This window comes from Strongylocentrotus purpuratus, unplaced genomic scaffold, assembly GCF_000002235.5.
Source record: "Strongylocentrotus purpuratus isolate Spur 01 unplaced genomic scaffold, Spur_5.0 spur5_scaffold_21, whole genome shotgun sequence".
Taxonomy (NCBI): Eukaryota; Metazoa; Echinodermata; class Echinoidea; order Camarodonta; family Strongylocentrotidae; genus Strongylocentrotus; species Strongylocentrotus purpuratus.
Window position 1 is genome coordinate 17422862 of NW_022145607.1, and position 144179 is coordinate 17567040.

The following is a 144179-nucleotide window of genomic DNA, read 5'->3' on the forward strand; positions in this document are numbered from 1 at the left end:
GTACCTAATGGTCGTACATTTTATGCTACGCAAAGATTGGTGGCGGTGGTTATTTTACCTAACTGCTAAGAAAGCATAAATGCTCGTAAGTAAGCAACCAGACGGCCGACGGCTTTAGGTCATCTCCGAGGGACCTGGTAATGAGGATTAATGCCTTACCAAAGGGCGCTAGCGCATCGCCTTGGTTTCGAACCCGGGTCACCGGATTACGAGACCACTGCTCTACCGACTGATCTATCGCGCCTCCTCAGATTCACTCAGTTTAATTCTGGCCATTACAAGAAGTGGGTTATTCATTAGACAAATGCTAATGTACCCTTTACAGCTCATTTTATATATGTTATTACCAAAGAAGAAAAAAAAAAGCCAGTCAGTCACTCAATATTGTCTGACAGTGAAGTCTAGCAAGTAAACGGGTTTCCTTGCATAATATGATATATTAGGACACTGCTAACGTTTAAATTTCACAGATAGGACATACATGACATATTTATAATTCCTGCAAAGTTCTACATAATTTGATGTTGGCTGCAAAAGGGACATAGAATCTTTGAACTACATTGAAGTTAATCGGAATAAATCTAATAATCTAGACAAAAAATACTGAATTAGACTGGCAAATGATAACCGTGTTAATGATTATGAAATAATCTCATCTAATTTTCTTGAATAATCTTTCCAATTGTCCATCTTAGCGATTTCCTTAGTATTGAGAATAGATTTTGAAAATAGTTACCGATTTCTCTCAATTTGAGTAGTAACAATAATGTTTACCATGTATACGTTACCGCTATCAACCACCCAACTCACCCGAAAATAAACATGTACGCTGATGATGTAAATATTTTATTCAAAAAAGCAACATGCAATGTGGTATTAATGTTATCTATTTATTGTTGAAAGACTTCAATTTTACACCCAATGTAAAAAAAACTCAGTTCATGATATTTAGTACGAGTCAACGTCTTATGCCTTCACTAACCTACACCTAACTATAATGACAAGTAAATTGAAAGGATAAAATAATTTAAATATTTAGGTGTCTTTCTAGACGAAAATTTGGCAAATATGTACCATGTTGACTTAATGGCAAAGAAAATATCAAAGAGAATTGTTTTTCTTAGAAGATTTGCAATGCCATGTATTCCAAATATTATGTTTAAGTTACTATGTACATGTTCGTAATGCCATTATCAGACTATTGTCAAACTGGTCGGATTGAATTTTAGATGGACTGGTAAATAAAACAAAAAATAGGCTAGCAAGAATGATTCTAAGAGCGCAACCAAGAACCCACAAACCGTATTTATTTCAGGCTTTACAATAAATTTACTTATGCCAACTTTTTCAAAACCCCGATACTCGAAACAAGATTTTAAGAACACACTGCCTCCCTTCAAGAAAATGGGTGTTTTTGTTTTACGAGATTGGAAACGAACTTTTCAGTACTTAGAATAGAAACAATGGAATGCCGAACAGACCTTAGTCCCTTAACTCAAATGTTTTAAAGCATTTGTGTGTATAACTGTTTCTGTGTTATTCAGAAACATTACCGAGTAAAAGATCACTCATGTACATCTCTCTCTCTCTCTCTCTCACACACACACACACACACACACACACACTCCCACGGTTCTCTTTTTTCACAATCTTTGTTTCTCGTGTTATATTATGTGTTAATCTATACCTTTTTAAGTCTGTAAATATTTTATATAAGTTTTTGTTTCTATTGTGTAGGGCCCTTAGGGATAGCAGTTTGTTAACCGAAGAGTAACTAATATTTTGTCTAATGACACCTTATACCTGACAGGAATTAATCTCTTGAAATACTGGAGCGCTGTGGTCACAACCCACAAAAGTAGCCTGCTCGGCGGCCGCCGCGGCCGGGTGGCGAGTTTTTAGCCAATTTCGCACGGGCACCGAGGGCCGCCGCCCTGACACCGCTTGTTTTTAGGGCATCGCTCGGTCGCCGCTGAAGGTTTAGCGCGGAGTTAAAATTCGGCGGCGCCTGCTCACTTTTCACTCGCCGCCCGGGCACCTACTTAATCGAGCGTTCGCCGTCGAGCGATTTAGGTCAAAAATCGAACCCGCTAGATCAAAGGCTGCCGAGCGGTCGCCGCCCAGTCGATGCCCGGTCGTCGCTGGGAGATCAGTGGGTCACTGGGCGGCGAGTTAAAAAACGGTAGGCAGCCTTTGACCTCGCAGCTTCTATTTTTGACCTATGTCGCTCGACGGCTAAAGCTCGATTAGGTCGGTGACCGGGCGGCGACCCCCGGGCAGTGAGCGTAATTTTTTGCCCCACCGATCACCGGCCAACCGCCGGGCAATCGGTCGGGAATCGGTTGGTCATCAGTCGGTCCCTGCCTGGACGCCGCCCGGAGAAGCTCCCCGATTTCGCCCAGTTTTGACCTAATATCGACGGGAAATCGACAGGGCACCGCCCAGGCATCGCTGTATGGGGCTCAACAGCCTGCTCGACTTCTCGAAAAATCGTTGGGCGATGCCCCGGCCCCCACTCCGGGGTCGGAATGACCCCATGCGTGTTACCAAAATGTCCGGTAAAGGGGTACTTTTCGTGCGACAAAGTCCGGCCCGAGAATTGTAATAAAAAGGGGTGTATTTGACTTTCATACTTTCACTCGGAGATTTCTTTAAAAGGTTTTTTTTCTTTCTTTTTTTCTCTCATCTTTTTGGACTCCTGAGAAATTATTCCGAATTTAGAGCGGTACATTGAGCATTTTTCCGTATTTAGGGGGGTCTCCAAGGCAGGAAAAGCCCGCGAAAAGCCCGCGAAAGGGGGGTTCGGAAATGTTGGCAGTCCTCAGATAGGGGGTGCTTTCAAAAAGAGGGAACAAGCATACGCGTACCCTGAATAACACTGAGTGGGGGGGGGGGGCGGGGGGGCGGGCCTGCTCCCAACACAAATGAATTGAATACTGTTGTGTAAGCGATGGACTGGACAAAGTAGATACAGTTATGTGGTGTTTTTGGTCAAGGCTAGGGTCAGATATAATAGTCCGAAACATTGGATGTCATGTGCTTACTCTAGTTCTCCTTGTATTGTATGCAGGCGCGTACACAGGGGGGGGGGGGGGGTTAAACCCCCCGTTTGGTATTTTTTGTGTGTGTAACCCCCCCCCCCCATCACCCCCCTAAACCCCCCCCTTTGGATTCTTTTTTTTTTTTTTTTTTTAATAATAAAAAAAAAAAAAAAATCATTCCCATGGCTGACCCAAAAAGGTGACCTTACCCCCCCCCCCCAACGGAGGCAAATGTCAATTTTTCAAATTTCGAGACCCCCCCCCCCCGCTTACTCAGCGGCTTGCTGAGTCGTTGCGAAATTTTCGGCCCGATTTATAAATGTTAAACCCCCCCCCCCCCCTTGAAAATATCCTGCGTACGCGCCTGATTGTATATATATATAAAATTGTGTATACATTGATACGAGTAGAGTATAAAACGATATAAAACGATGGATGTAACACTAACAGTCGAGTCAATACACAATAAAAAGGAAGCTTTAGAGCTCCAATAAAAATCCACCGCAAACCATGCCTTCAATTGGTATCTTTTTTGTGGAGTTACTAAAATATTATTCGTATACGATTCGCCAATCTCCAACCCCCTGTTGCTAACGGACCGCTCGCTACCAAGAAAAGAAGAGAGGGAGTGTGTGAGAGCGAGGACATGAGAACGGGGTAATGAGATAAGATGCAATTCCCATGTTCGCCCCTGCGCCCCTGTGATTCTACCCCAACACAACGGGCCCAAACATAATCTCACATAAAACCCCAAAACCTGTTTCCCGCAACAATAGATTCCAAGGTCGCATTGATTATTACTTTTAAATCATAAGCTATCAAAGTTGGGTATACTTTTTATAAAATTATATACGCACTGTTAGATCAGTACCCGCCCTTTTTCCTATATAGCGTAAGGTCTATAATTATGTTGCCTGCGATTTTTGTTTTCTGCATCAAAAGTTATCCTTTAAACCAATACGATCAACCCCAATGATTACTGTTGAGGCCTTTTCCAGGGAGGCAAATAAATTACATTATTCATTATATTCGGAAGTAAACCGTATGAGCGAAGCGCCCCTCCCCTTCTCTCGGGTGGGGTCCAAATTCCCACTTCTTATGAGGGCCCATTTGGTACAGGGCCCTGTCGGAGTCGGGTCAAGATAGGCACACAGACAACTGTATACAATAAAGGGTTGTCTTGGATATCTTGATTGATATAAACTGTATTTAATCTGCGCCTTGTGAATTTGCTATGCCCCTATTGCTTATTTCTTTGGAAACCAGTTCTCTCTCACACACACAAAACACACAAAAAACACACTATATATATATATATATATACAGGCGCGTACGCATGGTGGGGGGGGGGGGTTGGGGTTAAACCCCCCCTTGAGTTTTTTATGTGTATGTTTTATGTATGTTTTTTGGGAACCCCCCCCCCCCCCTTTCAATTTTTTAAAAATTAAAAAAAAAAAATTAATAAAAAAAAATAATAATAATTATGCCAATAGCTGACCCCAAAAGGTGACCTTACCCCCCCCAACGGAACAAAATGTCAAATTTTCAAATTTCGAGACCAAAAAAAAAGATGTCCTCTTACCCCTCCCCCCCCCCCCCCCCCCCCCCCCCCCCCCCCCCCCCCCCCCCCCCCGCTTATTTAGCGGCTGGCTGAGTCGTTGCGATTTTTTGGGACCAAAAAAAAAGAAGAAAAAAGTGTCCTCTTACCCCCCCCCCCCCCCCCCGCTTGTTCAGCGGCTGGCTGAGTCGTTGCGAAATTTTTGGCCCGATTTTAACCACCCCCCCCCCCTTGAAAAAAATCCTGCGTACGCCAATATCTGTCTCATAAGGATTTTAAAAATAAAAATTCGTCTTGGATAGGTGCAGGTGAACTACTTCTTTCTTTACGATTTAGGTCCAGTGCCCGCCATTAATTATGGCCACTGTTGGGTTGTCGGTGATCCAGGGGCGGAACCCCCCCCCCCGGACACTTTTAAGTTTTTAACAATTTAGGACCTTTCAACAAGGCCGTCCCCTGGATCATCCGCCACTGAAAGTGATGTTTCATTTGAAATGAAAATGATCAATAAAATATGAAAAACTAAAAACGGGACTCCCGACTCTCAATTTTAGATACACCATTGGTTATGATCATGATGATGATCATTTATGATTAAAAAGGTTACGATAAAAGTTTAGACTTGAGAAATGACATTGAAATTGGTAATCAATAGGTCAAAGTCGAATATCTCAGAGTTGATTCAGAACAAAAGCGTGTAGTTTTTTTTTAAATGTCAACAAACATATGAGAACGATGTTAAGATCTTTTGATCTTAGAAATGAAAGGCGCTACATAAGACTTATATTTACAATTAAGCACTAAAGAAATTCTCATCTTTGTTTTAGATTATTCTTTCTAATATTTCCCTTTTCATTGGTACTTTATTAGAAAATTCCACAATTTAACAACATTAAAACACTGGAAGGATTTATTGAATGATTATAAATGCAATAAGCAACAGAAAGACCATTACGAGGATTTAAATACATAATTCATGAACATTCACTTTACATTGACAAAAAAAGTATACAATAATGTAAATATAATAATCAAATAAATGATGTTTAGTGATGCTATTAGATTGTCAACAATGAAGTCAAAATATTATTATAGTTTATTGTGTGAATTCAAGAAAAGTATTCCAATATTATTGTATAAGGACATTAGGAAAAACAATTTAACCTTCCTATCGCCTTTGACTGGACAAAGATATTACGTTCAAAGTATTAAAAACAATAAAGTGAAACAATTCAGTTTTAAAGCACTCCATAGTTTTTTACCATTCAGATAAAACCTATGTAAAATGGAAAGTTGTCAGTGAAAATTAGTGTGCTCATTGCAAACAACCGAATCGTTTATTCATGATTGGATAAAATGCCTATGCAGGGCCTGCGCTACGTTTTTTCAAAGTAAGGGAGGGGAGGGGGAGCGGGGGCGGGGCTAAAGTGTTTATGATCAGATAAAGCGGTTTCAGCAGTCCAGTGGTGGCGGAGCGTCTTTCAAAGAAGGGGGGGGGGGCACCAACAAAAAAGGGCACTTTCTGGGAAATAGGGGCACCTTTAAAGGGAGACCTCAAACCGAAAAAATACAATTTTTATACATTGGTATATACCCCTACATTTTTATTACATTATCAGGGATGATTACAATGTTCGTTTCTCTTTTTACATGGTCCAAGATACTGCTTAATAAGCATCATACATGCATGTACTTTGCAGTTGGGTGTGATGGTACTTTGAGATTTGTAAGGTCGCAGTACAAAACAATGCATGCTTTAAAGAGGAAAAGGCAATCCCGATGAAAGACTGAAAAGACTTTTCATAAAAAACATAATTATATCAACTCAATGCGAGCGAGCATAGCGAGCCAGCTAATGGTGAAATTCAAGAAAAATTGTTGTTAATCGCTTTAAAAAAGTAGGAGCACATTTTATGGGGAAAGGAAAAGGGGGCACATTTCCAAAGGGAAAAGGACACTTATTAGAAAAGAAAAAGAGAACATGCAAAGTAAAAAGGGCAATTACCAGAGGTTAAAATGGGGCACTCCTCGTACTTAATAGGGGCTCTCGCCAGAGATGGAAAAAGACACTTATGACAACGAAAAAGGGGCCCTTTTTACAAAGGGAAATGGGATATTATCAGAAGGAAAATGGCACTAAAGTTAGAAAGGATAAGGGGCACGTGTAAAAAATAAAAGGGGAAAGGATCGAGGCACGTGTCAAAATAGTGTAGTGTAGTCCCTTCATTACAAAAATATAGGGAACTGACAAAATCGGCCACCGGGAAAGCGGTAGAAAATATTCCCCTAAAAATCCAAAGTGCCCTAACTAGCTTTGCTGCTCCAAATAGTCATGGAACTATATTATGTAGAGAAAAAGCATTTTAAACTGAAAAATGTGGTTTATTTCAGTTCTTTTAACATTTATGTAGTGCAATATTGATTATTGCAATTCTCATCTGGTCAAAATGGATGCCAAATATTTAATAAGTCATATAATTGTATTGTTTTTCTCAAAATTAGCCCCAACATAATTATTGACAGAATTCGTAGGAAAGTGATCCTAGATAATCGAATCAAGACTAGAGACTAGTCTCGATTTCATTCATCGCACTGATGCATTGAAAGACAGCTGTGCTACCCTGCGGATGTTGATTCCTTTGCTTTACATCACACAAAAACACAGAGAAAAACCGACAAAAGGACCACGTCAAAGAAAAAGAAGACCCTCTGACTCAGAGTATGTATAAATATAATCTTATGAAACCAGACAAATAGATAAAAAACTGAAAAAAGGATGTTTGTTTTAATGTTTTGCGCACTCGGTTATGGCGGTCTGTGTGTGTGTACGTTGTGCGGGCGGAATGGTGTTTGCCTCGGCGCTTCGGTCCATATCTACCCGCTGAGCTCCAAGCCTATGCATGGCCATCGGGCCTTGTCTGTGCTAGTGTACTGTGGCCGACGCTGGCGCTTGAGCTGCTGAGCTGAGCTGTGCGTGATTTTGGACCAAACGCCGGCGCTAGGTCAGAAGTCTATCCAGACTTTGACCCGGAACTCCTGCGTGGAGATACCCTACTGAAATATACGGCCAAACATACTAAAAATCGACTAGGGCCTAGGCCTAAATCTTCATCAATTGTTCAAATAATGGTCATGATTTAAAATTCATATGTTTCTGAGATCTAGATCTACCTGTTTCGTGTCAATTATCTTTTCTTTTTTGGAGTATTTTTCTTAAAAACAAAGACTTATTAGACTATATACACTTTCTCACAGGATTCACGGCAAACTGCTGGCATACCATACCAACGGTGGGGTGCAGGCGTGCGCGTGTGTTAAGTTAGCGACCTTATTAATGAATTGCGTAGATTACAGTCGCTAACACACGTGCGTGCCCGCACCCCACCATCATTTTGTAATGTGAAAAAACCGGGCGATTTAAAACTTGTTACTGTTAGGCGCAGGTGATGCCAAATACCTAGTAATAATTATAATTTTTCTTTGCTGTTCAGGTAAACAGCAAAGATGGACTACGAGTTCAAGCAGCAGACTTCCGGGGTGCGTGAGTCGGTGGAAGACCTGTTTGACTTTGAGGGATGCAAGGTCGGCAGGGGGACGTACGGACATGTCTACAAGGCCACAACCAAGAAAGAGCCTAAGAAGGAGTATGCGCTGAAGCAGATAGAAGGCACAGGGATATCCATGTCTGCATGTAGAGAAGTAGCTGTGAGTAATTAGATATTGTTTTCATTATTGAAGTATGAGTACTGAAACCGTATGTAGGGGATCTATAGGGACAAATTACTGAGAATAGACATCAGCAATAATTTTAAAAGACCAATCAGCGAAAATGGAACAACTGAATCAATAATTATAGACAAATAATTTTAGGAGGATGGGGTGAAAATTGGTCTTTCATTCAAATTCATTTGATAAGGTTTTATCATTTGCTGATTTAATTTCAATTTAAGCACAAATTGCCTGTGCCTTGCTTGAATATTATTATTATTATTAAGTATTTGGTGTGACCTGTGCTTCGGAGGGGATTTGCGAACTGTGACCCTTGGGTATCTCCTCCCTATACACTGAGTCAAAAAAAAGTTACACCTAGAAAATTGTTAACTATTATAAAAATCATCTATGAACAGTAAATTATTATACATCTTATGAAAGAGTGTTTGATCCCAAGTCATTTGGTAGCATTTTTGTGTGGAATGTGTCCCAACTTGGATGAACAGAAGGCATTATTTGCGAGAGTGCAAAGTTGCTTTAATGTATGTATAACAGGATTGGGATGTGCAGGTAAACCACAATGCAAAGGTATCCTGGATAATAATGCTACAAATTTACTTTGATTATTTCCCTCCTTGCAGTTACTCAGGGAATTACGTCATCCAAACGTGATCTGTCTAAGAAGGGTTTTCCTCTCTCACAGTGATAGAAAGGTGTACCTGCTTTGTGACTTCTCAGAACATGATCTATGGGTAAGTGAGCTCTGTTAGATTTAGCAATACTTGTCCAGCATTCAATGTCAAAACCAAAGAGAAGATATGTAAGATGGGCACTCTGTAGAGTGGAATAATTTGCGATATTTGGGTATAAAATCATCAACCATCTGATCCTTTACTTCTTCACATTGGCCAATGCGTTGACCGTAGAAACAATTTGTGTTTATACAGTATCAACTAAATTTATGTATATATCAATGATTTGTTTGTTCCCATTGGTATATTTGTTTTTTATGTGTCTTTCAACAGGGCCTTTAATAGTTCATGCACTGACTGGTTTACCCGTTACCCTTACACATAGACACAATAGTAACAGTAACAATAATAGTTAATGATGTAATAAAGGTGATGAAGATGATGATGAAAATGGTGATAATTATGATATTTATGATAATAATAACAATAAAAATATAAAATTACAACACTACTACTACTACTTCTACTGATGATGATGATGATAATCATAATAATAACCATAATGATACAATAATGATAATAATGATAATGATGGTAATAATGATGATTATAACACCAATGATAATAACAGCATCTATGAAAACATTAACAGTACATGGTAATGAAAAGTAGAACAAAGGAGCTATCATTATAATGATAATGATGATGATTGTCAACACTGATATTACTTACATTTTCCTTCAATCGTCTTCTCCTTTGGTGTAGCATATAATCAAGTATCATCGGGCAAACAAAGCCAGCAAAAAGGGTCCCACTTCAGTACCTCCCGTCATGGTCAAGTCTCTCCTCTACCAAATCCTTGATGGAATCCATTATCTTCACTCTAACTGGGTATTACACAGGGATCTTGTAAGTATGTCAAATCATGGACCTGTCGAGTACCAAGCCTGATATACATTGTAACTTTGGATGGAGAGTATGAAATATTTGCTGTGAAGAAGTTTGGTGGCTTGCACCCAGTATATAAAGATTGCAAGCCTGATCTTTTAATAAAAACAAGTCTGAAGAAATCGTGAAGCCAGCAGGGTTTGAACCTACCATCTACTGCTTGCCGACAGACACTTAACCACCAGGCCATCTCTGGTCCATGGCACAGTTACGATGAAATAGAAATGAATACCTCAGCTCTACTGACTCGTTCTGACTTATTAATATTCATCAGTCCGCCATTAGGACAATAGCTTTGAATATTACTTACGCTTCCTGAGAATTTGTTTTATTATTGTAAAGAAATTTTTGGCTTGCACCCCAATAGATGGGATATGTGTGTTAAAGTAAAATCAAAATGTGTCCAGTAGGTTGAAGTCATTCATAGTTCTAGCAAAACTTGAAGAGGCTGGAAAGTTTATGCTCTTCAAATCCATCTTTTTTTTGTCGGGGGGGGGGGGGGGGGGTGTCACCTGTTATTGTAGAACACCATCATTGTGTAAAGCCTACTTAAACAAAAAAGAAAATCAGATCATTGAAATTGTAGTGTGCTCTGACAATTTTAACATGTATACTATTATTCCTCTCGCCTAATTACTGGCTAGTCAATTGACATGCCCATTGAAAGGTATTGCTTCAGCAGAGTACTTATTTTTTCAATGTTGTGTATCATTTTTAAAAATGTTTTTTTTTGTTGTTGACAGAAACCAGCCAATATTCTAGTAATGGGAGAAGGTTCAGAAAGAGGAAGAGTCAAAATAGGTATGAGCAGATTAAAAACAATCAGAATCCAGGTTTGAAACAGTATTTTGCTGTTTGCGAAAGAAAAATTGCAACACCTCAAATATATATTGTCATATTAATTATACCAAAATCTATGCCCGTATAAATGGAACATCTAATAATTGAGTACAGTAAATGTAGATGAATAGGAAATTAACTTTAAGTTTTGACCATGTTCATACACTGAAACATGCAGTAGTATCCCAATATGTGCGATTGTGCAATTCTAAGTACCGATATGTGAATTCCAAAAGGTTTTTTTCAAAAGTGTTTTTGCTTTTCATAATTTGCTTGTCAGGACAGCAAATCTCTCGCATTTAAGCCAGTCTCTCTCAAAATGTACTCCTATCACCATAACTCAAGCTTTGTTTTATCAATTGAGCTGCATTATTATTACACCTAATCCATTTCTTACCTGTATTCATAAAAGTTTCTTGTCAGTGACTAAAAATAATTATTTGACAACATTCCTTCCTTTTTCAGCTGACATGGGTTTTGCAAGGTTATTCAACTCGCCTCTCAAACCTCTAGCTGACCTTGACCCAGTGGTTGTGACCTTCTGGTACAGAGCTCCAGAGCTACTACTAGGAGCTAGGCATTACACAAAAGCAATAGGTAACCATCCCATGTGTGCTTTTTCCTGTATTGTATCGACAGTGTCATAGATGGTGTTCTCTTTTGAATATGTGTTATCTAAATCATGCTCTAAAATGGGATATTTGTAAATACATATTTCATGATATTTTCATTGTGTTTTTTGTGAAGGAAATAATTGTTTAGTGAATTGAAATGAAGTGAGTATCCTGTAGGCCAAAAAGTGTCATGTGACACTAAAAAATAATTTAATAATCTTTTTGGCACGGTATAACATGTACAAAATTAATTGGACTGCGTATCTCTCGTACCTGTCTGTACCTCTCGTACCTGTGTGTACCTTTTGTTTTCATTGTCTTAGCTACGTGCATCTGACACAAAGGCAAACTGAATGCTACCAAGCAAGGCATGAGATCACAAGTACCCTTAATTTTCAGATAACAAATATTGCATGCATTTCGTTGTGCAGTTCAAAATTTCCCTAGTGATGTTATTTTTCACTGAGGCAGTATTTATTGAACGCTGGAGCATGCAGTATTGTATAATACATAGTTTATTTAGACTATCTTTTCTGAGAGTTCCCTAATCATGTTTTTTATTGAGAAAATTGAAAAGATAATGTTTTCTGCACTGATAAGCAACAAGTTGATTCAGCCTTTATATGTTGTTCTGTTTGACTTTCAAGGCAAGCTGGAAATTGAAGAAAATAAAAAGTTGGTTCTGTTTTTCAGTAAAGTAGTATTGAATGTGAACTCAGGCTTATTTCTTTGATACATTGTAAAACTTTTCTTTTGGGCTCCATTGATATGTAATATTTATATTTTTGATTTCTATTTGTTTGCCTCTGTGAAAAAATAATTTATTTTCAATATTTGTTCAAGATAAATACAAAAAACAAACAGATACAGAACCAAAATGAAGTCAAGTTATTGTTCAATTGTATGTGATGATGGTTATGATAATGATTATAGTTATTATTATAATAAAAGGTGTATATTATTGGGTTTGTGCTTTTTTTCCCTGGTTTGCTCAGATATATGGGCTATAGGCTGTATATTTGCAGAGTTACTCACATCTGAACCCATCTTCCACTGCCGTCAAGAAGACATCAAAACCAGCAATCCTTACCATCATGATCAACTAGACAGGATATTCAATGTCATGGGCTTCCCACAGGGTAATGTTCATGCACCTTATCTCTTTTTTAATTTTTAATTTTTAATTCTTGTGTGTTATCAGATGTTGTTGTCCATTTGTTATAACCATTGATCTTTATCAAGGCATTTTTAATCTAGATTCCCTGATATTTCACTTCATATTTCACTTCCAGTCCAGATCAATAAAGATTAAATAAAAATTAAGGTTACTAAATAGAGGGTTGATCTAGCTATGAACCTGTCTATTTGTGTCATCTTGTATATATTTGAAGGTACAGCGTATTATATAGTCTTGAACCAATGGGTCAAAGGGCAAAACCTAGGTCAGTGTAGTGTATTGAAATTGAATATTTGCACCTTTATTATCACATCTTAAAGAGTAGACATATTCATCTGCAATGGTTAGCACTGTGATTGTACATTGTATGTGTATCAGTACAGTAATTGCAGATAATATCACTATTTCTTGTGGATATATTCTTTTGTATAACAGTATGCTTAATCCACTTGAGTATGAATGATTCTGAAGTAGAGTCTATTTCTCCTCCACAGAGAAAGATTGGGAGGATATAAAGAAGATGCCTGAACATGGTAATCTTATGAAAGACTTCAGGAGATCAAAGTGAGTATTATGGATCTAAGCATATCAGCCACTGATGACTGTAGTTCATCAGTGATTGACTGAACTTTCTCTCTTCAAAATACCTTACGAAACGCTCTGGCAGAGATATTTCAAGGCCGTTCTTGGATCTTGGATTCTTTTCCTCCTAAATACTCCGAAGAAGAGTTTAAACTGGAGGTTTAGTTGGAAGGGTTTTAGATGATTGGCGCCGTATTTGTTCAACCTTCCTGAACAGCTCTCGTGAAGAACAGTCTTTCAGTTGATTAAAATGATTAGTTCGCTTCGCCAAAGTGAGTTTACTATTATAATGATGGGAAGCTTTCTTGTAGATCTGGCAATTAATTTCAAGACCATGTGGAAATGCAAATTCTTTTCTAGCGCTCAAAATTTTCGTTTCAATTCATGGTGTATCTGGACGATGTCTGACAGTTCTAAGGACTTCTGGACTTCTGCTATTTTGGGGGTCCATAGTCCGGACAGTCACAGAGGCAAAACATTATTCTCAAAACACCTTCATTGACTGTCTCTTTGATTAATGTACCTTCCATGTTTTTCTCTGACAAAGTGACACTGTATTTCAACCTTTTGCCAAGGTAGTGCTTCTGTTTGCTTGTATACAATTAATATGGTATGAGGGATGTTACTATTAATGAGGTTTCACATAACTTTAAATTTCGTCCTTCCATTCTCTCTCTCTCTCTCTCTCCCCCTTTCTCTCTGTCTCTCTCTGTCTCTCTCTGTCTCTCTCCCTCTCCCCCTTCTCTCTCTCTCTCTCTCTCTCTCTCTCCCTTTCTCTCTCTCCCTTTCTCTCCCTTTCTCTCTCTCTCCCTTGCTCTCTTTCTCCACCTCTATTTGTATTCCTAACAGTTATGCTAGCTGCTGTTTACCAAAGTATATGGAGAAGCACAAAGTGCCTAAAGATAGTAAAGCATTCCAACTGGTGAGTTGTCATACAAATCTTGCTTCTCTCAATTTTATGTCAAATTATGATTACAGTTAATATTGTAAGTATAATACTGCTGGCAAAGAAACAGTCCTTTGAAAAAATGTTGACAGAGCGAATGCCAGGAAGATAATATCAAAAGTACTTTTGAGTGCATAGAGATTCTAAACATAGTTTACATGAATTGAATGTATCCTTATTAGCATTACATGGGAACCTGTAAGTAATAGACGTGGGACCTGGTAACTATGAGAATATTGAGTTTTTCTTTTCTAAAAATCATATACATTAAAAAGTACATGTAATTGTACCTATACATTGTAAATAAAACTAACAGTCTATTAATTAAGTATTGAAGAATTGATACAAACTGAACAAAAGTTGATTTGCAGTGCACATTATATTTTATTCATATAACAGTTAATTCAAAGAAACATCCAAAAAATGTTCCATTTCTTTCTTCATAGTAACATAACAACATACAAGTTATGTTGATTGATGGCAATAATAAGATAAAGAATGAGGCGTAAAGCCCATTAAGTATAGGCTTGTATTTGGTATGCCAGTATAAAACAATACAACAATACAAGTTAAACTTTTTCTAAATTTACGTGCAATTAGCTGACATAAAATGCTCACACTGGCTATTTGGGGGCTCTTGTAGAACTGATGTTTCCCTTTAATATGCAGTTATCTAAGCTTCTTACCATGGATCCTACAAAGAGGATGACTTCAGAACAAGCCATGGAGGACCAGTACTTCAAAGAACAACCTCAACACACAGCAGAGTATGTATAGTGACACATTACCTTGTCAAGGCTCGTTATTAAGTATTATTGGTATTAGAGGTGTCGTGGTCGAGTGAATATGTCACCAGACTGTGGATCACAAGGTCCGCGGTTCAAGTCCCGCCGCGGCACTAATGTCCTTTGGCAAGACATTGATCTACATTTGCCACTCTCCACCCAGGTTTTAAATGGGTACCCAGGTAGGATGCGAACGTTAATGTGGTTGGATTAGCAAGTGGCGCTTGTAAAATGGTGACTGGCTGGAATGCTCCCCAGGGAGTGGAAAATGTGTGTACATTGTGTAGTGGGTAAGCATGAATCTGATGACCGGGGTAATAATATGTGCTGTGCCTAGAAACAAAGTATTAGGCGCATTATAAATGTGAGCTATTATTATTATTACGTATTTGGCGCCATGTGTGCCTAGTAGAGGAAAAGCAAACTGAATCCCTGTAATCATTGGGTCTCGCCTCCTGGTATAAATGATTGGGGATGTGCAGGTGGACCACTAAACCAGGGTTTCCCCCTACTCCTATATGAATCGCACAGTGGGTTCTTAAAGTCCAAAGACGGTGACTCTCCTCTACACTAGACCTCCTTTTAACATCCTATCTGAGGGACATAGTGTTTTCCACTGTAACATATCCTGCATCTTTGAAACGGTGCATGGGCACATTAACACACAATGCATACTTCAGTCGTCTGCCTGGATTGGATTTGAACCCACAATCTATGGTTGGACAGGCAGATGCAGGGAGGGAGTGTCATGATGGCGTGAAAGTCAGCAACCCCTCATATGAGGGATTATGCTGACATTAATAAATAATGACGATGATGATGAAGTTGATTTACCTCTCATAAGATATTATATGTTGTTGCTTACCACTTTGTGAAAGATGGGATTATGGAGATTATGGAGAAGAAAATATTGCAAATGCATACCCAAATAGAACTGTAATTAATTTTAATTTGATTGTTTTCATTTCTCCCTAACTTTCCTCAGTGTCTTTGATGGGAAGCCGATCCCGTACCCCAAGAGAGAGTTTCTTACAGATGATGACAATGATGACAAGTCAGACAATAATAAGGTAACATTTTATCTATTAAATAAAATGTAATGCTTATTTGCTTTACAATTTGTCTCTAGTTGTCTTACATTGTGACAGTTAATATGTGTATCAGCATGTGAGTTACCCACTACATTTTTTAAAAACATTTTGACATAGGTTAGCCATACCAACAATATATGTTGCGTTTAAAAAAAAAAAATCTCTATGTTTTGCAATATATCACTTTTAATTTGTTTCCATCACAGCTGCAAACAGTGTGTATTTTTTTATCACCAAATTGAAAATACATGTTATTTCCCTGTTGTGATGGTACGAATGAATATAATTTCTATGCATCGATTTGTATAGATACATGTACATTTAGTTGTGAATCCTTGTACCTGAAGGCCAATTGTCATTATACTTTCTTGAATGTTCAGAGAATTGTTCAGAAGAACACTAGATGTTCAGAATGTCAAGTGTTTTGTGTATTTGTTATGCACTAATGTCTGATTATACATGTAGCATGCAATGCTTCTTTTATTTTTATGCATGATTATTCAATGCATATTTTTTTCTTCTTTATTTTTAATTCTTTGTAACCACAAGTAACCAAAAGTAGTGGTCTCCTTTTAGCTTGCAAACCGCTCACGTTGCATGTTTTGCTAACACATCAAAAGAATTGCAATGCTCTCTTCATGTGCACATATGTAATATATCATCTTTTTTGAAAAAAAGAGGGAAAATAAAGGATTCTTTATGTTTATTCTGGGCTTTTCTCTATATTTGGAACTGGGGTCGTGAAAGTAATGGACTACACATAGGAATTAGTCAAATATGGGAGTATTGCATACTTTACCAACATCATTGATTTATTTAAGTTTTCATATCTTTGCACAACAAAATGTTCAAAGTACATGTATATTGTGTACCCTTGACCCTAAATGAAGGAGCCTTATAATAGTGCTGTAGCTTGCAAGGCCTGAATCCTGATCTACTCTGGCTCATTAACTTCTAAAACTCCTTACCAGGTTCTGGACAGGTCCGGTAACTTCTCACACAGGACCAAAAATGCGAATACATCATCAAAACCTACAAATGTCTGTGCTTCTCTTCAGAGTGCTATGAATGTAACGCAGTGATCAAGGCAGAAATGTGGGCATACAAATATATTAGAAAAATAGTTTTTCTGAGGTAATAATAGAGACAAATGATGATGATCTTTTTTTACTATTTTTTTTATACCAGACCACTGCTATTGAGTTTACATGGTTCATGTTTAAGTCAGGTTTGTGTTTGGTTCAGCTGAAAACCTTCAGTCTGGTGAATTTGAGACTGGTTCTGGTTCTGAGCTACAGCACTACAAGGCCTGCATTCTCGGGTATTGATTCACCGTGAGCTTGGTAGATGTTGGGTTTTAAGTGGGACTGCACTACTTGTAGCTACTTGCGCCCTCTATATAGCAAACAATGCCTAAAAGCGGTACCCGTTGGTCCCCCATGATCCTCCTTTTCTTTTGTTAATCGAGAGCTGATTTGATTAGATAAACACCTGTCAGTGACCACGCAGGGAGCTCTAATCCCTCCTGGCCAAACTAGTGCTTAACTAAAGTTAGACTGGTGCTCAGATGTTTGCTTTGTAGACATTTGCTCCTGGCTTTAATTTGTCAAAGATAAAGGATTAGGGTTAGTGTTTCAACTGGGTTTTAAGGTAGGTTTAAGGTAACTATCATGGTCACATGAAGCTGTTTAGTTCAGATTTAAAGTTAAGAATTTGTTTAGTGCAGGATATCGTCCAATGAGCAATTGTTGGAGGAGCATGTGCCGCACAACTAGTAGACCTCAGACGAAGTCGCCTATAGTTTAAGTAGCAGACATGCACCGGTGAACTTTGTTCTATATCCCTTAAGACACTAATGTGTTGTCAAACATCGTCATTCACTCCCTGCGAGTACAAACAGTTTGCAGTGTCATGATGTTGACCTTATTGTTTTGGCTATGCTAAAATCCCTGTGATATAATCATTGTGATCATATTATGTTTTCACCTGAACACTTCCTGCTCCATTTATTTATAACTTTTAAAATATAATTCCTTCATCCTTTAGATTGTTTGCACACATCTCGCTGGAACCCGTTATTACTTTATGCACTTTTTCCCTCCTCCCCGATGTTCACCCCCACCCCCATCCCTCTCTCATCTGCAGAAATCGTCCTCCAGTCGCAACTCAAGCCACATGGTCGATGCCCGGCGACAGCGTGTAGCTACATCAATGGCTGGCTCTACCTCACAGCAAGGAAGTGTAGGTGGAACTAGGGTCGGTTTAAACCTTGGGGATGCAATCATTGAATAATTATTCTTCTATCCTGCTTCTCAAGATTCTAGGCCTCTGATGGGTCTAAAATTGCAGGCATGAAATTATTTATGGACTATTGACTGGACAGTAAAGCAGAAAATATTGCCCGGTCACAAGCCTGCTTTGCTAGGATGCAATAAATGTGCATGAAGTTAATTTTGGATATGCACAGTAAGACATTTGTGCAATACATAAAGTAAGTAAATATCCCTACATATAAATACATCTATGTCCATCTAAATATGATTATTAAGAGCCCGAGAGATGGGTTATTACAAACCAATATTTTACTGCTTATTTTTCAGGTCATAGTTAATTTATACCCCCTAAATAATCTTTAGACTACTAGATTATTTCACACAATTGTTTTAACCCTTCTTCCTCAAATCCGTCAATATTTGTATACTATCTCCTGAACGGCAAACAGATTCTTGATGTATTTGCTTTCAAAAAGATTTCGACTTGGGAAACATCCTTAAAATGAGCTCTTTCTGAAGCAATGCATGTTGCTCATTTCACTTAGAGTAGAAAAAGCTAACAAATTAAAAAAAATTTAAAGGTGATTTCTGCTTTAATTGAAAACACTGAATGCGTCTATTAAGATTTTATTTGCCAACAGGTTCATGTAAGATGTTTCGTTTTTATATGCGACCATTTCGATACATTGAGGTACATAATTTGATGAAAAATTCTTCAAAACTTATTTTAATTTGCTCATTGCTCTATTTCACGCTATTCTTTGCACTGCCACCACAAACATGGTGTTTTTTGCCAATGTGTGAAAATCAATGCATATTTCATATTGGATAGTGGAAATGTGAGAAGTGTTAGGTTTACACTTTCAATCTCTCTCTCTCTCTCTCTCTCTCTCCCTTTCTCTCTCTCTCTCTCTCTCTCTATCTCCCTTTCTCTATCTCCCTTTCTCTCTCTCCGTTTCTCACTCTCTCCCCCTCTTCCTCCCTCTCTCCCCTCTTCCTCCCTGCCTCCCCTCTACCTCCATGTCTCCATCACTCTCTCTCTCTCTGGTCCTCTATTCCTCCTTTCTTGAAACCCTACCTTGTATCTCTCACAGACCGGAGGATCCTCGAGCCACGCCCAAGGAGCGAAGCGGTTGAGAGTAGCAACCACCAATTCCTCCAGCCATGGGGGAGCTCAGGCAGGGATAATGCCTCAGGAATACCAGCAGCAACAGGTGTGCATTGATAGTAGTATAGTTTGTGTCTAGTTATTTTGGGTTGTAGAATGATAGGGGGAATAGTAGTGCCATGTTCTTAAAGTGTACGTTCTCTCCCTTTCTTTCCCACCCCTCCACCATTTAGTTAGGGAAAGGGGTGTGCCCTTATCAACTATAAACGGTGTTTCTTCAAAAGTAGAACTATGACAAAAATGAATATTCAAAAGGATTATATCGAGGGTTCAGTGACACAAAGACGTAACTCCATATTTTGCCAAAATGAGTATTTGATATCAAAATGTTCTGAAAAATGTCGGCTTTCCAGGAAACACAAAGACTTACTCCACCCAACACCTCATTGAAGTCAATGGTTAGTGAAACATAGACTTAACTCCTGAAGGCCCAAGTGCTCAGTGACAAATAAACCACTTTTTCTCAAAATGGCCAAAATGGAGTTACGTGTTTGTGTCACTGACCCCTCGATATGATTACTTTAATATGTTTAACAGGAGATTTTCAAATTCAAATGTTCTATCTTTGCAGAGAATGTCTGGCTACCAGGGGGCTAACACAACGCAGGGTCAATCTCAAAACAACAAGCCTCAACAGGGCATGATGTACTCCTCTTCTGGATCGCATCACTCCAACAAGATGCAACATGGTCAACACCACCATCACCAGCAGCAACAGCAACAGCAGCAGCAACAACAACACCATCAGCAACATCATCAACAACAACAGCAACATCAACAACAACAGCAGCAACAACAACAACAGCAGCACCATCAGGGTCACAACCAAAACCAACCAAGACACTATTGAAGTGACATTTTTCCTTGAACGGTGTTGTGGGTTTCCACAATATTCCCACGCGTTTGGGCCTTACCTGGAACAGGAGTATCAACATTGCAACTTGTTGAATAAAATATGATTGTGGTTTATATTACTGGGACCACAGCCCACATCTTAGTTGGCAGGTCAATCACTGAAGATAATTTGCGCAAGTTTTCCTTAATCTGTCGCATGCAATCTCTGTTGTTTCCACTCTTCTGGAGTACGTCACTTTATGATATTATTTCTACCATTGGAACATGACCAACAAGAAGAGAGGATGGAAGATGTGAATTTGAATGTTTACCTGCCACTGTATGGTAATTATACCTGTATGTAGCATTTATGTAGCGCATTACATCATACATTTGAATGTGCTTCATGATATTTCCTCTATAATTGGAACATGATGAACAAGAAGAGACAGTATCGCTGGCTATTTTCCGGATCAGAATTTCCCCCAAAGATATTTCATCCTCAAAACAGAGACTCTCAGGCTCAATAGCAGCGCTATGTCAGCTTCATGTTTAATTCATCACCATTACAGGGCTTTTAAACTGTACAGGAAAATGAATGAGGAAAAAGACGTTAGTCATGTCAGGAACTACCCTTTTTTAGTATTTAATTAAATGAATAGTGCAGTAATATGATTTTTGCTTTATTAGAATTGAAGTTTTGTGTGGACTTTACAACATTTGGCACACTAATATAATGTGTAAATTACAGTTCTCTGAAAATGTAATACTCCAATCTGAAGAGTCTAGTGGACATGTTCTAGAGTCTCTATAGAATTGATGTTTCCCTCTTTGATTTGACAGGGGATTATGGGTTATGTTGGAATTAGATATTGTGTTTTTATCATGTGAACACTGTATGCAGTTGGCTGTGTTACATCATTTGTACAAGGTGAACACTGTTTCCTGGCATTTTTCAAGAAAGTAAACAAAGAAATTATGTGATCCCTAAATTAATGAGTACATATGATAATTGTTTCCATAATGCTGGAGTAAACTACAGGGACAAGATGAACATAATGAGTTTCACATTTCTGTCCAATCAGAGAACTTTTGTTACCCACAGTTCTTTTGCTCCCCCCCATGCCACAGTTTAATGCTCTGTACATACATGTATTATGTTGAATTTTGTGTACTTAATGAGCAAAATGCAGTACAATGGGCCACAAACTAATACCTGACAATCATTTTCATATGAAGACATGGTTCTTCAATCGGAAAACAGTCACGAAATGTTGCTTAACAGATGTAGAGAGAGAATTAGTGTGTGTTTGAAATAACATTTATCCTCCAATTGACATAAAACCTATAGCATACTTCTGTTTGGTTTATGAAATATCTATTTAACAAAGGCAGATCCAGTGGGGTCGAAATGGACACCCCCCCCCCCCCAATTGAGAAACTTGGAAGGGCTGGCAGTATCCCTGAGAGACACAACATTTAGGTCAATTCATGTCATTCTCTATTATAATAAGAGAGCCTGATCCAGGTTCATTATTCATGTGTAATGTTATTCAATCCCTGAAAAATGTAGTATGCTGGCATACAGTGTGAAAAATGTGAGGAGTAGGAACGATATTTATTGCGGTAATTGCACCTATGTTGAGCTCATCTTGTTTCCTCTGTACAACACTTCTTCAAAGAGCATTGTAGTGTTAGTTGATTGCATAAATGCAGTGGAGTACCGGTAACATGTTTAAGAGGAAAGTCTGGAGTGGTTTCTTAATATGTACAGTAGAATCTTGTAATATCAAACGCCTCTGGACCAAGAAAATCACCTCTTTATGTTGAAGCCTGTATTATATCAAGGCTACAAAACAATTGGAAAAAGACCTGGGCTGGCATATTTACCTTGTTGTAATGAGAGTTTGTTATAAAGGTTCTTTATAGCAAGAACTACTAGTAACTGTCCTCCTGTTGTAAGTAACCATGCCATACATGAATGGTAGGATCCTTCTATCGTGTAAATTGATATATTTGATGGCTGTAAGCTTTTCATTTTTCCATGTGTATTTTAGATGAATTATGACAATAAATCATACATGCAAGTCATTTGATAACAAGAGTAGTGTGTGAAATATTTCCCATTATATTGCTCTGTATTTGGCAATGTGACATACCATTGTATGGTCATCAATAAACTTGATTCATGAGAAAGAGAAAGAAAAAGAGAGAGAGAGAGAGAGAGAGAGAGAGAGAGAGAGAGAGAGAGAGAGAGAGAGAGAGAGGGAGAGAGAGAGAGAGAGAGGGAGAGAGAAAGGAAGGGTTGGGAGTGGCAGTGATAGGAAGCAGGAACAATATATTTTTTTAAAAAGAAATTAATTGAATTTATTCAACACTTTCATAAAGATGAAATTTGAATTCAAACCACATATCCATAATTTATGCTAAAAAAGAAATAATACAAAAAAAAGTTTGTTTGTGATCGAACTTGTAGTTGGGTTTGTTAACAAAATTCTTAAAAGCTATTTTTTTTTTTACACGAGTTGTATGATCTTTTCTATCAAAAACACTAAAATTATAATCGTAAAAAAACTAAAATGTAAATTATATTTGCATAACCCAACCCCCCCCCCCCAGTCAAAATATTAGATATTTTTTTTCTTCATAGATAGTACCCGGTAATCAAAGAAACCCAACAAAAGAAGTTGTAGATCTAGGTGGGTTTTTTTTTTTTTTTGGAGGGGGGGGGGGGGGGGGGGGGGGGATATGGACTGTATAGAAAATTGCACAATCGTGGGAAATTCCAAGACACCGTATAGTGGATCCATGGATGGAGGTAAGATGAAATAGCTACGAGGAACTTGTTTATAATAATTCAATTTAATAATTTCTGTGAAGTAAAATATATTATTTTAGTACCATGTGTGCTTGAATAGTTTTAGTAATTTAATCTGCACGGACCTATTCACGTTTTACAAGAGGAAGGTATTACATTTATGGCCTCGCTCGTCGCGCTCTTCGGTAAATTTGATTATGAGTTGACGCACGGAACGGAAACTGAAATGTATCTTCGCCAGGCCTAAGGGCCTGGGGATCTATCTTGAGAGTGTACTGGTGGTGAATGCTTCACGGGTCGTGATCGTGTGCATTGTGAGCTGCAGCTGCCAGCAATGCAGCACGGCTACGGCGCGTCTCAAAATTGCCCGTGCATGTTTGTTGTGGCTTACCCCTTATCTATATATATATGTTTCCCGAGTATTTGATTTCTCTGAACACTGAATAAGAACTCAAAAAGTCAAACAAATTAAAACTAAAAGCACTGCCAATACTCAAATTACCATCATGAATGATGATCATCAGTAGGGGCGCTGGTCCGAGAATGAGGATCGTCCTCATAAACAAGGATATCCTCATAAACGAAGACAAAATGTGTCCTCAAAAATAAGGGTCGTCTGCATTTTCGAGGACGTTTTTTTTCATCGGCGCTCTGGGGGTTTCATGTTACAGAACGGCCCGCTGGCGATGCCAAAAATGGATTCCCCGGGGGAAAATAACCCTAGTTGTCCGTCTACTTTTATGGGTTGTCCGTCTTCCCAAGGATTTATTGCTCCTAATGTGAAGGTCTCTGTACAAAGTCAATGTAAATTGCAGACGGTCCTTATTTTTGAGGACGCATCGGTCAGTGTAAAAGAAGACGATCCTCGTTTATGAAGACGATCCTTATTCTCGGACCAGCGCCCCTACTGATCATGGCATGAATGATTAATTACCAAACCCAAGACAATCGTGACAATGCAATGCCAATGACATGTCAATGTTGCTGAACACCATTTTTTTGTGGGGGGGGGGGGGGCTTTGGGCCAAAGGGTGAGATATGGGTTAAAATGTAGACTATGCATTTGCAAAGATGAAAATCATCTAATCAAATTTATTCAAATTTTATTTTTCCAGGGGCTTTCTCGCCCTCAGTCCTACTTCTAGGTCTATTTATTGGACTTTGACTTGAATTGATTTGGAAGTTGGACCGAAGTCTAATCTGACAAAAATGATGGTGTCAACTGTCATGCAGTGCATGTGGTGGATCCAGACTAGGTGCAGGTGGGAGGGGCAGGGTGTGGGGCACATGTCCAAAAACGCTTTTTAAAAGAAAGTCATGGGTTTTTATGTGCTGTTTGGGCTATCAATTATCTGACAAAGAAGAAAGAAAAAAACAAGGATTAAGGGAAAGAAACAATAAGGTCATCAGGGGGCCGTTTTTCGAAACCAACTCCATGACAGTCATATCTTTGTCGGCGACCTACGGAGATGTCATGAAGCGGATAAACCGTTTCACAAAGCCATGACAGACATGATATCGATATATCGCGATACTAGCAGCTCAAGAACATAGTCTTTGTCAGGATCCATTTAATTTATCAAGAATAATCCAAAACAAGTTTTGGGGCTAAAATTGTTCAAAAAGAAATATATACATATAAATTCTCCTAAAATAAATAATAAATAGTGTCATTATCATATTTACATCATCAAACAATTTGCATATTTCTGTAAAGATTCTTAAATTGAAGAAAAACCGGTGAGTGTTTTTTTTTGACAGTCGAATCAAAAGTTAGTTGAAGGATACCGTAATGTGATAGTTTATCAATACGTACTTTTTTGTTTATTGTGACGAAGAATTTTAGGCAAAATGTCTTTTCTCAGCCAGTTTTTATTCTAGAGTCTCATAAATACTCGTTATATAATTGATTTGATATTGAAAATATAATTTGGAAGAAGTAATTAGAGAGGGAATAATAATGCACATAGGCCCCAAAGGTATGACGGTATCCTAAGAAAAGACTATAGATCGACTATGGAAAACGGTGTGTAACATTCTTACCTCTCTTATTTATATGTTATAGTTTAATGATTTGTGATTTAATGTTTATATTCAGCTTTTTAAAGTTTCTGTATAATTTGTATTCTCACTTTTGTACATTTGCATTTCGCATCCCAGAGAATTACGTACCGAACTCGTCTATATTTTTCTCAAAATGATAGTGAAAATAATCGTCCATTTTGCGGCCCATGGAATGGCAACAAACTGACTTGTGATGGCGCTTTACAGCAATTAAAAAGATATGACAGGTTCGGAGCAGTGACAACTCGCTTGTCGCGGAAGTTGTCGCTCATCTTGGCAAAGACGGCTTCGTGAAACACTTAGCTGACAAGTTGCGTGACAGTGGCGAGATGTCGTTGATCTTGTAGTTATGACGGTTTCGAGAAACGGCCCCCAGGCATCAGCCCATTTTCTTCCTTCTCTTCTTGGTTGAGGAGTTGGGGGGGGGGGGTGCCCCATTCGTCTCTACCTCTGAAACTTTATCTGATCTTTGATTCCAATTTCCCACTCCGTGTCACTGTGTGTATATAAAAACAACATATTGTCGGCCTTGGATTTCCTCAACATTCATAATGAAAAAAATATACGCAGATGGAGTCTAGATCTTATTTCCCATATTCTGTGCATGACCATTGAAAAGTGTACATCTTGAAGATTTATTTTAAAATGCATCAAATTTTGCTTCTTTACTGGCAGATACTTGACAGTGCGTTGCAATGTAAGTGCATCGGATCAAAGGAGCTTTCTTAGTCACCCATCACTCTGGTAAGGTTTGAAGACATCATGAAGTCTCTACCCAGGCTGACCAAGGCTGTGAGAGTGTTCGCTTCTGTGACTGCAGGTGATGAAGTCCCAGATGGAGGAGAGATCAGCCTTGCTCAGAAACGGATTTATCAGTCACAAAGGAAAGCAAAACAAGGTGCTTATAATTTGTAACTTGTTATATAAAAACAGATGGAAGAAATCGTTGGGCTAATGTAGAAAAAACGGTGTGTCTCCTGGAATTTTGATAGATAGTCTTAAGCCCGTCTGCACTAGTTTGGCATGGAGGGATTAGACCTCCCTGCAAGGTCACTGGCAGGTGGTTATCTTATCAAATCAGCTCTTGATTAACATAACAAATAGTGCATCATGGGGGACCGACAGGTACCGCCTTAATAGGCATTGTTGGTTGTTTAGAGGGCGCAAGTATGCAGTGGGGATTTAAGCCTTTATTTCAAAGGCCACTCTTTTGTCAGACTGGATGTGGGAAAAAAAAAGTTTTATGCATATTTGGATTCTAACTAGTTGACAGAAGCTGACCTTACTTGACTTATTTTATCATTTTACTTACGAGGATCTTTCTATAATTTCATGGTAAAGTAGCCCATTCTTTGTTTTCATTCTGCTGAATAACTGAGTCCGTCTCATAGATAGGCATGGGTATAGCTTGATGACCGCCAACATGTCCAGCTGGGCTGTTGCCATTATTCTAACTTCGACAAATATTGTTTCGCTACATGGACATCAAATTTAAAAAACACAAATTGTTTTGTAGGAATAAGGCGACATTTAATTAGTAATTTGATATAACAACCCTGTCCCACATTAAAAGAGTTGCAAAATTCATAAAGGCACTTCATGTTTGAAGAGAAGGTTGAGTTCTGGGAAGAGGTGAAAAATAATTTGTGAGCGTTATGAAAAAAGTGATGTTATTTCAGATCTACTCCTCGAACATGGCATACCGGTACATGATACAACAACGATACAAGAATATATATAAAAATTGGTTTCCTCTTTGCAAAATCCTATTGTAGCATCACAACTTTGACGTATTGTTGGTAAATTGACACGGTTTGTTATAAAAAAGGAATATGTGTCGTTTCACATTTTTGTTAAATAGATTTACTCCAATACTTTGACATGTGATGGAATAATAATTCACAGAAGATCATATTATTATAGCCCATTATTAAATCTATTTTGGTGATTATACACAGGTCTGACTTGGAGAGAGCTTGGTGAAGCCATCTTGCATCATACATCAGCTAACAAAAGTGAGGTCACCGGAACATCGCGAAATGTTATTCAGCTTGCAAGGAGTGTTGGTAAATATCAAGTGATTTTGTGGCTCGAAATATTAAAAAAAATAAAAGACAATACTGTAGAACATACATGTAACATGCAAACAGTTGAGAAGGTCAATTTATGTATACATGTATGTTTATTACACAGTCTCTTCTTGTTTTCATGATAACTCAAGAACTGCATGTTCACATGGACTAGAATGAAATGTTGTATTACCGGTACTTAGGAAACTGCATTACAATGTACTAGATTTCACTGCAAGTCAAAGGCCAAAGTTTATTGAAATTACAGTATAATTAAACAAAATGAACATTTATTCTAATGTTTATCTTATTTTTAATTATAATTTCGTATAAATTGTATGGTTTTAGATCGATGCAAAAACGACTTGTGGCAAAATTATTAATGGGCTGAAGGATAATGGTGATTTAGTATCATTCTTCTAATATCTTTTTATTCTGCATCATACATCTTTTTCCAGCTGGAGCAGATGCGAGTCCTGAGGAAGTATCGGCAACAGCAGTATGCTTCTGTGAGATCCTATACGAGTCTGAGTCACTGGGACAGTATGAAATACAGGCAGTGCGCTCCAAACTCGGCACATGCCAACAAGATCTCCTGGTGAAGATCCAGCATGAGATCCAGGTCCTCGTTTCCCACGTCCCTGGAGAGGTCCTGAGGGCGCTGTTCAATCCTAGCACATCTGAGGAGGAGGAAAATGCCAAGGAATTTGGTCATGGCTATGGGTTCTCGTTCGACGAGAGAGCCATAGACACAGATCACTTCTTGAGTGCTGACCCGGAGCCTCGCCCTCCGTCTCCGGCGCTCAACGTCCAGTTCAGCTTGAACAATGCAGCTGTGTCTCTTAAGGCGAGCGAACCTAGTCCCAAGGATGGGGAAGGGACCAAAGGATTACAGCCTAATGCCCAGATGGAGTGGCTGGAGAAGGAGGTGAAGAAGTCGGTAGGAAGTGAAGGACACAGTGCAATCGGTCTGACAGTGGATGGCTTGTGCAGCAAGCTTCTGGTGGAATTGACCTCTGGCAAGACGAATGATGAACTCCAGACGGATGTGAGTGTACATTTACGACATTTTTACAGATATTCAAGAAGAAAGTGGACTCACGAGCCTTTGTGCCCTGATGCATTGACCAGATTTAACCTCTTGAATACTACAATAGTTTGTGGCGTAATATACATGTACATTTTCATATACATGTATGACCCCAGCCCGTGTCTATCTCAGGCTCGGTAACCAATTTCACAATTGAAAAGTATTGACAAAAAAATTATGTTGATATTGAAATGTAAGGCAGAAGAAAGGCTATTTTTTAAAACCACATCTTGATAAGCCAATATTTCATACAGGAGTTTAGTTGACTAAAATAAAACAAACCTATGTATCATGTTATCAAACGATTTTAGATTTACACTGAAATGATTTCTCCTTCTTCTTCCAGTTGTTTGACTTGTTAGGGTTTGACTGTTTTGAGCTGATACAGCAGCTCCTTGCCAGGAGAACTGATCTTGTAGCAGCAGCCACACAGGCCAGCATGGCCAGGATAGCTGCAGGTACAGTAATATAGAAATATATGTATTATTATTATATAATGGTAATAATTTTAAAAATTATAATAATATTTCGTTCTTGTACAGTGCATATAACTCCCTTATGTGCTTCTAAAGAGCTCATGGATAATTTTACTCTAGCTGTAGCTCGAGCAACCCCTACCAGTCTACGGTTCATTTCAAGGAATAATCCTAGCCACTTGAATACATCACCTGGGCCGTGTCTTACAAGAGTTGAGATTGATCCGAATCAAACGCAAGTCCTCCAATCAATCGCAAGTTTGCAGTTTCCTATCTTTTATGTACAAAGTTGCACTTGAAATCAATCGCTAATAAGTTGTGATTGATATCAACTCTTTGTAAGACGGGGCCCCTGGTGCAGTATGGAAAAATGTAGATTAATGTCTGACCAAAGGACGCTGGTTCTGCAGCAGGGATCCAAACTCTGTACCTTGTTGTTTACAGACTGGAGACTTCTCCACAAGACCACAACACCTCTATTTAGGTGAAAGATGCCGTTTTATTGAATTAGACTGGAAGGTTGAAAAACATTTGATACTTGCTGTTATTGATATAACTCAGGAAAAAGCAAATATTGACCTGATATTGTTATTATTTATTTTGCACTTCCACAAATCAATTACAATTTGAACAAAGATTAAAAACGAAAGAGAAGATTTTAGGTTCAAGTCTGTTGGATTTATCTAGGACAGCTTCAAGGAATATGGGCTTATAGGGTTATAGCTAAGGTAAATAAGTATCAAAATACTATAATGTATATTTATGTCATCATTGATATTGTAAAATTTGTCCGATATTGTTACAAATAAATATTAATTTTTTTATAAATTGGATTTGAGCCGAACTTGTTTTAGTACGCAAGTGTTTGGTGCTTATAGCTTGCGTTCGCGATGTTGCAGAGGTCAGGATTTGGGATTTAAATGGCGTCAGTGAAGTCCTGCCCACCACAAAAGAGACTCTAGCTATATTTAATACACTGTGGGCTTATGTTTGTCATTTTGTTGTGTTTGAACAGATAGTCGTAGAGAGAGGCATGGCAATCAGAAGCCTTCCTATGCCACCCAAGTCACAATCCAGTCGGAGAGGGATAAAGAGCTGGAGAAAGCCCTGAGGAAAGAAGAAAAGAAAATACTTAAGAAAGAAGCCAAATCTTCAGGTGGAGGAGGAGAAGAAGGAGGAGGAGGAAGCGATGAAGCGTTTGATCCTCAATACCTAAAGGCACAGAGGTATGACTGATTTGGCAACAGAATTGTTTTATGTACCATGCTCTACAATCCACTCGAACTCTAGTGCAAAGAGGACTTTGATTAAAAAGTGTTGTTATGAACGGGATGTCCTATACCTTTGAAAACTGGAAAAATTGTTGACACAGTGAGGGAATTACATTGTTTATGAATTGCTAAATCTGTTGAGAAAAAGGTTGTACAATTAATAGTGACAGTTTATTACAGAATTAATGAAAATTATTTAACATTGATTTAACGAGTACATACTACACACCATTATTCATACTTCCAATTTTCAGTTATGAAGATATTTGTAGCAGTAGCGTCAAAATGTATGATAAAACTCATCATGATTATTTTGAAGATAATTATTTAAAGGCCGGCTGTACTAGTTGAGCCAGGAGGGATTAGACCACACAGTGTGGTCAACGACAGGTGGCTATCTCATCAACTCAGCTCTCAATTAACATAAGAAAAAGAGGATTATGGGGGACCAATGGTCACCGATTAGGCATTGTTTTCTATATAGAAAGAGCAAGTAGCTACACTGTACAAGTAGAACAGTGGGGCTTTAAGTGTTCAAAGCTTGTATGTGGCCTTAAAGGTAATACAAAGTTTTGGTATGGGGTCATGTATTTGGTTCAAATGAACATATTGGAAGCATATGTGACCCTACAATATCCAGTGAGCGTAGTCGCGGTTGAAATCGAATCTAAAGTTATGAAATTATAAATAATAAACTCTTTATGTTGTATAGCTCCCTCTCAAGGTCAAGATATTAATTAAGCTATAAAACAATGTTTCTTGACTAATATCGACCGAATAGCTATTCCCGTTTGGAAATTATATATCACAACTACATATTCTGAAATGTTCATGGTCGCATCTACCATTGTACGGCCGTACGGCACTATTTGAAATATATCAGAATTTACCGGGAGCACCGGTAAATTTTTATATTCAATTTTTCTTGAAAGCAGAAGTGTTTGAGAGGCTAATTTTTCTAGTGCTTATATAACATCCACAGGGGTATCCAAATATATAAAAATTGAAAAGAATCACCACCACCCAATTTTCAAATATTCCCAAAACTTTGTATTACCTTTAATGTTAATATCGTTTTTTCCCTCCAACTATCAGAGAAAAGGCGTTGAAAAATGCCAAACGCACCCCTCTCTTCACCTCCAAGCTGGGGCTAGAACGATCCAGCGGCGCACCCAAGGAGTTCTATCCTAACGTCTACGACTCTCTTGCTACAGCACAGTTGTCCTCATCGTTCATAGCAGGTGCCAAGGTAAAAATCAGTTAATAATAATAATTATACCAGCTAGATCTTATATAGCACTTTTCAGAACCGGAGGCCCTCTCAAAGCGCTTTACAGATATAGATATTATTACCCCGGTCATCGGATTCAGGCTTACCCGCACACAATGTATGCACATTCTCCACTCCCTGGGGAGCATTCCAGCCAGGCGTCATTTTTACATGCGCACACTTGCTAATCTAAACACATTAGCTTTCGCATCCTACCGGGTACCCATTTAACACCTGGGTGGAGAGTGGCAAATGTAGATCAATGTCTTGCCAAAGGACATTAGTGCTGCAGGGGGACTCGAACCGCGGACCTTGTGATCCACAGTACGGTGACATATCCACAGTACGGTGACATATCCACTCGTCCACAACACCTCTACAACAGTTCTAGGACACATGGCTCTGGTGCCCGTCACTTTAATGTTCACCAAATTTATAACCTCAACCCCAAACCCAGCACTGCACCTTACCCTAATCCTTACCATTAATCTAACCTAAAACCCATTCCCAACCATCATATTTAACCCTGAAGTGTATATCTTTGATGAAATATTGTTACCGGAGTTAACAAATTAGTTCATGTAACTTCCTACAGTCTCATCCATAACTTTGCATTGAAATAATTAATATGCAATATATTTTGCATTGAGAAGACTGTTATGCTCATCTGACTTCGGATAAAGTGATGGTCTTGGAAACGGGGTGATCCAGAGTTAAGGGATCACTTTTGCACCCATACCTCTAGATATTATCTAGTCCTTTTAGACAAGACTTATCCCTGTAGACCTCATGAAGCTATACTGCTTTGTGGTCACCACCCCAAAAACAAAACTTATTATAGTGTGTACGTTCAGGGTAGATGGTTTCAGAATGTTGAAAAGTAAAGCAATATCTTTAGCTCAATTCTAACAAGTCTCTTACCGTGGAACAAGTCAAAATGTATACAGTGAGGGAGGTACAGTCAAACATGGTTAAGTGACCACCTGTATAGAAAGACCACCTGTCTACAAAGACCACATTTTTTGTTTCCCTTGAAAATGTTTCTCATTGAAACATGTACTAAAGGAACCTGTCTCCCTTGGGTTGTCTTTATAGACAGGTTTCACTGTATTACAAATTCACAATTACTACCAAATCCACATCGATTCAGCTCTGATGCAGGTACCGTTACACTTATGCTTGGATTGATTGGAGAACATTTAAAGGGAGTCACGCGTCAGTTTCCATGTGCAGAAGGCCATAATTCGCTGACACCAGACTTGGTGAGAAAACCATTAATGGGAGTACAAATTTGCACACAGCAAACCTGTTGGCCAGTCAAGAATTACCCCCTTATCTCTCGAAGAGTCTAGATTCAGATCCCGCTTCGGATCGGTTGAGGGAAAAGCAAAGCATTACATAAGGTCGAATGGTCATATAACTCAAGGCTAACCCTGGTGATTGACAACACCTGTTATTGGGTAAACATCCGAATGGTGTTGAATTCCCCATGGGAGCTAACTACTGGGTGTCTTTAAAAATCTTTTATTTGCTTGACAGATGATGTTACCAATTGGCGCTCAGAAGTCAGCCACCAAGCTCTATGAAGAGGTTATCATACCCCCAGCAGACCAAGCCCCTGTCGGTGTGGGGAAGAATCTCATCCCAATATCACAGCTTGATGAGGTGCGTTTGTTTGTTCGTTTATTCATTTCAAAATATGTAAATGAAAATATAACATATAATCAATAAACAAAACAAATACTAATCATTACAAATATGTCATGGATAGAAATAAAAAAATTGTTAAATGTGAGAAATGAAATTAAATAACTATTGGAAAGCCTGTATCAGGCTTTGTAGTTTACAGTTATCTTAGTTTTGAAGAGTACATTTTAGGACTGCTCAAACTACACGTAACAAAGGATGATGAAAAAGAAAAAGAAAGAAAGAACAAACTACTGGGAACAAGAATACAAATATGATACAGATGAGTATACAGTTAAAGCATCACTTTGTCTGTAATTACCATAGTGTGTCTTGGACTAGATCTTGGACCAGAACTTGGACCATATCTTAGAACAAATCTTGAAAGAAATCTTCGAAAAAATCTTGGAACAAATCTTCAAACAGATAGACATGTTGAAATATTATACTTTAACATAATTTCACTAGCTTGTGTATATGGCATCCCCCATCTGCCTTCCTGAAACACACTCAGAAACCCTAAATACAAGAGATGTGAAAATTCTCTTTTATTACATTTTAATGGTTTCCATTTTGCCTAAAACATGTGGTCATGTGCTTTCTTTAGAAGTTTGAGGAACACCAATGATCAATTAAAACCTGCAGTTTGTAGTAAAATAGTTTTATTAAAAAAAAGAAAATTAGTAAGTTTATTAATCGTAGTAAAGTATTAAAATATGTGTATCTTCTAAACGACCTAGAACACCAGTGTTAACATTCTTTATGGAAGGCTTCCCTCTCTTACTTTGATTTTTCTTCCTTACTTTGTTTGGTTCATCTTAGATTGGGCGCATCGCATTCAAGGGAATGAAGAGCCTAAACCGTATCCAGTCAGTGGTCTTTGAGACAGCGTACAACACCAATGAGAACCTTCTGATCTGTGCCCCTACTGGTGCGGGTAAGACCAACATTGCCATGCTGACCATCCTGCAGGAGGTCAAGAAACATATTCAACAAGGGGTCATCAAAAAGGATGAATTCAAGGTAAAATATATATTTTGATTATTCATTTGTACTAAAACTGCACTAATGCTCATACATGTACACTGTACTTCGAAGAAGTCTGACATACATGTATAATACAAATGAGAAGTGAATGTTTTGTTTATCTTTATAGTTTCTTTCAGTAAGCATTATTATTTTTATATTTCTTTCTTGTACACTCTCTTCACTTTTTTTCTCCCCTCTCCCCCCATCTCTTCCCCTCTCTTACCCCCTCTATTCCCATCTTTCTTTCACATACAGTAGTTTCTCTGTTTGTTTTCCATTTTCATCTAATTATTCCTATGAACTCCTTTCATGCATTTCCAGTAGCATAGCCTGTATTTTCCTATCATCTGCTAATTGTTAAAAGTGTATAACTTCTAAATTTTTGGGCCATGTACATTCAAATCTGTATCTGTGTCTTGATACAATAAAATGATACTGGTACATGACCTTTATACTGTACTTAGTCTTGAATCTTTTGCTCTGTGTATTGTGGTTTTCTACCAGTATCTGAATACCGGTAGTTCATGTTCAATTTTTGTTTCTATACTTTTTAAGATTGTATACGTGGCTCCCATGAAGGCTCTAGCAGCCGAGATGGTGAGGAACTTTGGAACCCGTCTAGCGCCTCTTGGTCTGTCTGTGAAGGAGCTTACAGGAGACATGCAACTTACTAAAAATGAAATCATGAAAACACAGGTAACATTTCAAGTAGCAATAGTGTGAGAGAGTTTGTTTACCCTATAACTTCAAAACTAAAAAAAATGACATACAAACATTGAAATATGTGTTAATATGGCACCTTGCATTGTACCACTGATGGGGCGTTGCAAGAAAGTTGCAATCAATTGCCAATCCCCAAAATCAAGCATAAGTCTTACGATTAAATGCCAATTTGCAATTGATCGCAACTCAACATTCTTGCAATGCCTCAGTAAAAAAGAGAGAGAGAGAGAGAGAGAGAGAGAGAGAGAGAGAGAGAGAATAAAATCTAGATCTATTTAACTTAATTTAATTGTTAAAACTTTAATCCTAACAAAATCCTAAGAAATTTAGGAGACTAGTGGGGCGCTGCAAGAAAGTTGAGTTGCAATCGATTGCAAATATCAATCACAACTTTCTTGCAACGCCCCATTAGTCTGTCTGTAAAAGAGCTTACTGGAGACATGCAACTCACTAAGAATTAAATCATGAAAACACACTGGTTTTCCATTAGAAGCCTTGAATAGAGAGTTCATTGTTAGCTTCCAACTTAGTTAAAAACATACCTACATGTATGCATTTTGTCACAACTCTTAATGACACACATGACAAGTACAGTATTCCTGAAATGTTAGGAAGCAATCCAAAGTTTTGTGAATTCATATCAAAGCATGATATTTAACATGTTTGAACTGATGCACTACACACATTTACATCAACAAATCTGATTCTCATTTTGATTATTGATGTAAATGTGTGTAGTCATAGACGTAATACAAATGGACTTTCGACGGCAAGAGTAGTAAAAGTAATGATAGCTACCACCTGTTCTTATGTCTTACTTTCTTCTATGTTTTAAGTCTGACCGCAACGCTGCGGGCATGTTTTGATAAGCTCCGATAAGGGTCCTTTGGTCCTATGAGATCCACCGGGATTTTGCCGACCTCTATCGGCCAAGTCGCTTCGCACTGACCAATGCTTCCCACGATTTGCGCTTCTCATTTCATGAATGAATCGTGACAGGAGAGCCTTCTGCCCATGCGCAGCTAAATACTACGTCAATAGTGCCCCGGATGTAAACATGAGGTTTACGTCCTGTTCATGCTCGCCAATCTGTAAAAAAAGCCGTTGAAATCGGTGATTTCTTCGATTTTTTACGAATTTGTGTTGGTGTGTAGCAAACTCATCATATAAGCAAGGAAAGTCACCACAAGAGCTTACAAAATACAGTTTAAAAAGTATTTTTTTCTCCTGTTTCCGTTAATTTCTCTGTGAAACCAACGACGTTGTGGTGATCACAAATCCTTCGTTTGTCGAATACAATCATTCGTTATTTGTTGCGTTTGCGTGCGTTTTTTTTATAGGCATTGGAAGAATGGGGTTGTGTTCGTGAGTGCTCAGAAAATCTGTGGTAATGCGTGACTTCTTCGCATCATGACCACTAAATTGCCGTGCCTTTGTCTAATCCAAATTGCACACGTAGTCCCATTGATAGAGATCGGCGGGTGCATGTTTTTTTCAAGTTATATTTTGGACTTGTTAATCCGAGAGTGACTGCTTTTTTTTTTCTTCCCTCAGATTTTATCTTATTTTATCTTGATGTAGGCCTACTATATGTGTACGTTTTTTTTGAGAATCTAGGAATTAGGATAAATATCTGTGTCCGTAAATTTGGGAATTGACCATTGCAAAATATTCAACATTTCCGTCGTCTGCTATGTCGATATATGGACTGCCCATCATAATCATAAAGTTCTTCCTTATTTATGTCATCTAATGATAATCCTGCCCTTCTAATTACTTTATAAACAAAACATGACTCATAAGTACGAGAAAAATATGTATTATGGAACAATACACACATCGAAATAAATAATAATTGTTAGTATAAATACAACGCTGAAAACAACAATAATATATCGTCAGGCACAAAGACGAAAACATGTTCGCTACGACCGCATGGCGGAGAGCGCTCGTACTATTTAACACTAGGTTCTCAACGATTTGAAGGAGCAGCGAACAACCCCAAGTCGCGAGCTTGCTGTTGCGATTATGAAAGATTGCGCAAGTGATCGCATCCAGCTGTCGGGTTGCGGTGGGACCACCGCTGGGTTTTTGCATCGGCGCGAAATTTAAACCTTGCCGGTGGAACTCATAGGATCAAAGAAACTGCTTCGTCGATAGTCCATTCTATTATGTCTATGGTGTAGTGCAACGGTTCAGAAATGTGTTACCCCTTCTATGGCACTTAGAGGGTAATTATGTATACTAAATGAACTTTCATGAGTCAAATTTAGGATCTTAAATCTTTCAAAGTTAAAATTTTCTATATATATCTGGGCCCCGTCTTACAAAAAGTTACGATTGATCCAAATCAATTGCAAGTCCTCATATCAATCACAAGTTTGCAATCTCCTATCTCTTATGTACATACTGTAGGTTGCGATTGATATCAATACAGGGCCCAGATATCTTTATTGGTTTCTACTTCAGGACAAATCAAATTGCTAATTTTCATCCATACATAATTATTATTCTAAGGCTGAATTAATATACCACAGATCAGAAGGGAAGACGATAATTTAAAAAGTTTCTGTTTTGTCTAGATGTTGGTGACCACTCCAGAGAAGTGGGACGTCGTCACACGTAAGAGCACTGGTGATGTCGCCCTCACACAGCTGGTCAAACTCCTCATCATCGACGAGGTCCATCTCCTTCATGATGACCGTGGGGCTGTGATCGAAAGCCTGGTCGCTCGCACCTTGAGACAGGTAAAGTGCCCCCAAGAAACCTGTCCCTTTTGTCCGCTGCATTTCAGAAATCGATATATTAAAGCAGGGATGCCTGTTATCATGCTTTTGCAGGACTTCAGGCCCTGTTACATGTACATCTCTGTTTCAGGGTTTTCAGGGTTTGTGGTTTTGTATGGGGCTTCAATGACCTCTTCGGGCTATTTGGATTAAAGTAACTGGTATTCCTGATACAGACATTCAATGGCAATCCAATATGTCAAATATAGATGGACATTTTTATCAGAAAAATGGAGGAAACATGTTGAAGCAAAAATATGAACATTATTGGACCAATAATAAGAAACTTATGAATCTTTGATAGTCAAGGCCACTTGATGTGTGTGAATTGAATTATTTACTTGATTCAATATAATGGGGTATCCAGCAGAATGGGACAAATACTCAATCTAATTTCAAATCTTGACTGTTTCCTTTAAAGCCTGCCTACCTGCACTATTCTGGCCAGGAGGGATTAGACCTCCTTGCATGGTCACTGATGGGTGGTTATCTCATCAAATGAGCTCTCAATTATTAACATAAGAAAAAGGGAACCATGGGGGAACAATGGTCACCAATTAGGCATTGTTTGCTTTATAGAGGGCGCAAGTAGCTGTAAGTAGTGCAGTGGGGCTTTAATAAAGATGTTTTCCTTTCACAATCCAAACAGGTTGAGTCTTCCCAGAGCATGATACGCATCATAGGTCTCTCCGCCACCCTTCCCAACTACGTGGACGTGGCGCGCTTCCTCAACGTCAACCCCTACATCGGACTATTCTTCTTCGACACCAGGTTCAGGCCGGTACCCCTGGGCCAGACCTTCATCGGGATCAAGACGCCAAGCATCATGCAGCAGAGGCGAGATATGGACCATGTGTGCTACGAGAAAGTGAGAGAGTTGGTGGACAGAGGCCATCAGGTATGTATCTTAATAATAATAATAATGATAGGCATTTATATAGCGCCCTTTACCTAGAGATTCTATTCCAAGGCGCTCTAGCATTTCAAGGAATTCACTTCTGCCAGGTACCCATTTACATCACCTGGGTTGAGAGTGGCAAATGTAGATCAATATCTTGCCAAAGGATATTAGTGCTAATCTAAAATTTAAATATAGATAGCATTAATTTTTTTCTAATTAAGAAACAACCCCTTTCAAAGAAGTAGCACCAAAGCCACATGGGTTTATTCACACACAGAAAATTAGCTCTTGTTTGCGCATTATAGATAACGTCGAAAGATGGAAATGCCCGTCGTTTGAAGAAAAAAAAATCTCTTGTCAAATGAAACTGTCTGTACACACATTAGAAACAGAATTTTATTTACTAATTTGTTCACGACAAATCCAAACTGTTCATCTTTCTGTTACTTTATCTGCCATTGTTGATGGTGTTTGTGCAACCCAGGAATGCCATTGTTCAGACTGCTATGATTGCAACATATACATATTGTGCTTAAAGATAAAGTTGAGTTCTGATCATGCGATTGCATTGTGAAAGAAATGGGGTGGAATCGATCAGATCAGATCAGATCAAAAGCCATGCTTTTCAGGGAACATTTTTTATCTGATGTTCTTCCACACTTTCAAAATACAAAGGACAACGCTCACAAATTATCGTTCACCTCTTCCCAGAACTCAACCATCTCTTTGATACTACAACATTTCTATCACTCTTGTGTTACAGGTAATGGTGTTTGTACACGCCAGGAATGCCACCGTTCACACCGCCATGTACCTACGTGAGACGGCCAAGGGTAACGGGGAGATCGGCATGTTCCAACCTCAGCAGACACCAGAATTTGGGTCAGCCCTCAAACAGGTAATGGAAAATCATTTTCTCTTGCATACTACTAGGACGAGCCTACTCGCACTGATTTGACAAGCTTTTTCAAATCAGTTCTATTCTCCATGATCTTTGGGAATTCCTGCCTTGGTAGACAGATGTCTTTTTCTACTGACTGGTCTATGTAAGTCATTGCTGGGTGCCCTCTGGTGCGTTTGCCTCTTGAGGGCTCCCTGAAAAGTTTGTGAAATGATTTCACTCTTGCTCCTCCAGCAATGACCACTGAAACTGAGGCGGTGGTCTCTCGGTCTGTCTGAGATCGGTGTAATTTCCCTATATATTTCTATATTTCTCTTGCATACAGAACATAAAGGCTGCCTCAGAATATATCTACAGAATGCATCCTATTACACGCAGTGATAACTAAGAGCAACTAATCAGCATTTGAAATTGGATTACCAAAACATTGACTATTACCGGTATTTTAAAATCCATTATGTCCATGTCTATATCCATATCACAAATTCCGTGAATTTGATGGAGGGTCTTTTCCTTGAATTTACCATGGGCTTCACACCATGGGCCGTGAAACAAAGACTACTGCTTTAGTTATAAAAGAGAATTTTGATTTGACTTGAGTTCTCTAACAAAGAAATGGGCCTTGAGAGGTTTTTGGAGCTGATCTTTAGAAGTAGCAATCTTTCAGTTGGTAGGTACATGTAGCATGTTTAACAACCAACTTTAATAGGTGAAAGAAATGTCTCCACAAAATCTTCTTTCAAATAATGATGCTTTTTTGTTAGTGTAGCATGTTTCAAATTTCTGATTTTATATTTGAGGAGGAGAATTGGCTCAGTCGGTAAAGGGTATGCCTTTCAAACCAAAGATCGTGGGTTCAAATCCAACCCAGGTTAATGACTGAAGCCTGCGTTACGTGTTAACGTGCCCCTCCCCTGTTTCATAGACGCAGGCTAGTATGTTAAGTGGAAAACACTCCATCCCTCAGATAGGACCTTAAATGGAGGCCCCATGTAGAGGAGAGTCATCACCCTTGCACGTAAAGAACCCACGGCACTATTCGCAGTAGGGGAAACCAGCTGTAGTGGTCCATGTTCACTTATACCCGGAGGAGAGACCTGAGGGTTACAGTGATTCAGTTCGCTTTCCGATTCCCAGGCACAGGTGTTGCCAAATACTTAATAATAATAATAACATATATCTTTTATATGAAACCCCTCTGTCTAGACAATGAAATCTCGGAACAAGCAGATGCGAGAGCTCTTCCCCGATGGATTCTCCATCCACCATGCCGGGATGCTGAGGCAGGACAGGAACCTGGTAGAGAGGTTCTTTGCTGCTGGTCATCTCAAGGTGTTATGCTGTACGGCTACATTGGCCTGGGGTGTGAATCTACCTGCTCATGCTGTTATCATCAAGGTATAACTCACTTGTAACTCACTTGATCCAGGATTATTCAGTCTTTAGACTGTTGTTCCTATCAATAGTTTCATTTGGTTTGGTTGTCATCATATTTATCTGGGTCATCTTTCCACCAGATCTTAAGTCCAGATTTGAAGCGATTGATGGTGGTACTCTCCACAAAAATATTTCTTTGGAAAGGAATCCCTTAATGTGGTTTTCTGCTGTTGCTTTTCATTTAAAGCTAGGTAGAAATTACACAAAATATACCGATTATTAAAACAAGAAAGGGTTGAAAATTACTGCACATTGTCGTTCAGTTTCTATTTCAGTAAATAATACTAAAAGTTCAATCAGTGAGGCTTACAACCTAGTACAATCATTACGTATACAAAATGTAAAATCTGTAATGTTGTTGGTAAGGTATCAGGATAAAAGTTGTTGTTTTTGGTAAATGTTTAATGGCGTTCATTCAGTAATGAATATATACGCCGTAAATATCTTCAATTTTATAAGAAAATTAGTTATAGTCTTCATAAGAAAACTGAGAATAAAGATTTGTAATGAAATAATTAATTAATAAATAACGCAATTTATTCAGAGTCTCTGGATGGTTTGCAACTTCGTGTTTCTGTATCAGGATAAAATACCTTGGGCTTGCACATTTATACGTTATTCATACCGTAGAGACTGACACTAGACCAAATGAAAAGTTACATCCCGAAAAGAAAAGAATCTGTTGGTTTGAAATTGGCATGAAGTCAGTTTAGGGGCGTCAAAAATAATAACCAAGTAACAAATACATCTTTCTTATTTCATTTGTACGTTAGTCACTCCATAGGGACTAACACTAGACCGAATGAAAGTTACATCATCCCGAAACAATTTTTTTTTGTCAGTTTGACAATGGTATGGAGTCAGCTTAGGGGCGTGACAAATAATAACCAAGTAACAAATACAGTCAAACCTGTCTATAGCGACCACCCAAGGGAAACACAAAAAGTGGTCTTTGGAGACAGGTGGTCTTTGTAGACAGGTTCCTTTAGTACATGTTTCAATGATAAACCATTTTCAAGGGAAACAAAAAATGTGGTCTTTGTAGACAGGTGGTCACTAAAGCAGGTTTGACTGTACATCTTTCTCCTTTTATAACATTTTTCCCTCCAGGGCACGCAACTCTACGATGCCAACAAGGGTGCCTTCAAGGACCTGGGAATCCTGGACGTCCTTCAGATCTTTGGACGTGCGGGGCGCCCTCAGTATGATAGCTATGGAGAGGGTTTCATCATCACGAGCCATGAGAAACTCAATCACTACCTGAGTCTTATCACAAGGCAGAACCCCATCGAGAGTCAGTTCATCAACAGTCTGGCAGATAATCTCAATGCAGAGGTAAACACAATTCTTCTAGTTTTTTTAGTATATTAATTTTTTAAGCTCAATCACTACCTGAGTCTCATCACGAGGCAGAACCCCATCGAGAGTCAGTTCATCAACAGTCTAGCAGATAATCTCAATGCAGAGGTAACAGAATTCTTGTAGTTTTTTTTTAGTACAGTCAAACCTGCTTTAGTGACAACCTGTCTACAAAGACCACATTTTTGGTTTCCCTTGAAAATTGTTTCTCATTGAAACATGTAATAAAGGAGCCTGTGTACTAAGACCACCTGTCCACAAAGGCCACTTTTTGTGCTTCCCTTGGGTGGTTGCTATAGACAGGTTTGACTGTATATTAATTTTTCAAGAATAACTCCTATGGATAGCTGTCATCTAAAAAAATTACCAAATGACATCATTATTATGGTTTTACTAAATATACATCTCTAAACTAGGTGAAGTTAATTCTTCAACTTTTACCATAGTTCTGATACAGCCAAATGGTCTCCTCTGTGCCTTGTAAATGTTATGGGCAGAAGTGAGGAAAGTTCAGACCAATCTTGGGATGTTGATGTCCCAATGTAAGGATATTAAATACTTGAAGATTATTTCTTGTCTGGACTTTGCCACATTTTGGCAGAGAGTTGACTTGTGTGCCAATTCATTGCTATGCAGTGGGTCACACCTTGTGTTTAGTAAATAAGGTAGCATTGATTATAAACGAATGAAACGTGAATGTAGAGTTTAATTTTTAATGTAGAGTTTAATTTTGAATACCTATTCCTAATTTCTGTATATTTATCCAAAACTCTGTATTACTTGTACATAAATGATACAATACTGATGATTGTTTTTAATACCCCTCTCTAGATCGCACTTGGGACAGTGAGCAATGTGGAAGAGGCTGTACGATGGCTGAGCTACACTTACCTGTACGTGAGAATGCACCTGAACCCCATGGCATATGGCCTCATGTACAAAGACACACAGGTAAGAAGGACCAGAGGAGGAGTGTTTGCATTGCCAACGATTCAGAGAGAAGTTGTTTTTTTGCAATTCCTGAATGTGACATTAGGGCTGTTAAAAATATGCAAAAGCAATCTATGAAGGGTGTATACTAAATAGGTACATTCATTTAGAAAATGAAGAGATTGTTATTGGACATATTCTTGACACAAGCAAACTAAAATGAAAGATTGTTTATGGTAATATCTTATGGTGTTGCTGTTAGAAGCTACATGTATTCATATTACAATGACACATCTAAAGAACATGTGTAAACAAAACCATTTGTTTACATATACAACTATGTGTAACTATTCAATTAACACTTAATTGTTGACACATCTTTTCCATGTACATTCCATGATACTACTTTTTTGTTTTTTGTTGTTGTTGAAATGAATCTTTATTCAGATACAAAATCACAGATAACATCATACATGAATATTTATAACAAGGACTTCATCACATGTTTAAATGAGATCAAATTGTATATCTGTATTTACTTGAAATCAGATTGTAAAAATGTAATTTTCTGTAAATCATTAACTTCAATGAATACACTATCATTGAGCATTGCATAAACGTGTACAAATCCCATTATCCTACCTGGTAGGATGCGAAAGTTAATGTGGTTGGACGAGCAAGTGTGCGCTTGTAAATTGGCGACTGGCTGGAATGCCACCCAGGGAGTGGAGAATGTGCATACATTGTGTGCGGGTAAGCCTGAATCCAAAGACCGGGGTAATAATATATCTGTAATGTGCTTAGACACTTTGTTGTATCGATGTATTGGGCGCTATAAAAAAAGCGGAATATTATTATTATTATATTATTATGTGATTTTGACATTTAGAATGATCCAGGCCTGGCCAAGTTCAGGAACGACCTGATCATTACAGCGGCCCGCAGCCTGGACAAGGCCAAGATGATTCGCTTCGTGGAGCACACCGGTGACCTTCATTCCACCGACCTTGGCAGGGTCGCGAGCCACTTCTACATCAAGCACGCTACCATCGAGAAGTTCAACGAGATGATGAAGTCGGTCATGAGTGAGGCTGAGGTGTTCTCTATGGTCTCACAGGCACAGGAGTTTGAACAGATCAAGGTAATTTGGCAAAAAAACAAACCTGGGTCAGACTGTTGTAATTTGCACCAAGTAACGTGCTGGTATTGAGAAGTTTAAAGAGATGATAGACTCAGTCAAGAGTGAAGTTGAGCTCTTCTCCGTGGACCTGATTTTGAACAGATCCAAATTCTGTATTTGAAAAAGAACTGAATCCTTCCAAGATTTTGTACATGTAAATGCACTGATTAACATTTAATTTGCCAAGACTGTTGATTGGCACAATCACAGGCCTGCAGTTGGCACTAATGCCAAATGAAAAGTTGGTTATAGATTACCATTAAAGGGATTAGGTATCTTTGTGTCAGATTCTGAAAAAAAATTCCTGGATTTAGCTCATGCTGCAATGATAATTATAAACCTTTAGGTCAGTCAGGAACCCCATGACTTTTACAAACCGAACGCCTATCTGATTATCAAGATATTTATTATTGAAAATCAAAATCAAATTTTGTGTTTTCCTAACGGTTTTCATAACATTACAGTCTATTGGGGAAAACAAGTATGGTAAAACTGGTCACTCAAAGATTTTTACTTTTTTGAGGCACTTCTTGGTCATTTTGAAGCACAATTTTTGTAGGGCTTCAATATTACACCATATCATAGACACTGATAACACTTAGGGCCATGCATCTCAGGTTTAACATTGTTGAACGATGCCTTTAAGATTCATCCTTGTCATTCCATATTTCAGGTTCGAGAGGATGAGATGCGAGAGCTTCAGGACCATCTTGAGGATGACTGTGAGATGCCTGCTGCTGGTGGAGTAGAGAATGCTCATGGTAAGGTCAACATCCTCCTCCAGACCTTCATCTCTAGGGGCAACGTGGATAGCTTCTCACTCGTCTCAGACTCAGCATATGTTGCACAGGTGAGTAAACGTGAACACAAACTACAATACTTTATATTCAATTCAATTCTGAATTCTCATTTATTTCATTCTCGATTAAAAAGTACATTCATACAAAAGATACAAAATAATTCATAAACAAATTTAGAAAATGGGGAACTACATAAATAAAGCCCTTAGGCCTTGTACTAGCATACTAGTAGTTCCCAAAGCATTCATAGTATTATGTAAAGCAAAGCCCAAAAAACAACAACATTAATAAAACAAATCAAAAAACAACAACAACATATAAACAAATTTAAACAAAAGATAAATAACTATACATATTTGAGATAACTACCACGTTACTGATCCCAAAATCTGTTGAAACTTTGCAACATTTGCAAATGTCATACCTCGATCCAACCTACATGTACAAGACTGATGCGAGGCCGACAAATCAATGAAAAAACTATGTTACCCCTAAATGGCCAAGAATTGGTTGGTTTAGTTTTGGTGTAGAATTGGATTGCTGTTGTGACTAAAGTATTACAATCAATATCAATATGTTCATGTAGTATACTTTGACAAAGAAAAAGCACGTACATGAATTTTATATGATGACCTGTTTTGTATGTAACTTGGTAATAAGAGTATTAAATCCTTTTCCTAGGGCACTTTATATGTAGACTGTCAGTTGGTTTTGTATCATCTAGTTCCAAGGCTACTTTTTGATAGATCCAAGTTCTTGAACCATTTTGATTTAATAATGATTTGAGAATTAATGCTTGGTCTGAAGGCAGTACGGCTGTAGTTTTGCTTTGATTTTTGAAAAGACACGCAGCTCTTGAAATTCCACATTTTCTTAGAGATTTACAGAATACTCATAATCAACACAATACTAAACTAAACTAAGAGAAAGTAGTGGTCATGATCGTCAAATTACTAAACTGGTATAGGGTAATGGTAGCAGATAAACAGACAATACTAATGTTGAGTAACCTAACAATCAAATCTTTGATTCCTCTTCCAGAATGCAGCCCGTATAATCCGAGCCCTGTTTGAGATCACCCTGCGTACAGGCTGGCCCCTGATGGCAGCAAGCCTCCTCATGCTGTCCAAGTCCATCGATAGACGTCTCTGGGCCTGGGAGAACCCTCTTAGACAGTTCTCTGTGCTCTCTCATGAGATACTACGCAAACTAGAGGGCAGGAAGCTTACCGTAGATAAGCTCAGAGAGATGGACTCCAAGGAAATAGGTAGGAAACTACTATCCCATAATGAAGAATCAAAATCCTGTAGATATGATATCTTGCCAAATGTTTTGATTAAGTTAACAGTGTAGAATGTTCTTAATTTAATGTTGTTAAACTGAATCATAGTGAGCTGTATAATATGAAAAATTTAAGCCCTCTGGAGGCTGTGTGTAGGCTCTGAAGTATGCGTATTGCCTATAGCAGCTCTTTTAAATATGAGGTAAAATGCATTTTTCACACATCTGTCTAACTTGTAACACACAGATAGTGAGTATGCATAGGACCGTTGATGTGCGTAGCTATAGTTTTTCATCCCTCCTTGCCATATATAAATTCAATTAAACAAAGAATGCTGCAGTTACCCATGTCATGTGTGAAGGAGCCTTAGCAAATCTCTTGTGATCCCTCAGGGGTGATGGTCCACCATGTTACCATAGTTTTTCATCCCTCCTTGCCATTTACCTGTATATACAATAAAAACAAATGCTGCAGTTTCCCACGTCATGTGTGAACGACACCTTAGCAAATCTCTTGCGATCCCTCCCTCAGGGTTGATGGTCCACCATGTCAGCATGGGCTCCAAGATCAAGAGCTGCGTGCACCAGCTACCGGCCATCAGACTCGACGCCTCCATCCAGCCCATCACGCGCACCGTGCTACGGGTGCGTCTCACCATCACGCCGGACTTCACATGGAACGACAGGGTGCACGGTACCGGCTCAGAGTCATGGTGGATCTGGGTGGAGGACCCTGAGAACAACCATATCTACCATTCAGAGTACTTCCTTCTGCAAAAGAAACAGGTAACATTCTTATATCATCAGCTTAGCAAATATTACACAAATCATCATCATCAATAGCGATCTGCAAGTTTATGACAGGTTCAGTGACCCAATCAGAATTCTATATCAAGTGCCTCTCCATGTACCTCGGTCTTGAGCAATCCGTTTGAGCATTTTATATCCTGTTGCTCCACATTCTGTGATTAATTCATCTAAAAAGCCTTTACGAGGTCTTCCCCTCTTCTTCTTTCCATGTATACGTACACAAATGTACACAAATGTGTAAATTAAATAAGAACTCCTTTTTTAGTAGTACCGGTGCAATGAAACAAAATGAAACAAATTTCCAATCATTGGACAACAAATTTGAATATGAATAGGTTTGCACAGGTAATACAAATTTGTTATGAATTGTCTGAGAAACATAGTATCAAGCGAAAAGAACAAACATGCTTCAATGTGACATAGCCCTTTGCAATTTTGTAGTCTGACCGCCAACTTTATGTCATTCTTTTTCTAGGCCCTAAGTGGAGATGATCAAACTCTGGTGTTCACCATTCCAATCTTTGAGCCTCTACCCTCCCAGTACTACGTGAAGGCTGTATCAGATCGGTGGCTGGGATCGGAGACTATCTGTCCCATCTCTTTCCAGCATCTCATTCTGCCTGAAAGACATCCTCCACATACAGGTGGGTTGAAGATGAAAGACTACATTCAAGAAGGGGTTGTCACATGAGAATTAAGAATTATGTTACCCTGACGAAAATGAGATTTTCTTTTGGTATTTGAGATTGAGATACACCATAAAAAAGGTGAATAAACTTTCTTTGAGCTGAGACCTAACACCAGTAAGCTTGATTATCGTTTTTCCATGTCAGGGGACATGGCTGGAGTATGGGGACCCAATATTTGCCTCGCCAAGAAGTGTTCCAGGCTTTACAGCATTGCGAATCAATTAAAGATGAGGGGAAGGGTGACGGTTAGGGTTGTATTTATATATATATATATATATATATATATAGTGTTAGGAATTCAGGAAGTGTAGTATATTGACTGCGGAGTAATTGTCACTGAAGCATTTGTCACAGATCTGCTGTTGGATCGGGTTTGCAGATAGGTGTGTAGATAGGTGTGTAGATAAATAAACAGGATTCAAGTGTTACAGTTCCCCAAATGGTGTATTTGGCAACATATTTCGTAAAAACAAGTGATCACCTTGAAATTCCAGCTTCCTACACACAATCAAACCTCAAAGCATTAAAATATTTTTCCTAAAATATTTTTGATTACAAAAAATAAACAATTCTTAAGTTGGTGAAACAAATTTGTCTATTTATTTGTCTATTTTACATCTTTTCCTTGGTCTTACTTTTTTACCTTCCACCAACACCATTTGGAACATTGTGTGACCTTACAGTACATAATTATGACATTTCTGACTTCATTTCATCTTTTCTCAATCCTCTTTCCAGAGTTGCTGGACCTTGTGCCTCTTCCTAAGACTGCCCTCAAGAACGCACAGTATCAGATGCTTCAGAAATTTGACTACTTCAATCCTATCCAGGTAAGATATTTGTTGATGCAAAAATATTTAAAGTACTATTAAATGTATGTCACAGTCTTCTCACTGGTTGATTGAATTATAGTGTAACACATTTTGAAATATGGGGAAAACAAACATTTTGGCTTTTATCTTACTAGTATTTATCTTGCTGCTTATTCCTTATTCAGTTTCAGTTTTTCTTGCCATTTCACTTTAAATATTGACCAGTTCAATTTTTTTTAAAGGTCCTCTTATTTTGTTTTGTTTTGTTGAAGAGCATCGGTTGTTATGAATTTTTGTGTGACTAAACTGGTCATTTTGAAGTGTGTACTGGTAAACATTATTAATGCAGCCCTTCTACTAAAACTTTGTTGAGCAAATTGTGAAGTGCTTGTAACTCCATGGAAAGGGCACAATACTATGTGGATCGGATTAGATTGGATGTTCATCAAGAATCATAATTTTACTTGGATATAAGATATGAGATGAAAGAAAATGGATAAATTTGAGTAATGTGTTCAGGAAGTGACATCCATCAAGAATGCTCAGTTTTTCATGAGTGGTTTTCAAACAGTGAGATTCCTAACATTTCATATTTTATTTCCACATTTGCTGATCTACATCATATACAGTCACATCACACACATCCACATTTCCACAAACTTTGTTTATGATTTATCCTTTTCTCTGTCTGTCCACAGACACAGATCTTCCATACCCTGTACCACACAGACCACAATGTGTTGCTTGGTGCTCCTACGGGATCAGGCAAGACAGTAGCAGCTGAGATTGCCATGTTCAGAGTGTTCAGAGAACAGCCAAAGACCAAGGTAAATAGTATAGATATATGGACTGCTATGAGAGGCCTGGCTGTTTTTATAGGATGGGTCATGACAGAGCCATCTATACACATGAGTTTGGCCAACTTGGTTTCACTGGGTCGTAATATGGCATATATTCTTTTGTTTTGTGCTTGCCCAACAAAGAGTCTCCATATTGTGTCCAATTCTATTAAACCGGGTTGACCAAACTCTCCTAATCAATGGCACTGGGTCACGGTAGGATGCAACGTCCACGAGAGCCAGTATAGAAACAGCTAGTCCTTGAAAATTAAAGCAGTCAATATATCTTTTGTATACCGAATTGACACAAAAATCGACCAAGAATTCTTACCTTATCCTTTTCTTGAGTAAAGATTGGTTAAAACATCACAGATAATCTGAGACACTGTCTGCATGTCTGTTAATCTTCGCCGGAAAGTTGCCTGAATTTACGATCATTCAGGAATTGCAGACACACTGTATCGTATCCACGTTCGCTCAAAGAACCTTTTGACACGTAAACCAATGGGGATCTCAGCAAAATTTAACTATGTCCGTTACCTGGGGCAACAGGCATCTTTGTCATTACCTATTGCCCGTTACTCAGGGCAACAGGCATAGTTTGTTTTTTTGCCGGCATGGCTAAAATCACGACTCCAATTTGAACCAATCAGATGACTAGATTTATTCAACAGACAGATTTTACTATCTATCGTTCTAATTGAATAGATGTACTAAGTTCTATAATGTTTCATGAACAACCCAAACTAAAGTTACTCTCATCTTGAACTATGAAAGTTTAATAGAGGAACAGAACTTTTTCACTGAGCTTACTGTGTTCAATGAGCAGCCTAAGACCAACTTGAAATTAATATTATTTTACTGTCCATGGTCTTAAAATTGCAATAAAGGCACAGTACTTTGGCGCTGCTATTAGTATGTTCAGTTTCCAGTGAAGAGCCAACACTGTTAACAGACTGTCTTTGCCTGCAGGCCAAACTCCATAAAGCTACAAAGATCTGTGATAAACTTTAGCAAAACAACAAGGAACTACTGTGTAATATCAGTTGGTGTACATGTATATAGCTTTTGTCCTTATTGGTCAAACAATCACCCAGTAGCTTGTTTATATATTGATCTTGCACAGGTTGTGTACATAGCACCGTTGAAGGCTCTGGTCCGAGAGAGAATTACAGATTGGAAAGTCAGACTGGAGGAGAAACTGGGCAAAAGGTGAGTTGAACAAGTGTACTTAGTTTTGAAGGGATCTGTGTTTTTTAAAGCCACAGGCATAATGTAACCATAAAAGTCCTTAAAATGGTTAGAACAGATACATACAATTCCTCAGAGCTTTCGCTTTTTAGGTAATGTATCTTTTAAAAATCCCTATGTTTGCATATTTTCTGCAAATAATCACTTGTACCCTAGACCTTAGTCCTTAGAATAAATTTAATGAATGAATTTTAGAGTGAGAGAACTGACAGGTGATCTGATGTCACTTAAGACAACAATTCCATAGTCTTGACATATACATGTATCTTTGTGACTGCACCTTGGAAAAGAAATAGGATGTAATTACCATTCTCCTTTATCCCTGCTACAAAAATCCATATTTCATTTAATGTCTACAGATATTTAAGACAAAATTACCAATGTTTGCATATTTTCTAAGAGTTTAAAGCGATTGTACTTGTGACATAACTTTCAGAGTGGTAGAACTGACCGGCGATGTGACGCCAGACGCCAATGCCATAGCTAGAGCAGACGTCATCGTGACGACACCGGAGAAGTGGGACGGAGTGAGTCGAAGCTGGCAGAACAGAAACTACGTCAAGGCTGTCTCACTGATCGTCATTGACGAGATCCATTTGCTTGGTGAGGATTCTGTTAGCCCATTGCCTACAGGAACTGGGGGGTGTTTCACAAGGAACGTAGATCGAACTTAACTCTAGATTGGACTTCAAAATTATGGAGAGCCATTTGTTGCCTTAAAGTAAAATATGTTCAAAAGCAGTAGAATTTTCATAAATTCCGCATCAAGAACATGAAATCTCCTTGATAATAGAAAATATGAATGATTTGAATCAACATTTTATGCCTTTTATAATAACTTTTACAAAAAATGTTCAAACATGCTAACGGCTTTACATAATTGTTAAGTCCAACTTAAAGATAAGCTAAACTTAGGATCTTTGTGAAACACCCCCCTGGTTGGCTCCTGTATTAAGCCTAGGGGAGGGGGGGGGGGTGGATACAGAAGTTAACAGGTTAATAGCTGTTTCTTCCTGTACAATGAATTTATATACGTTTGTATTGATTGACTTGATTCATAAATATTTCAAATTTTCGTCATATGTAATTTGCAAACAAGATATTTTCAATGTATGCATAATAAAATAACAAAATTATCAATAAAATTTGATAACTTTTCTCAGTTTTCATGACTGTTTTGTGACATGTGTTGTCTTTTTATATGAATGTAAATGTATATGAAATTGAATGTCTTGAACCTATAATGAACTGGCATGCAGAAGAATAGTTGAAAACATTTGATACTTGAATGTTGCTAACGTTTTATAACCTTTTCCACAATAAATTAAGCAGATCAAAGATAATCAGGGTCCCATTGCAATAAGGTCAATTAAGATTTACATTTAACATTTTGGTCCTGATTTAGAAATGCTTGGGAGTTGAGATTTATTACGACAGAAATTAAAGGTATTGTTGTATTAAACACATTATTGATTGTACCTTTGCCCTGGACACTCTCCTCTAAGTTCATGTGAATTTATTTTCTCTTTTCCTCACACTTGTAGGTGATGAGAGAGGGCCAGTCCTTGAAGTGATTGTATCCAGAACTAACTTCATCTCTCACCATACTGATCGCAAGGTGCGAGTTATCGGACTCTCCACTGCCCTCGCCAATGCCAGAGACTTGGCCGATTGGCTTGGCATAAAGGAGGTAAGGAAAGATTGATCCTGCTTCTAGCTTGCAAATTAAAGGGGGCGGGGTAGGGTTAAGAGCTTCAAGAATAAACATAAAGCTCTATTAAGAATTAAAAAGCAAGTTAAACCTTGAGGTGTCGCATACCCATTCCAAAACTATGCACAATAAGCATGTCACATTAAAATGTTGCACTTATATAGTTTGCTGGTACACAGCTTATTATGAGCTGCATATGTTTGAAAATTGCATGCCTGCCAGTCAAGGCTTCTAAACCAATGGGCTTATGCCAGCTCTGGCGCCATTTTAGACTTGGAGTAAAATATTTATCCCAAAGATAAGTCGCCTATCAGTATTTTATCTAAGCCAATAAGTGAGTTGTGACTGAAGTATTGGGTACCACGCAGATACTTTACTGAAATTGAGAAAAGATAGCATACATGTAGATGAAACAAAAATCATCCCTCTCCAAATCTCATGTACACAATGTATATCATGTGAACAGTGTCAACATAAATATTTTGTTTTTAATGTATTACACTTGTATGATAGGTTGGTCTGTTCAACTTTCGTCCCTCTGTACGACCCGTTCCTCTGGAGGTTCATATCAGTGGGTTTCCTGGCAAGCACTACTGCCCTCGTATGGCCACGATGAACAAGCCAACATTCCAAGGTGAATACTTTGCTTCTGATGCCCTAACGATGGTTAAAGAATTAAGAATGTGCACTTTGAGGGGATTTGTTATGTGGACAGATGTTGAATACTAAAACAAACGCAGTAACTTAGCCAAGAAATGGGAGTTAGAGACCCCCGAGCCGTCCGGAAACCCGACATGAATGGCGGCGATGGCCCACTGTCGTTATTTCGTCATGTTGAAAATAATCTAGAGACCTCTGATACAAGTACTGTGCATAATAAAGTGCAATGGAGAGAAATTAATGAAATTAATGAAGTATTACACAAATACAATGTATTTGTTTTGGAACTTCTCATTGCTAATAGACACATGCATTTTGAATGTGACAGAGAAAATGCATGCATCTTCATATTAGTTTCATATTTTATATAAAATACATTGAAAGTGATCATAATGGACAGGTGTATTTGCTCGTCCAAAGATGTTTAATGGTGTGTAAAATACAGAGAGGAAGAAAGTCTGGTACCACCATTGTAAGACGACTTTGTTGAGTTTACCATTATATAGCATGAATTACAGCAGAATGTTTCCTTTTTGATTCCACAGCCATCAAGGTGCATTCCCCGACCAAACCAACTCTGGTCTTTGTATCGTCTCGTAGACAGACCAGACTGACCGCTCTAGATCTCATCTCCTATCTAGCTGGAGATGACAATCCCAAACAGTGGATGCACATGGACGAACAACAGGTAAGACGACGAGGAGACGACCTCTTCTCAGGTTTCCTGATAACCGGGACAGGTCCAATGCGAGAACTGTTTAATAGGGATGAAGCAGTTTTTATGTTGTTGACACTTACATCAATTTCACTTTACCCATTTTCACAGATCTCCTTGTTTCTCCATTTCAATCTTCCTTTGTCAGAGGCTTGAGGTGCTCTAAGTCAGCTTGTTCCTAACGGTCAACTGTTAGGATGATAAGAAAATATACAAGCATTTGATTTGATTTGATTTGATTTGTTGATCACTTTGGGTTCAGTATGTAGCAAATGTACTTGTACTTTTATTCCCAAGCGAAACAAACGTACAATGTACAATAAAACGTACAATGTATCAAGTACAGATTACCCTTCAGTGGTAAAGTTTCTGTTGTAACAATTTGAACTTTTGCATCATCAAGATAGTCAACCAGATTTCTTGTTTGGAATTTCCTTTTCTTTTAGCCTTGTTGCACATGCAGTGAAATTTGGCAGCATGGGGGGGGGGGGGGAGGGGGGGGGGGGTGATGAGAACCAAAGCTATGTTTAAATTACATATAGTATTACCTCTATCAGTATCCTTGTCATGGAAAAGTTTCCTTCTTAAAACTTTCCTGAAATTCACCTTGATTATAGCAAGTTTGTTATACATTTGCAAGAATCCAGGGCAGCATTTCACAAAACCATCATAAGTACAAGTTCGCAGAAAACACATTAAAACATGTGTACTTAATTTTAACGGGATGCCGGCGAACTTGTTCTTATGACGGTTTCGTGAAACAATGCCCTGTTCTTGACTCGTAACTTATATGCATTGTATTGATTAGATGGATCATCTCATAGAGTCTGTGAAGGACAGTAACCTACGATTGACCTTGTCCTTTGGTATCGGTATGCATCATGCTGGTCTGCACGAGAGAGATAGGAAGACGGTAGAAGAACTCTTCTGTAACCAGAAGATACAGGTAAGAATATCCGCCCCTTCGTCTCCCCATTCTGAAAACTAGAATAACATACAATGTAGGTCCGGGATTCTTTGTATTTTCTGAATTTAAGTGTTATTATTAATCCTTTTAAAAATTTGTTTGTTTGCTTGTTGTCTAGAATAGACTACAATTGATGACTAAATAGATAAAATAAATTGTAAAAAACAGTGCCATGAAAAAGATACAAGGAAGGTTGATGACATTCGATTAAAAATACTGACCTTAATACTTTAACTCCTTTGTTTGAAGACGTACATGTATGTATAATATGCTACAACATCTTTGGAAGTGGCTGTAGAAGGGAACACAGTAACATTTATGTATAGAAAATCATAGTGAGTCATTGGATATTGATTGTCAGAAGTGTATTAAAATGTTTTAACTAAATAAAGCAGATTTTTCAATTGTTTTCTTTGTGATTACCTTATATGGTTCTCACAGTTAAAACTACATGTTGTTAGTGGGGGGGGGGGGGGGAATATATGCAGAGTGAAGTTGTATTTTCAAGGTTCTATTACCTATATTACGTAATGTAAGTGTAATATGTGATTGTTTCTCTTTGGTCAGGTCTTGATAGCAACCAGCACCCTAGCCTGGGGAGTCAACTTCCCTGCCCATCTGGTTGTAATCAAAGGCACAGAATACTTTGATGGCAAGACCAAGAGATATGCTGACTTCCCCATCACAGGTACAGAGCATTTTGTAGATTTGTAGTTACTTTATATTCATATTAAGAACCCAATTACATTCTTGGGAAACATGTTTTTTGTCTTCTCTTTGTATTCTTGTATTCTATTGATATATATTGTTGATTTGTTATTCTATGAATTCATATTGTTTAATTATGTTTGAGATTTTCACCATAGAAACACTGCATAAAAAACATAATATTTTCAAAATAAGTTAGTAAGTTAAGTACTCTTCATTTGTGACAAGATGTTTTTTTTTTCTTCATTTTTTCACTGAAAAGATGCAATGCATGAGAGTCACATAATCTTCATGTATGTTTATAACCATTACTTCATCGTCTGTATTTTATATCTCAAGTTCTTATTAAATAAATAATGTTAATAATTTGTCACTAGAAATCCTTTAGATAGAGAAATTAGCAATTATTTAGCGTCATTAGACAATGATGTAAACAATCTATTTGTGTTTGTCAGACGTACTTCAGATGATGGGTCGAGCAGGGCGCCCCCAGTATGATGACCAAGGAACAGCCGTCATCTTGGTGCACGACATCAAGAAGCACTTCTACAAGAAGTTCCTCTATGAGCCTTTCCCTGTAGAGTCTAAGTAAGTACAAGGGTGCCCCTACTCTCCCTTCCGCCCACCCTACCCCTCAGAAACAATGATAGATTGCTTTGTATCTGTATGATGACCAAGGAACAGCCGTCTTCTCTGTGCATGGCATCAAGAATCACTTCTACAAGAAGTTCCCCATGAGCCTTTCCCTGTAGAGTCCAACTAAGTCAGATGTTTCATTACATTCAGTTATACCATGATATTATTCTCTAATGGATCTATTGAAAAATGAATCCAGTTGTTTGTATGTGTTGCTTCTTGTTTGTAAGTCATTACTCTGTTTCTGAATTGTCATTCCATGCTATTCAATTTGTATTATTGCAAAGTGGAAGTTTAGTATTACTCCACTCAATATACATACATATCCATTTGAATTTGTTAAAGTAAGGAGTAAATCGTGAATGAACTGAATGTACATTCATCGAGAAAGTCGCTTTCCAAAGTTGTTATCATTCTTTGACTAGATTCTACAAAACCTGTTCAGTCCTTGCGTTGCTCAAATAGTTGATATCTTATTTACTTGAGTAACAGAACTCACAAGTTTTGTAATTAGTCAACAATTGATGTTCACATCCTTCTGCAAGACACACATCTGGGAGCCGTTTCACAAAGCCTTTTTTCAATGACAATTGACAAAAATCAGTGACAAATCTGCTGATAACCAATCAGAAGCAAGGATTTCAGTAGCTTATAACAAAGACTGTCATTTGTCACTGATGACAAGTTTTGTGAAACAGGTCCCAGTTTATAGATTCCAACTTAGGAATCACAGCTAACAGTTTCAATTCCATGATTTTTGGGATAGCCTACTGGATGTACTACCCGAGCATCTGAATGCAGAGATAGTGGCTGGTACGGTGACGTCCAAACAAGATGCCATGGACTACATCACATGGACATACTTCTTCAGGAGACTCGTCATGAACCCAAGGTATTAACCCTTTCACTTCTGAACATCAAGAATACTTATAATAATAATATTAATAATATTTGATTCTTGTAAAGCGCATATCATAATATATAACTTCTCTGTGCGTTTCCAAAGAGCTTTGGATATGATTACCCTAGCTTTAGCTCCTGTAGCCGTAATTAGCGCACAGTGCATTTCAAGGAATAATCCTACCAGGTACCCATTTACCTCACCTGGGTCGAGTGTGGCAAATGTAGATCAATATCTTGCGGACATTAGTGCTGCGGGACTCGAACCGCGGACCTTGTCATTTGCAGTCCGGTGACATGTCCACTCAACCACAACACCTCTACATTATGTCAAAACCCATAAACACGTACATGTATGATAACAGATTATTACTGCGATGTGATGTGATGATTTGTCTGTAGAATTCTTCTAGTCTGGAAAAAAAAAATGCATTCAGCTATTCCTAAACAATTCTCTTTTACTGATATCCATTCTGCTTGCTGCATCAGTTGTAGATACTTGGGTGCATGGGTGTACTAAGAATACAGTATGTATTGAAAATGGCCTTCATAGAAAATGAAGGAAAAAAAGCCAAGAGTTTTGCTATTGATGAATGATTAATGTTTTGAACTACATGTACAAATATTCTTCTCATCTGCAAGAACAGAACACCAGTTTGGATCACCAGTTTTGACATTTTCTTTCCTCCCCTGGAGACGAAATACATAAAAGGATAATGTATGTATTATATATATCTATATATGATTGATTTATTGTTTCTTTACTTTTTTATTAAAGCTATTATGAGCTGGAGGACACTTCTCATGAAGGCATCAATAAGTTCCTGTCTGGGCTGGTGGAGAAATCTCTGTTGGATCTTGCTTACTCCTACTGCATAGAGATTGGAGATGTGAGTACATGTGGTTAATCTTCTACAAAGTTTGATATTATGAATATAAAGTGTAAGAGAGGAAGAATTCAGTGAATAAGATGTGGGTTTGAAATATGAAAGTGTATCAGAAAAGATGGAAGTGGATATTTTTCCCCTGTCCAATTTTTGTACCCAACTAACAATACTTATTCCAATATTACATGTATTATAATAATGTGACCAAAATAATGCGGGATGAACTATTTCGATAAGCATGTCAACCATACTACACATATTCTAGATAAGCTTCTCAAGAACAATTATGGGAGAATAATTATGCAAGTATGTCTGTCTCTCTCCCTCTTTTCTCCCCTCTCACTATCTCTCTGTCTCTGCAAATGTCTGTCTGTCTCTGTCTCTTCCTCTCTGTCCCTGTCTCTCCCTCTCTTTCCCTGTCCCTCTCTCCCTCTCTGTCTCTTTCTGTCTCTGTCTCTCCCTCTCTTCCCCTCTCTGTCTCTCTCTCTCTCTACAGGATGACCGTACCCTTGAGCCTCAGACCTTGGGGAGGATCTCGTCCTACTACTACCTTCATCACAGGACGGTCCGTATGTTCCAAGAGAGCTTAGGACCAGACTGTTCATTCCCAGACCTCCTCACAATACTATCGGTAAGTCATGCTCTGTAGTAGACCGATTGTGCCGCCAAAGTTTGCAGAGCAGACCCTATGGTCGGCTTCTGTCTCTAAAGAGAGGAGCCGACCCTACCCAAATAAGAGGCTAATGAACAAAAGTGACAGAAATTTTTGGTCTAGCTCTGTAGGTGATAATGGGAATGATGGTGGTGTAGACATATAGAAGTGTATCTTTGTGAGACATTGATAAAAGAGAGAAGGGAAAGAAAAGGGGAGGGGGGGGGGGGGGAAGGAGGAGTGGAAGAAGGTAATGAAGGGGATGAATCAAAGGGAATGGAGACAAATGAAAGGTAGAGAGAGAGAGAGAGAGACAAAGAGACAGACACAGAGAGAGATTGGGGGGGGGGGGGGGGGAGAAGAAAGAAGAAGACAAAGGAATTGAAACAATGTAAGAAGAAAAATGATAGAATCAGAAGAAATTACAAGAATTATTCAATTATTCTGTATTACATGTACACTGTATTTGGTTCAAAGATATTGGGTCTTGCAGAATATTTACCTAGTAGTTATTTTCTTTTGCTTATGAATTATGGTAAATGTAGCTATATCTACTTGTACTTTGTCATATTGCACAATGGTGCAGTAACTATTACCTACATGTATGCACAGCTCCTGCCGTGCAGTCATAATATTACTTTTATACATTTATGTAGTTCTAATGCAACATTTTTGGAATCCACTTCAATATCTAAAACATGGCTTGCTCTTTTTCTGCCTTTTGTTTTATTTTGCAGGATGCCCACGAGTATGAAGGTCTTCCAGTGAGACACAATGAGGATTCTCTAAACAGGTATACATGTGCAATATATTCAGGCTTGCAGTTAAGCTAGATATAGTACTAGTGTAGGGTCCAGGGTTGAAGTAAGAATTTAGTTATTGTGTTATTGGCTGTGGAACAGTTGTTACCAGAGCATGTGTCTTTGATGTAAATTTTGATGTGGTATTAAAGTTGATCTTATAGATAAAGTTGAGTTCTGGTCATGCGATTGCATTGTGAAAGAAACGTGGAATTGATTAGAAAAGGTTGATCATCTAGCATACACATGTATAAGTATTAGTGTGTACTGCAAGGTTCCAGAATCATTAAAACGATTAGAAATGATTAGAAATTTGGTCACAGGCACTGTACACAGAAATATGTATATGGGACTACATGATCATGTGGCAAAGAAATCTGTCCTGATTTGTATGATGTTACGTGCCATTTTCAGAATATTAAGGAATTAGAAGAGCCATGTTCTTTGGGGAACATTTTAATCTTATATTCTTCCACACTTGCATATTAACAATTATAACGCTCACAAATTATTTTTCACTTCTTCTCAGAACTTAACCTTCTCTTTAAATGTACATGTAAATAATTGAATCTTCAAATCCTAAGTGTAAACACTTCTGTCTCCCCCCTTGCCTCCCATTAATTCATTCATGCACAGCAATCTAGCAGAAGGGCTTCCCTTGGAGGTGAACAAGCATTCCTTTGACAGCCCTCACACCAAGGCGAACCTGCTGCTCCAAGCTCACATGTCAAGAGCTCAGCTACCATGCAGTGACTACTTCACTGATACCAAGTCGGTGCTAGACCAAGCCATAAGGGTTCTTCAGGTGGGTAGCAGGGTGGATGACCTTAGTGATGCTAATTGTGCTGGTGGTGGGGGTGGTAGTGATAATGGTCGTGATGGTGGTAGTAATGATGATGATGATGATGATGATGATGGTGTTGGTGGTGGTGGTGGTGGTGGTGGTGGTGGTGGTGGTGGTGGTGGTGGTGGTGATGGTGAAGAAGAAAATGATGATGAGAACTACATGTATGATGAGAACTATGATGATGAAGATAATAATGACAGTGGTGATGATATGATGATGATGTATAGTAATAGTGTTGGTGATGATGGTGGTGATGATGGTGGTGATGATGATAATAGTGATGATGACGATTGTGGTGACGATGATCAGGGGGAAATTTTAATGTGAATGTTTTTGATACCAGAAAATTAGAACATTGAATTAGAAGCGCATTTATTAACTGGTTGCTGTTTTAACCAGTACCCCCAAAACAGCCATTCAAAACAAAACTAAAATTGTCTCTAATGAATTGACAATGTGATTTCTCCTTTGTTTGTTTGTATGTAACAGCATTGTTATACATTCTTCATCAATCATATACTGACAAGACCCAAACGGTAACTGGAATAACATTTCTCTTTCTGTCTTTTGGGAATAAACACCTTCTTTATCTACGTTGATACAAGTGGATTGAATTGAAATGCTAATGGTTGTGTATATTATATTCATCACCAGGCAATGATTGATGTTGTATCCTTCAACGGCTGGTTGGCGCCCGCACTGCAGACTATGCACCTTGTACAGTCCATCATCCAGGCCAGATGGTTTGATGACTCTCCTCTACTAACCCTTCCTCATGTGGAGCCTTCACATCTCCAACACTTCAGGTGAGAAGATGAGACCAGGGCCCTGTCTTACAAACAGTTGATATCAATCGCAAGTATGTACCGGTACATAAGAGATAGCATACTGCAAACTTGCGATTGATTGGAGGACTTGCGATTGATTTGGATCTATCGCAACTCTTTGTAAGATGGGGCCCTGGGGGTGTTTCACAAAGATCCGAAATTAACTCTAAGTTGGACTTAATCATTATGGAGAGCTATTTGTAGCCTTAAACTAAGCTCTATTCAAAAGCAAAAATTTAAGTATTTGAGACTTTTCATAAATTCCACATCAAGAACATGAAATCTCCTTGATATTAGAAAATATGAATGATTTGTATTAACATTTTATGCCTTTTAAAATAACTGTAAACAAATATTTTCAGGATGCTAACGGCTTTCCATAATTGTTACGTCCAACTTAGAGATAAGCTCAACTTCAGATCTCTGTGGTGATAGTCGAGGCAATCTTATGTGATCTCCAATGAGAAAACTTTTTTATCTTCTCCCCTTTCTGTATCCTAATTTGCTTTTTTGTATTTAAACAAATTTGTCTTTTGCTCTCTCACCTCTACTTACCTACCTCATGTTCTGTAGAGCTTTTACATCTCATCCCTTTAGGTGACAACACTCTGCAGTCACACATACATGCTGCAAACCAAACTCACATTTTCCACACAGTGGAATTAGAATAATTAACTGAATAGTACCTACAACATTTTAAATGGCAGAGGTGATTTTGTTTTCTTCTTCAAATTTTGAATTTTAATTCAAGCATATTCTAGTAGTCTCATTGCAGAATTCAAAGTGGGTTATTCCACATTTCACACAGAGATAACTAAAACAGAAAATACTCTTACATGTTTCTTCTTCTTCATGTATTCTACCAAACTATTCTCAAATCTTCTATCTGTGGTTATATTTAACATAATATTTAATCCCACTATACATGTACACTGTATCCTACAGGACAAGAGCAGGAGCAATTGAAGGTCTACCGGAGCTAATGGATGCCTGCCACAATAAACACTCCTTGAGGTCTATGCTCAAGAACAAGCTGACCGATCGACAAATTGATGAGGTATGGTATGGGGTTTGTTTGTTTTACCCGACTGCTATAAGAAAGCATGTGTATGCTTGTCAGTAAGCAACCAGGGGACCCACGGCTTTCAGTCCTCTCTGAGGGACTTGGTAATGAGGATAAATGCCTTACCAAAGGGCACAAGCGTATTGACTTGGTTTCCAACCTGGTATCTCTAGGTTACGGGACCACTGGTCTACCGCTGAGCCATCAGGCCTCCAACTCTTTGCAGTGTAGTGCAGCATTTTATACAGTCATTTGCAATGTTTTGGACAGTCTGACTTGACATGTTTATCATAAATGGGGAGTAATGTCAGTCAAGAACCTTTGTGGGTATGAACTCTTTTGGGTAGTTTGTATAAAAAGTGCATATCAATTTTCGGTGTCATGTGTGGTAAGTTTCAAATGCTGATTACAACAATTGAACATGCTTTGATTTCAAAAGTACACAAATTGAATCCTGTCAGGCAAGTAATAGAAGAAGAACTGTTAGCCACCGTCGTGACTGTATTATAAAAAAAATACCATTTTGAAAGGAAAAGAATGAAATGAAATTGATCTTATCAATATCTTTATAGCCAAATATTAAGATATTAGAAGCTGTCGTGGAAGATGTATGGGAAGAATAAAATTTGTAAGATGTTTGTTGTATTTTGTTCATCCACTATATGACATGGTACAGTGTGGTACAGGAACTGGGGTGTGTTTCACAAAGACCCTAAGTTGAAGTTATCTCTAAGTTAGACTTAACAATTATGGAAAGCTGTTGGCATCTATGAAAATATTTTGTAAAAGTTATCTTAAAAGACATAAAATGTTGATTCCAGTCATTCATATTTTCTATTATCAAGGAGATTTCATGTTCTTGATGTGGAATGTATAGAAATTCTAAAATACTTGAATTTTCGCTTTTGAATATCTAAGGCTACAAATGGCTCTCCATAATGTTTAAGTCCAACTTAGAGTTAAGTTTGCCTTAGGATCTTTGTGAAACACCCCTGGTCTGGTAAAGTTCATCAGTTGTTACTGTATGTTGTCATCTCTTTATCATCTACAGATATGGCATGTAGTGGATAAGCTGCCAGTTATCGAGGTTGGTCTCTCTATGAACGGGTGGTGGGTGGAAGGTGGACAGCAAGAGAGTAAACGGCTACCTGCGACCTATATCCGTAAGTATCTGACGCTTCAATTCCAGATTTCCAGGGGCAGGGATTTTTAGAAAGTTATATTGGTGAGAAATTCTGATGAAGTTGATCACCTGAGCAACTTAAACCAAACTTTTTTGGTACCACCCTGTGCGCAAACATGTACATGAACAGGTATATCTTCCTTTATTGGTGTGAACATTTATTTTGAATATTCTCTATAACGATGGTTTCACCTCAGAACTTAATATCTTTGTAATAGGTATGACAATTTTTTTTCTCACTTGTGTTTTCATTCATAATGATTTTTATTCAAATCAAATTTGTATTGGCTGTCTTGGAAGATTACGGTCCATATTTGGTCAGTGATCAATGTAGCCCTTGATATCATAGGGATGGAACAAGAAAAACAATTTTTTTTCCCCACTTATTATACATGTATTACTCCGAACGAAAGTGTAGATCACTTTTAGATAAAAGAAATGTTCAAAATGTTGCTTTTTGCAGATGGTCGAGCAAGAGAGAGTGACGTCACTAAGGTCCATGCCGATCAGCAGTATGTTCTACAGGTGGAACTGAAGAGACGCAACAGAGGGAGGGTATATATTTTCTTATTCTTTTGTTCCACATCGTTCATTTCTTCCTCATTGTCTTCCTCCTACCCATCATACAAAAAAAGCGGTTTAAAATACAAGAGTCCTTTATGCTATTTAAAAAAAAGTATAATTGGAATTGGAATTGTTTTTGTGTAAGGCATGTTAATGCCCCACTGCACTACTTATAGCTACTTGCGCCCTCTATATAGCAAATAATGCCTAAGCGGTGGCCATTGGTCCCCCTTGGTCCCATTTCTCTTATGTTAATTGAGAGCTGATTTGTAATTTGATGAGATAACCACTTATCAGTGACCACGCAGGGAGGTCTAATTCCTCCTGGGCAAACTAGTGCAGATAGGCTTTAAAATGAAGTGATGTCCTCCGGTGGGTTTATATAAAAAATAAAAAGTTTAACATTCTTAGAATTTACATATTGAATGTGTTTCTTTACAGTTAACAGCCTTGGATGTAATATTCATTACATTCTCAGTAATTCCAAGAACTTTAATCTATGGTTTTGATGTGAATGATGACAGTGGTGATGATGATGATGATGATGATGATGATGATGGCGATAGCTTTGATGATGATAGCTATGATGATAGCAATAGTAATATTGATGAAATATCTAATATTCATATTGAAAATAATAATGAATACACTGACATTTATCGTGAAAGTTTTAATTTAGATATAGGAGATAATCCCATTGTTGATATAGATGATAATAGTCAGTTAATGAGAATGGAAAAGTTGGTATTAGAAATATATTCAATTCATCTGATACATTGCATTTTCAAATTTCAGGACAACAAAGCCCATGCACCTCGATTCTCCAAGCCGAAGGATGAGGGCTGGTGGCTGGTCTTGGGAGACGTAGATAACAAGGATCTACTTGCCATGAAGAGAATAGGGTTCATCAGGGGTAGATCAGTGGCTCAGCTCTCCTTCTACACCCCTGAGAGATTAGGTAAGTTTTTAACCCTTTACAGGCTTGGGTCCACTTATTGAGCAGACATCGACTGCCAAAGTCGACCTTAGCGATACAGACATCATATGCTGCCAAAGAATTTGGCAGTCTTGGTTTCACTTCATAGCATGCAAGAGGTAAAGAAAAAAAAAAGTACCCAAAGTGCCCTCTTTTACATAGGAAAAGTACCCCTTTATCTTTGTAAGAAGTGCCCTTTTTCACATAAAAAGTGCCCCTATTAATTTCTAAAAGTGCCCCTTCCCCTTTCCACCTCTGATAAGTGCACCTTTATTTTGACAAGGTCCCATTTTCCTTTGCAATAAGTGTCCATTTTCCATTCTCATATGTGCCCTTTTAATCTCTAGTAAGTGCCCCTTTGCACTTTTGTCTAAAATGTCTAAAAAAAATTGTATATTTTCGCTCTGAGATTTCCCTTTGAAGGTGCCCTTTTTTGTTGGTGCCACCCCCCCCCCCCCACTTTGGAAGTCACTCCGCCGCCTCTGGTTGTGGCTTCCACATATATGTACAAAAATATCTTAAAATTACAAACATACTTTGATTTACCCCTGCTCACAGGTCGTGTGATCTACAGTCTATACATCATGAGTGATTGCTACATCGGTGTAGATCAGCAGTATAGCGTATGCCTGGATGTCATCGAAGCCAACATCGAGACACAACTCAACACGGAGATCAACCCAGACGGGCTGGACTCGGACTTGGAACTGGAAGCAGAATTAAATGAGCTGGACCTGGATCAGTGATCCCCCTCTTGTGGTCCGGGTTATTCTGTATCATTCTTTCATAGTCCTTTTGGTTTGGATCAGAATATTGCATTGGCTGGAGAAGAACATATTGTGTGGAACCAGGAAAGCAAGTTAACTGCCGTGTTCCACACTGAAATAATCCCAGGGTCCTGTCTTACAAAGAGTTGATATTAATCGCAAATTATTTACGATTGATATCAATCTGAACTATGTACATAAGAGATGAGAGTAAAAACTTGCAATTGATAAGAGGAACCATCTCTTTGTAAGACTACAAATTGGACTTGTACTTAGACCTGGAAACAGAACTCAAAGAGCTGGACCTCGATCAGTGATCACAGTCTTGTGGACTGAGAGTTCCTTTCATATGCTTCTTGGTTCAGATCAGATTGCTGCAATTGTCTTCACCAGTGTGTCAGTTCCCGGTCCTAGAACAAGCTGCTATAACCCCAACTAGTAGGCTTATCCAACATCCTGGTTCATGTATACATTGTAATATCAGGTCCAGCTGGTCCAATACATGTGCAATCATCCTGGGTTTGGAGCCTACATTTGTCAACTTCTCAGCTCATAGGCTTTGTGCATGCCTTTATATCTGTGATGTGTCATGGTATGTTATTCGTTTGTTTGGTTCGTCATGTTGAGTAATTATATATTGAGATTCCTTCATGAGATACATGTAATGGAATTCTATTTTTGTATGAAACACTTGCGTTGCTCTGAACATAAAAATTGGAAAGGGATGTATTTGAGTTCATGAAATACTCCCTGGCATGGCAAAGTAGAGATTTTATCATACATTATTGAAAGGTCTCTCTCTCTTCCCCCCCTCTCCCTTTCCCCCCCCCCCCCCTCTCCCTTTTTCTCCCTCTTGCTCTCCCTCTCACTTTCTCTCTTTTTGATATAAGTGTATTTTGAGCCTGTAGACTTCCTTAATTACCACCTGCACTATAAACTTTGTTAATTGAAACATGTATACAGTGCAGTACAACTCCTTGCCTTTAATATTTCTGTGCCTTCATATTAAATTCACGAGAGGAACTTTTTTGTCCGATGATAACCTGCAATGAACAATAAGTTGAATAATTCTATTGAAGTATATCATATTAATTACAATACAAAATAGAAGACCATTTATAGGCTTGTTGCTGATGCACCCTTGTAAAAGTAAAGGGTATTTTTTTTTTTAAATTCTCAACTCTCAATGGACATGTTCAGTCCTAAAAACAAGCACCAATAGATTGAATCTTATCTCAAAATTCTTCTTCACACATCCAAATACATGTATTTGTCAGATTATATGTGGAGCATCTTATTGAGATATTATGTACAAGTAACAGAATGAGTTTATGTGAAATATTTACAAGATACTTGTACCGGTATATATATCAAATTATGTAGCCTTCATATATGCTATCATAATGCATGCAAGATTAATATATGTATTTATTTTCTGTCACATTTTCATTTATCATTCGTCTCCTTTTTTATAGAGATTTGATGAAGAATCGTGTTCCTAGAAGAAAAAAAATGTAACATCGGAGTAAACTGGAAAACATGACAATATATTACCATTTACGTTATCATTTTGCTGCAATAAAACATGAGATAAATGTACTACACGTAGAATGTAATGTTTGCGTGTAGCTTGTCTCTTTATGTGCATACATTATGATATGCCAAACTTTTTTTTCTTCTCCCAAGGAGAATATCATGAATGTCAGTAATAAAGAATTTTGTTCTTAACAAAAAGTTAAATAATCAGATATGCAGTTTTCATTTTAGTTTTTGTCAACTCACCCCCTACCATTATGTATAACTCACCGACAAATATATACATGTATAAATCTGCCTTTAATAAAACCCTGTTCTAGTAGTATTCCATACTTTACTAGTTTTATTTCATGAAACCAGTGAAATAAAAACAAATGCACAAAAACTTACTGGGCATCATCTTCAATAAAAACCACAACTCCCATTTACACATAGTGACCCAAGTTTAATAAGCACATGGTGTAGGGCCTACTTATCCAGATTTTCTTATATTTATGCTCATTACTCAGCCACTATACATTTTCTACCAAAATTGTTTGGCACACATTATTTGAACATTCAGTGTAAGTTTTATTGGATTCTAGATTTACCAGAACTTCAGTTTCTCTTTAAAGAGATAGTTGAGTTCTGTTGCAGAGGGCGCTACACAAAATAATGAAAAAATAGTTAAATGACAAAATCATCTTTGTTTGATTAAAATCGGTTCCGAGACGGCTGAAATATAACGATTTCTAAAACTTGTGTACCACCACAAATATTAGATTTTCAAAAATTTGAAAAAAAAAAAGTTTAATAAACACGAAATAACGCCTTTTACGTCGTATTCCAGTCAATGCCGATGTTGGCTTTATGTTGGCATTTTCGTGTTGCTTATATATCCCACAATTAGCCGGCTCATGTATTGTTATTTTTAATTAAATAATTAATTAACGGTCACCATGTTTTTTTTAAAGTGGAGCTGAATTGGTATGATCATATTGGCTAAATTTCACACATTTTGGGGTCTAAAATTACCTTCATGGTAATTTTAGGTTGTAAAAGGGCACTATAAATGTCATAGATAAGAATAAGAGCAATAACCATGCACCTTGAAGGCATTTGCGGTCTGAAAAAAGAACTCAACTATCTCTTTAAAGAGAATAAACTAGAACCCATAAAAATGCACTATGGAAGACTTAAAATACATGTCAAGCAATTGCTTACGACTCTAAATTCACAAAGTATGTTCTATCCACATTAATATATCTAAAAATATAGAAGACCTGGGATTTCCAACGGAGAAATATGTATTAAAAGGGGAAAACCATAGCAATCTTCTTTGTTTATTTGTGTTTGATCAATGAAAACTAAGCTCAAGAGTCCGGTTTCAACTCTAATATTTGGTCAAATGTGGGAAACTATAGATATTTCCTAAGTATACAGTACAAGGATACTTCAATATGGTAGGGCAAGTATTAATATTTATGCAGAGACGGATGCCAACCTCTTGACACAAAAAACAGATTTGAGTATCCTAAAATATCAGATTTTGGAGAGAAAAATCAGATTTTCACGAAAACTCGACACTACCACTGGCCTGTCGGCCCCGGGCCAGTAAAAATTCAGAAAAATGTTTTCTCTCTCATTAAAATTTAATGAGAAAATTGTAAAGCAAAGTTTTTGTTGGGGTTTACTCGTACAGGTTTCTATGCGATTCCGCTGTTTTTATGGGTTTAAAAAAAATATTAAAAAAAAAAAAAAATCGTATTTCACTCTTATTATCATACTAATTACGATGTAATCGTACCGGTTGGCATCTCTGTTTATGGAACTATCATTGTTATATCCATTCATTACAAATGACACTACCTCTTCACAATCTTTCTAATTCATGCGCTGAATCAAAAAGACTTCTATGTAAATGACCAAGAATGTAGGCATTGAATCACCTACAGTAAAACCATACTGGATATTCCAGGACATATTAATACATGTACATCCTTTGTCAGCATTCAATCATTTCCAGATTTCTTTAGTCTTTTTGTGCTCCTCTCCCTTTTCTTCACCCTTTCTTCAAGAGAAATACTTTCACGACTGTCAACACCTCGTCTTTTTGACTTCTTCTTCTTGCTTGGAACATTTTCCTTGGGTCCACTACCATCACTATTTGCTGACGATGAAATGTTTGATCCCAACTGCATGCTGGTATTTTGGGAAACTCTGCCCATGTCCTTGTTGCCGTTGCTTTGCTTCTGTTTGGAAATTGGACTGAGAACCTGCGGTATGAAGTCTTGGGTTGGTCCGACTGGGTCGATTTCCTCAATCTCGAGAGATTGCTCGATGTTTGCTATCCTCTGATGCATAGTGCACATTAAAACCTGCAGCTGTGAGAACAATTTCAATAAAGGCAATTCGATTTAAAAGTATTATAGCTCTGTGTATTTATTTTGCTATGATTTACTTTTACTAACCTAATCAAAAATAAAACTACAGTATGAGCTCCTTGGGGGTTATTATAGATCATACATATTGATTAAAAAAGTTTAACAACACAATGAACAAAAACAGTATACATTGAAAATTGTAGCTTGTGCACACAATGTGTGCGGGCAAGCACTGAATCCAATGACCGGGGTAATAGTATATTTGTAAAGCGCTTAGAGACATTTGTATTAAGCACTATACAAAAGCTAAATATTATTATTATTATTAAATGTCTCACAAAACAGTTTATACAGGTGTAGGGAATTAGCATTTGTACAAATAAGGCATTGTGAATTGCAGTCAGAAAACATATAGCAATGTTTTTTTATTGTTTGTTTGTTGTTTAGAAAAAAATTACATGCTTTTTCAAGCATTATAACCAACTGACTACTGATTTTTTTCCATGCCCATACCAGTTCTTTTCTTTCTACTAAAGCTGTCCAATAGAAACTGTAATTCTCAAAGATATCACTATGAACATGACGGACAAAGAAAGCGGACAAAATATACAGTTCCTCATTCTACCCTCAACAATTGATATGGTAGACAAAGGAGAATCCCTTCTCTACTGTTATGTAAAAATGTGTAAAACAGGTGAATATGCATGTGACACCTGTTCTACAGATTTTGACATAATAGCAATTGTTGAGGGTAGAATGAGGAACTGTATATTTTGTCCGCTTTCTTTGTCCGTCATATTCATAGTGTATCTTCTTGAATATCAAGGTCATAATGTCAAGGTCATAATGTCATAGTGTATCTTCTTGAATATCAAGGTCATAATCTCTTTTTTTGCACCTACCTTCAGCATTGTTTCCTTTAGAGTCTTTAGATCGGTCATGTTTAGGAGAGAACTTGCAGCATCGTCTGCTGGGGATACGGTGGTAGTGGCGGATCCAATTTGATAGCTGCAAAAACAGCAAAAGTGTTACTTTGAGGCTACACAGCCATACTCAGGGATGATAGTGAGCACTAAAAGAAAAACATTTTTTTTTGGGGGAAAAATGGCATCAAACAGCATTCCCCCCTTTTGAGTAGGAAAATTGGAAGAAAATTGGAAGAACATTGGAAGAAAATAGGGAAAAATAGAGAAAATAAGGGAAAAATCAGGAAAATAGGGATAAAATACTGTCTGAGCAGATGTATTCGTGCCAACTGCAGGGTTACTGTGAAACCAGAAATTTTCTTGTGCACAAAGCTTTCGTGAACTTTCGGGTCAATATTAGTAAGATTAAGCATAAGCCTGAAAGCTGGCATTCTGGACTAAGCCAGTAGAACAAAGACTTAACAAGGGTTATTACAAGTACAGGGCAGCATCTTAATTGCTTTAGAATACTCTCAACATCATTTCACCCACAATCAATCAGCAAACTGTTCTGGGCCCGTCTTATAAAGAGTTGATATCAATCACAACTTATTTGCGATTGATATCAATCGCAACTATGTACATAAGAGATAGGACACTGCAAACTTGCAATTGATTTGGATCAATCGTAACTCTTTATAAGCGAGGCCCTTAACAATAAATATTGTATTAATTCAAACTAAATGGTGGCTGCACATCAAAAAGATGCCCATTTATTGTAGAAGACGCCCCACATTTTTTCTTTTATCAACACTTTTTAATGAAAAACAACATTTTTTGAACACCCTACTTTTACATTTGGACAGCCAATTTGAAATCCTTGCTAAAAGCCTGTTCGTAAGTGAGTTTGCTCAGATGAATAATATGTTGAACAACTTAAAGAGGAAGTTGAGTTCCAGGAAAAGGTGGAAAATAATTTGTGTGCGTTATCATTGTTATAATGCAAGTGTGGAAAAACATCAGATTGAAAATGTTCCCTGAAAAGCATGGCTCTTCAAATGTCTTAAAATCATAAATATGGCATGTAACAGCATAAACATCGGGACGGATTTTGATGTCACATGTTTGTGTAGTCCCGTATACATATTTCTGTGAACAGTGATTGTAACTTTACCGAGACTGGGCCAAAATTCTTATCATTTAGATGATTCCAGAATCTTGCAGTAAACACCAATGATGATGATCAACCTTTTCTGATCGATTCCACACTGTTTCTTTCACAAAGCAATTGCATGACCAGAACTCAACTTTATCTTTAAGACTAGAGGTAGTATGCAACACAAAACTTATATTTCAGAACCTTTACACACATCAATAACTTACATTGAAAGTTTGTTTGCATCTAAGGTGTAGTTGTCTCTAAGATCATCCAGAAGCCTTGGCGTAGTTCTGTAGACCTTGCCCACCATAGCATGGCAGTCGTGGCATTCAACTGGGCTGTACGTACTGAAAGAAATGAAGACAATGGAGTGGTGAAATGTGATGTCATCTAAAATCTATTTTTTCAGAATTTCTCAATTTTTTCTTCATTTAAGAACCAGAGCACTATTACACTAAGTTCCCATAGGACATATATCTATTCAGATGGTATCTCAGCCAATACTTAACATATTCAATTGGTTTTCGACCTTCGGACAATATTTTTGATCCTCTTTTGGAAAATGAAGAAAAAATTGAGAAATTCTAAAAATAGATTTTTATGTCACAGCTTCAGTACTCTATGGTATCATAGCTCTTATCTAATTTCTACCTCAAGGATCAGAGAGGATAGTCCCTTTATTTAGCCAATAGGACTACAGAATTCAGTGCTCAAAAATTTGAACTTGTTTTCTCTTTTCACCTGTTTCAGGGCTGATAGTGAGCACTAAAAAAAAAAAAAAAAAAAAGTTTCCCCCCCCCCCTTCATCCACGCCCCCCATTGATTTAAAAAAAGAAAAAGGATTTGGGGGGAAAAAATGGCATCTAACAACATTCCCCCCTTTTGAGTAAGAAAATCGGGAAGAAAAATAAAATATATAAAAATTAGGAAAAAAATAAAATAAAATCAGGAAACAGATTTAAATCATGTATGGTAATTATCAGGCCTGCTGTATACATGATCAATTGCACATATTTCCAGATGACAAATGAGTAATTATATATTTGTTTTTCTTAATAACTATTCCCCCCCCCATTTTTGTGTTACTAGATGCACACCAATCCAACCATTTTATAACAAACTTTAAAAATGTTAAATTAAATACGGTAGAACCTTGCTCACCTTCCTTGGTCTACACCATGCGTTGATGTGATAAGTTTTGCTGATATCTCAGCAGAAGAGTTTACTCCTGGAGGAAAAAGAAAAAAAATAGTCCTAATGCCTCCAATAATATATTCATAAAATCATAAAGTCATGCTATTGAAACCTAGTTTCACTTAAAACATAGTTTCATGGAACACTAAGTGTCATTCTCCTCATTTCTTAAAGATTACAGTAATTCTGTCAAAAAACACAAACAAATGATTTCATGAAAATCAAAATCAATCTTGAAATGAATAGGATAAATTTGATTTCCTCATTCATGACATAATTTTGTTTATTCAATTACAGAATTAAAAATAGACATTCCTCCTCCTGTAAGTATATCATTAAAGATAGGTAAGTAACAAATGGAATCAAGTTATTTAATAAATAAATTTCATCTTAAAGGTAAAGACCAGTTATGGTCATGCGATTGCATTGTGAAAGAAACGTTGTGGAATCGATCAGAAAAGGTTGATCATCTAGCATATAAGTATTGGTGTGTACTGCAAGGTTCTGGAATCATCAAAATGATAAGAAATTTGGCCCAGTCTTCGTAAAGTTACGAGCACTGTACACAGAAAGATGTATATGGGACTATACGCACACGTGCGCGACACATGCGTTTATCTCTCACAGACCATGTAGATAAACTAATTTACCAAATATATCAAGCAGTAGGCGGTTTCCAGGCAAAATTTTAATCATCATGTATTAGTCAAAACATATTCTTTCACATGATTGGTAATAAGAGCTTCCATTTCTTTTTTTCGAAATTGGGGCGTTTCCAATACTGGTCTTTACCTTTAAAGATACTATGTTCCTTTTGCAGCCAACATCAAATTCTGTAGAACTTTGCAGGAATTATAAATATGTCATGTACATGTATGTCCTATCTGTGAAATTTAAACGTTAGCAGTGTCCTAATAATCAAATTATGCAAGGAAACCCTTTTACTTGCTAGACTTCACTGTCAGACACTATTGAGTGACTGACTGGCTTTTATTCTTCTTTGGTAATAACATACATGTACATAAAATGAGCTGTAAAGGGTACATGAGCATTTGTCTACATCAATAACCCACTTCTTGTAATGGCCAAAATTAATCTGATTAAACAACCATTCGGTACAATAGTTGAAAATCAGACTATTACCTATGACTTAAGTCGATTCGACAACTAATAGTCGTTTTTTTTTCCACTTAAAGACATTTTCAAGCCCCCCCCTTTTTTTAAGGGAAGTTCTAAATTAGTAATATCTTTCAAATGCCATTGGAATTTAACCTTTTCATTTTTTGGGGCCTGCAAATGGGACATAGTACCTTCAGTGAAGAAGCTCATATTGGCGATTTGAAATAAATGAATACAAGTACTACATGTACACTGTACATTGCGATCAATGGTATCATGTTGTCTGTACTACTCTTGCAAATACAAATTTTCATGAAACATAAAGAAATTAAATAAAAAGACTAAAAGTTAAACTCATTTATATCTGGAGAGTTTGAATGCCAAAACAGAGATATCCATTTTCGTCAAATTTAAATGTAGATATTTGCACTTAAAGGTCAAGAAAATGAAAAACAATAATGAGAAATTGTGTGTAATTTTAACCATAACTTCTACTATATACCTTCAAGTTCTAAATTAGTAATATCTTTCAAATGCCATTGGAATTTAACCTTTTCATTTTTTGGGGCCTGCAAATGGGACATAGTACCTTTAGTGAAGAAGCTCACATATTTCATAAATGAGCATTATAGGCCCTATCATTAAAAAAAGAACTAGACTCTATTATGAATTTTATTTATTTTTGTTGTTAAAAAATTGCGTTAATCTGTTCTTGCATTTAAACTCTTCATCTTCAACAGTTGTAACATCTAAAATGGATCTTAGTGATTTCTGCATTTGTCAGATTGGCAAGAGCAGTAAAGACGACATGATACCGTTGATGGCAGGCGTCACACTCGACCCAGTCATCATCATCTTCATTAAAGTATTCACCTCCGCAATCTCCACATGTGTAGACCTCGTCTATTGCTTCCTCTCTGTCGGCACTACGAACTGTCTTCTTCTTCTTCTTCTTCTTTTTCGCTTCTTCCTTCTCTGTTGTTTTTGTTTTTCTTTCTTCTTTTCTTTTGATCTTGTTCTTTTCTTCTTCTTCTTTCTTCTGCCTCTTTGTTTTCAACGTTTCCCGCTTCTTTGGAGGGACGGTGATAGGACGGAAGCGGAGATGGTGTTTGAGGGAAGGGCTGACAAAGGACTTTCCCCCTGCATCTGTTGATGTATCAGGTGGCGCATCTGGCTGAGCAGGTGGTGCAGGTGGTGCATCTGGCGCTTGCCCCTCGGCAGCTTTCGCAGGCTTATCTTGTGTTGCTGGAGTCCTGACAAAGACTGTCGCTGGTAGAAGTTTGTCCCCCATGCATGTCTTTGTGAAGGGAAATAACCCAGCTGCACGGAATCCATTCCGTGCAACCATGGGGTCGCAGGTTATCTCCGTCCATGCCTTGGCAAACTCTCGCGCAAACATAACTTTGCTGACAGGAGCACCCTCATTCTCCATCCTGTACTTGCTCTCAGTGGCCGCCCACTTCTCCTTCAGTGACGAGAAGAGACTCAAACTGCAAGGCTGAATCATGTGAGAAGCATTTGGTGGCAAACAGTAAAGTATTACCTTGTTTACCTTGCAGAGTTCATTCAACTCGAAAGACAGATGACTCCTGTCACCGTCGACAAGAAGTAGAACTGGGAAATTAACCCCCTTCTGTTTGACGAATGGTATAAAACAATTGGAGATATAGCAAAAGAAAACCTCGCTGTTCATCCGGCCAATGGGGGAGCCTCCTATGTATGAGCCTTCGGGGGCTCCTTCAGCGACCACTGGGCTGAGTCTAACACCGGGGAATACGATCAAGGGGGGAAGGTAGGTGCCATCTGATGACATGTTGGCAAGGACTGTTATTTGCCTCTTGTCGCTGTTGCCAACTGAGGTTACATCATGCTCACCTTTCTTCGCAAGGATGTTCTGATTTCTCCCCTCACCCAAAACAAAACGGGACTCGTCGCAATTAAACATTCTTCCCGGCTCCGTCAGAATGCTGGCAGCATTTTCACAGGTCAGAAAGTCCTCAAGTTGGTTGTACCATCTTGAGATTACCTCGACCGACAGCACAGCTCTCTCTTTTCCCAGCAGTTGGGGGGTTCTCATCACCAGCTCTGGATGGCGATGCTGGAATTCTTTCATCCATTTCTTCCCTGGAAGATTATCCTTGAAGGGCGTGGGTCTCCCGTCATCATCTAGGATCTTTTTCACTGTCTGAAAAGAGGGGAAAAAATAGGGAAATGAAGGATAACAAGGTAAAATACTCTTTCTTACATAATTGTTATTCGGTCAGGGTATTATTTAAGAGAATTGCTGAGTCACTTAATGTTTCAGGTAATATATTACAGTCTAATCCTCTTTTAAGAGTAAGAAGGAGTAATCAGATTGGACTAGTCTATTCACTCTTTGGACGCCACATTAATTCATGGTAAAGGAAGCTATTTTTTCTACTTATTTCATTAGGTGGTCTGTTGAAAACAGATCACCTATTGTTTTCGTCAGAATTTTCTTTCTTTATTATTTATTATTATTTATTTTTATTTATTTCCTACACTTTTTTGTTCATAGGATAACTCATGATTGGTTGTGTTAATTTCTTTCAATTTTGACACAGTGATAGGTCATTGTCATGAGACGTGACAGAAACATTTTCAAGGTCATCAAGTCATCGTGACGTCATCCAGGCGCCATTTTGTGGAATCACATTATCCATCATATCTTCATGATGCATTATCAAAGGTCATTCATATTAATATCATATATACTTCAGGTCAAGGGTCAACAAGTCATGTCATCAAAGGTCACATAAAGGTCATGACGCGCACGTACGCGTGCGTCAAAATTTTAAAATGCTAAAAATCACTTAACTATTAAACGAGAGTACGAATCAGGTCATTTTAAGCATTTCAAAATTTTCCGTCCGTACGTGTCCCCGCACGCGTTGCGCGCGCTCACGGCACGCGGAAGAGGTCAAATTCAATTTTTTTACATGATTTAGATTCCTCTTACCGTAAATGACAATTTACAATAATTTCAGTTACTCTTGACCTTTCATAAGGCCGTGAGCGCGCGTCAAAGTTCAAAATCCGCACGTGCTGCTATGGGAAATATAATGCAAATTTGATCAAATACATGCCATTTTAAAAATCGAAATAGCTCTTCACATAGTCAATTGACTTCCAATTTTTATATATCATAGTTGCAAAAAGTATGAGTTGGAGATATGATTTCATGTCTCATTTGACCCTCAATTAACTCATGACGTCATCATAATGGCCTCCGAACTCAAAATTTCAATTTGCATATTATGACGTCAGCAGATTTTTGGAAAATTGATTGTATCTCTGTAAATATTGATCAATTTTCTTCTAAATTTTGATATGTTTTAGCTGAGACAATTCTCTACAAATGCAGTTGTCACAAATTTTCATTTTGACGAAAGCATCATGGCGTATTTTTGCGATTAAAGGAAGCATGTCAATTTTTCACATTTTGCGTGCATTCTCTATGGGACATGACTTTTTCTCAAAACGGGATTCTACATTCTCGTTTTTCGCGAGCAATATCTCCGTCGTTTTATGTTCGTTTACAATGAGCTTTGAGTATGATGTAGCTGAGAGAATAAGCTATCACAAGTGTGCCCTTTATTTTTCGATTAGATGCCGGGATCATGCTCATATTTCACTTACAAAGTGGGATTTGTGAATTCTATTTTCCGTTTACGTGTAATCTCTATGGGAAATGTTTTGGTATATCGGTAACGCACTTGACTTCCGACCTCAAGGTCCCTGGTTCGAGTCCGGGAGTCTCCAACAATTTTTTTTCTTCACTTTTTTTTCTTTTTTGACTTTTCAATGATCATAAAATTGAAAACAGACCACCTACATCGTCCCCATGACGAATTAAATTTCTAGTTTTATAATGATGTTGAAAAGCCTTGTGTGAAGTGATTGCTAGAAATTGCTAAAAAGTATATACCGGTATACATATATATTTAAAAAAAAAAAAAAAAAAAAAAAAATCAGCTATCATATGAAATACTGCCCATACCAACACAAAACCAATGCAGTAAAGAGGGGCACATAAGCTGAAGCTTCAAGCCTCAACACCAAAGTAGAGTAAAGTAAGTAAAATCACCAGCATTAAAAGGAAAAAAAATGTAAAAACAAAATGGGACCTTCTGCCTTTTCATGACAAAAACTTGTCGTTTAAAATTGAAACCCCCATTTGACTTTCACTACCCTAGAGCTAAGCCTAAAATAAACACTAGCGCTAAACAATGTGATCCCCCTGCCGAGACCTTGGCGAGGTGATAGAGAGGGAGGGAGAGATACATGTAAGCATGATAGAGGGAGAGAGGAAGGGAGAAAGAGTGCTAATTTTCACAATTAAAATTGTTGTTTTATTGCCAATTCTGGGTCATTTTGCTTCGTTTGAACTTTCATTATGGTCTTCATCTAAATTATAAGTGACTTTTGGACATGAAAAAATCTTAAAACAAGTAAAATATATATTTCCTACTTCTTATTTCGTTTCAGGCAGAGCCCCAGTAAGAGTTAGTTTACACTATTACATAAGATGATGACGAGTACAGCTGTCATCTCTCACTCAGAGCTGCAAGGCTCTGTCCAAGTTTTAATGAGAGAATCAAAATTGGGGTAGCTATACCCCACCTGGTTTACATTGGTTCCTGTGTTATAGTGGTGGGGTATTATTGGCTCTGTCAAAGTTTTAACGAGAGAAACGAAATTGGGGTAGCTATACCCCACCTGGTTTACATTGGTTCATGTGTTATAGTGGTGGGGTATTATTGGCTCTGTCAAAGTTTTAACGAGAGAAACGAAATTGGGGTAGCTATACCCCACCTGGTTTACATTGGTTCATGTGTTATAGTGGTGGGGTATTATTGGCTCTGTCAAAGTTTTAACGAGAGAAACGAAATTGGGGTAGCTATACCCCACCCGGTTTACATTGGTTCCTGTGTTATAGTGGTGGGGTATAGTTTTAACGAGAGCTTTTCGTAATGTAGCCAGGCACTCAGAGAATGGAGAAGGGTAATAAATTTCATAAAGAGCCGGCTGGGAGAGCTGTTTAATAACTGAGGTAAATTGCTCGGGTAAATTAACAATTATTCAATTAAAAGAAATGTTGTTATACCTGTTTGAGATCGCTTAGGGTTTGTCCGTACCCGATTTTCGCCATCCTAATGACCCATTCAGCGATGTTCGCTTCCTCATCCATAGTGAGATAAGGGCGTGGTCCACTACGGCAATTAAGCGGAACCCTATAGGACAACTAAAAAGAAATATAAACAAAAAGACATTAGTTGTGGTAGAATAACATATAATCAATATAATACAGCTACACAGCTACAATACTACAGTATTGCTATAAAATTGATAATGATAATAATGTTTATTAATTATATGTTATTAAAATTCATACGTTTACCTCTATTGCCGATCTTACAAAAGACGTATATATATAGAACAATTTCTTTTTTGATAATCGCCTTAATTTAATTTTTTTTAGCATATCTTCATTTAAACATATATTTTTGGTAAGTGATCAAATCAACAGCATGGCTTTATTTTATCTAATATACCTTATCCATAAGGGTGGCTCTGGGAACTTTATAGAGTCGAGAAGCTTCCCTCACGGAAATCTCCCCCAACGAAACTCTTTGTACAGCATTGACCATAGCCTCCTGGTCATACCCACGTCTGTAACTTCCTCTCAATGGAGCCATCGCTCCTGTTCTAATGACCTGTTCAGCGCAATTCACTTCCTCAGCTATAGGGAGATCAGGGCTCGGAGCCATCTCTCTTGTTCTAATGACCTGTTCAGCGCAATTTGCTTCCTCAGCTATAGGGAGCTTAGGGCTCGGTCCACTACGGCAATTAAGCGGAACCCTATTGGCCATCTAAAAAGAAATATAAACAAAAAGACATTAGTTGTGGTAGAATAACATATAATCAATATAATACAGCTACAAAGCTCTGGAACAAAAGGCCCCCTCCATATGATTTGATTTGATTACAATTTATTTCCATATTTCACAAATAAATTTAAACAAGTAATTATACAAACAAACATTACATTCAAAAACAAAATACAATTAAATGAATATATATTGTCACCATTAGAAGATCAATTTAAACAGAGAACAGCTTTCGTGAAACCATTAATACAATCACCTATCAAGCACTGTCACTCTGATATTCTTATTTTAACTCCAATAGTAACCTAGGGATAAACATCATACAGGTATACAGTATACATATAATAAACATCAGTGAGGGCATTAGTAAGAATTACCCACACAAGGTACCCTTGGAACACTCTAACGTTTGGACTGTTTAGAAGGTACCAAGTGTGGGTAAATTTACTAATGCCTAAACAAAATGATGTGTATTATTTGTTTTATAAGATGTATGTTTCATTTGTTTTATAAAATGATGTTTTCTAACATGATTTTGATAATGACCGGTCATTACCCAAATTACGCGCGGTTACCCGTTAGGCAAAATAAATGCCTGGTCACGTGTACGCTTTCAGCCAATCATTTGATTAGGATCTATGTTATCATCTTATAATATTGCAATAAAATTGATAATGATAATAATGTTTATTAATTATATATTATTAAAATTCATACGTAGACCTCTATTGCCAATCTTACAAAAGACGTATATAGAATTTTTTTTTTTTTGACAATCACCTTAATTGTTTTTTTTCTTTTTTTCCCTTGTTCAGCGCTGTTCCCTTTCTCAGCTAAAGGGAGCTTAGGGCTCGGTCCACTACGGCAATTAAGCGGAACCCTATTGGCCAACTAAAAGGAAAATAAAAACAAAAATACATTAGCTGTGGTGGTAGAATAACATATAATCAGTATAACACTGCTACAAAGCTCTGGAACAAAAGGCCCCCTCCATTTTGTCACCATTAGAAGATCAATTAAAACAGAAGAAATTTAGTGAAACCATTAATACAATTATCTATCAAGCAATGTCACTCTGATATTCTTATTCTAACTCCAATGGTACGTAACCTAGGGATAAACGTCATATACAGTATTGCTATAAAATTGATAATGATAATAATGTTTATTAATTATATATTATTAAAAATTCATTTGAGACCTCTATTGTCAATCTTACAAAAGACGTATATAGAGAACAATTTTTTTTTTGATAATCGCCTTAATTGTTTTTTTCTGCATATCTTCATTTAAAAATAAATATTTTGGATAAACGATCAAATCAACTGCATGGCTTTATTTAATTTAATGTACCTTATCCATGAGGGTGGCTCTGGGAACTTTATAGAGTCGAGAAGCTTCCCTCATGGAAATCTCCCCTAACTTGACTCTTTGTACAGCATTTTCCATAACCTCCTGGTCATACCCACGTCTGTAACTTCCTCTCACTGGAGCCATCGCTCTTGTTCTAATGACCCGTTTAGCGCAATTCGCTTCATCAGCTATAGGAAGCTTAGGGCTTGGTCCACTACGGCAATTAAGCGGAACCCTATTGGCCAACTAAAAAGAAAATATAAACAAAAAGACATTAGTCGTGGTGGTAGTAGTAGCCGTCTGTCGCGAAGCGACAATGACTGCCTTCATTTTCAATTTACAGCTGTTCTCCATACAGCTCGCTGGCCTGCAGCAATTGTCCAAGTCTTGATTTCAATTTGCCTCCGCTTAAGGTTCCGCTTGATCATGGTGATAGAATAATATATAATCAATATAACACTGCTACAAAGCTCTGGAAAAAAGGCTCACCTCCATATAGTCACCATTAGAAGATTAATTCAAACGGAAAAGAACTTTAGTGAAACCATTTATACAATCATCTATCAAGCACTGTCACTCTGATATTCTTATTTTAACTCCAATGGTAACCTAAGGAAAGACGTATATGTATATAGAATAAATTCTTTTTTTTAAAATCGCCTTAATTGTTTCTTTTTGCATATCTTCGTTTAAATGTATATTTTTGGTAAGTGATCAAATCAACTGCATGGCTTTATTTTATCTAATGTACCTTATCCATAAGGGTGGCTCTGGGAACTTTATAGAGTCGAGAAGCTTCCCTTGTGGAAACTTCCCCCAACTTGACTCTTTGTATGGCATTTTCCATAGCCTTCTGGTCATACCCACGTCTGTAACTTCCTCTCACTGGAGCCATCTCTCTTGTTCTAAAAAAAGAAAAGAAGAAGAGGATAAATTTAATTTTATCTAGAGTCCGATAAAAGCATACAAAAGTATGTTATCAGAGTATTCAAAGTAAAATTTCTGTGTGAACTTTTCAATCTTTTTCCTAATGTCATCCCTTCTTTCATTATCATCATCACCTTTTTTCATTGTCATCGTCATCTTCATCACTGCTGTCATCTTTTTCCTCATTATCATCTTCATTTTAGACCCTAGATCTAGACTATTTATTTATAATTTATTCTTTTTATCGTTTCAAATTTCATATTATTTTTTATTTAAAGCAAAAATCAATTTTCTTTACACCATCTCATTTGTCTTTGCTCTCCTCATCTTAATTTGCGTCTTAGCAGTGAGTCAGTTGTGCGAATTTGGCATCTTACGTTGCGTGGCCGAAAACTCCAGCTGCTGCCCACTTGTAACAAGCTGGAATTTCAATAGCTCGCACACACAAATTTAGGCTTCAGTTGCAAAATGGTTGCAATAGACAGAGGACTGTAGCCCAAGAGCTCCAGTTTACGAGAGATTTTACCGTAAATACAATGAATTAAAGAATAAGCGAGGTCTAGATATTTAAGTTCCTATCGTCTTTATAGCTGCACACGTAAGAAAGCTATAAATTGGACTCGACGTCCAATAGAATATGTCAAGTTTTAAAGGAAAATTAGGAGCAGATGTACTTACGTGTGAACACCAAATCTTTGCAGCTTTGGTACCTGGGGCTATTGCTATGCAGTACCTGTGAATTTCTCTTCAAGCACGAGCGAAGTAGCGAATATAGAAAACGAGAAGTGCTGAAGTGGCGGAAAACTCCCTCCTTTACTCTAGTAAATCATCTCCATTTAGCAAGGATTAAGTAGGCAAAATAAAATATAATAAATGAGAAATGATATTTACCCTGTAATTAAAAACAAAACATATGATGACATATAATATACCAACAAATCATTATGATTAATTGAATAAATAAATAGTCTAGGTCTTTTACTTTTAAAGATTTTTACTTTTGAGGCACTTCTTGGTCATTTTGAAGAGCAATTTTTTTTTAGCTTTAATATTACACTATACGACAGACACTGAGAACACGCACATGTAGGGCCATGCATCTCAGATTTAACATTGTTAAACGATGCCTTTAAAGGTAATACAAAGTTTTGGTATGGGGTCATGAATTTGGTTCAAATGAACATATTGGAAGCGAATGCAATCCTGCAATATTAAGTGATCATTGTCGCGGTTGAAAACGAGTCTAAAGTTTTGAAATTGTAAATTTAAAACTCTGTAGGGTCTATGTGGCATTGTGGCTCCCTCTCAAGGTTAAGATATTAAGTATAACACAATGCTTCTTGACTAAAATTGACCGATAAGCTATTCCCGCTTGGAAATTATATATCAAAACTACATATTCTGAGATTTTCATGGTTGCAGCCAACATCAGACTGCCGTAGGCACTATTTGAAATTAATCAACATTTATTTAGATTTACCGGGAGCACCAGTAAATTGTTATATTCAATTTTTCTCGAAAGCAGAAGTGTTTTCTTCTTCTTCTTCTTCTTCTTCCAGTATAGTACAGTCCGCCGTTGGCGTATTATCGTACCTTGTGTTTGTCAAGTGCCGAGTGTACAGGGGCTAATTTGTAAGTGTTTATAAATACATCCACAGGGCCAACCAAATATATCAAAATGGGAAAGAATCACTATCCACCCAATTTTCTAAATTTCCCAAAACTTTGTAGATCTAGATTCTAACTTTAGACCTTTTCAATTGGTTTTCGACATTTCATTTGGACATTATTTTTTAATTTTGATGCTCTTTCAGAAAAGGAAGAAAAAAATATCTAAAAATAGATTTTTTGACGTCAGAGCTTCGGTACTCTATAGAGAGTCAATGCTAATGCGTAGTGACTTAGGCTTAATTTTAGCCTAGGCCTTAATGCCTAGCCTTGGCTTTGAGTTTGAAGCTTTGGCTCTGCTGGCGCTGGTGTGTGCATGTGAAGTCAATGCAGATGTAGTGTAGCATGCAGCGCGCAGCGGAGCTGAGTCACACAGATGTCTGCACGTGGGGCAATGCATTAATACTCACGATTCACGGTGATGGTTTTCATATCGTCATTCGCGATTAGAAAAGCCAAGGAATCACTCAAAATTGATTTACAGCTCTGACATTGGAATACAACAGGCAATTCTTCACTGCGAACGTTGGTATCATCTTCGGAATCTTTCAAGACATTCATCTTCGTCCCTTGTTTTGAAATTCGAAGCGTGGCGGGCAGTTAATGAATATTCATGAAAGCACATATGACGTCACATTCTGCACAATGATTGAATCAAGACGGCAGTGTCGACGAAGGAAAAATATCAAATTATTCAACAAACCGAGTAAGCAAAGCTCTTTTTAAGATTCATTCGAAATCTATAGTTACATTTGAAGTTTATGATAGTGAAAAAGCTAGTCTTAGCACTTGTTAAGTACTTGTTATCAGCTGTGAGCTGAGAGCGTGTGCGACGTGTACGTGAATATTTGCAGACAGAGGGTACTCGTGACAGTCAACGCTCGCCGACCGTCTGGCCCAGCTGACCGCTGAATTAGGCTCAGCTCGGCTGGGCCGGGACGCATGGCAGCTTTAATAGGCGCTTCATTGACATGTCAATTTATCATGACACTGCACTTGTCACTCTTTCTAAACATCAGTGCCTCCACTTCTTCTTCGGGAAAAGTGCATCCTTCATTGTTGAAGACCAAGACAACAAACTGCACAGGACAAGAAATACCGTACAGTAACCATCTAGATCTAGATCTATGAAATTGATAATGATTATTAAACAAGTTAATTATCATCTTATCTCTAGATTTCTAAGTCTGACCTGAGTTGACTCTGCGCAGATCTGCTGGACCTACTAAATAACAAATGTTGATTCTATGATTATGATAGACTAAGTAATATTAATAATCGGTAATCCGTAAATATAGGTCTAACACTATAGATCTATTGATGTTCTCTCAGTTTCGATTGGCATTGATTAAAATTCCTAACTTCAAGAATAGGCTTTGCCTGGCCATGGCCAAATGTGTCAAAATACCCCAAATCAGGCTTGGCAGATCATTGTACAAAAATATATAGTCGTTTATGTATTGAATTATGAAAGTTGACACAGAATTATTATAGGCCCTATATGTATAACTCTCTTTTCTCCATCATCTCCTTTCCCATTCTTCTTTTTCCATCACCTTTCCCTATCCATCATCTCCTTTCCCTATCATTTGTATCAATCATCTACTTTCTCCATCACATTCTTTCCCCATCTTCTTTCTCTTTCATCTTTCTCCATTATCTCCTTTCCCTATCAACCATCTTCTTTCTCCATCACATCTTTTTCCCATCATCTTCTTTCTCTGTCATCTATCCCCCATCTTCTTTTTCTGTTGATAATCTTTATCCATCATCTCTTTCCTCCATCATCTCCTTTCCCTATCAATCATCTTCTATCTCCATCACATCTTTTCCCCATCATCTTCTTTCTTTCCCCATCTTGTTTCTCCCTTGGTTATCTTTATCCACCATCTTCTTTCTGTCATCTTCTTTCTCTGTCATCTTCTTTCATCTTCTTTTATCATCTTATTTCCCCATCATCTTCTTTTTCCATCAAGCATTTTTTCCATTGTCATCTCTCTCCTACATGTACGTCTTCTTTAACTATCATCTCTTTTTTTTTTCTATTATCGCCTTTCCCATCTTTTTCCTCCACTATATACTTTCCCCATCACCTTTTTTCTCTGTCACCTCCTTTTCCCATCTTCTTTCCCTGTCTCATTTCCCCATTATCTCTTTTCTCTGTCATCTTCTTTCTCCATCCTCTTTTATTTCTATATCATCTTTATTAGTACCAGTCGACCATGACGAGCAGTACATAACACTGATGAAGTGGATGAAAGAACATGGATTTAACTGCAAGGGTTGTTGTCTGAAACCTGCCGTCTTTTCTGGTAAGCACAGTTGTAACACATAATTCAGATGGTTTTGAACTAGATATCACCTTACGTTCTAACGCTTCTACATAAGGTCTATTCTTCTTCAAAGAAATACTGGGCTCCACATTACCATTTTGAGGATTTGATTATATGATGTGATCTACATAAATTGGGCCTCTGTTATCAAAAAAGGTTAATATTTAGGGGGGGGGGGGGTGTGCATGTCAGTAAAACTTGTTCAGATAGATCCTCCAGTATCATTACTCAAAAATTAAGGTACAGTGTAATTTCGGAAATTAATCCAGTGCTACCCTTGCAAGCTTCTTCTAGAGAGCAATACCAATGTACAAACCATTTCTCCCTACCTATACAGATACCGGACGAGGCCTGATGACAAAAAAGAACTTGAGGGTAAGAAGTTGAACATGTATGTCTTTGAATATGAAAGCAAAAGACTATGTCCACCTCTAATGATAAACCCCTTATGAATGCTCTTGTTTCATGCTGTTCCCCAAATCTTGCCATGAGATTGCACAGGATAGCAAAAGTAAAGATGACTTCATACACACATGTAGTAGCTCTTTGAGTGGCTGATATAAAGAAACATTGTACAGCATGCTGCAGTGTAGACCCCCTCCAAATTCTCTTGTTTCATGCTCCAGAGACGCCAAGTTCAAAGATTGGCAATGCGTGACATTTCCATGATTCAGCGTGCAAGCGCGCGTGCGAGGGTATAACACACGTATAAGGTATAGCGTTTTTCAAAATCTAGCGCGCGACGTGCGTAAGAGCATTTTCAGACCCTCGAAATGCATGATGTCACGCCTAATGCGTGATACTTGGTAGCTCTGCATGCTCTTCCCAAAATATTGCCATGAGATTGCACAAGATAGCAAACATTGGTATGCAATATTAATATGAATTCTAATTACACCATAACAAATGATGACTTCATACATTATAGCTCTTAAGAGGTAGATTTTAAGAAAGATTGTTCTTTTCTTAATGTTTCATATCAGTGTATGACTGCAATACATGTATGAGGGCCATATCAGACCTTGTGCTGCAGTGTAAATGTTGTTTATACTTGTTTCCTCTTATAGCCTGGTGACTCCATAGTTGAGATTCCCCGTCATCTGCTTGTGACGGCCAAAGACATCTTGAACACTGAATTAGGACCAATTATAAAGAGGTATGGATTTTTTTGGTTGATATTTACCGATTTTGTCAGTCACAGCAGACGGTAGGTGTTGCATGAAAAAGTGCTGTTTACATCTACATTAGTACTGCAGAGATGAGAACTCCTGTAAACTTGTAATTTATTATGTCACAGATTCTACAAGTAGATACTGATAATTGCTATAAGATTGGCCACCAAGTTAACATATCAGTGCCCCTATAGGCAGTTCATCACTCCCTCTCTCCCAAGAGAATAAAATCTAAACTGAATGTTTCCTTCAGTAAAAATTATCTTTCTTTCTTAAATTTAAAGTAGGTCCTGTATATTGAATCTTGTTACTTGATACCACTAATTAAAGATAAACAATGGCAAAAATAGCCATAATAACAAACCAGAAATCACCAAGAAAACATTCATAGCAATTCACTAAAGAGGTTCATCTGATTGCTCATGTAATATACAATCATTTGTAGAAATACCCGTTTTGGTATGCTTTTGCTCGCCATGCTGCAAGGTTCTTCAGAACTTTGTCATAGATGGCGCTATTACTATTTTAATGTAGTACGGCAAGTGAAAGCTAACCAAAATGGGTAATTTTACTACTGATTGTGAAGAACTTAATTATCAAAATTTTCATGGCAAATTCAATCTCTCCAACTTTGCAGGCAGCAGCAGACACCAACACCGTACCAAGTGGTTTGTGCTTTCCTCATTACTGAGAGGTCAAAGGGCAAATCCTCTTTCTGGTATCCATACATCAATGTCCTGCCAAAGGACTTCACAACACCAGCGTTTGGCTCCACTAAACAAGCCAATTTCGATGTGCTTCCCACCATTGTACGGAGCAGAGCGATCAACCAACTGCAGGACATTCGGGCTGCATTCGAGACTGCTTCATGCCTGTTTGAAGACATTGAGAGAGCCTTTGCTCAGTACCGCAGTGTCTTCAGCTTTGACTCCTTCGTCTGGGCCTGGTTTGTCATCAACTCCAGATCTGTCTACATGGAGCCTAGTGGCTGTGAGGCGTTTGATCCTAAAGCAAGCGATGACTTTGCACTAGCTCCATTTCTGGACTTGCTCAACCATTCCCCAGGAGCTGAGGTTTGTTGATATTTTGCAGAAACCTAATATTGTAATTCTGTACAAACTGTTGTATATATTTTACATTCAAAGTGGGAAAGTATGGTTAATTTTAAACATTTGGCTATGGAACTCTTTTGAAATGAGAGAATTCTGCAAGTAATTTATGAACAGTTTCAATTTTAATGACCAAAGAGATATAGAGAAAGAAAACATTATCTTGAATAAGATAATGTAAGTCAGACTAGCTGATGGTAGATTATTAATGAGAAAGCAATTTTTACCCTAATTAAATGTGCTCTTCCTGATTGCTTTCAGACCTCTGATAGCAAGTGTCTGTGTAGAGTATGAAATGCATAATCACATTATGATGCAATAATCAATGACTGATTAGCAATAAGATAAGATGTAAGAGCTATCCACTGATAAGGTATTGTTTCTTTGTTTTCCTCTCCAGGTTACTGCTGGATTCGACCCTGTATCTAATTGCTATCGGATCAAGACCCTAGACAGCTACCATGCCTATGACCAAGTCTTCATTCATTATGGTCCCCATGACAATGTTAATCTTCTCCTAGAGTACGGCTTTGTCATCCCATCCAACCCACATGATGCCGTTAGCTTTGAGCTAGGTGAGCCTCTCATAGAATAAACATTTTTTCAAAGAGGTGGTTTTGGTGTTTTGCTGGACCATCTTAAAAAGCAGTGTTTTAACCCCTGATGAGGCCAACCTGGTTAATTACAAAGAATGCATTTTCGGAATGAATGATTCAAGACATAAATATCTGTACATGTAGGCCCTACACAAATTAATGAATGAGTTATTTGGAAATATAGAAATTACAGAACCAATCAATAAATGAAGGATCGAACAAATGATTTATTGTAAGGAAGAAAGAAAGAAAGAAAGAGAGAAAAAGAAAGAGAGAAAGAAAGAAAAGGAAGGAAGGAAGGAAGGAAGGAAGGGAGGGAGGGAGGGAGGGAGGGAGGGAGGGAGGGAGGGAGGGAGGGAGGGTGGGTGGGAGGAATTAGACAAAGAAAGGAAGAAATGAAAAACAGACTTATGTTTCATCATTTATGAAGATGATGTGAAAATTTCAATCAAGAACCTGACCATTTTGATAGTTGTGGTACAAAGAGGATCAAAATTAATTGTGAACAATTTCTTTTGGAATAAATACAAGTTGTTTATTTTCCTTTGATGACCTTGCTAATCCACTTCTGCTTTACTTCAAAGCTTTGTTCCTATGTTTACTGCATGCATTCTTTCATCATGTCATATTCCTTTTTACATTCCTTTATATTAAAGGAGCTGTTGTAGACGCAGTAAAATCTCAACACGACAGCCCTCTTCCTTGCCGAAGAACCAGAGAAGTCAATGACCCGTGGGAATTCAAAGCCCATACATTGAAGTCTGCCAATCTAGATCTTGACTTGTCCTGTAGTATGTCAGGTCCCTCATGGAATCTTCAAACAGCACTTAGAATTCTCTGTATGGAGTACAATGAGATGTAAGTATGTAGTAAATATGGTCCCATCCAACCACACATTCTTTACCCAAATTGCGTTTGCTTTCTGATTATCAATGTTTTGAGAACCACTCAAGGACTTTAAAGTTGCTCAAGCGTTGGTATATAGAGGGCAACACGCAGACGTACACACGGAAACGTAATACCCATTGGCTCAGTGTTATGTAGTGATTACCAAGTTGCCTACTTCACGAACGACTATATACCCATATATATATATATATATATATATTACTATATGAACATCTTTAATCTAGCAAGAGTATGATCATGTGCAATCACATTGAGATTAAATGCTTGATAATTGGACTTGTTAGGTCATGAGTCGGAGATCATTCAAACCATTCACGTTTTTCTGGAATTGCACTGTGATGTACATGTGGATAAAATTTGATAACACAAAATTATTGATGTAGAGTCAGATAAACTGGTATAATATCTTAATTGGGTTGGTGGGCTCTGAATTAATTGATTTTACTGTAGCCTGTTTTACTGTTGACTCTCCTTTTGTCAACTTTTGTCAAAAGGTGACCAGACGTCTCAACCTCTTTAATACAAATTGATTTCAGATCGATATAAAACAAAATTTCTTTAGACCTCAGTCATATTATCTCAATCATCATACTCAATATGTTAATGAATTATTCATGATCTTTTCTCAGTGTGACTTGGAAGAGGGTGATAGCTGAGAATAACATCTCACCAGCTACCAATAATCTGATCTCCATGGCCTTGCATAAGCTCACCACTGATGAGCAAGAGCAGACTCTCTCTATGCTCCAGGTAATTTCTCAAACTTTTGGCATTGTTAAATAGTCTTTGCTGCTGTTTGTCAAGTAATGTTTGTTATTTTAATAAACTTTTATCTCTTTATTTTTGTATTTGTTTTTAAATTCAAGCTGTGGTTGTGCATTTTGCATGTACAGCTACATGTATTAAAGTAGGGATGATTTTGAATTCTCCTTCGTTTTATTTATTTATTTTTTTTCTTTCCATTTTAGTTGAGAGAAAAAAGTTTGCCAATGAAGATTAGAAAATTTAGCTACTGTTGGGGGATCTTCGTCAAGAGAAAGTATGTTCTGTAACATGAAATGACTGGCAATGCATAGTATCTTAGTAAGATGGTAGAATCTATCACAAACTGATATAAATGCATTTACAATATACTTCTTGAATGTTTTTTTTTTACAGTTTGCTTACAATATTGAACTCTCCATTCGAGTATTAGAACTGTCTCTTTTTTCTTTTTCTTTCAGAAACTTGATGATGGAGTTTGCGAAGAGAACACTGATTATGTTGAAAATGTGAGAATGCTGTGGAAGGAAAGACTTGACATCCTCAGGGCCACACAAGTAGAGTTAGATCCCAATGGTTGATAGAGAAGGTGAGGAGAAGAAAGGGATCGATCTTGTACAGTGCGATATACTTGAAGGATGTAGAAAACGTTCTACATTGTTGGGGGTAAGACAGGCGGAGTGAGAACCTAATGGCTGAAGATGAAGAGAAGAAAGGATTGTCCAGGTTAAGGCATTCCTTAACACTCCTCTGCCTGGCAATCACAAATCAGAATATTAGACAATGCTACAGGTTGTCTTGGTCAAGCAATCCTTGTGTGATGGAGGAGAGAATTCACATCTTCATTCAGTATCTCTGAGGCAGAGGTGAGAAGGAGAAAGGAACCGTCTTTGACAAGGTGATCCTTCAGTGATGCACGAGAGACCTAGATCTGTTCCTCAAGGATAGACACGCAGAGTCATACCCAGGGTTAAGGGATGAGGTAAAGAGGAGAAAGGCTTGTTTTGGACCAGGCAATCATTGAACGCTGCAGAAGAGACTTCACATCCTGAGGGATAGACAAGCAGAGTTAGACCCCTGGGCAGCGTTTCATGAAACCATCATAAGTACAAGTTCACCGACATCCCATTGAAACGTGTGTTAAACTTAATACACGCACTTCAATGGGATGTCAGTGAACTTGTACTTATGACGGTTTCATGAGACACTGCCCAGTAGTTGTGGGAACAGTGGGATGATGTGGAGAGGGGAAAGGATTGTCCAGTACCAGGTAGTCCTGGAAATTCTGCCGCCTAGAAATCATGAGTCAACCCATGAATACCGATGGAAAGGTTGCTCACCCTCAGAGTTAGACAGGCAGAGTGAGAACCTAATGGTTGAGGGAGGAAGTAAGGAGCTCAAAGAGGTTGGCCAGGACAAAGGAGTATTTGACAATTTTATGTTTTGGAATCCTCTATTATGAGACAAGAGATTGTAAGAAGAAAAGAAGAAGAACACAATGTTAGGAAGAGAAGAGGGTAGATGACTTGCTCTTGATATGACAAACGTGAAATGTCCATTAGCTTGGCAGCTTCATGTATGTCATCTTGCAATAACATTTGAAAGAGGATTGCAAGGTATAAGGGTGAAGGTAGTGACAGCAATGGATGAAGAGGAAGGTTCATATCTTGGGTTTACAACAGATAGAGCAGAGAGGAGGAAGATACTGATAAGACTGACCATATTACATTATCTTATTATTGTGCTGCTGTCAACCAAGACACACTGTTGGAGAGGAAAAGGAAGGTGTTGGAGATCAGAATAGACCAGTTCCTGGCTGTAATCATAATGTTCAACTGTTCAAAGTTGGAAATTGAAGTTGGTATTGCACATCATATATTGTTCCTTTTTTGGTCAAGAGTCATTGTGCACAAGACGACTGTTTACAATTTTAAAGGAAAACAATCATTAAAACAAAATTATTTGTCGTTGTCGATATGTTTGCTTGAAAACGTAGTATATCTCTACAAAGAAATTTTGATGACATTTGTAATAAATCCACAAATATAAACTTAGTTACATAGAAATTGGCTTGCTGTTTTTGTTTAAGTGGAGATGAAGGTAAATGTACATTATGAGGAGTTTGTTACGAGTACATCAGCAGCACTCATTGCCCTTCAGTTACCGGTACATTAACAAAAAATGTATAATTAAAAAAAAGTTAGACACATTTGCCTATCATCATTTTACCTTTGGTGTAACATTGCTCTGGATATTTAAATGGAGATGTTTTCATATTTTTAGCTGCAATTTTCTTTATACATGTACATTATTGACAAATACATGTACATGGGTATCATTGAATCAGTATTCAATAAAATGATATGGATAAAAACAATGATTCTATAGTGTGTACAGTTTATTTTGTGAGTTACCATTGCTTTCTCCAAAAATTGTTGTTGGTCTTGTTTTTGGTGTTATGATTATGATGATAATGAGGAGGTGGAGAATTATATTTTATTATTTCATTTATTATCATTGTACATTAGCAAACATTGTACTTGCTTGTGATTTCTTCTATCTGTAAGTTCATTAGTTGTACAGTGTACGTCTTTTTGTGAATTTACACCAGTAATTTTACAGGTGGAAGATACATACAGAAATTTTTATGTATCGGTACATCATTAAAATGCAAACAAAAACAAAAAAACAAACAAACTTTGAAAACAAGGATATATTGTTCAAGCAGTCATAGTTTTGAAACACAAAGTACATGTATTAAAATTTGCTCAACTCCCACTTCTGTAGTGAAACAAAATTATTTTCCAACTTAGAATACAGGTCTATATTCTAAAGGCATTTAAAATCTAGCTTATATTTAAACATAATACAGTAGAATTAATATTTATTTTTATGTACTGTATCTACTCGAACTTTTAACAGCAAGAGGCATCACTTCTGGGTTTGTGAGTCGGACTGTCTGCCAGTGTTTTATTCTTCATCACTATATCGAGGGTTCAGTGGCACAAAGACGTATCTCCACATATTGCCAATTAAAAAGTATTTGATATCAAAATGTTCAGAAAAATGTGGGCTTTCCAGGAAACACAAAGACTTAACCCCACCCAACACCCCATTGAAGTCAATGGCTAGTGAAACGTAGACTTAACTCCTTAAGGCCCAAGTGCTCAGTGAGTGAAACTTTTTCTCAAAATGGAGTTAGGTCTTTGTGTCTCTCGATATATACATGACACTGGTCAGGACATAAACAAGTTACATAACAGAATGCCTGATCTTATTTGTATGGCAGTTATTTCTGGAAACATTACATTGATACAACAGGTAGAAACGGGTTTCATTTCAGGAAAGCTTTCATGAGAATTATTTGGCAAACATTGGAATGTTATCAATTGACATGATTAACTACATAGGTATTTCAGTTTGATTATTACATATTGATGCAAAAATTGATAAATGTCATAAATATAAGTTCTGAGACAACTCTCAACTTCTAAGCCCATACAAAATTAAATATATTATTAAATTAAGAAATTTAATTGATACAAGCAATCAAATGGCACATTATAGCAATAATATTGGCAGCAGCAAGAATTAAAAGAACACAGAAATGGCAAGGTTTTAGACCTTTTAGGACATCTATTTGTCAATAATGACAGTCATTCTCTCAAATTTTACAAACCAACAATTATAAAGAAAGAAGCTTTCACCTAGAGCAGCTATTTGCGATTTAAGGATATCATAAAAAATACAAATTACATGATAATGATAATGAAAAGAAAAGACTACATTATAAAGGACATTTTAAGCCTGAAAAAGTTCATACCATAATAATATAATATAATAATGTAATTTTATTGCTATCCCCAGACTGTTGAAATGATATGTACTTAGATCCTCTTTACTCCAATACATTCAGAACATTTGACCACTAGATCCAAGTGCACTAGTAGTGATTCAATTATGAAAATAAATAAAAATAATCTCTTTGTCTTAAAATCATAGATTACCCTTTTTTTTCCCTTTACTTTTCTTGCTCCTGTGGCAGACCTAGGATTGTTATGCGGAGAGGGGGGGGGGGGGGGGGGGGGTATAAGTCAGAAAACCTGGTGACATGCAACAAAAATAAAAAGGTTATCAGGATTTTGGTAGGCCCATTTTTGCTACAGCATTCTCTGACGAGAGGGGTCATCAATCAGCCCATTTTTTTTACTCTTCTTTTCCCTCTTTTTTTTTTGGGGGGGGGGGGGGAATGTATGTATCCTGGATGCCCCCTGGATTCGCCACTTTTCTTTCTGTCATTTTCTCTTCTTACAAGTACTTGTAAGTAATACACAATTAAAACCCAATCACGTTACATTGTTTATACAGCTGCTATTTAGTCTTCTTATCCGGCGAGGGCACCAACATTTTTTCCAGGTTTCCAAAAGGAAACTCTATGGATACTGCCAGTAGGATCGCAGCAGTGTAGGCCAGAGTAATGATGGCTGCAACCTCAAATGCCTGCAAGACAAAACAAATAACATATTTAATATCCATGGGACATATTTTGTGAGCATCCCGACACTCTAGCAACTTTACATACTTGTACTACCATCCTTGAACAGTTATTTCATTATAGAGGTGCCATATATCCAGGGGTCGGTGACACAAAGACGTAACTCCATTTTGGCCATTTTTTTTAGAAAAAGTGGTTTATGTGTCACTGAGCACTTGGCCTTAAGGAGTTAAGTCTATGTTTCACTAGCCCTTGATTTCAATAGGGGTGTTGGGTGGAGTTAAGTCTTTGTGTTTCCTGGAAAGTCCACATTCTGATATCAAATACTCATTTTTGCAAAATATGGAAATACGTCTTTGTGTCACTGAACCCTCGATATATAGTGGAGTGGTTCAACACTAGCTTGATTAGAGATGCAAATACATGTACTTATGAGTCTGATCCCCGGTACAGCATTTGTCCTTATAAGCAAGGCATTTTTATCTACATTCTTTTTATCAAGCTGTTAAAATGTATCTGGTAAGATGCGAAAGTACATTAGTTTGCTCAGCTTTTGAATGTCGAGTGTCTGTAAGATGGCGGTGCCTGGTTGGAATGCTCCCCTGGGAGTGGAGAAGGTGCATACATTGTCTGTGTGCACGCAAGCCTGAATCAGATCGATGAATGGGCTTATAATATAGTATTTCGTTAAAGCTCTCAGTTTTAGCCCATTGAATGAAGCTTTAAAGCCCCACTGCACTACTTATAGCTACTTTGCGCCCTCTATAGCAAACAATCAGTGCCTGTTGGTCCCCCATGATCCCCTTTTTCTTCTGTTACTTGAGAGCTGTTTTGATGAGATAACCCCCTGTCAGTGACCTTGCAGGGAGGTCTAATACCCCCTGGCCAAACTAGTGCAGACAGGCTTTAATACATGTCACATATTCAATGTGAAAGTACATATTACACTTGTATACATGTCATTATAACAAAAATTTAAAAAAGAAGAAGAAAAAAAAGATGTGGTTTTTACCACTGCATATCTGAACAAGGCTTAACGCTGAGTAACTTACAAGCATATAGATGGAGAAGAAGTAGTTGGTAGCAAAGTTGCTGATGTAGATCGTAATAATGATAGGATGTAGAAGATATGCAGAATAGGTCAGACGGCTCATTGGTATCCACAGCTCCCAACTCAGGAAGTCGTTGATCCAACCTAAATAGCATAAGAGAATTAGACGGTGTACATTAGCCAATGCACTGTACTACTTGTAGCTACTTGCTCCCTCTATATAAAAAACAATGCCTAAGAGGTAACGATTGGTCCCCCATGATCCTCTTTTTCTTATGTTAATTGAGAGCCGAGTTGATGAGATAGCAATCTGTCAGTGACCACCCTGGGTGCTCTAATCCCTCCTGTCCAAACTAGTACAGACGACCTTTAAAATTCCCATAATATGTGGATATTTGTTTACTTTTTCTAAATAACATTGTGGCATGAACTCAAGGTAGAATTCATAGCACGTACAAAGACAAAAAATCTCCACTTCCTCCTGAAGTATGAAATGTGGTTTGTTGCATTGAATATTACAAGGAAAATAAAATTGTACGTATAGCCTTCCAGATAGCAATACACGTTCAATAACAAAATAACCTCTCTTTAGAAATTTTGATACACTTATTAATTCACTCATTGCTTAAAGGGATTGGGTATCTTTCTCTCAGATTCTGAAACAAAACCATGGATTTAGCTCATGCTGCAATCATAATTGTAAACCTTATAAGGTCAGTCAGGAACCCCATGACTTTTACAAGCCGATCGCCTGTCTGATTATCAAGATAGTTATGATTGGAAATAGAAATCAAATTTTGCGTTTTCCTCACGGTTTTTATAACACTACTAGTCTATTGGGAAAAATGAGTATGGTAAAACCGGTCACTCACAGATTTTTACTTGTTTGAGGCACTTCTGGATCATTTTGAAGTGCAATTTTTTTTAGGGCTTTAATATTACACCATATCAGACACTGATAACAAGTAGGGGCATGTATCTCAGATTTATCATTGTTAAACGATCCCTTTAAACATTCATGTTGCCAATTTAAAGAAAAGCCCTTTTAACTCTGGTCCTTGGATCATAGATTTGAAACTCACCTCCGTATCCATAGTGACAGGCAAACACAACCCAAGAGAGACTGATGGCCCAAGCGAACCGACACAGAGCCATGTAGACTGCGTTCTCCGTTGGACTCAGTGGGTGGTTGTTGTAACCTCCATACAGCCCATACACACACGCCATTCCGATGGCTGTAGCCGCACACCATCCTATAATCACAACAGACTATAACGAAAACAAGAGGAGACACAAGGAAATGATTATTAAAAAAATGAACAAACAAAAAAGAGTAATTTACAAGTGTTGGAGAGACCACCAAAAAAATTCTTTTCAGAAATTAACTATTAACCCTTACTGTACTGGGCTATTTTGAGCACCTCGTGACTGGCCGTCGATGATCTCGGCCGTCGAAAGTCTGATGAACACAAAAATTTGCATGTTTGTAGATATTTACGTAAGGAACAAGATGGTATAATTAGTTGTTTCCTAATATGTAAATTTTTGTCGTTATAGCCTAATTAATTCCCTATGCAAAATGCTAACTTTATGCATTTTACAGAAAACTACATATTTGTCTGTAGACTTGTGAAGAATCTTGAAAATGTATTGAATAAATGTTTCCTTCATCTCAAATTCACGAGGTTACATTATTTTTATGATATTTGAAAATGCATAGGTTAATTTGCAAAAAATGATGTATACGCAATTCATGAATATCAAATCTGGAAATATACAGGGAACTAGAATCATTACAAAAATTGTCAAACTCCACTTTTTGAATGTTAATTGAAACTCTTTATTCATATGAAACTTCTTTTCTAACACAAAATAGTTATTTTGATGTAATTAATAATGATAATTTATGCAAATTTGATGTGATTTTCAAATATTTATTTTCTTTTGTATTTTATTGTTTTTTATTTCTTATTAGTACGGGTTAAAGAATACTGTAGTTCAATTTTCCACTTGACCTTCAGTTATGTAACGTTGGTTTTATGTTGCCAAAATAATCGATCATTCCACCAAATTTCACATATCTTCATATACAGTTTACCATATACGTGTAATTTCAAACTTATTGCAGCTATTTTCTTTATCTCTTTACCCGGTAGGTCAATTATTTCTGAGTCAGGCTTCTTTAACTATTTGTATTGCTTGGCATTTGTGAGATTTAATGTACCTACTGGTAACTAATAAATCTATATCTGAATCAATTTCTTCCCCTGCACATTGTTATGTTTTAGTTGTGCTATCCTGCTTGGAAGCTCAGGGTTTTAGGCATTTAATTATGGTCATATGAGCATATTTTGATACCTCATTTGTAACACTGGTAGGTCACTATTCTTTCTTTCTTTCTTTATCTCTTAAACATTTTTTTTAAAGTGGGGGGGGGGGGGGGGGGGGCATTCTGCGGACCCTGACATGTAGGCTTCTAAATAAGCAGTTTTGCCTGACTGTAAATTTGGGAATTTGTCACTTTTTATCCATCAAAGGCATAAAAAGTATAATTTACAAAAAGTGAGTAAAATCCTGGAAAAATTGTGTCATTTCAGCAACATTTTGTAAATCTTTGGTATCGAATTAGAATTAAACCATGTTTTACAGTACGCCAGTGGTTTAGTGCCTCACATAGTACAGTAATGATGCTTTCCAGCAAATAATAATTAAAGGCGATACAGTACTATAATTAAGTTATAGAAAAGTTATCATACCGGATGCAATTTGAAACTCTGTTTCTTGAGTCGAAGAAGAAGGTATCCCATTGCCATGCCAACCATGTAAGGTGCGATGCGGCAGTAGGGCTTGTCATAGATCACTTCCTGAAAGGTTTGATTTATATCTGCAGGTGGATTTGGATTAGACACATCCCTGTGAAAATACAAAAAAAGAGAAAATAATAACAATAAAATCAGGGTTCCTAGAAACGTGTATCTTATAAATCAAGGTAATTTTTTTCTTTCATTTTCATTTTCATTTTTTCATTTTGATTTTTCACATACTGCCTTATACATTGTTAGTTCTGTTTCCAAGAAAAACAATAATTATAATAACATATTGGTATTTCAAATAAACATCATAAGCACATGGAGAATATAAAATCACTTTAGTTTGCTTGTAGTTACTAGTGAATTGAGGACATAGTGAAATTGGAAATGAGAAAAATGTGAGAATCTCACTCACATCAGGGAAAAATCATGGGAAATTCAAGAAATTTGAGTGGCTGAAAGAAAAGAAGACGTTCTCTTCTATTTTGTCCGGTGTGCAAAAAGCATGACCATTTCAAACTGGATACAGGTTGAAATAATTATAGAATTATTAAAATCCATCAGAAAAAAGAAAACAAATCAGGGCAAATTTGATGAAGATGGAAACCCCTGTTATATACAACATATTCACTATCAACTTCACATTTTCAAATTAATAAATATTGACTTATACCCCAAATCAATGGCCCAGACCAAAACTGTGTATATAACCTTTCACTCGATATACTTACACAAAAACAACAGAGAAGTTGTGTTTAGCCATGAGTACACCAGTAGTAATGGAGCTGACCACACAAATTACTAGCATACTAAGCAGTCCAAGCAATGGTAGTCTGTAATGATAAAACAACAGTAGGGAACAAATATTTTTACAATATTGTATACATATATATTTAAATATATATTCATTTATGTAGCTATAGTACAATAGCTATATTAACTGTCTTCATGTTTTAGAATCTATGTACTGCACATGCATTTATATACAGTTTTCATTTGTCATTATGTTTATCAAGATCATATGAATTAGTGAGAGAAAAAAAAAAGAGAAGAGTAGAGTGAGAGAGAGAGAGAGAGATAAAGAGGGGGCGTAGAAGATTTAGGAAATGTAGTAGTAGTAGTAGACTCTAGTAGTAGCAGCAGAAGCAAATGTAGTAGAAGAAGAGGCAGAAGAATAATAACGAGAGACAGACACAGGGGAGGGGAAGGATAGACGAGAAAAAAGAGGAAATAGGGCATACAGTGTATACAAAGATATGAAACCAGATAGAAAGAAAAAAGAGATATGAGGGGAGAGAATAAATGTAAATTGTAACTTACTTGTGTAGCATGATGAGCAGAAAAGGGCTGATGATAAAAAACTGCATATCATTAGCTAGATACCATACCCAAGCAATACACTGAAACAAATCAAAAGAGAAGTACATGTATAATCCATTGGTCAGGTACAGTCAAACCTGCTTTAGTGACCACCTGTCTACAAAGGCCACATTTGTTGTTTCCCTTGAAAATGGTTTCTCATTGCTCATGTACTAAAAGAACCTGTCTACAAAGACCACCTGTCTACAAAGGCCACATTTGTTGTTTCCCTTGAAAATGGTTTCTCATTGAATCATGTACTAAAAGAATCTGTGTACAAAGACCGCCTGTCTACAAAGGCCACTTTTTGTGTTTCCCTTGGGCGGTCACTATAGACAGGTTTGACTGTAATATATACAAATCTAACTGCTAATCGCTAGCCTATAACGTTTGCTTTGTAACATGTGTAAGCAAAGTTGTAAGAAGGTTTGAAGTGTATATAGCAATGAGAGAATTATTGGTAAGTCGTCAGTGACTTTTTTTCTCCAATATCACCTTTACTGTTCAAAAAACAACAAATGGAATTGCAAATTAAGTCCACGTTACTTTTTTCATAGAATAATGTAAAGGGCAAAATAAAAATGGGCGGAAATAAAATGGGATAATAATAATATTAATAATAAAAACGTTGCTTATATAAAGCGCTTAATACCACCGAGGTCTCTAAGTGCTATGACAAACAAAATAGACTGATAAACAATTACATATTAAACAAAACAAAAAAGTGCAAATAAACCTACAAATTCCAATCATGATATAGAAGGTTATACTTACATTATCTTGGTAGAAGTTATTGATGTAAAGCAGGTTGACCCACCAGTACTTGGAGCAGTACGGATCCGAGACCGTAGCCTGCCAGATAGGTCCTGAACCAAGGTAGGGTTTCAGATGGAGCCAGATCAACATGGTCATACCTAGCGCTGGGGTTAGTCTGATGGGCAGAATTAAACACAATGAGGATAAAAAAAATAATGCTTTTAGTTAGCACAGCTACAGGGCACTACACATATTTTTTCTAAGGAATTGTGTTTAGCTATGCCGAAAAATTAATAATAATACTAATGATAATACTGATGATGATGAACATAATAATAATAAAGATAATAATAGTGATAATGATGGCAAAGATAATACCGTAATGATAATGATGTTGGTGATGATGATGATGATGATAATAATAATAATAATGATAAAGATACTAATAATGATAATGATGATGAAGATGATGATAATAATACAAACAATGGCTTCTTATACAGCACTTTAATCTGTTATGCTGTGGCACTTATGGTGCTTGCATTATTAGCTCGAGCCGAGCTAGCATTAGATGTTTTGCTGGAAGCAATCAAGGAATTATTTCCGGCCAAGTACCCATTTACCTAACCAAATTTGAGACTGGCCAATCTACATGTAGATTAATGTCTTTCTAAAAGATGTTAGAGCTACAACTTATACGACTTCTATAACTTCTACTATAACGACCTGTGCTATTACTCCAACTATCATTCCAATACTAAATGTAGTAGTGTAAAAATTCATTTACATAATACAAATCCTTACCTCCAGTATCGATGGAAATAAAACCAGAACCAAGGAAGCTTCCCTCCCGTCTTTGCCATTTTACCCAGAGCCATATAAGCAACCAACAAGCCACTGTAAATGCAGTACATTCAAAACATATATTACATGAACATGAAAAAATAGTGCAAACAATCTTGTGTAATTCAGAATTTCAAATATTAAATGTGTCTCCAACTGTACATTTGCTATAAGTGTTCATGGAATTTGTCAGACCCCTGGCTTTCAAGATTCTATGATGTAAGTCTTCTGCATCATTTCATTAAAAAGAAAAAAACTGGTTACTGTGTGGTGTCAAAAACTTCCTCGCTAAATGCCCCTAAAACAAACATATAATGTATATACTGGCAGACATCACACAAAATGCACCCTTGTCATTAGATGTGAATATTTGAATAGTTACAATGTAATTAGTGACAATGGATCTCTTCAATGCAAAATGCTTTAACCACTTGTTATTTCATAATTGTTTGACAGTACTGGTGGCCCCCGCCCCCCTCTCCCCCAATCAGTGATGCGAACACCAAAGAAAGATTCCCTTTTTAGACCGATTAATGCAGTCATTTTTCATTTTGTTTAAACATGCATTCTTACCTGAGAAAGAAAAATGAATCAACTGAGAAAAATGCATTGGCCACTGCTTGGAACCCAAATCGACCAATGAAATCCAAGGCAACTGATGGATTCCCTGCAAAAAAATGAAAGAAAAAAAAGAAAAAAATGAAAACATGTAGGTTATATGTCATCAGACTATACATTTAATATCAAAGACCATAACACAAGCAGAGCTTAATCATCATTTAAAGCCCCACTGCACAACTTATAGCTACTTGCGCTCTCTATATAGCAAACAATGCCTAATCTGTGACCATTGGTACCCCATGATCCTCTTTTAAGTTAAGTGAGAGCTGATTTGATGAGATAACCACCTGTCAGTGACCATGCAGGAAGGTCTAATCCCTCCTGTCCAAACTAGTGAAGATAGGCTTTAACTTCTTAAATATCAAGCCCAAGACAAAGTAGGCTGGAATCCCAGGAAAATGCATGTTACGCCACAATCATATTTCGTCCACAGGAACATTGATTTAACAGTTAATTAGCTTGCTTACCCACAACTCCTGCCATAAGAATAAAGAGTGGCACATGACCAAGGATGACCCAGGTCATACTGATGACCCGAATGCCGTTCAGACAGCCTATACCGCCCTCACTGGTCTTAGAAGACAGCAGTTTTGTGAGGTTGCGATTAACAGCAAAGCAGAGCAGGAACTGTTGCCATGCCCTGGTGCAAGCTGGTATAGAATAGAATAAGAAAACACACTCGAGTATATCATAATGCATTGTCAATACTACAGAATACATACACCTGTACATGTTCATGAACTTGTAAGGTGCTGTAGTCTACATCACCAGACTGTGGATCACAAGGTACAGGGTTTGAATTTTTGCCACGGCACTAATGTCCTTTAGCAAGACATTAATCTAAATTTGCCACTCTCCACACAGGTGTATCACGGCACTAATGTCCTTTAGCAAGACATTAATCTAAATTTGCCACTCTCCACACAGGTGTATCGTAAAAGGGTACCTGGTAGGAAATTATTCCTTGAAGCTGGGCTAAGCCAGTTATTAAAAGTAGTTTGTAGACACCTTGACCATCCCCTGGGATGGATACATCGTACAGTATAGTTATTATCAATAATATTATTATTTTCAATTTTAATATTACCATCATGATTCACACCTGCAAACATTTGAAAATAAGAATTAGGAATTTTTAGCACGGTATGCCTTTAAAAAAAAGAATTTGCACTTGCAGTGCGGCAGCCTAACTGGCAATACGCAGTACATCTGTACCAAAAAGCGAATACAAATTTGCTCCCGATCATGCAGCCATTCAACGCACACAATACGTAAACTCTCAAATCGCTTTAGCGCCCCCCCCCCCCTCCAAAAAAAAAAAATCTACTACAGATTATTCCTAATGGTTGGCAAGTATGCATGAATATTACTATTATTATTACTCATTATTGTTACTATATAGTAGTCGAGGTATTATCATTATCATATCGTTCAAAATTCACCTGTCGGGACTTCCTCCAGGTCTTGCGCCCCTTGGTCCTCCTCCTCCATCGCACCCCTATCATCACCTCCAGAGGGGCTTCTCACTCTCTGGTAGGGGTAAGGGTCTGATGTCCTGTTGATGACCAGCTTGTGGGTGCTGGGCGGGGCCTTGTAGTTTACTGAACGCAGGGTGGTGTCTAGGAAAGCCCCTAGGAGCATCAAACTTGCTAATAATCCAATAATCGCCCTATATAGATACATAGAAGGATACCATTTTATACCTTTACAAATAAAATCAAATCAATATATTGAAATAGAATCCATAATTTTAGATTATCATCAGTGAGGAGGTGAGTTGGCTCAGTTGGTTAAGCGTCTGCTTGTCGAACCAAAGATCTCTGGTTTGAATCCCACCCAGGCGGATGACTGAAGACTGCGTTAACGTGCCCCTTCCCTTCATTGATGAAGGCTATGTTAAGTGGAAAACACTCCGTCCCTCGGATAGGACGTTAAATGGAGGCCCCGTGTAGAGGAGAGTCACCACCTTTGCACGTTAAAGAACGCACTGCACTATTCGTAAAAGAGAAGGGGGAAACCCCGGTGTAGTGGTCCACCTGCACACCCCAGTATATACATCTGCAAGAATCTTCAGAATTGAAGGAGGTAGATTCTCCATAAGAGGAAGTATACAATTTTACCCAATAATTCTATCACCGCACAAAATACAAACAAGGATACCCTAAATCAAATCAAATCAATTTATTTGTTACAGGTTTGGGACAAACTGAAACTGATTAACATCTTCATTATCCTTATATTTACATATGTTTTCAATTATTTGTCTGTTCTGCTTAATACATTTTAACATCTATATCACAAGATTTGTTTTGGGCTGTCATATTTTCAAGCATTTCACTTACAATGGCAGTTCTTCCGCAGATAATTTCCCAAATATTGATGAAATACGATACATGTACTTTGACAATTTATATTTTAATGATTTTTCTATAATAAAAGTTCTGTATATTTGCTGATTTATGATCCATTGTTAGAAAGTACTTATTAGTATTATTTGTTTGTTATGTTACCAAAAATTGTTTATATTCATATGGCCAAATACAGAAGAAAAGATATATAATCAAATTGAATTCCCCAAGTTTTAGGGTGAAGAAAAGAGATTCTGCTTTTTTTACGGAGAAGACACAAGAAACCACAAAAAAATCAATAGAGACAAAATAAGATTTGAACTCACATTGTAACAATAAAACCGATACTGTTGTACGGAGCAGGGGGATCTTGAGCACAGACGACCGAAGAAGCATTGACGGCTGTAATGTTGAAAGGAGCTTCCACCAAAGCTTTAAAATATCAACAAGGTCACGGTCACAATGTCAAGAAATAACTGAATACTTTCCTCTCCTTGATTAAAAGTAGCAGTGTAAGAAAAGAAGTAGGCCTACATGTAGTAGTAGTAGTATAGTAGTAATATAACTCTGTATTTGTATACATTGTACATTAATAATAATATTGATAATAAAAATATGATAATACTGATACAATTACTAATACTAATGCATATATTTTTTACTAACACTAATGCTAATACTAATTGTTTGATCATAAAGAGTGATAGATGAGATCGATAGATTAGTTCTGTTGAACAAATTTTAACATGTACAAAGTATATAAATTCTATAGTAACATTAACAGGTAATAAGAATCTAAAAATATTGTATTAAAGACAAAATAGAAATACCCAAGAACTGAAAATAATGACGTAGCATTGTTGACCTAAACGTATACAATAAGACTGAAGTCCATGCTAAAGAAGCAATACTTGTATGGTGCAAGCCTAAAAGACTTACCAGTAGTTAGTTATACATGTATATCATTAATAGAGTTCGGTCAAAATAGTCATTACAGTGTAATAAAAAGCAAAAAGTGAAAGTATTGAGAGAGACAGTTGTGCTATGGAAGGAATATTGGAGATCATGAATTTTGATCTTTGATCGCAACACTTTGCAACTTTAAAAAAGGAACTGCTTTGATAGAAACTAAGAGTTTGGAAATAAAATGAAAATGATCTTACTCAGTAAGTCTTGTAGAGCATACAGTATGTCGTAGTCTGAGCAAGATTGTGGTACACACACTCCCCACATCAACTGAGTTTTCTGAAATGAGAGAGCAAAGATAACTATATTTTCATTTCATTTATCTATTTCCATGTCAGATTAAAACAATGATATATAATATTCAAAATAGAAACATATATAATGACATACTGAAGTAGGAGGATCATGAAAGGTACATAAATGGCCCATTACAAATGAGGGAAGGTTATTCCATAAAACTGAGCCGTTTTGTAAGAGAACTTGCTGATGATGTCACTATCAAGTTAACTGCATGATAATGTAATCAGTGGCAAGACAAATCTTGTCATATGAAGTGGTCAAAGGCCAATTTTTAAAGTCAGGTATCTAGCATTTGGTTGGCTGTATTCTGGAATCTGTGTCAGCATGTATTCATTAATGGTTTATATCACAAACAGAAGCTGTTCTCTGAACTTTCATCTGTGCTGGTTGGTTATTTACTGACTTTTGTGAAAAAAAGAAGAAAAAAGATCATCATACCACAAATAAACCAACATCAAGAAAATGAAAAACTGTTTATGCAAATATTTCTACAAGGGTTATATTTTACAAATTATTGCCAAGTTGAGAATTCAAACACATGCATGTAAGATCTGGCAATGCAAGTGCACACATGTAGTGTAAGAAGCCTGTAATTTTAATCATCCTGAAAACAACATCCAACAAAATGTCATGTATCTATATCATCCGTGAAAACAGCTGTACATGAAAACATTGGCAAGGGCGAAGGAGATGAAAATAAAAGTTATATATTAATTTTAAAATACTTACACCTGTAGGACTTGGAACACTAGAACTATTCTGTGGTAATGTAAGCTGTAGGTATGACATGCAGAAATTAAAATCTGAGATGCTCATGCATTCATCATAGTGGCCCATCCATACTGCATTACCGGCCAGAAGACCCGACTCGGGCTTCCCAAAAGAGTCAACAACTGCAAGAAAAATATCAATAAAAGTCAGCCTTAATTGGAATACATGTATCTAGATCATATATTTTATTCTGATAAAAAAATGTAGTATGCACTGTGTCAATATTAGATTCTTTTTTTAATATTGAGAGGAAATTAAAAAATTTTGAGAGCAAATTATTTCAAATTAGATGTAGCAGACATTAAGTCTGATTCTTGCATGAGATGTCAGATCATATATCTGCCTTGTTGCGGTTTATGAAGATAAGGAAAAAGTGCATGGACATCAATTCATCTCATTGGGCTAGGTAACTGAAGAAGCACTCAGTTTCAAAGCCTAAACCTCCCAGTTACAGGACCACTAGCTGCTATATCTACCACCAATTCTCAAATTTGGGGAAACCCTGGTGTAGTGGTCCACCTGCACACCACAGTATATACATCTGCAAGAATCTTCGGTATTGAAGGAGGCAGATTATCCAGAAGAATTATACAATTTTACAGAATAATTCTATCACCACACAAAATACAAACAAGGATACCTTAAACCAGATCATATCAATTTATTTGTTGCAGGTTTGGGGCAAACTGAAACTGATCAATATCATCATTATCTTCTTTCAATTATTTGAAGAAGAAGAAGAAGAAGAAGAAGAAGAAGAAGAAGAAGAAGAAGAAGAAGGAGAAGAAGAAGAAGAAGAAGAAGAAGAAGAAGAAGAAGAAATGGAAGAGGAAATGGAAGAGGAAGAGGAAGAGGAAGAGGAAGAGGAAGAGGAAGAGGAAGAGGAAGAGGAAATGGAAGAGGAAATGGAAGAGGAAGAGGAAGAGGAAGAGGAAGAGGAAGAGGAAGAAGAAGAGGAAGAGGAAGAGGAAATGGAAGAGGAAATGGAAGAGGAAGAGGAAGAGGAAGAGGAAGAGGAAGAGGAAGAGGAAGAGGAAGAGGAAGAATTCATATCAACTTGCTCACCCTGAATCAGTTCACTGGTCTCTGATGCCATGAGGTCAGCTAGGTCAGCCTCACACTTGCTAGATACTTCACCCTGGACATGGGGCGTCATGGGAGGGCGTCCTGCAGTGGCCATCTTCAGTATCATGTCAGGGGTCATGAACCCAGATGTCACTTGAATACATAATGAGGTAACGATGAAAAGGGTGTGTATACCCATTTTTTTACTACATGATGAGCGTGGCTCGAAGAACCGCTTGTTGCAGACTAAACGTATCATAGTAGAATTGTGTTGTATTAGACCTGGAGGTTAAGAATACATTTAAAACAGTAATAATTAAGAAATGTTATGCAGATTCCTGTTCTTGTCAGATGGACCCATCCATGCATATGTGACTGTCTATAAATGGTTGATCACAGCGTGGCTCAGCACGATAGTTAAAGTCACTGATTTTAAAAAGATGTTTGAGCTGATTGGGTTGTGGACTATTTTCAGAGAAGCATCTTTCCCTAATAAGTAAAACAAAAACAAAAAATGAAATGTGGATCTACATTGTGAAATTACTGACGTTCAATTATCAATAATTGATTCCTCTGGTTTATTAAAACACAAATAATTCTTCTAAGAAATATAATTAAGGTTGTATAATTATTTGCAAATGGTTTATATTAAAGATAAAGACCAGTTATATGCGATTGCATTGTGCAAGAAACGTTGTGGAATCGATCAGAAACGGTTGATCATCCAGCATACAAGTATTGGTGTGTACTGCAAGGTTCTGGAATCATCACTCTGATAAGAAATTTGGCCCAGTCTTGGTAAATTATGTTACAATTAAGCACTGTACACAGACAGATGTACATGGGACTATGCGACACGTGCGCGATATCTATCAGGTCCAAATAGATATAATAATTTACCAAATATATCAATTAGTAGGCTGTTTCTCGGCAAAATTTGTATCATCACATATTAGTCAAAACATATTCTTTCACATGAAAGCTTCCATTTCATTATTTGAGAGGGGGGCATTTCCAAAACTGGTCTTTACCTTTAAACAGTTCATCTGAAACTTTGCTAAAAGTTTGCTAGAGCTCACTCAGTTTAATGATGAAACTTGATATTTAAATACCTCATGAAAGGAAATTTGTCTATTTTGTATGTACATGACAAGACATTTTCAAAAATCACAACAGAGTTTTAGGGATCCTTTGATCTCCTTTAATAATCTTCTTATTTTTCTTCTCCTTCAACTTTTCCTTCCGAACAGTGTCAACAGTTAAAGACGCATAGCTGGCTCGCATGTACCGAGGTCTTGTCTAAAGTCTATTGTTATTTCCCAGCTTAAGAGTACAACGAAGCCTGAAGTTACTGAACAGTGAAGTCAAACATTTTCTATCCCTTTTTCTTTAAAATTTAGGCTGCTACTAGCTAGGAGTCGGCCTACTATATACACATTTCCTCTTGCCTTCAGATTTGGGGAGGGAATTATTTGATAACACGTAGACTTGATGATCTATGCAGACATGAAACTCCTGAAACTTAAAAAAGCAGAACAAAAATATTATGGTTTCCAGAGGCTTTCCACTCCTAGTCCCGCCCCCCCCCCCACTCAGTGTTATTTAGGGTACGCATATGCGTGTTCCAGGCGACCCCCCTTTTCAGCAAAAGTCCGGTGTGTAAAGTCAATACGGGTCGACCTTTTTCTTTTGTTATGAGCCGGAGAGTTTTGGAACATGCATGGTATCCCTCCGTTCACGGAGTGGGGGGGGGGGGGGGGGGGGGGGGTGGGCGGGCTCCTAGTCCTACAAATACAATGCATGGCAACGGGGTCTAACACTCGGTACCAGTAAATGTTTTTCATTGATTCTATTTCTATAAATCATCTGCTAGTGTTTAATAGACAAGAGTAGGCCTAGAGTAGAATAGAAATTAGATCTACTAGAACAAAATTGAGATGGCAACAAACAAAACAATGTAGACCTGGAAACTATATTGCAGGAAGGAATGATTGCATTCTTCCAATAGGTCCGATAATAATAACTACTAGGGTATAAAGAGAGTAGACTACCATATAAAGGCCACATAGTCATATCGACTGTCTCATGATAGGGAGGCCAATGCCAAAATCTAACTTTTTAATTACTACATGTAATTTGTTTATAATAAAACAAAGATTAAAAGAAAGTATTTTCTTTCACTAAGAAATTTCACCCATCTGCCGACTCCAGAAGTTCCATCAAATAGGAGATATCCAGCTCTTTTGTAGACCCTTCCTTCTACGCCTATCCTATCCGTACGTAAGAGCCTTGAAACAATTATATTTCATGTCGCAAAATTACATTCATAATTAGACAGGCCCGAGGGGATGGGGCGTGTCATTGCCCGGACAACAAGTTCAAAACTTCGCGCGAAAATTCCATTCATCATCAGCGGCTAGCCTTGAATCGGTCGCACACACCGACACAGCTTGGTGATTGCATTGCAAGCCGCAGTCCTGAAATCGAGCCATGGAGGGACAAAACATGAACGGACAGAAAAAATAAACGTAGATCTACATGATTGTAGTCAATATAATCCTAGAAAAGAATTAAAATTAATAATTAGGCCTACCTTAAAGGTACTATGTCCCATTTGCAGGCCAAAAAAAATGAAAAAGTTAAATTCCAACTGCATTTGAAAGATAATACTAATTTAGAACTTCCCTAAAAAAGGTTGGGCTTGAAAATGTCTCTTAACCCTGCCACACCACACTATCTACGGGATCTTTATCACCACGATGGCGAGGTGTGGACTTCAAGGTATATTCAAGGTAAGGTATATTCAAGTGGGAAAGTAACGACTATTAGTTGTCAGAGCCCAAAATTAATAGTCTTGATTTTCAGACCATTGTACCGAATGGTCATACGTTTTAAGCTGCGCAAAGATTCAATCAGTTTATTCTTGGCCATCACAAGAAGTGGGTTATTGATGTAGACAAATGCTCATGTACCCTTTAGAACTCTTCTCATGTATGCTATTACCAAAGAAGAAAAAAAGCCAGTCAGTCACTCAATAGTGTCTGACAGTGAAGTCTAGCAAGTAAATGGGTTTCCTTGCATAATTTGAATATGAGGACACTGCTAACGTTTAAATTTCACAGATAGGACATACATGACATATTCATAATTCCTGCAAAGTTCTACAGCATATGAGGTTGGCTGCAAAAGGGACATAGTACCTTTAAGGTGGTATTCCAAATCCAATATTATTTCCTCATGAGTAAAGATCAATCTGACACTGCATTATCAACGATCGAGAAGTTACGAGGTCCAATTAACATCCATCTTGCAGCGAACACAATACGGAATCAGCATGCAACGTACGTTCGCAGACGTGTACTATATTATTTCTCTCTCTCTCTCGCTATAGATCCTATACGTCATGTACGGTACTCACTAACCATGTATCATACACAAAACACACACCTTCAAATCATGGCTTTCATTCCAATTCTCAATTGGAGTATAGACTGCTCACGTAGACTTTTTTTTGTACTGAAATATCTTTTTTAACACTTCTTATACATTACTGCACGACACTCGTATCTAGTGCTGTGAGAATAAGGTACTATAAGTAAGACTACGCTTGGAGCACGATCTGACCGGAGCTCAGACATGTCGCAATAGACTCTCTACCCTTTTTTTTTGGCGCGAACAATGACGTCACTGTTCACAGTTTTCCTTCTCATTTTGAGATGGATGTAGCTATAGGGCTCAAACCAACACAAGATTGACAGAAACATCGTATTCTATCTACCTTCGAATGTTCAGTTTGGAAAAATCTGTATTTAAAAAGATATAATCTTTTTTCTTTATATTTTCTAGTTGTTAGAAGTGGCAATTGTGAACATCTGAAATGTTGATCTCTATCAAAAGTTCTTTACTCAAAACGGATCCCATATTTTTAGGGTCTACCTTCTGCCAATGAGAAGGTTTTTAGTGAGCAAACCTCTACGCCCTCTAGGATTTTCCTAGTCGGTGGTGGATTTGTTGGATTCAAATACGTCAAAATCTGCAAGATCGTCAACAAATGGTGAAAGACCGTTACAGATCCGTGATTATAGGTATGTTTTGAAATGTATTATTGTATTTTATTTTCATCAATTTTTATTTTTACATCATTTTTTTCTTTCTGCTAATTTTTTGAAGTGGACGACGAGCGCACACATCGTAGGTGTAGAAGCCTTACGCCCGGGCATTGGCCTCCCTACTCATGATTGTCATCACGTACATTGATATTGGAAAGACAAAACTTGTTGTTCATGACTTACCATTGAAATTTGTCCTTCAGGCCTTCCAGCTGCTATCTGCTGCATTGGTATTGTTGATTAATTTGTTAACAGGTTGGTTCTAGAATAAGTAGAAATTAGCGTGGTCATCATGCCTTCATGGTCATGGTTCTAAAGTTCTAGGCTGATCATGGCCCACTCGATCAATATGTACACACGAGATCATGTGACCGCGATTCTTCGATGATCACCTGATATAGAGATCGAGAGGGGGCGGGGAGCGTCTTTTTTAAACGTATAACCTTGCCATGCATGCTGCCCTGCATATTAATATTTGAATATATGAATATTTGCGTTGGTACGGTGTGATGGAGAGGCAGAATGAATCCGTCCAGATTCTGGACTTAACCAGAATGTCGCAATGATTATGGATATGACCTGGGTAGTCATTCATATTTCATATGTACGTTTGTGAAAGAAGAAATACAATGAACTATTTATAGTTCATTTTATTTCTTCTTTCACAAACATTTGTATATAGAATTTCAAATATAACTGGAACAGCAGATTATCAATAAGAGAAGCATAATTTGAAGTGCAATAGTAATGTTCAACACAGCTAGACGCGTACGCAGGGGGGGGGGGGGGGTTAACCCCCCCCTTGAATTTCATTTTAGAGCAACCTCCCCCCCCCCCCCTTTTGTGGATTTTTTGAAGAAGAAGAAAAAGAAGAAGAAGAAGAAGAAGAAGAAGAAGAAGAAGAAGAAGAAGAAGCTTTTTTTGAAATTTCGAGACCAAAAAAAAAGAGGGTACTCTTACCCCCTTACTTTTTTTTTTACCTTTCTGTTGGAAATGAAATAAATATGAATATGAATATAATATGAATATGTATATAATGAAAAGGAAAATATGGGAAGATATAGGATGGAGAGCGAAAGTGCAAAACAGAACAAAACAACAACAGAGAAAAGTTGAGATGGAAGAAAGTATATTATTTGTATTGTTATTATTATTATTAGTTTGACTCATCATAATGATATAATGAGTCAAACTAATAATAATAATAACAATACACATACAAATACAAATAATAATAATAGTAATAGTAATATTGATAATGATAATAGTAATAATAATTACAATGTTATATTGTTTTGGTAATTACTCTGGATACATAAACAAATATTGAATAAAATGTAAATTCTGAGAAAATAACTATAATGTGAATGTTAAAGTGCTATATGTTTATTCTCGTTTTATGTTGTATGTATCATGTTACATGTACATTTTATTTATTTTTCTCTGTGAACAATGCATGTAAACGAAACGAATTTCCTTTTGGACCAATAAATTTTGAATTGAATTGAATTGAATTGAGTATAGGTGAAATGGTGATGGGAAAAAATATAAGAGAGAGAGAGAGAGAGAGAAAGAGAGGGGGGGGGGGGGGGGGGGGGAGAGAGAAAAGAAAAAGCACAATTATAGAGCAAAACAAACGAGTTTGCTAATAAATGAAGAAATGTTGGTAAGGTAAAGCAAGGGCCAGCCTGGAAAAGAGGGGGGGGGGGGGGGGGGGGGGGAGACAATGAAGCAAGAAAAAAATAAATTACATACTAGTTCATATGTGATGACATCGTTTTTACATTAAATATTTTCAGCATAATTACTCAATAAATGTAATTTCAGTTTGCGTTTAAAAACAGAGACACTGATAGAGCGAGTTACATCAATAAATAGGGAGTGAGTTCCAACATTTGGGACCAGTACAAGCTAATGTATTCAAAGCAAAGGCAGTTCTTACACGCGGTAAATGGAGTGCAGTTGCCTGTCTTGTATTATTACTGTGAATTTGACTGTTCTTTCTAGCTGTACTAACGCATTTGGGAGAGTATACCCTTTTCAAAATCATACATGATTGAGCCTAACTGCAAGAGATAGATATCTTCTACCTTTAATAGTTTATTACTATGAAACAAAACATTAGTATGAGCACGATAACATTAAAAACAATTCTAATCACTTTTTTCTGAGCGACAAGTATCTTAATATTTCGTTGCGTTTTTAGTGACTTCCCCCATGCCAACTCCATAATTGAGATAAGGCAAAATCAGAGTAGAGTATGAAATAAGCACAATTTCTTGTGGCACAAAAGAACGTAATTTATAAATGACACCAGTACTTTTAGACATAACTTTACAAATATTACTACAATGTGATGCCCAAGTCAGCTTCTCATCAATGTGTAACCCAAGAAATTTGGTGGAAGTTACCCTCACAATAATAGCATCATCAAAAAGTACGACTCCAGGTAAGTCTCTTATATTAGGGAATTACTAAAAAAAAGCATATAGTTTGTCTTTTGAAGGTTTAAATACAACTTATTTGCACGGATCCACAAAGTAACTTCCTTTAATTCACTATTAACTGTTTCTAATAAAGTTTCATGATATTTTCAGAAAAAATACACTTGAATCATCTGCAAAAAAAAAGAAGAATTATATAGGACGTCAAATAAAAAATAAAAATTATTAATATATAATTTAAAACAAGGAGGGGGCCAAGAAAGGATCCCTGAGGGACTCCACAGGATATAGTTTGATGACTTGAGTTAATTCCATTTAATGATACATATTGTTTCCTGTCAGTTCAATAGCTCCTGAACCAACTATAAATTCACTATTCATGATCAACAGTATCAAACGCCTTTGAGAAATCCAAGAGTAATTATGCCGATTGTGTGAAGGTGATTATCTAACGCTTGAGCTACTTTATCAATAAAATGTAAGATGGCATCCGTAGTGGTATGTTTTTCACGAAAACCAAACTGGAATTTTGAAAATATTTTGGTCTTATTTAAAATGTTTAATACTGTTCTATCTTAATTTTGAAAAAAAATGTCAATAATGAAATGGGTTTATAATTATTTAATGTTTGAGGATCACCCTTTTTAAAAATTGGCACTATACCTTTAATAGGAATTTTCATTCGTTTTGGTACAATGCCAGATAAGAAAAATAAGTTTAAAATGTAGACAAGCGGTATCACAATTCCATGTACGATATCATTAATTAACTCATTTTTTATGCCATCAAAGCCAGGGCTTTTATTACTTTAAAGCGAGTTCACAAGTTAAAGCAGTTCTGCTTCATTCGTGGGCATCTAAAATAGGCTACCTGTAATCGGTTCTTGCATAAAATAAAAGATCTTCTTTCATCTAGTGAAAGAGTCCTGAAGTTTCAACCCAACATTACAAAAATATTCGTTAAACTTATCCACAATCATTTTTGTATCTTCTACGGATCACCCATTTACATCTATACATTTAATATTTGAAGTTTTTAAAGGTGATTTAAAAATACTTCTAATTACTTTCCATGTATTTTTAAAATTATTCAAAGTCATTTTAAATCGAGCATTGCTTTTTAGTGGACCCCTCTGTTCTCAACATGTATTTCTTACATTTGTTTTAAATGCTTATAATTGATTTGTAATGTTTTGTTGGAAACATGAATAAATTGAATTGAACAATTGAGATAGAGTTGAATTGAATTGAAATATTGTTTCTTTGCAGTACGTAATACAGAGGTAAGAGTATTTTTATAATTAGAATACTTTCCCAACATAAAGTCAGAGCTTCTCATTTCATATTGATAATACAACTTGTTTTTCTAGACTTTAATATTGATTTAGTTATCCATGGCATACGAGGAAATTCATTATAGTTTTTCTTTTTGTAGTCAACCAGTGGGACATTCTCATCATACAACAACATGAATTTATTAAAGAAATTTTCAAAAGCGCTTTCAACATTTTGATTTGAAAGAACATCATTCCAATTAGTTGCTATTAATGCTTTTCTCAATTTAGCAATATTTTCAGGAGTACATTGCGTACAGATTAGCTGCCTCTGGATTCACAATTCCATTTTCCCAAACACAACCCACAATACACAGGATAATGACCATAACGGTAATCCACCCGAATTTCTCGCAATGTCATTCATTAAAATAAAAATAGCTTTGCACTTGTAATTTTTGTATGAAATCTCATTATTTAATAAATTATCGCATCGGATTTTATAAGATGGGTAGAAGAATCCCTGCAATCTGATTGGTCAATTACTGTGTAGTTTTTTTTATTGGATGCACCCGATTTTGGGGATCGATGCCACCGATATCCCTATTTTTTTGTCTTTGATAATTATTTTTGAATTTAAAAAAAAATAAATAAATAGTCGTTTTTTGGTAATTCTAATAAATTTGTCATTCTTTTTTTTTTTCTATAATTTTTTTTTATTTTTTATAATAAAACCAAAAAAAAAGAGTTGACAGTTTAATGTGCACTGACAATTTTTTTTTTTTTTTTTTTTTAATTTCATGATAAGTTTCATGAAATTATGCTTTTCGGTAATTACCGGAAAGCATGGCTATGGCAAAATCATGCGTCCGGTAATTACCGGAAAGGATGATTTGCCATGCACCCGGTAAATTTGTAAAATAACAGATTGTTGTATTTTTGACGATTTTTTTTTGGCCCCATTTTATAAAACAGATGATGCACAGGTTTAATTCGTGGGTCGGTGGAATTGTGTGCACGTGGTATCTTTGAATTTGGTCTAAAACCATTCAAAGGTACCTTGTGCACAATCCCTACCGACGCACTCAAACCTGTGCATCATATTTTGTATACTTTAATATTTACATTAATATTGATGACTAGCGCATGACGTATGGTTCCTATTGAGCCAATCAAATGCAGCGAGAGGATGGCAAGGTTAGGTTGAAAAAAAGACGCGGGCCGCTATAGGCAGGGATAAAAGCGATAAATTTGACAAGAATCTTGTCTAACCGAATTCGAAAGAAAGAGTGAAACGTTTCGTCTCTAACAGTACTGGTTTCTGATATAACTATTTCTTAACAAAACGAATTCACAAGTCTCCTATTTCTACCCCGGCCTCAATTCAGGATGAATGCTTTCCAACTGATAAATATCGCGGTCGCCTCCTTTGCCGGTGTAATCGGCATTCCAGGTAACATTCTCATTGTACTTGTCATCAGTCGGAGAAAAAATAAAAATCCAACTGATGTTGCGGTGATCGCCCTTGCCCTCCTCGATCTCTTTCTATGCTTACTTTTGATTGAAAACAGTGCGACATCCAAGAATGTTCGTTGGCTGTGCATTGTCGAAAACATCTTAAAGAATGGCCTTTTTTATGCAGGTCTGTTGGTAACTTTATTCATAGCTGTGTGTCGTTATTTCGCGGTCTGCCGTCCGTTTTCAACCCGGTTTTCGTCGCGACTAGCTTGGACAGCGTCAGCGGCATCTGTTGTGCTCTCGATCTTGATTCAGCTGCCGATCGCATTTCATGCTAGACCAGAGCAAACTTCGCAAGGCATCGCTATGTGCAACGCCTTCGGGGATGATCCTCTGCTTCGTAAGATATACGTTGCGCTCCCTTTGGTCCTGTCTGGCGCTTCGTTGTCTATCGTCATAGTGCTGTACGTGAAGATCTACCGCGTGATTCGTCACCACCAGGCTCTTCGAGAGAGGATGACAAAAGGCCTAGGAGCCAGTGATGCCGAAGGGCGCATCTCCTCGATATCAGCTACCGTCTCGAAGACCAAGTCCACCGCCAACATTTCTACCCCTACTGACGGCCAGCCCTCAGTTCAACTATCAAGTGCACCACCCCCTGTTGACGATGTCAGTAGTAATGCTGATAAAAAAGCAAATGGAGCCTCTGGGTTAGATGACGTCAACGTTTCAATCGACCTGAAGAAACCTCCATGCAGTGGTACTGAAGAGCCGTACAAGAAGCGTACAACGCGAAAGAAACAACGGGCGGACCACAAGACAACCAAAATGCTCGTCATCATGACTTTTATCTTTTTCGTCTTGGTGTACCCTGCGTTGGCCATTCAGATCATGACAACCGATCAGAAGTCGCGCCTGGCTCAGACCCTCCCTAAAGGCGTTGCCATCCTTACTGTTCTTTACAACCTGCGCTTCATCAACCAATTCATCAATGTTTTCATCTATCTCATTGCTAATAAGAAGTTTCGAAGAGAATGCGTTCAATTTTTTAAGTCCTAGTAATAATTACAGAAAATATCGTAAATTACAAAACGTTATATGAATTCAGTTTAATTGAAAATACTTCGGAATTTCGCTTGATATCGAATCATCAGATGTAAAGGGAAATGAATCGTTTACTACAGAACAACATAAAACTATACAACTATACGCGAGTAAAAGAAATTGTGTTCTAGAAAGAAAAAAATTAATCAAACTATATATGGCAGGTGACTGTACTTTGTATGTTCAGAGGGTAACATGGATGTATGGGGAGGAGAAAGAAAGAGGGAAGGGCTGAAAAAGAGTGCATAGGCCTAATGGATATATGAAGATGGAGAGGGTGAGAAAGATAGAAAGAAACTGGTGTAGGATAACATGAGAATACGATATCGCAATATCCTCGTACGAGCATGGAAAGAACAGAATAAAAAGAGAGGAAACAGTTTAAAGTTGTTTATTTCATTACATCTCGTATATCTATTTGTCCAATATAAGTTTGACATGGATATTTTTGATGCTCACACGTTAATAAAATGCTCAGACATGGTTTACAAACATCAGAAATATAATACAAAATATGACATCAATTATTATAATTTACATAATATTGATTTTCATTTTGTAATATGGCTTGTTTCGACTTGCTATATAATTAACATTTTTATGAATCTATTAAATAGAAATGATTAAACATTGCGATGTTTAAAAGGCAGGTCTTAAAACTGCATTGAAGTAAATCGGAATGAATCTAATAACATGGACAAAAACTGAATTATACTGGCAAATGATAACCGTGTTAATGATTATGAAACACTCTTATGCATTGTTCTTGAATAATATTTTCAATTGTCCATTTTAGCGCTTTCCTTAGTATTGAGAATAGATAAACGAAATAGTGACCTATTTATATCAATTTTAGTAGTAACACTAACAGGGGCGTACGCAGGGGGGGTGTTTTGGGGGTTCAAACCCCCCCCTTTGGTATTTTAATGTATGTAAACCCCCCTAAAAAAACCTAAAACCCCCCCCTTTGGCTTTTTTTTTTTTTTTTTACCCACGGCTAACCTAAATAAGGTGACCTTACCCCCCCCATACGTAAAAAAATGTCAAATTTTGAAATTTTGAGACCAAAAAAAAAAAAAAAGTGTCCGCTTACCCCCCCCCCCCCCCCCCCCCCCCCCACTGAGCGACTTTTCTGCCGGCTGAGTCGTTGCGATTTTTTTGGCCTCCAAAAAAAAAAAAAAAAAAAGTGTCCGCTTACCCCCCCCCCCCCCCCCCCCCCCCCCACTGAGCGACTTTTCGGCCGGCGCGATTTTCAAATTTTCGGGAGCAAAATATTTTAAAACCCCCCCCTTGAAAAAATCCTGCGTACGCCCCTGAACACTAATGATTATCATGTATACGTAATCCGCTATCAATCCCCAACCCACCCGAAAATAAACATATACGCTGATGATGCAACTGTTTTATTCGAAGGAACATCTAAGATTTCTTGGAAAACATGCAATATGGTATCAATGAAATATATTTATGGTTGACAGACTTTATTTTACACTCAATAAAGAATAATAATTACAGTGCTTATATAGCGCCTAACACTTACTTTGTCAGAAGTCTCTAAGCGCTCTACAATAATGCAGCATAATTACCCTGGCTTTAGCAGTGCAGCTGTTACGCGCGCTGCGTTTCAAGGAATAAATTCCAACCAGGTACCCATTTACTTCACCTGGGTGGAGTGTGGCAAATGTAGATCAATGTCTTGCCAAAGGACATTAGTGCAGCGGCGGGACTCGAACCGCGGACCTTGTGATCGACAGTCCGGCGACGTATCCACTCGACCACAACACCTCTACCGAGTTCATGATATTATTTAATACAAATCAACGCTTTGGTACCTTTACTAACATACAGCTAACTAATAATGACGAGGAAATTGAAATGATAAATTACATATTTTGGTGCCTTTCCAGACAAAAATTTGTCAAATATGTACCATGTTGACTTAATGGCAAAGAACATATCAAAGAGAATTGGTTTTCTTAGAAGATTTGCCAATTTTATTTTTAAGTTACTATATGTACTTTTTTGTAATTCCATTATTCGACTTTTGTTAAACTGGTCAGATGGACTTAGATAGACTTTTAGAAACAATGCAATCAATTAATTACCCTCAATGTTCCGTTCTGTCTAGGCAACCATGTACACAAAAAACATTATTATATTGTAAGGATATTTATATTTCGTTCTTTGTTTGTTTTTAATCGTGAGACGGGGAGGTAGCAGATCTTGGCAATGTAAAGAAACAATACAATTTATATTTATATTTATACATTTTTGTAATTTGTTTAAATTAATCTTTATTACTAGTGGTATAAACAAGCTTTACAAGATATTCTTTTTCAGATCATAAGCTCCATAACAACGAGCAATTCATTTTTCTTTTTTCATTACACTCACCCAGCTATATTTCTTTTATGATGTATAAAATAATGGAATGGAATGGTGGTGGTTATTTTACCTGACTGCTAAGAAAGCATTAATGCTTGTAAGTAAGGAACCAGACGGCCGACGGCTTTAGGTCCTCTCCGTGGGACCTGGTGATGAGAATTAATGCCTTACCAAAGGGCATAAGCGCATCGCCTTGGTTTCGAACCCGGGTCACCGGATTACGAGACCACTGCTCTACCGACTGAGCTATCGCGCCTCCTCGAATGCCTGTTACCAACAATAAGCTAGTTCACATGTAGATCTAGGATTTTGGGGCCGGTAGAAGGGGGGATAGGGCAAAAATAGTGTGGAGATCTCCATCCCACCCCCCCCCCCCCCCCAAAAAAAAAAAAAACAAACAAACATAAAAATCCCGCATTGTTTGCATGTTGTTAAATCTACATTTGGTGATGATAAAAAAGTCCTCACATTCAAGATTCAAGATTCAAGATTATTTTATTGGTCCATGCATGCAAACATTACATAGAGATTTTGCTTCCAATGGCTTTTTTGACAGTGAAAATACAAATGATAGAAAATACAATATAACATTTAACAATAGAAAACTATGTACATAAATATGGATAATTATTTATTTGCAGAAAATTACAGGAATAAATACATTTACATTCATATTTCATAATTATAAATGCGAGATATAATTACGGCAACACTTCTACAGTAAAATGAACTCTTAACGATTGAAGAAATCAAATTAACAATTTACCGGCACACTCGTATGAGTGAATAACATGCGTCATAAATTAAAATGTCTCATAATATGATATTTCATTTCCCCTCAGCTCCCCCCTCCCCCCATCCGCTAGCTCCCGATCGACAGTCTCCAGCTATCCGCTTAATTGTATTTCAATAGCAGCTATTGAAGTGCAATTAAACGGACAGCTTTCAAAATCAACAATAGCAATTTCAAATCCAGTAGGAAATATATGATTATAAGGATTTCAAAGATTTCAAATTTATTCATGTTTCCAACAAAACATTACAAATCAATTATAAGCATTTAAAACAAATTTAAGAAATACATGTTGAAAACAGAGGGTCCACTAAAAAGCAATGCTTTTACAAGTGTGAACACCTCAAATGAAACTTAGGAATAATGAGTAATTAAATTAACTAATCTGTAACTACAAAAGGAACTACAAAATGGGGGAAAGAAAAAGGGGAATGCCAACAGAGACGAGAAAGGGACAAGACAGTACTTTAAACGACAAAGATAGAAGAACACGGTCATAATGCAAAGAGTAGACAATGACAAAAAGAAGTGAGAGATCGAGGGTACAGAGAATAATACTAAAAGATGAGCTGCACGTGGGATAGGTAGGTAGCCTTATATAATACAGTTATCGCGTCACAGTTGAATTATACACATGTGTAGAATTAGGGATGAATGAATTACGAGAACGTGAAAGGCGAGTACGGGGAGGGCACAGTCTTATTCCAGAACGGTTGAACCTAAAACAATCATTGAGAAGATGGGTATTGTCTGTTATTATAACTTTAACTTTTGCAAGTAAGCGTTTTTCATAAAGTGCTGGAACAGGGGGCAGATCATTCTGATCCTATAACCCTCAGTGCGACTCTTCGAGTTCGGTCTACTCTTCCCTTTTGCTCGTTTGAAATGTTACCAAAAGTGCAGATCAGATTGAATATCATTACGCTTTGGATGATCGATTGGTAGAAGAGCTTCAGGATGGTTCTATCGATATGAAAGCTCTTTAGTTTCCGTAAGAAGAACATCCTTGTGTTCGTTTTCTTTTGAACAGACAGTTTTGCTTCCAAGAAAGATTATCATCAATGATTGTTCCCAGGTATTTGTACTCATGTACCTGCTCAATGACGTCTCCATGAATACGGAGTGGCCCATGTATTGTTTTGCCTTTCCGGAAGTCAACGATAATTTCTTTGGTTTTACTGGTATTCAGTGATAGGTAATGGTTGTCACACCAAGGACAAAGTCTTGAACTTGGGAGATGTATTCATGAGGGTCATTGAACAGGTAGCCTGTTATCACAGTATCATAAGCATATTTAACTAAACTGCAAGAGGATTTGGTGCTCGTGCAATTACTTGTGTACAACGAGAAAAGAACGGGAGATAAAACGCAACCCTGGGGAGCACCTATCGGGTGCCTCACCCACCTCCCCGATATACCAATTTGAGTTTGTTGATTAATATCGTTGTTTGCTACTGTGATAGTCACTTTGTTCCCTTACCGTCATTTAATATTAAATATTGGGTTTATAAGCAAGACTTTGTTAAATTTGGTGAAAGAAAATCACAAAAAGCCAAAATCAATATCAAGATAAATAAAAGAGATTGCCTATGTATTTTCAGACTATACTGTGTTGCTCAAAAAGTAAGGAACATTTGATATTTTCCAATTACATTGACATAATGACTCGAAGCTGATGATCTTTGTATCATTTTTTATCATCTCGAAAGAGAATGATCTACTTCATGAAGTAAACGTTTTGTCAATGATGAAGTTATAATTGTAGATCGCAGGTGTTTCGTTCTCTCTAGGCCACAATGTACATTATATGGTAAGGATTTTTATATATCTTTGTTTGTTTGTTTTTAATCGTGGGACGGGGAGGAGGCAGATTTTGGCAATGCAATGAAAGAATACAATCTATATTATGAATTGCTATTGAATTAACCTTTATCACTAGTGGTATAAACTCCTTTCTCGAATATTAATTCTTCAGATCGTAAGCTCCACAACAGCGAGCAAGTAATATTTCTTTTTTCATTACACTCAATGTTATGTTGTTATTATGTTTTATGATTTGTTTAATTGTCTCCGTTGTTTGTAATACACCTGTACCATTGAGCGAATGATGAATTTCCATTTTAGTGGACAATAAATCAATTAAATTAAATCAAATTCAATCCAGTTATATTTCTTTTTGATGAATGAATGCTTATTTAAAAAAAAAAAAAAAAAAACTTCAAAGGTGGATCTAGGATGATGCCAGTGGGGGGGGGGGGGGGGGGGGGGAACAAAAGGGTGGAGAACTCCACCCCCCCCCCAAACAAACAAAAACCAAAACAAACCGGACATATATCTTGTGCATGTTATTAAATCTACATTTCGCGATGACAACAAAACAAAAGTCCTTACATATCGGTAGCCCAATTCTCCCCCGATCTGCCAATTGAGTTTGTTGATGAATATTATTGTTTGTTTCTGTGAGAGTCACTTTGTTCCCTTTCCGTCTTGGGTTTATAATCCGGCGATGTAGAAGGCCCCGTCGCCGGTTGCGAAAACTGCCTAGTAACGAGGAGGAGGGAGAAGAAGAAGAAGAAGAAGAAGAAGAAGACAGAAATAAAAAAAGAATATTGATTTTGATGTTGTAGCAAATAAAAAAAAAATCGGCTACTGGTTATGTCTCAAACCCTGAAAGGAGCTTGAATGCCTGTATGTTTCCAAGTTGTCCATCTATCCGACCGCACATACGTATGTACAGGCGATAAGATGATTTTGAAATGCAGCTTTAATGGTTGATGTAGTCTATAATGGCTGTTGTCCGTATATAATTTTGTTTTGAACATATTTTGGCAATCTATTCCATCTCATACATAGTTTGACGAATTTCGTATCATCTTCATTACTCAACACACTGTTAATCGGTATTTATTTACTTGAATATCAAAATTTACCGGTGCTGCCGGTAAATTTTCATGAATTTAAAATACCGCCTACGACCATACAATACAATACGACCATACATAAAATCTCAGAATATGTAGTTGTGATATATAATTTTCAAACGGGAATAACCAATCGGTCGATTTCAGTCAAGAAACGTTGTCTTATAGCTAAATTAATATATTGACCTTGTGAGGGAACTATACAACATAAAGAGTTTATTATTTACAATTTCATGACTTTAGACTCGATTTCGACCGCGACAACAATCATTGAATATTGTAGGATCGCATATGCTTCCAATATATTCATTTGAACCAGATTCATGACCCCATACCAAAACTTTGGATAACCTTTAATACACTGTCGCTCATAAAGTTGGAATATTTTGTTTTACCCCAATTTATGGAATTATTTTAAAAATAATTCAAAAATAATAGATCTAAATAATAGTATACATTCTCAGATTTTAATGAATAATAAGTTGACAATGTGTGTTATGCGTGACTGCTAAAGCATTATGTATGCCACTATGCTTATTAAATAGGGGACCTACGCCCTTAAGTCATAAATGACAGTAATGAGGATTAATGCCCCACAAAAGGGCACTAATATATAGCACATCGACACGGTTTTGATCCTGCGGCCTCACAGTTACGAGGCCATTGAACCAATATTCCAACTTTATGAGCGACAGTGTACAAGGGGGTAAGAACCAACACTGCCTATCGGGCGAAAGCTCGGTAGTCTAGTGGATAGGTATAGGACGCCTGCCTCGAGATCGGGAGGTCGTGGGTTCGAACCCCCCCCCCCCGGAGTATGTATGACCCATGATTTTGTTCATCTCTCTTACTTGACACACTATTATGCTTAGGTCACATTTGCTCTACGGCTAGGATACGGCGGCCGTACGCCCCCTAAAATCGAGAGATACTTGCGGCGGCCGCAGAGAATCTGCTCTTACCCCCCTCTTAATAACCGACGGCTGAGTCGGCGCTAAATTTTTCCTCAAAAACTGGAGAAAAAAAATGTGCTCTTACCCCCTCCCCCGCTTATTCACCGGCGGGCTGAGTCGGCGCTAATTTTAACGCGGAGTCAAAACTGTTTTCACATTTATAGGTTCGCCGTAGCGATTAGACACGCCGTAGCCATGCCATAGAGCCGTTCCACGGCGACCATACGTCGGGCGTAAGGTGGTCTTGCGTTTGATATATTTCAGGGCTGAAGCGGTAGCAAGAGTCTGGCCGTACGATCGCCGTATGGTCTCCCTTCGGCCGCCTTGCGGGCACCTTGCGTCTACCTTAGCATTTGTCAAAAACCTACGGTCGCTGCAGGGACGCAGTCGACTGTGCGTCATCACTTCAAAGGCCGTACGGCAGCCGTAGATTTTCTGTCTCCACAAATTCAAAATACGCCGTGCGGTTACCCTAACAAAATTAATGTGACCGCTACCGTATGTGACCGTGGGAATACTGCGGCTGCCCTATAATTGCTATTGGCCATAGATATTTTAGACCACATGGCGGCCGCGGCAAATGTCACTATGAACATGAGTGACAAAGAAAGCGGACAAAATATACAGTTCCTCAGGTAGACAAAGGAACATCCCTTCACTGCTATTATGTAAAAATGTGTAGAACAGGTGTCACATGCATATTCACCTTTTTATCTAATAGCAGTGAAGGGATGTTCCTTTGTCAACCTGTGGAACTGTATTTTGTCCGCTTTCTTTGTTCGTAATGTTCGTAGTGTGTGACCTAGGCATTAATTAGTGTTTATGTGGGTTGACTCGGTGAAGGACAATTTGTTAATCAGTTGCATTAATTATTGTCCCCAGTGGCATTTGGAGATAATACAATAAGGTGAGGCAATAATAAATTGCCTAAAAGCAATTTCACTCAAGTGTTATCACGATATGAAAATTAAGGTCAAATATTTTTATTTTTTATATTTTTATACCTTAAATTAGTGACTTCTCGTCATTAAAAAATAAATCTTGAGTTTGTAAAGCAAGACCGAGATCTCGAGATCTCGGCAGTGGTGATACGTCTGCTAATGAGCATGAAATCATCCTAGTACGATGGAATCGAGAATAATTTTAATTTCTTCTCATTACCGCCTGGAGGTCTATCTTCAGATGAATGGTTATCACCATAATCAGATCACAAATACAACCAGGATGAGACCATGGGGGAGTTGTTTGTCGGAAGAGCGACAAGTGCGTTCGAGGTGTGTTACGTAATCACGATGCCATGCATGGCGCCTTCTCGTGTGAAGATGTATCTTACAATTGTTATAATTTGGGTTCCGCAATCAGTGAAGAATGAATACAGAGTGATTGTATGGAAGTGGACACTGACAATTTTGAAATGGAATTGATTATACTTGGACGTTAACAGAAACTATGTGATATATATAAAGTCTAGGCGGTTATATGATCACTTCATTGAAAGAATTTCAAAAAGATGACACATTACATGTTGGAATTGAAAGAAACATTCACAAGGATAAAATGTGCAATGTTATGTAATAAACAAAGAGAGTTTCAATACAAACAATAATATTACAAGAGGCTGTATATACGAAAGGAGAGCTCTTTAAAATCGATTTTGAGTCAGACCATTTTTGTTCCTTCTGTAGACCAGGGCCCTGTATTACAAAGAGTTGATATCAATCGCAACTTATTTGTGATTGATATCAATCATAACTATGTACATATAAGATGGGAGACTGCAAACTTGTGATTGATTCGGATCAATATCAACTCTTTGTAAGACGGGGCCCAGAAGTAGAGACACACCCAGGCGCTTACGCAGGGGGGGGGGGGGGGGGGTTAACCCCCCTTTAGTTTTGTTTATGTGTGTATTTTTTAGCAACCCCCCTCCCGCTTATTCAGCGGCCGGCTGAGTAGTTGCGATTTTTTTGAGACCAAAAAAAAAGAAAAGTGTCCTCTTACCCCCCCCCCCCGCTCTGCCATCCGTAAAAAAAAAGTAATACATATGCTGACAGATTGCAGAGACAAGGAATATAAAATAGCCTTCAAAAAGGGAAAACTGGGGATACACTCACATAAATGGGAACAAATCGATGCATTTTTACTTGAGTGGATGTTTTTTTTTTTCCTTCTTATTATCCCCTCGCCGACGAAGTCGGAGGGGATATAGTAACGCTGCCGTCCGTCCTTCCTTCGTTCCTTCCGTGCGTCCGTAACAACTTTGGTTTCCGATCGATAACTTCAGTAATGTTTGACGGATTTTAATGAAATTTGATATGAAGGTTCATTGTATCAAAATACAGGCTAATTAAGTTCGATTTTGGAGTATGTAGGTCAAAGGTCAAAGGCCATAGCTCATTAAATATGCAAAAAATACATATCCGGTTTCCGATCGATAACTTTAGTAATGTTTGACGGATTTTAATGAAATTTGATATGAAGATTCGATTTTGGAGTACGTAGGTCAAAGGTCATAGCTAATAAAATATGCGAAAAAATATACATCTGGTTTCCGATCGATAACTTTAGTAATGTTTGACGGATTTTAATGAAATTTGATATGAAGGTTCATAGTATCAAAACACGGCCCAAGTTCGATTTCGGAGTATATAGGTCAAAGGTCATAGCTCATTAAATATGCGATTGTGGTTTCCATTCGATAACTTGAGTAATGTTTGACGAATTTTAATGAAATTTGATATGAAGGTACATGGTATCAAAACACAGCCTAAGTTCAATTTCCGAGTATGTAGGTCAAAGGTCATAGCTCATAAAATATGCGAATCTGGTTTCCACTCGATAACTTGAGTAATGTTTGACGAATTTTAATGAAATTTAATATAAAGGTACATATCAAAATACATGTTTATTTATTTATTTATTTATTAAAACATCTTTTAACAGGATAACATTGATCGGCTCGCATGTACAGCCTAAGTTCGATTTCTGAGTATGTAGGTCAAAGGTGAAAGTTCATAGCTCAGTAAATATGCAAAAACACCTAATTAAATATGTGAAAATGTGGTTAACTTCCTTGCCTAGTATGTTCAGTGGAGGTAACTTGTTCTGACATACAGTATATAGGCCATTGTACCCTGTGAGGGAATGCTACGCTTTGCGTTTACTTGATTTCCTTCTATCTCATAAACAGGTGGATAAAACGTAACAGGTTGCATGCAGTGTGTGGGGTGGGTGTGCTAGAGGGGGAAGGGGGGGGGGGGGGTGTCATGAGTTTGTTTGGTGCGAGTTGAGGTTGTGTGAGCCTGTGTGATTGGGTGGGACTATGTAAATTCATTCATTCCTCTATTGTTATTTTGATTACAAACTGTTATACGAAAGATTTTTTTTTTAAATTTGAGATTTTTTCTGTATTCATTAGACGATTGTAATTCATGAAGTGTATTGTATCGAAGATCTCGTTTATATAACTCATAATGATAATTTATTGTAATATGAATTTATGAGGAAGGAAATAAAATATGATTAAAAAATAATAAAAATCACGATGCCAGGCATGCATGGCGCCTTCTCGTGTGATGCACTCTCTTTTCGACAATCAGCGTGCTTCTAGTTATACTGAATTTATTCGTTTAAAATGTTCCCAAGAAAATAGCGTATAATGCCAGGGAAGGGCAGTTTCTATCTACGCGAATTATCCGGATAAATACACTGCATGCTCCCATTACGCGGGTTAAAAGGCCGTGAATAAAAGTTCATCGAACGGACTTCTAGGTCAACCTGGGATTTTAGTTTCGCGCGCGTCGAGGTAAAAGATTTCGATCACGTGATCACTCCGATTTCCGGTATCTCTCCGTTATGTGCACTCAATCGGAACGGCGTGAGTTTCTACTTACATCCGGTAAGCTTCCACTGCATTATCCTTCTTCTAAAAGAAGGATAATTTTGCCAGTGAACGCGTCACAGCTCTCACGGCCATTATCCGGATAATGGCGGAGAAAGTCAGTTTCTATTAGGCAAAATTTATCCCTTATCGGCCATTAACCGGATAATGGCTTCTAATAGAAACACGCTCTGCTAATGAGCATGAAATCATCCTAGTATGACTTGCATGGACTCGAGAATAATTTCCATTTCTTCTCATTACCGCCTGGAGGTCTATCCTCATGCAGATGAATGGTTATCACCATAATCAGATCACAAATACAACCAGGATGAGACCATGGGGAGTTGTTTGTCGGAAGAGGGGCGAGTGCGTTCGAGGTGTGTTAATACGTAATCACGATGCCATGCACAGCGCCTTCTCGTGTGATCACGTGGTGCAAGCCTGGTTGGAGAGCGCTAAGAAATGGCGCCCTGATGCTACCTGTATAGATGCACGAAGTTCGATGTATCCCAATTGAAAGTTAATTTGCATTGTGATACAATTTCATGAAGAATAGCAACTGCACAATAATTACCACAGCAATGGCTGCAGAAATAAGGTACTTGAAATTTTTTGAATTAAAACATGATTGCAATTGTAACCAAACCATTACTTGTGAAAGGGGAATAAGAATGTATTAATAACTTGTATTTCTAGTTTAAAAAAAACCCACCAATGTACACGGTAGATTAATAATTCGTCATGTGAAAGTGTAATGAATATATGCAAAAAGTTATGGACTGCCTTGAACATCTCAAATAAAATTGACGACATTTTAACCTTATGTACTGGCAACCTTTGGAACGACACCAACAACTTTCAGAACATTTCTGCATTTACGTGAAAGAATGTCAAATTCTGCGTAACCTTATGTTATTGCATGACCTCTCATATCACAGATATTCAGTATTTCCAGAAAAATTAACAAATATCGCCCTTTCTTGAGGGTAAACACCATACTCCTAATACATTCAAATCCACTAGCTAAACAGTTCGCTTAGAACACCAAACACCAGCATCCACGTTTTAACACCTTTTTACCAATCACAGTGAACTGTATCCCCCTCGGTTGGTAACACCTTGAAGTATATATCTATTCACCAAACACGGATTTACAAATAACTCGTCCGTCTTTATGTGTTGTTAGCTTGCTCAAATTTGTAGATATGTTTTAGTAGTGACCCACAATCCGTAAACCTAGGATCTAATGTAGGGTAACACTTCCCATTCCCTTAAATCCCGTTTAATATGGGTAATGTTTTTTATCACCAAAACATACTTGTTTCATAATTTCATTTCGGTAGCAGAGGTAAGATTAATCTTTCGAGCGATACACTGAACAAAATAAATGTTATCTTGAATTTAATTCTTCAGTTGATATATTTTTATAAATCTTTTTTTCTTCTTTCTACTAAATGTGTATTCCATTTTCACAAAGGCTTACGATCAGTGGCCATTTCAAGGTGTAGGAAATTAATGAATGATTATTGAAACAGGTTTAACAAAAATTAAAACAATTATTTCTGTATAATGGGGGTTCGGTTTAGGCTTTAGGTTGGGGTATATTGCTAGGTGCTTGGTTAAAATAAAGGAATTCTGTTCGTGTTGGAACATGTACACATGACATCAGAGCAAGTATAGTGTCACAAGAGCATAATGTGTTGTATACAGTCACAGAAAGAGGAAGCATTTAGTAAATGAAAGGGAAAATGAATAGTTGAAATGTCATGAATGTACACCAATATGAATTTCAGAAAAAAATCTGGTATAACACTGACATATTTAATGCTTATAATTATTTAACCTCTTTTCCATGGAAGGCAAAATTGAAGGTATTGAAAAGGCATAGACGAAAGGGGATGACCTGTTCTTCTATACCTAGTGCCAGGCCGTTTTACCTCGGGCTAGATTCAAAATGTCATCGATAGCGTTTGACATTCTACCGTTAAATGGATGTTTGTTTTTCAGTGTGATGATCTTTGTTTTCTGCGCATTATGGTCCATCAAGTAGGGATTCTTTGAATGGGAGGATCAAAAGTTAAATGTACGTTGAAAGGTTATTTGGTGACTTTTTCATCGTCATCGTTGAAATGTCCTACAAAATAGACGGTTCAAAAGAAAAGGAGAAATAGAGCTATACTAATGACTGTTTAGATCGACACCTATAGATGGATGACGATATGAACTAGACATACATGTCTTTCCAAGTATTGAAGAAAAAAGGGGGAACATTAATTAATAATAATGATTTGTCACAACTTTGTTCAAATAACTAGTTTTTATATTATCATTGGGAAAATAAATAATGTTAAACCATTTAGGGAGAGTAAGAATATACACGCCCGTTTTTTGCTTTTTTTGCATTTTCGACTTGTGATTATATTTTCATAGCCCCCCTCTCCCTCCATCTCTTTCTCTATCTTGTTATGTGTGATTCGTTACTTGAAAATCAGATACCATTTAATGACACCCAATCTGTCTCCATTCGCTAAGTGTCGTTATTTGCTTATTCGCATAACTCTACAGATATGTTTGTAAAGTATACAATAATGATGATTGATAATTCATCTTAACTTATTTATTAATGCTAATAAAAAATGCAAGCATCAAACTCGTGTTCTCAGTAAAAAAAAAAATCATGAGATCTACGGCGTCAAAACATATCGAAAGTACTTAACTGGGAATCATATTTTACACGGCATCACTGGTTAATTGGTCAAATTGCTAACACCCCCGACAGGCCTCGTTAAACAGTTAAAGATAAGATTCGTGATATTTATTACTGTTGGGTTACCATACAAGTTCAAATTCTAATATTTATCCCAGTCTCCTTAAACGTTCTTCCCCCCTGTTAAGCAGTGAATAGAGGGCATTTTCTAATAATTCTCGTATCGTATTTCGCAGACCACATTATTATTATTAGTATGGTCCGCTACTGAAGCATGACAGATTCGTGGTCATAAATTACGGCGCATGGGGGCGCTGCTCAGACACCGCGGACCAAAATAAACACATTTTTCGGGGCAATGTGGCAAGGAAAACCGGCTGTAATGCTATGGTCACATTACCCAAACGTAGCCTGCTCGGCGACCGAGCGGCGGCCGCCCAGGCACCGCTCGTTTTTAACGCATCGATCGGTCGCTGCTAAAGTTTTAGCACGGAGTTAAAATTCGGGCTGCGCCTGCTCACTTTCACTCGCCGCCCGGGCGCCGACCTAATTTAGCGTTCACAACGTCGAGCGATTTAGGTCAAAAATCGAAGCCGCCAGGTCAAAGGCTGTCGAGCAGTCGCCGCCCGGTCGCCACCCGGTCGCCGCCCGGTCGCCGCGGGGAGATCAGTCGGTCACTGGGCGGCGAGTCCAAAGCGGCTTCGATTTTTGACCTAAATCGCTCGGTGGCGAACGCTCGATTAGTTCGGTGCCCGGGCGGCGACCGGCCGGGCACCGAGCGTATTTTGGAGCCCCGCCGATCACTGGCCGGCCACCGTGCAATATCTTTAAAATCAGCCGGCGGCCGGTGGGAGACTGCTTGGGAATCGGTGGGTCACCGGTCGTTCATTGCCGGGACACCGCGCGGAAAAGCTCCGCGATTTTGCCCAATTTTGCCCTAAAATCGACCGGCGACCGACGGGAAATCGACAGGGCACCGCCCAGGCACCGCTGGGGCTCTACAGCCTGCTCGACTTCTCCAAAAATCGCTGGGCGATGCCTAAATTCCGGCAGCGACCGAGCAGGCTACTAATCGGTCGGCCGCCGCTCTGATTTGTGACCATAGCTTAACATAAAAAAACAGGCCGAAGATGGCAGCCATATCTGGTATCAACCTAAAGCTTAGACATCAGAAAAATTGACGGTAATAAAATCAAAGTGGAATTCTCTGGAAATCTAAACATTTCCTCTGGATTTATAAAAATTGTGTTTCTATCCATTATTAGCCAATTCATGCAGTAAAATGAACTATCAGGAATATGTGAGAGCAGTTTTATATCAATAGCTTAAAAACTCCATGTTAAATTGAAAGATCTATAAAATAAGTCACTTTTGCACTAAAACTATGAATATGTAAGATTTTGCTGTTTTAAGGAGTAAATTTATACCCTGATGGTGCATACCGAAATGAAATATTTTACTGAGGTATTATTCAATGTATTATCTTTCCACTGGGCAAGAAAAGGAAAAGAAAAAAAGGAAATCACGAAAAATGGCCTTTAGCGCACTTTGGTTCCTCCCTGGCCCACTGTGCGCCTGTTGAAAAATGCTGCTGAACAATGTTTATATGGCCTGACCCATACTCGGTGCATCAGCCCAAACTTAGTACAAGGAGATGTTGACGTAACTTTTTAAAAACCATGATGCTCAGTCATCCGTGGCAGAAAAATATAAATTGGGTATCATTAGACAAGAAAACAAGTTACTCTTTACCTTGAAATAGTGTGACAGGATATGCCACATCAAAGGTATCGTTTAACAATTAATTGTCTGAGATGCATGGCCCTACGTGTCTGTGATATGGTGTAAAATTGAAGCCCTAAAAGAATTGCGCTTCAAAATGATCATGAAATGCCTCAAAAAAGTTTTAAAAAATGAGTGACCGGTTTTACCATACTCATTTTGCCCAAATAGACAGTTTTATAAAAAACCGTTAGGAAAAAGCAAAATTTAATTTCGATTTCTAATCATAAATATCTTCATAATCAGACAGGCGATCGACTTGTAAAAGGCATGGGATTGCAGAATGACTGAAAGGTTTATAATTATGATTGCAGCATGAGCTAAATCCAGTATTTTGTTTTAGAATCTGATGCAATGTTACCGAGTCACTTCAAGCAGGAAGTCTTATTTCGAGAGTGGAGCTAGGACATTTATAATTCTCTTTGGTTTAAGCCCTTTACTTTCAGACCTCCTCTCTGACATGTTCCAAGTTGACATGAGCCCAAGAGCAAAATAGGCATAAACATTTTTTGATTACCAAATCTTAGATAACGAAAGATTGTACTATGTTGTCATTAAACCCTTCCATACCACACAGCCCTGCTCCCAGCACAAATACATTGAATAAGCGAGGGACTGGTTAAAGAGAAAATTATACTTAAGGGAACTGAAAGACAAAGTATAGGTTCATGTTTCATTTCATAATTCTGAACTTACTTTGTCAACTATGTTCTTTATTATGCAAACAATTGATATGAAATGGAATAAATTCGATTCAATAATTCAATCAATAAAAGTAGCGCCTTTTCTCACCTTCTCCTTATCTTTCTTACATACCACACAGCCCTGCTCCCAGCACAAATACATTGAATAAGCGAGGGACTGGTTAAAGAGAAAATTATACTTAAGGGAACTGAAAGACAAAGTATAGGTTCATGTTTCATTTCATAATTCTGAACTTACTTTGTCAACTATGTTCTTTATTATGCAAACAATTGATATGAAATGGAATAAATTCGATTCAATAATTCAATCAATAAAAGTAGCGCCTTTTCTCACCTTCTCCTTATCTTTCTTACATACCGAATATGTTTTTCTCTCTTTTTTCCTTTCAAGACTATAGTCTAAAATAAATAATTATACTTTTAATTGCAAAATACACCCATGTAATACACTGTTATTATTTTAAAACAATTATTGTTTGCATATTTTGTCAGTTTTAAGTGTTTAAATAAGTGTTTGTACTAGTAATATATTTTTCTTTACATAGTACTCTTATTTCCTTGAATCTGATGTTTTCAATCTTTTCGTTTGTAATAAATCCCGTGATTCGGCTGTTAGCGGCGACGGATATAACTATATTCCGATATTTACGTATAATTTTATTTGTATGTGCACGTTTACATAATAACACTTCTTTAAATTGAAGAAAGAGTGAATTGAATAATATGGAGAGAAATTAAATTGTCTGATTAACTTGGATAAACATAGAACCGCGTATGCAATATTGCAACATATAATGTCTAAGGGGGAAGCTTCAAGTAATCGAAAACGAAAGCACCACAAGTAGATAACACTCATTAATGGTAATAATTAGTAGACAGTGTTGTGTGTCAGTGGGCTCCGGTATCCAAGATAAAATTAATAAACAAGTTAAAAAAAGTGTTTACGTATTTCGACAGGAAGGCAAGTTTCACTACGTGAGGCTAGATTTTGTTTTGTTTTTGTTTTATTTTGCTCTCGAAGATACAAGCTAATTATCAGTTCTTTTCGTATCCAAAGTGTTTTTTTAAAGGTAGACCTATAAATACATAAATATACAACTACAATAAGTGATTGGATATGTAAGATAGTACTTTTGAAAAAGGAAATATTAGAGGAAATATGTACAAAAATTGGAAATTGCAACGATGACAAACCGTTTAATGTCAATCAAAATAATGATTATTTACTTCAAAAGACACCATACGAAAAAATTCAATTTCCAACAAGTATATAATATATTTTTACAATGAAAAAGCATCACACATTTTTTGTTTTTAATCACTTGAACAGTTTATATACATTAAACAAATAAATAATAGTAAGACAATATGATTGAAATTTGGTAGGGCGATGACGAAAGTAGTTTAAGCACACAATATAAAACAAGTGGTAACATTTATTTTTTTTAGAAACATGCTTCATTTCTTGAAAAACATTATAATGAAGCATTGAACTAGATTCTAGCTTGAACCAAAAAACCATGACAATAGGATCCCACATATTTAAATTTACAATACCAATCTTTCTTTTTCAAAAACATGTCTTTCTTATAACCATCTAGTTAAAATTTGAAAGAGGATTCATACAAGTTCTTGGATGGTCATAATTAAAACAACGAGGATATTCGTTTTTGTGCTGTCTCGATATATTCCTGTGTGTTTGATTTATTTGTTTATGCCCTTTTTTGCTTGAAAATCGACACTATATTGTCATTAATCTGAAATCCCGCAATTTTTATTTCAAATAATTGAACATCATATAATGTAGTTCAGCCTTAATAAATCTAATACACAGAGCTTATTTGGTGTGCATCATATCTCTTCAAAATATACAATGAATATGTACATGTGTGAGTAATAATCGACAACCATAAAATTAAACTTAAGAATCAAAGGAAAACTTTAAAGTATGATTAAGATGAATACGAACAGTGACTTGGTTGGAAAGAAGAAGGTGAATGTCAATCCGTTTCATAAAATTGATTTACCCAACCATGAACAGAAAAAACAATATATTCTGAAGAAAAATATGTCTCATAAAATTTACAAAAATAAACAGATGTATATATTCGAAATATAAAATCAGTGCAAAATGTATATAGACAATATTGCAGTTCATAACATTCCAAGAGAAAACTCTTTCAGAAACTTTCAACAAGTGCTTCCGAATATATATCAGTATATTTCGTGCGTTATTTATAACTTGATGTTCCATCATACAAACAAGAATTTTTTTTATGAGATTGCTTAAATTTGAACACCACTCCCGAAGACTATACAGTACAGTACTGTAATACAAACAAAGAAACACTTCCCCTAATTTGTATAGCAATATGCTTTGATGTAATGCCCGCGTCTCATCTTTCGTCAGTATTTCGATCAAGTATCCAAAATGTATTTGCATTTTTCTGATATATTGAACATCTTTGTGTCAAGCCTTTTTCTTGTATTCATGTACCAAATTTAGATTTTTCAAACCCTGTAGATACGTTAGACGGTTGGAGAACCCTTATTTATGACAAAGGTTTTTGTTCGATTAACTTACACTAAATGAATTACATGAAGATTAATCTTGATACAAGAAACACTTAGCAGTCATACATTTTTAGACCACTTTTGACTATCTGGGTACCAACCAAATCTAAAGGGCACGTTCAAAATGTTTGTTCATTCCACTTGTTTATCAACCAGATATTGAAATATATTACTTGGACCCAATAGTATATACAAATTGAATTCAGAATAATGTTTTAAGCAAACTAATTGACAAAGATACCACGTAATGATGTTTTCATATATATGTATGTCTTTATATATATTTTTATGTTATGCAGGGTCCCCAAGTATAACAGTATTTTAACTACTGATGGGGCTACCCTGTTGAAATAAAACGAAATAAATAAATGAATGAATAAGATACCGCAAAGCTATCGAATGTGTCCTAGAATATTATTTATGAGTGAAGATATTCGAGGCGCCCTGGCCTTTCACAACACCGGTGACTTTTTATCTCACAAAATGAGAGTGTGATGTCTAATATTTTTGTGCAAAGCTGGTTAGAGGTGCTCATATAAATCGCGTTTACTGTCTTTTAAACCTTACGAAACATGGAAGCGTCCGGGTGTGGAAGAGGCCGGAGCAGTTGACTTGGATTTTTTTGTTTACAATGTCACATTGCAGTGTCTTGAACATCACACCCTGGACTGGTCGGTACCATGTAGTCAGAAACGGTTTCCTTGTTGCGTTCGGCGACAGTGTAGGTATCATCGTTGACCTCGATGCGAGGCAGGTCAACACCCTTGCAACTCATGCTTGTCACGAAACTCTGGTCGATGGTGTTTCCGTAAGAAAATGCCTCTGGTTCCTTTCCTGAGTTAAGTCCAGAATGTAATTGAGTGGTGTAAGTGCCTTGGTCTTGAGGAATGGCAGTCTTGCCTGCATCCATCTTCATGTAGCCGTCTGGTGTACGAGGAAACACATCGTCTTGAGGGGACTTGGTTGTTGATTGAGTGGTGGTGTTCTTCGAGGCATTTATGCTTGCGTTACGCTGGTTATCACTTATTTCCTTACCCTTGAGGTTCTCTATCGCATCATAGTTCTGCTGAAAACATGAAGATAACGGCAAATCAGAATTACGAATTGTGACATTCTTTTCTAATATTTTAGTTAAAACACATATTTATCATAATTACATCCTTCTTAACGATATTTTTCCGACTCACTGATTTTTCGACTACGATTGCAGTATAGATGGCTTGTTACATTTGTTTAATTTTGTTGTCATCCTTCTATTTTTGTTTTGTTTGGTGCATACAATCAAACTCATTTCAAATTTAAATAACTAAGCTAGAACCAGGAAAATTACATTATTCAAGTATATACATTGCAGAAAAGTTAAAAGAGAAATGTAGAACCTGTCAAAATCATAACTTCTCTTGCCGAAAGATTACTTACAGTTTCCGTGTCATCATCCTTCCTGAGAGAAGAGGACCCAATTCCTATCGCAAGGGCGCATGCAGGGGGTATGGGGAGAGCACGTTGAATACTCGACATGCCGTCTAAGTCCAAAGAATTCCATGCTTAAATTTAAAAGAAAGTAAAATATATATCGTTATTTGTTCTACATCAATTTTGAAAGTAGAAAATTGAGCGACCAAACTTTCCTCTAAAATGTGGGAAAAAGCTGCTAGAAATCAATTTAGAAAAGCATTTCGATGAGTTCTTAGTAGCCTCATATAGAACCGGAAATGAATTTTGATTTTAAGGAAGATGGCCTTTATCAGAAAGAACCGCTTACAGATTGAAAGGTAAAGACCAGTTTTGGAAACGCTCTTCTCTCAAAAAATGAAATGGAAGCTCTTATTACCAATCATGTGAAAGAATATGTTTCGACTAATACGTGACGATTTAAGTGTTGCCGGGAAACCGCCTACTAATTGATATATTTGGTAAATTATTATATCTATCCGGACTGGATAGATATAGGGTAGTCCCATATTCATCTTTCTGTGTACAGTGCTTGTAACTTTACCAAGACTGGACCAAATTTCTTATCATTTTGGTGATTCCAGACCCTTGCAGTACACACCAATACTTATATGCTAGATGATCAACCTTTTCTGATCGATTCCACAACGTTTCTTTTACAATGCAATTGCATGACCAGAACTGGTCTATAGCTTTAAGCAAATCATGTTTGATAATAAATAGTGAAAGTTGTTCTTACATCGTCTTTCTTGGGATATTAAGCGATACAAGCCGAAGAAGAGAAGGACTAACACAACGACTCCCAGACAACCGCCCAGTGTAACAACCAAGATGAAAAGCAGACCTAGAACAAATCATATAGAAAATAAAATCATTTCGAAAATGATGAAGAAAAGCAATTCTTGTAAATTGATTGCGAGATATGTATTTTCCAACTTTCTTAATGGCTATAGCAGGACAAAAGAGAAATGCATTTTTACTAGTATGAGATCAATGTAAATATTCGAGTTTGAAATAGTCTCATGTTCTCTCGTACAAATTACGGTTTACCATCACTACATCTTTTGTTATATTAGACGCACATATTATTGTGTGTATGTTTATGTGTGGTGTGGGTATGGGTGGATGGGTGTACGCGTCATTTTAAGGGCATGTCTAGCTAGGTTTGTCTCAAAGGGTTGTCCAAATTTCAACAAATCTCATCTTTGATTGATTGTCTGACAGGTTAGAATACATACTCCATCTTTCATCGGTGTTATCCAGGTACTCCACACGAGATGAAGCGCTGCACACGCCACGCCCACATACAACCAGCCAAAGCTGATGCTCTCTGGCGCCATTCCGGATGTACACCGTCTGACCCGGAAGTAAACACGTCTCATTCCTATTACGCAACCCTCCGACATGATACTCAGCATGGATGCAAAGGTCGCTTGTATCACTTTCAGTCGAAGAAATGTCGAGTCTTCCCGATTTCATCTCATATGTTGCACTTATACCTGATAAAGAAAGGGAATGTGTAAATAGATGCAATGAAAGATTTACCATATTTCAAGCAAGATTAACTCAGTATTTACAATCTTCCACTCGAGGAAATTCTTGTAATAATTGATCGCAATACTGTCATTGGCATTTTATTCTACACTTCGATTGAAACAGGAAGGATATCTAGGTTTCTATTTACATTACAATTCTCACTTTGGCATCATAACAGCAATGCCATATAAGGAAAATGCTTTGTGCTTCCCCCTAACGCGGCATTAGGAAATGACGCCTGGCACTTAGTATAATTTGAAAACTGGTTTTATTAAAAATAAATAAGATCACAGACTTACCAATATCATCCACAGTCCCCGCTGCAAGAAAAATAAAAACAGAACGAAACCTCCATAAATGCCTTTGTTTTACCAAAGTCTATACGCTTACACGACTGTTTTACTTATACTAGCCACAATTTAGTGGTGCCCTGATCTTTCAAACGGTTTTTAGCAATTACATGTTGGTACTAATGTCTCAGCAATGTAGGTGATTTATTCAATGGAAAGCGACGTTGGCTGACTGGGGCTAACATGACAAAACTTCTTGAACTACCGGATTTTAGAGTAACAACTAATTACGTGGTCAATGCTCGAGTATGTTTTACATAAATCATTGAAGTATTTACATAGCAGTTTTATATCTTGACCAATTTCTCGTCGTCCAACATTTCAGGGCCTGACAATATTATATTCTCTGTCTCCAATTGTGTTTCAGGCACTGTTTGGTATATCGTCATATTGCCTATGGCTTAAATCACAATTTAGTTAATAATGTAACAGGTCCACCCTCTAGCGACTTACGAGCAGTAGATGCAAAGATGTCAACATTTCCACTGCTCCCGATGTCATTTTCTGCGAGGAAGGTAATTCTGTAAATAGTATAGTTGTTAAGGCCATCGAGCGTGAACTGCTGATCCGTTACACCCTGCTCTTTGCGACACCTTTCCGTCTGAGTGACGTTGACACAATAAGAAACGACGAACGTCACCGGCAAGCCGCCATCTTGGCCCGGACTCCAGGAGAGAGTGAGAGACGTATCCGAGAAGCTGACAACTCGCAAGTTGTACGGAGGATCAGGATAACCTTTTGTGATAGAATTTGAACGAAATTTTGTTATCATGTAGCTTCTGAAATATATTCCACACTTCATTCTCTTGTAAAGAACGGTGGTTTGTCTCAGTCAATATTGTTGTAAATTTGCCAATGACAATGGTCTCTTCTTCGTGGAATGATCATTGATAAGAAATGCCAAAGTGCACTAAATCATTCAAATTGTTGCTTCTTAGATTTAGCAAGTGGCCTATCATTAACATACAGTAATAGGGTTTGGGACAAATTTAGTAAATAAACTGAAGGACAATCCTTGAAGTTTTTTGAAAAATGTCATGGCATTACAATTAGAATTCCATTCTTAAGAAGATCCAAAATCATAGATGTGCAATATCTTACAGTATCCAGTCAGCTGAATTACAAACGAATCTCTCCCTAGTGCATTGATGGCGGTACAAGTATAGTTTCCATAGACACCCCTGTGGACCTTCTCTGTAAACACCAATCTGCTTTCCAGTTCTGTCTCAGAGTGTCGTGTCACATTGGTAGCGATCGGTGATTGGTTAGGAGTGGACCACGTGATCATTGATGTCGTTGAAGGATTGGAGTCGACGATACACGATAGGACGGCTACGGTCCCTTCATCGGAATGAACGACGGACACCCGGCGATCAATGTGTGGGGGATCTGCATTTTTTAATTAAAAAGTATTCCAGTACTCCAAATGATTAATATCTACCTCTTGAATGTTTTTTCAAACAGATATATGGCGCAATACAAATGCTGTTGAGTCATCAAAATCATCATCATCAAATAAAAGGTTATGTCCCATGTAAAACATTATCAATTATTAATTTCGGAGGTTCTTAGAAGGTTATAGATTGTAAATTAGGTCCAAGGTTACTGTAACTTGTGAATATGTCATATTATGATTACTGATTACATCATTCCTACAAGAACTACACACGGACGTAGAAAAGGAGCTCACATTGTACCGAGATGTTTTTCGTTTTTATCTCTTTCGACTCCATGTGATTATCGGCTTCACATCGGTACACTCCAGCAAGATGACGCTGAATCTCCGGGAAGGACAATCTGGACATCCCTGTACCGTTCGCCAGGACTTCTCCAGGTAAGCCGCCCGAGAGAACTCTCCGCCAGGCGACGGTTGGTGATGGAAAACCATTCGACTGGCAGAGGATGGAGGCATCCTGCGAGCCTTCCTGCCAAGGTTCCGGTGGGGATTGTGTCAAGACGATGTCAGAAGGTGGATCTGCAGATTTGATGTTAAAGGGATGTTTGAAAAGGCTGAAATGTTGGTGGAAATGTTGATTTACAAGATATTCATTGCTTCATCATGTTCAGTCTACCCCACTACCACGTTCTGTTTTGAAATTGAATCGAATAGTCTCTTCAATAATTACACTTACATGCTACATCCAACGTTGTTCCCCCTTGGAGTCGAGGCTATCTAGAATAAGCTTGATATTTTCACAATGAGATAAAGTCACAGAGACAGTGTCAAACTGTTTGACGTTGGAATAGTCGATAAACCTACCTACATTCAAGCCTCATCTCATTTAGCCTACGTATGGACAAACCAAGCATGGTTACGGTTCACTTAGAACAAGACTGTGCACTAGTCTTTAATGTACCATTATGATATACGGCATTGGAAGGCAAACATGTTTTCTCTGCTAAACTTACACAGCACATTGGTAATGCAGACGTCAGAACATAAGTTTTGTCCATCAGGTGCCCTGCATGTCAGAGAGGACTCACTCCTACAGCAAATCGACGTCAGTCGCAGTCCGGTTGCTACCTCGGTGACATTTGGAATACTCTGCCTGCTGACGTTCACATAAATGTCAAAGTTCGGCACGCTTGCAAAGGGAGTTTCCAAAGAGTCTGTAAGATATATATTGGCGATCCGTGTGAGCTTACTAGGAGACTGGTCAGGTGTGAGGTACGAACATGAGAGATCCATGAAAGAACTGATACTTACTTCGCCGGGGCAATCTATGGTAGGGTGGTGGACAGAACATTCTGCAACAAGAGGAAAATGACAAGAGGTCTAAAAAAGGAATAAGCTGAATTCTTAGCTAGCACAAACAAAATTTTAGTCATGTCGATGTTTTGTTCTATTAAATATCATAATTTTATGAGGTAGAATCGGTTTTCATATTAGAAACATGCATGTTAAGAAACTAGCTGACATCATCCATGTTTCTTTTCTTTATTGTATTTTCGTGGTTGTTTGTATTGTACATGTATAATGATCTCACGCCTTCATTATTGCCAAAATTGGAAAGAAAAGAAAGACTCTTTGATCATTTTGGGAAACGCAAAGTTTTTATTCTATTTAACCCCCGCTCGCACACACACTCACAAAAAAAGAAAAATAGAAGGAGACAGGTTAGGGAAATATTTCATGATTTTCTTAACGGATGGGCGGGGGGGGGGGACATTTGTATTTCTTCAATGCAATGATTTCGGAAATATCACCTGTATCTCAAGCCCGGTATTAGTGCGAACAAATGCAGACAAGCGCTTTTTTCCTCTGGGGAAGAGAGGGGGAAGAACGGCTGTGCCTCCATAAGATTAAGCATATTAATCTCGATAGTTATTGACAATGCAATGAATTAACATTAACTCCAGTCTTTTTTTAAGATTTTGAAAAAGATTGTTTATAGAAGAATAGATGGTATTCAGAATATAAAAGTATTCTTCCAAGCATACAGTGTGAATTCAGAGGAGGAAGTAGCTCTACATATAATAATTGTTATAATACTTCAAAATAGTATTTAGCAAAGCTTAGGGAATCATGAACATACTCTAGTTTGTTTTTGTGATATAAATAAGGCATATGTTCGGTTGTGGTTTATCATATAAATTACACATATTAGTAAAAGGAAAGAGTAAAAGGAAATATGTTTACATTTATTAAGAGATTATTACAGAAAAGAACCTTCCAAGTGAGGAATAGGCAAACACTAACTTAAACATCCCTATTCAAGTGGATTACCACAAGGAAGTGCCCTCAGTCAAATTT

The 144179-nt window shown here is 37.4% G+C and overlaps 6 protein-coding genes across 7 annotated transcripts in view; 3 read left to right on the plus strand and 3 right to left on the minus strand.

Moving 5' to 3' along the window:
• The first annotated feature begins 7193 nt into the window (after nucleotides 1-7193).
• Nucleotides 7194-22364, plus strand: LOC115928221 (cyclin-dependent kinase 8-like). Its single transcript, XM_030995197.1, has 14 exons — nucleotides 7194-7318; nucleotides 8091-8304; nucleotides 8952-9062; nucleotides 9768-9911; nucleotides 10694-10751; nucleotides 11256-11387; nucleotides 12400-12543; nucleotides 13076-13145; nucleotides 14013-14085; nucleotides 14779-14876; nucleotides 15880-15964; nucleotides 18131-18226; nucleotides 19353-19472; nucleotides 19998-22364. Exons 2-14 carry the CDS (start codon nucleotides 8104-8106, stop codon nucleotides 20274-20276), a joined length of 1611 nt encoding a protein of 536 aa, XP_030851057.1. The 5' UTR covers nucleotides 7194-7318; nucleotides 8091-8103; the 3' UTR covers nucleotides 20277-22364.
• A 646-nt stretch (nucleotides 22365-23010) lies between these two features.
• Nucleotides 23011-67335, plus strand: LOC100888531 (activating signal cointegrator 1 complex subunit 3). Its single transcript, XM_030995198.1, has 42 exons — nucleotides 23011-23078; nucleotides 25818-26040; nucleotides 27101-27208; nucleotides 27670-28259; nucleotides 28648-28759; nucleotides 29793-30003; nucleotides 31144-31297; nucleotides 32858-32983; nucleotides 33827-34027; nucleotides 34589-34729; nucleotides 37339-37503; nucleotides 38192-38440; nucleotides 39207-39341; nucleotides 40551-40742; nucleotides 41892-42116; nucleotides 42972-43091; nucleotides 43960-44211; nucleotides 44924-45100; nucleotides 46092-46317; nucleotides 46864-47117; nucleotides 47617-47785; nucleotides 48569-48660; nucleotides 49341-49469; nucleotides 50608-50693; nucleotides 51169-51335; nucleotides 52277-52422; nucleotides 52957-53077; nucleotides 53649-53791; nucleotides 54627-54764; nucleotides 55353-55473; nucleotides 55949-56081; nucleotides 56896-57021; nucleotides 57808-57919; nucleotides 58413-58547; nucleotides 59306-59361; nucleotides 60005-60173; nucleotides 60870-61021; nucleotides 61988-62099; nucleotides 63157-63268; nucleotides 63752-63843; nucleotides 64648-64810; nucleotides 65387-67335. The coding sequence occupies exons 2-42, from the start codon at nucleotides 25905-25907 to the stop codon at nucleotides 65572-65574; spliced, it is 6636 nt and encodes a 2211-aa protein (XP_030851058.1). The 5' UTR covers nucleotides 23011-23078; nucleotides 25818-25904; the 3' UTR covers nucleotides 65575-67335.
• A 1504-nt stretch (nucleotides 67336-68839) lies between these two features.
• On the minus strand, nucleotides 68840-84250 carry LOC764879. Its single transcript, XM_011662946.2, has 12 exons — nucleotides 84142-84250; nucleotides 82742-82893; nucleotides 81888-82041; nucleotides 81137-81382; nucleotides 80564-80674; nucleotides 79448-79765; nucleotides 79000-79137; nucleotides 74745-76056; nucleotides 72720-72786; nucleotides 71783-71905; nucleotides 70397-70502; nucleotides 68840-69494 (listed from the first exon to the last, which is right to left on the minus strand). Exons 3-12 carry the CDS (start codon nucleotides 82029-82031, stop codon nucleotides 69123-69125), a joined length of 2937 nt encoding a protein of 978 aa, XP_011661248.2. The 5' UTR covers nucleotides 82032-82041; nucleotides 82742-82893; nucleotides 84142-84250; the 3' UTR covers nucleotides 68840-69122.
• LOC105436903 (SET domain-containing protein 4-like) lies at nucleotides 84243-91414 on the plus strand. Its single transcript, XM_011662951.2, has 9 exons — nucleotides 84243-84437; nucleotides 85942-86043; nucleotides 86402-86439; nucleotides 87132-87220; nucleotides 87874-88309; nucleotides 88746-88920; nucleotides 89598-89799; nucleotides 90480-90600; nucleotides 91074-91414. Exons 1-9 carry the CDS (start codon nucleotides 84335-84337, stop codon nucleotides 91191-91193), a joined length of 1386 nt encoding a protein of 461 aa, XP_011661253.2. The 5' UTR covers nucleotides 84243-84334; the 3' UTR covers nucleotides 91194-91414.
• A 3433-nt stretch (nucleotides 91415-94847) lies between these two features.
• Nucleotides 94848-112542, minus strand: LOC589333 (nose resistant to fluoxetine protein 6). Its single transcript, XM_030995199.1, has 16 exons — nucleotides 112290-112542; nucleotides 107998-108279; nucleotides 106891-107054; nucleotides 106059-106140; nucleotides 105222-105327; nucleotides 103990-104216; nucleotides 103015-103197; nucleotides 102500-102593; nucleotides 101888-101980; nucleotides 101102-101258; nucleotides 100289-100368; nucleotides 99700-99801; nucleotides 98915-99071; nucleotides 97241-97427; nucleotides 96160-96302; nucleotides 94848-95112 (listed from the first exon to the last, which is right to left on the minus strand). Exons 2-16 carry the CDS (start codon nucleotides 108254-108256, stop codon nucleotides 94984-94986), a joined length of 2163 nt encoding a protein of 720 aa, XP_030851059.1. The 5' UTR covers nucleotides 108257-108279; nucleotides 112290-112542; the 3' UTR covers nucleotides 94848-94983.
• Nucleotides 112543-137388: 24846 nt separating this feature from the next.
• LOC100888723 overlaps nucleotides 137389-144179 on the minus strand; it is a 10892-nt gene continuing 4101 nt past the window's right edge. The window contains exons 3-11 of one of the 2 annotated variants that reach the window (XM_003728240.3): nucleotides 142835-143173; nucleotides 142116-142400; nucleotides 141527-141814; nucleotides 140879-141160; nucleotides 140375-140395; nucleotides 139778-140038; nucleotides 139279-139383; nucleotides 138507-138631; nucleotides 137389-138150 (exon numbers count right to left, since the gene is read on the minus strand). In XM_003728240.3, the coding sequence (XP_003728288.2) occupies nucleotides 137722-138150; nucleotides 138507-138631; nucleotides 139279-139383; nucleotides 139778-140038; nucleotides 140375-140395; nucleotides 140879-141160; nucleotides 141527-141814; nucleotides 142116-142400; nucleotides 142835-143173 (2135 nt within the window). In that variant the 3' untranslated portion in view covers nucleotides 137389-137721. Of the gene's footprint in view, nucleotides 138154-138506; nucleotides 138632-139278; nucleotides 139384-139777; nucleotides 140039-140374; nucleotides 140396-140878; nucleotides 141161-141526; nucleotides 141815-142115; nucleotides 142401-142834; nucleotides 143174-144179 lie in introns of both variants that reach the window. The other variant, XM_030994423.1, reaches the window with a different exon arrangement.

Bases quoted from the DNA above. Each gene is read 5' to 3' on its own strand.
- LOC589333 (XM_030995199.1), bottom strand. From the start codon at position 108,256: ATGATACGTTTAGTCTGCAACAAGCGGTTCTTCGAGCCACGCTCATCA. The intron at 99,072-99,699 runs GTAAGTATATCG...GTATTTTCACAG, and splicing joins AACTTCTCTGTTGTTTTTGT to GGATGTGTCTAATCCAAATC. The intron at 95,113-96,159 runs GTAAGTTACTCA...TTTGTCTTGCAG, and splicing joins TCTTCTCCATCTATATGCTT to GCATTTGAGGTTGCAGCCAT.
- LOC115928221 (XM_030995197.1), top strand. From the start codon at position 8,104: ATGGACTACGAGTTCAAGCAGCAGACTTCCGGGGTGCGTGAGTCGGTG. The intron at 14,877-15,879 runs GTATGTATAGTG...AACTTTCCTCAG, and splicing joins CAACCTCAACACACAGCAGA to TGTCTTTGATGGGAAGCCGA. The intron at 18,227-19,352 runs GTAGGTGGAACT...TATCTCTCACAG, and splicing joins CTACCTCACAGCAAGGAAGT to ACCGGAGGATCCTCGAGCCA.
- LOC100888531 (XM_030995198.1), top strand. From the start codon at position 25,905: ATGAAGTCTCTACCCAGGCTGACCAAGGCTGTGAGAGTGTTCGCTTCT. The intron at 28,260-28,647 runs GTGAGTGTACAT...TTCTTCTTCCAG, and splicing joins ATGATGAACTCCAGACGGAT to TTGTTTGACTTGTTAGGGTT. The intron at 43,092-43,959 runs GTAAGAAGGACC...TTTGACATTTAG, and splicing joins TCATGTACAAAGACACACAG to AATGATCCAGGCCTGGCCAA.
- LOC764879 (XM_011662946.2), bottom strand. From the start codon at position 82,031: ATGGCTCCAGTGAGAGGAAGTTACAGACGTGGGTATGACCAGAAGGCT. The intron at 81,383-81,887 runs GTACATTAGATA...TTTTCTTTTTAG, and splicing joins GAGCCACCCTTATGGATAAG to TTGGCCAATAGGGTTCCGCT. The intron at 80,675-81,136 runs GTACATTAAATT...TTTTCCTTTTAG, and splicing joins GAGCCACCCTCATGGATAAG to TTGGCCAATAGGGTTCCGCT.
- LOC105436903 (XM_011662951.2), top strand. From the start codon at position 84,335: ATGAATATTCATGAAAGCACATATGACGTCACATTCTGCACAATGATT. The intron at 86,044-86,401 runs GTAAGCACAGTT...CTACCTATACAG, and splicing joins GAAACCTGCCGTCTTTTCTG to ATACCGGACGAGGCCTGATG. The intron at 88,310-88,745 runs GTTTGTTGATAT...TTTCCTCTCCAG, and splicing joins ACCATTCCCCAGGAGCTGAG to GTTACTGCTGGATTCGACCC.